Raw genomic sequence first — 144179 nt, 5'->3', positions numbered from 1 at the left:
TGCTATTTGCTTGTGAGAAGAGACCAGCACCAACCTCTCTACAGTGTCCTTTCAAGTAGTTATAGAGAGTGATGAGATCACCCCTCAGTATCCTCTTCCTCAAACTAAACAGTCCCAGTTCCCTCAATCATTCGTCGTATGATTTATTCTCCAGGCCCTTCACCAGCTTCATTGCCCTCCTCTGTACCTGCTCCAGCACCTCGATATCTCTCTTGTATTGAGGTGCCCAAAACTGGACACAATACTCAAGGTGTGGCCTCACCAGTGCTGAGTACAAGGGGACAATCACCTCCCTACTTCTGCTGGTCGCACTATTTCTAATACAAGCCAGGATGCCATTGGCTTTCTTGGCCACCTGGGCACACTGCCGGCTCATATTCAGCCGCTTGTCAATTAGAACCCCCAAGTCCTTTTCCGCCAGGCAGCTTTCCGGCCACACTTCCCCAAGCCTGTACCAATGCATGGGGTTTTTGTGGCCCAAGTGTAGGACCTGGCACTTGCCCTTGTTGAAGCTCACCCCATTAATGTTGGTCCATCAATCCAACCTATCTAAGTCTCTCTGTAGAGCCTCCCTGTCCTCATGCAGATCAACACCCCTGCTTAACTTGGTGTTATCTGCGAACTTACAGATGATACATTCTATGTCATTATCAAGATCGTCAGTGAGGATGTTAAACAGAAATGGTCCCAACACTGAGCCCTGGGGAACACCACTGTGACCAGCCGCCAGCTGGATTTAACTCCATTGAGCACCACTCTTTGGGACCGTCCAGACAGCCAGTGCTTGATCCAGCAGATCGTATGCTCATCCAAGTAATCCAAGTCTTTCCGCCACCATGTGAAAACTGCTCAGAACGGACGTATTTCTCTAGTCTTAGTATTAGGGTAGGATTTTTTAAACATTTGACTGTTTAGATAGCTAGATTTCTATCATGTCTTTGGTTCGCAAGTACTGACAAACATATCCCATAGAAACCTTCCTTCCCTTCCAGACACAGGTATAAGTACAGCTAATAGGTAAGAAAGTAAGAAAGATGAGAGACCAACCTCACGGCTGAGAATTATTCAGCTACACAACTCTGTCTAGGTAAAAAGACACACACATACAGAAGCAAAAAAAAACTAGAAAAAGTGGATACATAAGAAATTAGCATGAAAACTGATCGGAAGTTATTCAATTCTCTGTTAGCTTGGATATGTAAGGACCAGCTATTGAAAATAATCCCTCTCTTTGAGCCACTGTGCTTGAATGCAGGAGCTGCTGATTAATAGTCTGTGGTCCGTTTCTGACCTTAAAATCTATTACTTTAAAGCAGGTGTTTTTCTCTCTGGTATCTGAAAATATGATCTAATACCAAGCGTTAGATTAAAAGACACAGCACTCAGACGATAAAAGAAATTAGTTTCATTACTACACACCCCACAAGGTACACAAGCATTTGCATTTGAATAATAATGTTAATATTAGGAAAACTATAGCATAATAAGTTGTACTTCATTACACAAGCTTACTGTAGCTGCAGCAGTATTTCAATTTGATACAATTACAGAGACACTTAGCACTTTGAAGCAAAAAACAATTTTTCAGTTTATGCGCAAAGCCATTTTTTACTTCCCCGTTGGCTGTGTTGTTGGAAATATTATTAAATCTCGAATCAGTCATGTACAATAAGAAATCTCAACATGACAGTTACAAAACCCGTTTTAAACATCTTTCAACAGAAAAGTATTCAATCACTTTATTTTATATTTTTAGTGAAGACTCAAGGGTAACAAGTGGGTAATGTTGCAGAGACCAAGCTTCCCTAGAAACACTCTTCACACTAACATATATTCAAGTTCAGTCATGCCTGTGAAAGCGAATTTACAGTCAGTATCATAACTACTTTCATAGTCATTTGGTCTTGTAATAAGACAATATGACAAGGACTCTCAAAGATTTTCTGGCTTCCCTACAGTCCACAGAGAAGGTTGTTCAGGGTTTTTTTTATTGGGATTTTTGTTTTGTTTGGGGTTTTTTTGTTTGTTTGTTTTTTAGTCTAGACGGACAAGGGGCAATGGGCACAAGCTGGAACATAGGAAGTTCCATTCAAATATGAGGAAAAACTTCTTTACAGTGAGGGTGACAGAGCACTGGAACAGGCTGCCCAGGGAGGTTGTGGAGTCCCCTTCTCTGGAGATCTTCAAGACCCACCCGGATGCAGTCCTGAGTAATGTGCTCTGGGCAATACTGCTTTAGCAGGGGAGTTGGACTAGAAGATCTCTAGAGGTCCCTTCCAACTCTGACAATTCCATGATTCCATGACAATAAAACCCAACACAAACATAACTTTTTCCCTACCATCCTCAACACACCCCTTCCCTTTCTGCCTCCTTCCTTACTGAATACACAGAAGATTAGTTCATTAAGCTAAAGGTAGCCTGTGGGACTACTTTGCAGTTTGTTATACTTGTTTAGATCTTGTATTTTGCAGTTCTGTGTAAGTAGAATGATATAAACATTTTTGTAAGAACTTTTAAAACTAGACTTATAATGAAAAAATACAAGAAAAACACAGATGTAGATTTTCAAAAGATACACTCCCACTGACTTTTATCAATGAACTAAACGAAAATGCCTTTTTTGCCAAATTTTCCCTCACAAGAGTATTTTTCTCCCCCTCCCCCATTATTTATCAATACTGTCAAAATCAGCAGTTTTACACTGGTGAAAATTACTACATAGGGCACAAAGAAACATCTGTTCAAGTATAGTTGCAATGGACTTCTGCGAAGCAGCAGATTTAAAGAAACAGAATTGGCAAAAATAGCATTCAGAATGCACTGGAAAATATGGTTTCCCAAATTCAACTTGAACTTGAGAAGCCATTCTGCATATATCAAATGATTGTGTACAGATAGAATACAGGACCCCAGTGCAGAACGGGGGCCTTCTATCTTTTATCTTGTATTAGCAGGAGCTTCTGTGATGCAGTTGCTACTGAGAAGACTCAGTTCAAAAGCAGAGATGAGGCAGGGGGCTGGAAGAAAGGCACTTCATGAACATCTCTCCTGCCAGGACCAATCATCCATCCTTTATTTTATAGAACGCGTCATACAGTGATGAGAATAGTATGTCCTGTGTCAAATCAATGAAGAAAGCACTTTGTCCTGCGCTTCAGCAACCATCATGAAAGATTAATCTGCACAGCGCGTAACCGCACTTCAGTCCAATTATATTCCCAGAGAGCAGATTCTTGATTGTGTCTCAACTCCAGGCTATGCAGGCGGGGGGCACCTCCAAGCAAGCTGGGGCCAGCTGGGATGCTGTAGCCTCAGACAGAGCTCAAACCAAGGCTTATGGGCTATCCAGCCTTCACACAAAATGCTACAGCAACTTCAGGTTTATTCTGCGAGAACTGTTCTTGTTAGTTAGAGCAACAAAAGTGAGGTAAAATGGATATCATTTCAAGCATTCCTAATTTTTCTTACTACATTTACCTACAAAGTATTCATTAGTGAGTGGCTGAAGTTACAATGCAGGTATTAATACATAATCATGTCATCTTTAGTCTCTTACTGTGGCAGCTGAATGTTGGGTTTTTTTCTTAAAAAAGAAAAAGAAAAATTATTCACTAGCCCATTGCATATTACCCTTTCCAATGAGTGTCATATGCAGTACAGAGATTGCTAGTACATAAAGCTGGTGGTTTGGGTTTTTTGAAGGGGACAGGGGTTTCATAGCCTGGACATGAAATCACTGCTTGCAAAATCAAAAATGATGTTTGGACATTTCTGCCCAGAGAAGAAGCTGTGGATGCCCCATCCCTGGAAGCATTCAAAACCAGGCTGGATGGGGCTTTGAGCAACGTGGTCTAATGGGAAGTGTCCCTGCCCATGGCAGGGGGGTTGGAACTCAATGATCTTTAAGGTCCCTTCCAACCTGAACCATTCTATGATTCTACTTGCCTTCTGTGTTTCATTATATATTAGTTTCCAAAGTTCAAAGACAATTCTGTTGAAAATGGAATCTTTCTAGTTGTGTTTCAACACTGAAATCTAGTAAGTTATTTTCCTTCCATTGCTGCATTAATAACTGGGAAGTAAAGGACACAAAGTTTTAAAAATAATAGAATCATAGAATGTATGGGTTGGAAGGGACTTTAAGGGAAAGGGACTTCATGAGGTTTGCACGGGTCTACCTCTCAAGCTTGTCCAGGTCCCTCTGGCACCCCTTCCCTCCAGCGTGTCGACTGCTCCACACAGCTTGGTGTCATCAGCAAACTTGCTAAGGGTGCACTCAATCCCACTGTTCAGGTCGCTGACAAAGATGTTAAACAGCACCAGTCCCAGTTCCCTGAAGAACACCACTGGTTGCCACTTGGACATCAAGACATTGATGATTAAAGTAAAAGCTTAATTTACTTGTCAAAAATAGTCTTAGACAGAAACATGAGAATTCAGATAAGCAACGTGGAGAGAACATTGCAAAAGAGAACACTATCTTTTAGTCTATTTGCATGCCACTGTTTAAAAGATGTAGCTCTGTTTGTCTATATACCCATCATCATATACCCTTTTAATGAGATGCCCCTTACTGGCAGCTAATGATTGCTACCAAAGCAGTAAAGTATCATTGCACAAATCTTGCTCCTGAATTTCAACTACCATACACTTGCTGATAATGCTAACGTATCGTAGTTTGTAGTTCTTCTCTCATAATCTTCCCACCCGGGGTGAACCTGATGCTCATTAATATGAGCTGCCTGCCTCCTTGATTTCCCCAGCTGCTCCGCTACTGTCAACTTCGGATAGCTTTTCTAGCACTGTAGGGAAAAGTAATATGCCAACTCTTTTATAAAACCGATTCAAAGTATTACAGAATCACAGAATCTTCATGGTTGGAAGCGACCTTTGAGATCATCGACTCCAACCACAAAAACAAAACAAAACAAAACAAAGAAACAAACAAAAAACCACCCACAAACAGACACAAACCAACAATCTCGGGCACTAGAGCATGCCCTGAAGTGCCACGTCTACACATTTCTTGAATACCTCCAGGGATGGTGACTCCACCACCTCCCTGGGCAGGCTGTTCCAGTGCCTGACCACTCTCTCAGTAAAGTAATTCTTCCTAATATCTAATCTAAACCTCCCCTGCCGCAACTTCAGACCATTTCCTCTGGTCCTGTCATTGTTCTCTTGGGAGAAGAGGCCAACACCCACCTCTCTACAACCTCCTTTCAGGTAGTTGTAGAGGGCAATGAGGTCCCCCCTCAGCCTCCTCTTCTCCAAACTAAACATGCCCAGGTCCCTCAGCCTCTCCTCATATGACTTGTTCTCTAGACCCCTCACCAGCTTGGTGGCTCTCCTCTGGACACGCTCCAGCAGCTCAATGTCCTTCTTGTATTGAGGGGACCAGAACTGAACACAGTACTCAAGGTGAGGCCTCACCAGCGCCAAGTACAGAGGCACCATCACTTCCCTGCTCCTGCTAGCCACGCTATTCCTGATACAGGCCAGGATGCCATTGGCCTTCTTGGCCACCTGGGCACACTGCTGGCTCATGTTAAGCCGGCTGTCCACCAACACCCCCAGGTCCTTTTCTGCTGGGCAGCTTTCCAGCCACTCTTCCCCAAGCCTGTAACGTTGCCTGGGGTTGTTGTGACCGAAATGCAGGACCCGGCACTTGGCCTTATTAAACCTCATCCAATTGGTCTTGGCCCATTGATCCAACCTGTCCAGATCCCTCTGTAGAGCCTTCTGACCACCAAGCAGATCAACACTCCCACCTACTTTGGTGTCATCTGCAAACTTGCTGAGGATGCACTCAATCCCCTTATCTAGATCATCAATAAAGATATCAAACAAGACTGGCCCTGAAACTGAACCCTGAGGGATACAAAGAGATCAAGTTGGTTAAGCAGGAGTAAGAAATCGAAAGTGTGTACAATGGTGTGGTAAAAACTAATCATCAACCCTGGAAAGAATTTAATCTGAGGTAAGCATAAGATTGCCTCTAGCTATTAAATTTTACAAAGGATTTGACCAGATCTCCATTTTTTTGAACATGTTAGTTAATATGCTCATCTACCTTCTCTCTTTGGTGGAATTTTTCCCTCGTTCTTCTTGCCATTCATTTTGGAGCCCCTAAAATGCACTCCCTTGTCATACCATAATCCTAGGTGAAGACTCTTTGAATGCTGGCTAACATATCTAGTAAAGAGAGACCCTTCAGGTAAGCCTCAGGTTTCTGACACAGGAAGCAGGAACTGCCTGTCTGGAGCATATCACCCACCACGTCTCTCCAGCACAAACGTGAATTGCCATATCTTGTACCCTGGGAACAAGGTAGTAACCATGTATATCACCGTTTAAGTTGCCTCATGAAACACTGGCAAAACCCAGCCGAGAATAATACCTCAGAAAAAAACAGCAACAACAAAAAAAACTTATCTTCACAATTTCCTAAGAGGGAAGGTTGTCTTTGGCAAGAGACATCAAATTGGAAGCCATAACTAGGTTATACACCACTTCTAAGGGAGGAAGAAATTAAGAGTCAAAAGAAAAGCAGAAATTTTCTAAAGCTTTTCATATGCACACTAGCACAACAATTGCCAGCTATGGAAATATAACACCATAAACTTCTGTCAGGGATATACTGGAAATGATCCACTCCCACTTTCTCTGATATGCAGTAATTATATTAAACCAGAAATGAATCAGATTAGAGTAGGACTTGAATTAATTATTATTTTCACCAAAAAGAATGCTGAATACTGTCTGCATATGGATCTGCATTCTCCACTGTCACTCCTTCTAGGAATAAGGTTGTCTCTCCTGGAGATGCTTCCGTAAGTGGGAATCACCAAACCAGCTGCTTTCCAGGTAGGGACACAATGCTGTCCATGCATACAACCATCGCTGTATGCCATCAGTGTTTATATGCTATAGACGCATCAGTTCTATTTCCACTTCAAAGCACATGTGATTATGCTTGTCTTGACTGGGGCACATAAAGCAAAGATATTTTTGCTCACAGTGCCACAACATTCAGATGGTTGTTATTGAAGGGCTTATGCCTAGTTGATAAGGGATGACAAAAGATAAGGCCACAGCATGCCTTGAATTATTTTCTGTTCTGAAAGTCTCCCAGGGCATGTACAAGCAATGCAAGTAAGAGTTCCTCTTCTACACCTGAAATCTCTTCCTTAAAGCATTAGGTCTCTGCTGTGGCACCTCCCATCCCACTGCTTTTTCTCTCATCATCACCTCTACCTCCATTGTTACCACCTCCTAAAAGCCAGTCAATGGAGCACACAGGAACATACAGGCATTCCGTAGTGCCAGCAACACGCCATCACGTAGCTTTGTCAGCAATCCATCCAGGTACTCACATAAGTGCAGCCCTAATTGTTCTCTGGAGATGCTCTCTTGCCAGGGATTCTTAGTTAACTCATCTTGTACAATTACAGGTGTCCCTGAGACTCACAGCGCTCACAAAGTCACAACAAACTCAAATCACCAGCTGAGAACTTACACCACCTCCAAAATCACTCTGAGGTTGCAGTGGTGACTTACAGCCAGCCAAGCACATTGTAGCAAGTTGCATCAGGCACATCCCATATGCCAAGCTTGAAATTACAAAAACAACAAGAGAGTAGTCTAGAAATGACAGAAGACCATCAACACCTAACCTGGGACTTCAACTACTGCTAACAGAGCAAGTCCAAAGCAAACTGAGAAGCCCTCACACAACTACTCACTAGTTCTGGAGGCACTTAGATACAGCAAGTGCTGTGCGTTTCCCTCATTAGCTACAGTTATGCCTCCGAATACACAGAGGTTTGAGTACCACATGCTTACTGATAAGCAGCTTACATTAAAGTCCAACTTAAAACAAACAAACAAAAACGCCCTTTTGCACCTAATTCCTCAAGGGAGTCAAAATAATAGTTCTTAGCACCAAAGACACAGAAGAATGGACTCCACGGGGTACGTATGTACCCACAGTCACAGAAAACCAGAGGGGAAGTTAAAAACACAAGTTCAGCACCTACCTTAACTCTCTGAGAAGACTCAAAGGCAAATCAGACAAAACAAGAAAAAACATTATTTTCTGACACTATTCTGCAAGCAGTCACCTGCAAAAGAGGCTTCTAAATTATAAGTTTCAAGAACAACCAAAATCAGGTACTTACCCACAAACTGAGTAAAACATGCATGGAAGAGGAATGAAGATTTGCCTCTTGCTGCAGCCCTTGTAATTAGCTGGGTCTGGTCACTACTTCCAGGTCCTTTCTGTGACTTCTTCACCTTGCTGAGTGAGCAGTTTCTCCTTTAATTTCTATTAACCCTTTTATCAGAAGGGACCCTTTTCTAATTAGTGCTACAGCATGGCCACAATCTTAATCTTCCTGGAAAAAGCAGCTATTCTATTTCTGCACTAGCTACTGAATGCTTGTTTTTAAACCTCCTGGCATTGCTTTCTGGCAGCAATTAGTGACTCTAGCAATATGGTCTGCAGCCAGAAGCAGGGTTGGAAAAGAGCAAAAATCTAATGTCTCCAATTGTGATACTAATTAGAAACCAGAAACAATTGTCTTTCTTTGTAGGCCGTGACATATTCTAGAAGTGAATGCAGCAAGCTGATGGATGTGAGTAGATCCCCCTGTGACTTCCCAGCCTATAGCAAGGTAAGGAAAATGGTTGTGCAGCACACTTTGAGTAATTAGGGTCCCTAATTATAATGTAGAACTATGTTTCCGGCATCCATATAATTTTGCCTGGTTTCCATTAGGAAATGTGTCTTCCAGTTTTCCTCCAGGTTGTCTTCAAACAAAGCTTTCTGCTTTTGATTGTGACTATTAAATTAAATTACTGTGTATTTAAGACAAAGTTTAATTCAACAGACTATTTAAGTATATGTTAATTCTAACTATATGAATTGTTTCATTTGATAGTGCATTAATGGGATATTTAACCTGGTCACATTAAATTCTCTTTAAGTGCTTACCTTAAAACTTCAAGTTAGGAATCAAGAGAATCAATACTTATCTTTTCTCCTAGTATTTAAAATATTTCATCATCTCTCTTTACTTAAGAAAATACAGTACCAGTATGTTGCTGGCTGTCTGGAAATTCCCATTTCACTTCATTCTTAGATACTATTCATTTCTGTTTCCCACTACTTACCACTTATATGGTTCTTTGCATTCCCTGTTTTTTTGGATTCAAAACATATCAATGAGTTATAAACAAACATTTTAAAAGAATTTTCTGGGTAGGTAGGGTATTTTTATACTCTTGGGATATAAAAAGATACCACCTTAATGTAAATATAAGACATTTACTAAGGGAAATTATTTGTGCTAGGATGTTGCTGTACATTTGCCAATGTCCTGATTCTTTAATGTCTCAAAAACTGAAGAAAAGAAACAAGAACTCTGAGGCAACCTCCTGATACAGTGGATTTGATGTGTAGTGGTTGTGCTACTCCAATTCTGAGAATGTTCAGAGTCCGGTCATTAATTAAGATCATTGTAAAAATATTCTGTTTGCTTCCTTATTGAATTAGGACAGTGACATTTATCATTCAAAAAAGTTTGCTGGTGGTACATAAGGAAGCTATCTGAAAGTTAAGCTATTAAATATTTTATACTGGTAGCCTCTTTGAGTGCCTTTCAAATTCTCAGACAAGCACAAAATCAAAGTAACAACTTATCCAAATGGGAGCAAAATATGTTTTTAAGCATTGCTCATACTTTCAGAAAGAACATTGCTCAAGGCTGTTTCTGAATCTATGTACACACACACACACACAGATTTCCACCATGGGTCATGCAAGAACTCCAACTGTAAGAAATTACAGCATCTTCAAGTATTCTGACTAAGAAAATTTCTGTGAATAACCAGTGACTTTAATGATGTTATATTTTAAGTGTAAGCATTGTAAGCATTGCCAATACCTCTGTAAGATATGAAAAAAAATTGTCATGAATACTTTCTGCTACTCTAGAAAACTATTACATGTGAAATTTTTCACTGAAATTAGAGCAACAATATGACTTCTGTAATTGGTGTTGATTTAAGGGATTGTCACCTAAAGCTACAAATTTAAAAGAGCTGGAGTAAACTAAAACAAGGTAAGATATGGGTGCCTATAGTCCAAAGTCTGCTTTGAAAAATCCAGTGTGTCTTTTTCAAATTGTTTTCAGGCCAAAATCTTGCTGTTCTCTCTAATGTTTCTGAGGGTAAAAGATGGAAAGTAGATAAAAGTATAGGATTTTCAGAAAAAACACAAGAGTTCCAACATGTGAAGTGTCCTATTTTTAACTAATGCAGTTCATAGAAAAGAAAAAAAAAAAAAATAGAAAAAGTACTATCCATAGCAACCACAGTTAATTAAATAGAGTGAATATTGTACATTTTCAAAAGCTTTTCTATTTATAAAAGAGTTTGGTAATTTACTGTACACTGGTAGTCAATATCACAACCCAGAAATCTTTTTTCATCTCTACATGAAAACTGGCCTCTCAAGACAAACTGTGTTTCTCAAAACTCATAAGTGAAGCAAAAAAAGAGATCATAATGAAAGTCAGCCTATAATATATATGTATATACTTTATGTATTGCATCAGAGTAGTCATTATCTTTCCTCCTGCTGGAACATTTATATTCTGAAATATGCTCTCTAAGTTTACAAATATTTTTGCCCTAGAGTGTTACTGACACACCAGTACTGGTAGTTAATGATAGGCTTTGTGTTGGAAATAAGACAAATATAAAACCTCTAATGTAGTAACAAACTGGTAAGTGGAGTCTGAGAAATGAATACTTAATACTAGCTTTATTGCAGTGGGAATGGAAGAATTTATTTTGAGACTACAGTGTTTGCTTGCAATATTTCTCTATCTATCTCTTTCTAGAATGTTGACAAGTAAAAGTTACTTGTTGCATTTTGTCACCACTAAGGCTTAGTCCTTAGCATGTGATACAGGCCACCCACAAGTGACAGTCCTTGCACTCTTCCAAGAGTGCAAATTACCCTGGACCTGCTCAGAAGAGCAACCAGTGTGTATTTTTGCACCTTCCTAAGCCAGCTGTGAAGTGGCAATATTTATTCTGTCTGAAGTCTTCATTCTGCGCTACAGATTTGTCCTGTGCACTAAAATAACCAAGAGCCCGAGCCTGAAAAGTAATATCATAAAAACATAAAATCATAGAATGGTTTGGGTGGGAAAGGACTGTTCCAGTGTCTCACCACCCTGAACAGTAAAGAATTCCTGCTATCTAATCTAAATCTACCCTTTTTCAGTTTAAAACCAGTACCCCTCATCCTATCTCTACACTCCCTGATAAAAAGCCCCTTCCCATCTTTCCTGTAGGCCCCCTGGAAGGCTGCTAAAATCTCTTCTCCAAGCTGAACAACCCGAACTCTCTCAGCCTGCCTTCATAGGAGAGGTACTCCAGCCCTCCTCCTCTTTGTGGCCTACCTCTGGAGGGCTGTGCTGCCATACAGTGAGACCTGGGCAGAGAGGAACCTGATGAACTTCAATAAAAACAAGTGTAGGGTGCTGCACCTGGGGAGAAATAACCCCATGCACCAGTACAGGTTGGGGGCTGACTTGCTGGAGGAGAGGAGGAGAGAGGAGAAAGACCTAGGCGTCCTGGTGGATAATAGGATAGCTATGAGACAACAATGTGCCCTTGTGGCCAAGAAGGCCAATGGCATCCTGGGGTGCATCAAGAAGAGTGTGCCCAGCAGGTCGAGAGAGGTTATCCTCCCCCTCTACTCTGCCCTGGTGAGGCCCCGTCTGGAGTACTGTGTCCAGTTCTGGGTTCCCCAGTTCAAGAAGGACAGGCAACTGCTGGAGAGGGTACAGCAGAGGGCTACCAAGATGATTAGGGGCCTGGAGCATCTCTGTTACGAGGAAAAGCTGAGGGACTTGGGACTTTTTAGTCTGGAGAAGAGAAGGCTGAGGGGGGATCTGATCAATGCTTATAAATACTTAAAGGGTGGGTGTCAGGAGGATGGGGCCAGTCTTTTTTCAGTGGTGCCCAGTGACAGGACAAGAGGAAATGGGCACAAATTTGTACATAAGAAGTTCCACCTAAACATGAGGAGGAACTTCGTTACTTTGAGGGTGGCAGAGCACTGGAATAGGCTGCCTAGGGATGTGGTGGAGTCTCCTTCTCTGGAGACATTCAAAACCCACCTGGACAAGTTCCTGTGCAACCTGCTCTAGGTGGACCCTCTGCTCTAGGGGGGTTGCACTAGATGATCTCCAGAGGTCCCTTCCAACCCCAAGTAATTCTGTGATTCTGGACTTGATCCAAGAGATCCATGTCCTTTTCCCCAGAGCTGGATGCAGGACTCCTGGTGGGTCTTATGAGAGCAGAGTAGAGGGGCAGAATCACGTTTCCCGACCTGCTGGCCATGCTTCTTTTGATGCAGCCAAGGATACAAGCTGTAAGCACACATTGCCAGCTCATGTTGAGCTGCTCATCAACCAACACCCCCAAGTTCTTCTGTAATGTAATTATACAATTAAGCAGTATATCATAATGTATGCAGGAAGCAAAATCTTGGCATTCTCTTTCAAGTGCGTGTTAATGAAAAATAATGATTTAAGTACAGCTTGAAACTTCCACCGATTAAAAGTTATGCTAAGCCAGAGAGTCTTTTGTTCTTCCGCTATTGCAAATGTATGGTAATGTGACTTAGCTCAACTGTCTTTTGTCACAGGCCACATTAAGTGCCATTACCCTCTATTTCCCTTGAGCTAAGAATGTAGCTGCTGTGGCTAAGCTGATGCATGGTAACTGACTGCAAGTGGCAGCTTGAACGTGAACTTGACCTATCACAACTTTCTTTTAATGCCATTCTTCACAGTTATTGCTATGGGATTATTTTAATTTTCTGCAGGGGAGAAGAGGAGTTATGCCATTTTCTAGTTTTTATTTTCACAGGAATACAAATGCACAGCTATTATGTACAGCTGCAGTGACATGTGTGCCATGCTATTTTAACTAGCAGCAGAAGGACTGTTATTTTAGGTAGGAGAATATATTCACACTGTGCACTGGATTCAGAGGAAAGGCAGCACTGGCCTCTTGGGTCTGCAGGTTTAGGGAGGGTATGGCCCAGATATTCTCAGCCAGACCCAAGAGTAGGCAGCACTGGTGAAGTGCCACATGCAGGGTTGTGGTGGGGGAAGCCCTCAGGTTCTCCTTTCTCCTACCTCCTTTCTCCAACCTCAGTCCCACATGTGCTTCTTCACCGTGAAGAAGAGAGAGGTCAGCTTGCAGACCTCAGGTACCCATTCTGCCTGCCCTGTGAATGCAGCAAAACTTAACAGCCATGAAAGCTGCACTAGAAAAAGTCATGGCTGTCTGACATGGAGACTCACCTTTCAGCACATCTGTCCCTGCCGTTTGCCTAACGTTCTTTTCTCAGTAGCTATACCCACTTTCTCTCATGCGACAGAGGGTATAGCTACATGACTCGGATGGAAAGGAATTTCATGTGACAAAGTAAAACCACCCCAAAGACTTGTGGCCATCACTGGAAAAGCTGGAGTAATTCAGAAATCAAAAGAAGAATCTGACAATGGAAAATGTTGCACAGCTTCAATGCATGGTCACTATCCATTATTTCTACCATTTATGTAATAATTTTCAGTTGGTCTCAGGTATTTCAGCTTCAAAAGTGCATATCTCATAAATCAGACATGTGTCATTTCCTCCAATGACACAATCATTTGTTTGTCTTCAGTATTGTTCTTCAGGCATTGTTGCCTTTTCTTATCATATTCAATTTCTATTTAAAAAAAAAAAGTAATGTTGGATGGCTGATATGGTTAGAAATTATTCTTTTCTGAAAATGAAAGGTAATTTCATTTTAAAACTCATTGTGGCACTTACCCCAAAGCTATTGAAATATGTGGAAGGAGGAGGGAGTAATTATCTTTGTAGCTTCATAGTTTCATTACTATAAGTTTAAAGAAAAATAAATAAACTTTAACAGCTTTTTACTATGGAAACAGGACATTTAGTCTCAGTGGGTATCCTGAGTGCTGCATTTTAAATTTGATTTTTATTTTTTTTCAAAAGGGCCTGTAGGGGAAAATGATTAGGATGAAAGGATAGGTCTGGAACTTCAGAATAATTTTAACAGCAGTTGCCAAACTTTTGAAGCCTCCATGAAACACAGACTGTTGGGGAGTACTCCAGCATTGCTGGCTAATATGGGAAGAATTATAGATAAACAGCTAAGATAACTGTAACCCTGAAGAAAATGTGATAATATTTTCAATATAATATACAGAACAAGGAGGGGAAAAAAAAGCCCAAGTCTTATGAAAGACTTGGGGAATAGTTTACGCTTTTCTAAAATCTAGAATTCATGACGGGGCTTTAGATAAAGCTTCTTTGTCCTTGAAAGGAAAACACTAGACATATCCTAAGGCTTTTGAGCTAAGAGAAGGGTAGAAGATACTATAGAAATGGAAAAACTTTTGTGCTATGCGACTGCAAGTGCATGATGCAGGAGGCAGTCAATGAAGTCAGCCCTCCAGCAAGGCAAAGGCCATCCAGGGCATTATTTACAGTCTTCCCCTTTTTCTGGCAAACACCAGTCTGCTTGGCAGAAACCACAAGGCTAGAGCTTTATCTGTCACAGTTTTCAAGTGAAAGCCAAGTTTCTTCTTCAATCCAAAGTATCTGGGAGCATGGGCTTTGAGAAAAAAGAACCAAAAAAAAAAAACAAAACAGACCAAAAAAGCCCAAAAAAAACCCACCTCAAAAACTGCAAACATACATCTGAAAAAGATAAACACAGGAATCATCAGAAGCCCACTAAAGGTGCATTAAAACTGAGCAACTGTTCTACCATAGACAAATAGTCCAGTTGAAAAATATATTGTTCAAACTCTGTCTATCCAAAGTCTTGCTATACCTGCTGAAACATGTATTCTTTCATTTCTTCACTTTTGCTTTTCTCTACTTAAAAACATTAAGAAAACAAAATAATCAGAGAATCATAGAATGATAGAATGGCCCAGGTTGGAAGGGACTTCCAAAGACCTTCTGGTCCAACCTTTCATGGAAAAGGGAGCCTAGATGAGATTATCTGGCACCCTGTTGAATCACATCTTGAAAACGTCTGGTGATAGAGACTCCACCACGTCCCTGTGGAAGTTGTTCTAGTGAATAATTGTTCTCACTGTAAAAAAATATTTTTATATCAAGATGAAACCTCTCCCACTGCAACTTCTACCTGTTGCCACTTGTCCTTCCATGTGGTTCCTTGTGAAGAGAGAGCCTCTCCTCTTTGAAGCAGTCCTTTAAGTACAGCAATACTGTGATGAGGTCCCTCCCCAAGCTGTCTCTTGTCCAGGGAAAAAAGACACTAATATACAGTATCCACATGTAACTTTAACATATAGTATACACGTTACTTTAATGCACAGTATTTAGAAAAAAAAAAAAAAAAAGGAAAAAAAAAAGAGTTTTTGTGGAGCAGTTGGCTCCAGCGACAGATTACATAGATAATAAGGATGAAACTCCTAACTGGATGTTTCAAGTAGTTTCTATCTCCCATTCTCCCATCCAGCCAGGCTGACTCCACAGCAGCCTACACCGGTCTAACTACTAGTTGCCAAAGCCCTGCTCTCCCCTTTGCAGCACAAACCTATCTTGTCCTTTGCACCAGCTCTCCCATTGATTTTTTTCAGTATAGCCCCTTCCAGCATGGAAAGACATCTCAAAATTTTGTTTTGACTGGTTGGTTTGATGGATTAGTGCACTGATTCAGCTCCAAGTGGGGAGAGAGGCCCCCAGAGTCAATGTAAAGCAGGAACTATTACAACCAGCAGCCGGTTGGGTTTGTGCTGCTATTGAACTCCAATTTGATGTCCACTGCTGAAGTTCTCTTGCTGGTACCCACCCTCAAAATAATTATTAGCAAAAGGACAGAATCCTTCAACTCTATAATTTATGCCATTGTGAATTCATTCTCAGTTTGCATATTTGTTTCCTGACATTTTTTTTTTCGTCTTCTATTTTCAAGTATGGAGGCTAATTTGGTAACACAAGACATGCTGAAGAATCAATGCGAAAGTCTAACAGGGAACTGATGGCTCTCCAAATATGTTGATAATAACAAATTTAATTGTTTCAGTGTCAACTGTGTGTCAGCAGTTTTCCTAGGTCATTATTTACGCATCCAGTGTTTCAAATAATGATTTTACAGATAAAGAGAAGGAGCATCATATTGTGGTTTCTGAAATGACAAATGGAGGTATCTTTTTGAGAACAAATATTCTGGGAGTGCTGAATAGTATTTTACTGTATTGAATTCAATGGGGAGAGCACTAGGGCTTTGTATCTGACATTTCATTTGAAAAATAGCCTGTGCCTGAGTACAACAAGAAAGAGGAAGGCTGTGCTTAAAAGTGTAAGTGATGATTCAGACACTTCTTCCAATTTCTTTTCATAGGCTACAATATTAGTACCTGGTCAAGATACATACTTTTTCCCCATTGTCATTATGTGTCTTTATAAAAGCTGAAACACAAGAAGTTTTAAAGTGACATAAAGAACCCAGTTGTCCCTTTCTATTCAACATTTATATAACCCACATTAAAATAACAGCCCATAGCATACAATAGAGGTACCCAAGCTACATAAGATACTGAAGGAAAGGTTACTTATATCAATACAGAGCTCAGGGTGAGCTACACTGCCTTGTTTCTGATGTTAAATCCAGTGATTGTCACATGCCTGAATAAAGGAGTCCTATCTTTAAGTAGTTTGCCCAAAGTCATAAAGGGTTGAGGCAGATACTGTGGGAACTGAGCTGATGCTTTACTCACAGTGCTTAGCTGGTCTAACAGTGATTTCACTGTCCCTTCCTCAGCTGTGTAAGAATGGATCTGAGCTTTCCTTGTCTGGTGCAAATGTCATCACCTTCAACAGTGCTTGCACTCAATGGCCACACTATGAAACTGGCATGCTAAAAAAATAATAGCTTCACTCAAAGTCAATGTAACTTTAATGACTTATGTGAGCTGTTCATTATTCTTCATGATTCCTTTTGTACCAGTGTTGCCCCATCTTAAGTACTTTCTTCATAACTAATAAAGTGTTGCTGGGTTATTTTGCAAATTAAAAACAAAAAAACCCTTTTGTCTGGGAACAACACTTACTAGACTAGGTATGTGCATTATTAGTTCCATATCAAAGGCAAGATTCTTTATTTCGCCTCTTATTCACCCCTTCCTTTACTTCCTACCTATAGAAAACAAACAAACAAACAAACAAAACAAACAAAAAAAAACACAAAACAAAACAAAAAACCCACAAAAGAACCAAAAAAAACCCCCCGAAACAAACGAAAAAAAGCACCCCAGAAAGCAATGTTTTAATAATGGAATAAAGTTCTCAAGGGAGGAAAAATAAAGCACAGCATAGTTCACAGACTGAAGAATAAGTATTGATCGACAGAGTAAGAAAGATTGTTACTACAGAAATTGTTTAGTTCTCCTTATGGAGCCCTAATTGAGAAAGGATTGAATAAGACCATATTTCTACTGCAACTTCTTTAAGGCACAAGACTTTTCATTGAGTAAGAAAACTATTTTTTGTGTTTTTCTGCAGAAAGCACCATTATCCTTGTCCAGCCTTTCTATCCATCTAAGGGCCAAACAGAGGTCACCTTACTACAGGGCACTTTGTTCAAACAACTCTGTGTACAAAATTGTGTTAAAAGATTGACATTTGCACTTTGCTGGAAAGCTTGCTGGTTCAGTTCAGAAAAACAACAACTGATAAACTTGCACAATAATAATATTTTTGCTTCTGACTCCAGCTAAAATCAGAACATCCAGGATAAAGAATAATGAAAAATGTTTTTCACTCAGTTATCTAAAGTGTTTTGGTTCAAGTCTGTTTTGAATTTTAGATTTAAAGTTCAGGCCAGTTCCTATTTTATCAGCACTGGTTCTTCTAGCTGTAATCCCTTCAATTCCTATGTGTCCAGGATGCACAGACAAATCCCAGAAAGCTCACTAAAAGGCAAATTGTCCAAAGGAAAGTTGTTTAGCTTCCTCTCCTCATAAAAAAGAATTTTGTTTTTCTTCTCTTTGCATCTTGCAATAAATTTTTTTATACAATATTCACACATTGTCTTCCTATGTGGTTGTCATCTATTATTTGTATAGCTGCATATCTTCCCACTGTGTGCATTCTACAATGAAAATTACATTTCAATAAATCAATACCCTATTTTAGGCAAGCTTCAACTCTCTGGATGAGCCAGAATGTCCCACTTAGTGTAAGAGCTGATTGACTGCTAACAATAGATTAGAAATTATAAGTTAAATCAGTTTTAAAATTACATGAATTAGCAAAACTAATATAGTCCCAATGCACAAGTCTCTTATAGCTCTGTTTTCTAAAGCCCCTAATATAAACAAACACAAAATATATTTGATACATCAGGCATTTAGGAACACAAATATATCGGAAGACATCAGTTGAGTTATTAGATCTATTTTTCTCCTAAATAATAAAATACAATTATTTCTGCATTCCTATGATATAAACACTGCTGGTTTCTCCTATTTTCTTTAATCCAGAGAAAATATCAGAAACAGAGGTGATGAGACCTGGCAGCAGAATTAGTCTTAGAGAAAAGCATTTTAAAAATCAGTAATTAACAAATTAAAAAAAGAACTTTACATAACAGTTCCTATAATGGGTTAGGAATACTCTTGTGTATTTTTATATGTAGATAGCATAAATGCTACAGGAAACTGGTAAATCAGTCGCATGCATATTTTAATAATGCACTTCTGTTTATGCAGGTATAGGCGTAGTATGTCTGTGTCAGTTCTTCAGAGTTAAGTTGCAGTGATGTTTCATATGAAAAAAACCAAAGTTATCTGATATTTAAATCCTGTGCACATCAATTTTAAAATTGGTCAGGCAAGAGAAAATTTCCATTTGGTCATATTGTTAAAAACACCTGTATTAAATTTAACTCAATTTAAAAGTGGCTAACAACACTAAGTAATTTCATAATGGGTTTTTTTGTAATATGTAGTATTTTAATTTCTGTAAACTTTTCTGTATAGAAGATAGCATATAATTATGTGGAAAAAAGATAATTTTTGTGATAGTCTATACATGTCTGTCCAAATGGGACAAATGTCTACTACTGATCCAGGAAGAAATCCATATTTTTGTGAATGTTAAAGTCAGTAGCGAAGGTCTTCCATTTGTTCCTCCAACAGTTGCTGACCCATTCTCACATGGGTGAGAATATACACAGCTTTTCTTTCATCTCCTTTGGTAAAAACAAATGCCTTCAGCTTTATGAAGGACTGCTGAAAGAGGGACAAGCACTGAAACTGGGAATGGTCACCCCCAATGAAAACCAGCCTGATTTTCTTCCTCTCTTCCTTTACCATACACTACTTAATACGCTTGTTTTTTGCTCTACTGTGGCACACCAACTGAAAATAGATTTCTTGCTTAGGGGTGTCAGTCTGTAAATGATTTCTAAGGCACAAGCTACACATGGTGGAGAAGTGCATACAAGATTAGACAGGTGAGCTTTGCTCAGTCTGGACACTTCTATCTAAATGAGATCGGAAAGACTTGCTGGGAAGATGACATCTTTGTGGAAAACTCTAGGTGCAGAAGCAGCAGCTGGGACCTGACTAGTCACACCAATGTGAGTATTTAGCCCTGTGGCAATCAAGGCCTTTGTGCCACAGTTTCATCATATAGATATAGGCACCCCAGTTTGAGAATATTTCTCTGTATATCCTGAAGCAGAAAAGAGCAATGGTTATTGCATGCAATTATGAGAAGTAACTGTGAAAAAGGCTTAACACTTATTGACACAAATATGAAAAGCCATGCTGTAGTGAGATGGTTACAGTTGATATTTCTGTTGCAGATGAAGTAGAGCCAGCATATCAAACATTACCAGTAAGTCTTCACCGATCAAATTGCTGTACATATGTTGTTCCAAAACCTTGATGAACAAATGCAAAAGTAGGTCTGCACAAAACTGCAGGCGTTGCCTGTCTGGGGAATTTTTACAATGTTCTCTGCTGTTCTCCAGCTCCTGAATTTTGTGGTGGGAGTCCCTGAGCTGGTCATCACTTCTAATTATGAAACAATGCCTTGATATGCCAGCCGCAAGAAAATCTGTACATATAAGAATGAACTGTATCTCTAGAAATCTGTTGGATATCTTTGTTTCTTGTTAGGTCAATCACCCACTCCCTTTTCTTATTTCCTTTTTATCTTAGGAGCTAGCCAGTATATTTAGCAATGTAGTCACAGATCGTTACATTGCATTATTATTTTGCAAAATCAAGGAAACATAAATAACTGTTTATAAACAGATATATTATGTTTGGATGGAGTGATTCAAGGAAGGTAAGTTTTTATTTTCTTTGTGTCACACAACAATTAACAGACCATATCTGCACTTCCATTGTTTGGGGTTTTCTACCTGTCTAGATATGATCAGTCCTCTTATGTAATATTGGAAAGCACTAAGTGAAGGATTTTAAAAGTCTCATTAAAAATATTTACCCTGCAAATTATGTTTGCCTTACCCCAGGCATAATAGAAAGAGAAAGGAAGCCAAAAGCATGTGATCTCACCTAGTGCGCTCAGTGTCTGTGCAGCCATAGAAAATTGGCACCAGAACCCTGATGCTAGAAAGCAATTGTGCCTTTTACTTCTGTTACTCATCTGTAAATCTATCCAGAAAGTAGTTTGGGTTATAATTCATCTCTTACATATGCCCACTTGCTGTTCCTATCAGAGCGGATAGTAGTTTACAAAATTATCTGATGAAATTTTCCTCTGGCTTCCTCTATTCTTGTTCCTCCTGCCTGTGAAGTATATTTTGCTCTGTGCTCCAAATTTACTTTTTCTTTCCAGACATGCTTTTTCATTTAGTATATTAATCTGTTTCAAAACATTTTACCCCTAGCTTGCTGCCTCTGTTCACAACCATTTTTTTTTCTCCTCTTGAAGTGCATTCAGATGGCGGAGGCTCTGTTGCAGTCTTCTCTGCTTCACTCACACATGCAGAAAAATGCAGGTTCCTTCTGTTTTCACAGTGTTTAGTGTAACTCTTTAAACGGTCAACATGGAAGCCTGAGTCCACAGAATCTGCAAAAAGCCAAAGACCTCTTCTTCACAACTGAACCCTTACCATTTCCTGACAACATACCCATGACACATCATACCTGTACTCTTACAGCAAGACATAAAATACAGTCCATGTCTTCCATATTTAAAAATAGCAGAGACTACCAACAGGCTATCATTGCTTTTTTTAAACCCTTGCTCTTGGGACCAGTAACTTGCTGAAAGAAAAGTCATGGATAAGAATGACTTTTTAGTTGTTGTTTTAAATATTCACTTTAATCACTGCATGCAAGCTTGCCAGAGGACTTTCCCCTGAATTCAACTAAATATTAAATAAAAAAAAAGAAAAAGTTGCAGTTCAGCTGCTCATTCAGACAGACAGATTCCTCCCACTACCTGGCTGAACATGCTGGTTGGAAAGTGATAGTCACTAGATATGTTATGCCAAGTTTCATACCAACTCTTTTTGCTATGACATACTTTGTTTACCAAGAACCAGACTGATCATGTTTTTGGGATGCACTGAAGGCTATCTAGAGTGGGACAGGTTGAGGGAATCCAAAGTTATAGCCATGAAAACCTCTGATCAGCTACTTTCTAAATTCCACACGTGCTTTATTTTTTGAATTTAAAATTCAGGTGACTAGCTAGTGTCTTTGCACATGTCCATTCTTGAGGGGACAAAGCATTGAGTTCACCTTTGACATCCAGTCTTACTCTGGAAGGATAGCATTCTTTATGATATGCTTGCTTGAGGACACTTATTGCTAGGGCACACCTGACCCTTGGGGCATGCTGAGGCTTTTCATATACTGTAACTGCAGGCACTGCAGCCACTACTTCCACGTAAAGCAGGATCGGAGGTGATAGAACTTCATTAACAGAGGTTAGTGATTCACTCAGCCTGAGTTGGGAGATCCCCAGAGCCACAGGCATACCCTTGTCGCCACCCAACCCCCTATGCCCACAGAAGACAGCTCCTGCTCAGGGACATACTGGCCCAATTAGACTTTTGCCATCAGGTGAGTTCACATTGCGTGGTAAACCCACGCCAGAGCTATGGTTTCAGCATAACTTGACTCACAGATTTTTAATATTCTGACTCAGGACCTGCAGTCCCTCAAGGGCCACAGGAGCCTGAACTCAACAAGGCAGGATTAGTCACCTCTTTTTGGTAGTCCACATCAGGGTGCAGGGCTAGCAGGGCAACTCCATGGGAGAAGCTTGGCCAGGTGGTCTGGGCACAGGCTGTGTCCTCACCCACAGGATGCCATCTCACAGAGCCTGAGCTAGGCACATAGAGCTGGGGTGGTCCTTCCAGGAAGCAGAGCTGTGCCCCAGGCAATGACAACATAGAATCATAGAATCATTCAGGTTGGAAAAGGCCCTTGGGATCATCGAGTCCAACCATCAACCCCACTCTACAAAGCTCATATATGTAACTTAGGGCAGGAGACTCTGCCCTGGCCTGAGCTGAAATGGACACCGTGGGCCCCAAGACAGCCATAGTAGTGCCTTCAGGGCCAAAAAGAGACAGATTTTGGCAGTTTAGAAGCTCTATCCAAGCTGTTTGGCATATATGTGTGAATAGCACCGCATGCAAGAAAGAGAGGGAGCAGGAGGAGGAAGCAGAAGGGGCAGCTTGCTCCCTTTCCCCCTCTCTTCCTCCATTTCTCAGCTCTGACATTAACCCAACAACTTCTGCACCCCCAGCAGGGAGATCAGCCACCTGAGATCAGTCCAGGGTGCATGTGGACAGCAACCACAGCTCAAGAGACTCACCAGGCCAAAGCCCAGGTTTCACTGATATTTGGACAACTTATTTGCAGAGTTTGACATTGTGCCCTCTGGCCAGACAACCAAGAATTAGGCTCTGCAACACTACGCTCCTAGGCACCTGGGTCCTTTTTGGAGCTTGTCTACAGCTGTTTACAAAAATATAAATGGTGGGCAGAATAGTCAAAATGTTCAGTCATCAGTGACACCTGAGAGTTATTTTGGTGTCTTTCCTTTTCCAAAAGAAAATAAGAAATGGTTATTCTTGCTTGTTTTTACAGACCTTGACTTTCACTTTGCAAAGCTATTCATTGTGCATTTTCTGTGCACTTATCTCTGCTATTCATGTAACTGAACTCAGGATGGATAAACAAACTAATGCAAACTGAATCTATATCTAAGAACCAAAAAGATTGTTTCCATACACATTATTGAACAAAGCTTGCATTTGGAGAAATAAGAGGCAAATTTATCAAGGTCATTAAATAAGTAAAATTGTTTTTTTCTGTTCCTCAAAAAATTAAATAACTGCAAACCTTTAATTGGCTACCTCTGAATATAATTTTAGCTTTTATCTCTAATTGAAATTCACAGTCTAACAAACTCCATCTAGCAGGAAAATTAGTCACTTATAAATATATTGCACTGTTATTTTCTCTTAGGAAACAGTGTATTTTGGTAGTGTATCATGGACTTTCACTTTACTACTGATAGTCTTTTTCTGGAATTTATTCTGCCATTAGTGCAGTGAGAAACCCCATCAGCGAAGAAAAGAACACTTCATCTTTATACAAAACATTATATGAAAGTCTTCTACTTCTCCAGTGTTCTTTGTTAGACTATACCTAAAGTCAGTTATTCTTAAAGTTACATGGGAACCTGGTTCTGAGATTGATCTACTCCCATAAAATTATTAAACAGAATTTTAACACTGATGTATGTATCTAATCTAAACAGCTTGGGTTTTAAATTGTAAATGTAAAATACTTAAAGCAATACTCTTAGCAAACAATTTCTCAGTAATCTATAGGTTGGAATATGTTCACATAAAATAGCTGTTGAATAATTCTAAGGAATGAAAATATTCTGGGAAGAAGGAAACATTTGCTTACAATTCATGAACAGTAGAAAGCTCTGTATTTATGAACAGATTTATTTACCACAAATAATTCTTCTGCATCTAATCAAAAGATACCGATCTATTTTCAAAGTGTCTCAAGTGACAGTATTCAGAGACAGGCCACTCTGTTTCCAGGCCCTTTTAAGAAAAATGATAGAGCTCTTCTAACCCCTTTGTTCTCATGCAGCATGGAGGAAGTAGTAACCTGTGTTTTATGGAAGAGAAAAAGAACCAAATCAAGTAATGAGGATTTTGTAGCAAACTTCTTGATACAGTGGCCTTTAGCTGCTATAAATTGTTCAGTGTATTTTCTAAATCCATAGACTTCTAAGGGAACAAAATCAAGTGCTGTCTTTCCCTTTTCCTGGCCTACTATATTTCCTTCAAGGTCTGTTTAGGGTCCTATGATCTTGATTTTCTTATATAGTGAGATTCAAGTTATCAGTAACCATCTGTAGCTGTCATTCCATTTCATAGACCAAATCTAGCTTCCCCAATGCTAGTGCCAACGTTTCCTGACTTATTTTCTTTCATTTTCAGTTCTCACTGGGGCATTCATATCCAAAGATAAGGCAGAAAATAGTGTCTTTGATGTTTTTAAAGGTTGGAAAAATATTTCTACCCCCAGCATTCTGATTTTCATGTGAGTACATGGAAAAAAATCTGAATTTTATAGGAGGATTATCTTGACAGTGATCCACTTGAAAAAAATAGGTCCTAAAATTTTTAGCAAATATAACTTTTCCTGGTTTCCCACATGCTTGTTTAGAAATAAAAAACCTACAATGATCACAAATGTAACCCACCAGTGAATGCATTCTGGTCTCTGTTCCCAAACCACAGAGCACATGTATCTGTTATCTCCCCAGCAAGGTAGCTCAGGGAAAGGTGGAAATTCAGTGGGCTTTTTGCTAGAATACAGTGGCTGAAGGATCATTTACAAAAACAGGACACACAATGTCTGTTTGCATGGGCATCCCAAGGCTATGTTAGTCTCCTCTCCAATGTATCTTCCATGTTCCTAATCTTCCCTTGACCTCAGTAGGATTCAGCTGTGCAACACATTTTCAGTGCATAAAAATAAGCTTCCTGTATGTTATGATGGCATAGGTTACCAACAGTGATGTTGTTACACCCTTTCCTGTGCCTCCCTTTTCAAGACCATCAACAATAGCTTTTATAGACGTCACCCAATTTAAAATAGACATGCACAGCTATAGTATGTATTCCCTGTGCAGACTTCACTTAGATTTCTAAAACAAATAACCTTTTCCCCACCTCAAAATGTGGTCGTCTCAGCAAAATAATAACTTCAGCTTAACATCCTATGAAACTTTTTCATTTTCTCTGGGCTCGTGCACCTTCCAGTTTGCTCTCCTAACCATGGAGTCACTGTCTGATCAAAGTTAACCTAATCTTGGTTTGTCTGGTTAAAAGGGCAACCTTTGTTCCAAAATATTAGCAGCTTCTGTACTGGGCCAAAGTGCTATAAACACCAGTACCAGATCTCTCCAGTACAAGACCTGAACAAACATGATCTGAAGCAGAAGTGGGCACAATGGTCTCATTTTTATCAAATTAGCCAATGAACACCATCCAGAGGTGTATGTTTATACAGCATTAAGACATGTAGCAGGTTGACCCCAGCCAACAGCCAGTCACCCACACAGCCACAAAAAAGGTCCTAGATACCTTAAAATCAGATTTGCTCTGTTTGCTCAAACCACAGTCTTAGAGTCTTGCTTATGCCTCTAGGAACTTGTTATCCTCTCCTTTACCAGTGATACGCCAAGTTATGCGCAATTACTACCTTACCTTACCTTACCTTACCTTACCTTACCTTACCTTACCTTACCTTACCTGGTGATAATTAAGGCTGAGTGACCGATGTTGTCCCTGGTCTGCCAAGACTACTGCTGGTAAAAGGGATTGTACTGCATAGTTTTGCCACTGTCAAAGATCACAGAATCACAGAATCTTCTAGGTTGGAACGGACCTTCAAGATTATCTTGTCCAACCATCAACCTAACTGACAAAAATAAACATCCACAAAACAACAAAATGCAACACCATCACTAAACCATGTCTCCCAGCACCACATCAACCTGTCTTTTGAACACTTCCAGGGATGGTGCCTCAATCTCCTTTGATATCCTAACAAATGGTGGATCATGAGTTGTAGATAAGACAGTTTCTTGAAAGCACAAAAATAGCTTGAAATTTAACTATTGCAAAAGGCCAATGCTTGAAACAGTTAAAGAATAAGCAATGATAAAACATGTTGTCTAGGATGGCTGTTCTGGACCTGCACTTTCTTTATGTGCTATTTTTCAATCCAAACAGATAAGTTTCTTTGGATGTATATCTGCACGCATAGATCCATGCCAAACTTTTCTGAACTCTCTCATCATTACATGAGTTTGGGCATCTCAGAGCAGACCTGGGGTCCTAAGTCCTCTGTGAAAGTTTACATCATGAGACATGAGCAAAGCCTATGCTAAAGCCACATGCCTAACCAAACTCTCTGCCTTTCATATGCCTTAATTCTAATTTATGCACTCTTCTAGCAATTTATCACAAAAACTCAACACATTCAGAGAAATTCCTAAAAGTGAGGCTATTTCCATTTGGGGATAAAAGGAAAAGGTCCTTTCACATGTTATAATAGTGAGTTTTCTGCAAGGTGCCAACACTAGTAGGAAACTCAGAAAAGATTGATATGCAAATTCGTATTTCCAAAATTACTTATGTTAGGCAGAGTGTAGATAGCTTTGAAAAATTAACTGTAGCATAAAAAATACTAATTAAGACTTGAAGAAGCTGAAGTCTGTGAATGTGTTTTGTGACAGGTCAGTAAAATTAATTACGACTGACTAAAAATCTAGCTATAAAGTAATTCCCAGATTTCTACCAGAACTCTGGTTACAGCTACTGTAGTGCAGAAATGTCAATATGTGGACTTCTGGCTAAGGACCCAGGCCAGGATCCTGGCTTGAATCTATGCTGGTAGTATTCTTGGAGCTACACTTCAGTAACAGAACTTGGGCACTTAATTGCCATTGAGCAATGTTGGGCACCTTCTGGTATTTGGCTGTCCAGCCCAGGACAGCTTCTCTTCCTGGCTTCTTGTTAAATCTCACTCACCCCACCAGCTGTTTCTATTCAAATTTCCCATGAGCTTTGCTCCTTATACTGCTATGCCAACCCCAGTCCTTATCAGACTGAACTTCTGTGGCAGTCTACTATTACTTCCATCTGAACACTGTAGTAGTGTTTTCCTTGTGCTTTCAGTGGCAAAGCCAAACTGGTTTTCTTTCACAAGCTATCCAAACTTAGCAAAGCATCTCTTAGAAAACCCAGCTGATTTTTTTCTCCCCCCTCCCCCCCCCCCCCCCCCCCCCCCGCAATTTCTTTGTGTACATCCCAAGCAGCCTACAGCAAATCTAAATGGCAACTTACTTGGGAAATTCTGCCCAGCTCTTTCTGCCTTGGACTGGTGCATACCCAGTTACTTCATAGATATAAGGCTTGTTCACAGCAGTTGTGTGTAGGAGCCATATTAGACTGGATGATGCCCAGTGCAGACAGATTATTTTTTTCATTTCACCAAATTTTAACAGACGTATAAGATTTATTGAAGATTCAATGTTTGGACAAGAGCAATAAAATTCAGAACCCTAATGCATTGTCAAATTTTCAATCCCTCCTTCAAAGAAAAGGACAAGAGGGTTTTATAGTGAAAACTTGTATAAGTTGTTCTTGCCATAGTCAAAGTAATATACTTTTTGCTGTTTCCATTCTCAGAAATATCTGAGTAATTATATGAAACCTGCCCAAAAATTGTCTTGTGGCAGACACCCAACAAAGAAAATTTTAATCCAAATTTCAGCTAAAGTTTGGCAGTCATAAGCAACTGAGAACTTGATCTTACAAACAGGAGTGTCAGGCAAAGTAAAGACTGGAAAACACCATCAGTTCAGTTTCTAAGAGTTACTATAGCAATGCTTTCCACACTCCCCATTCACAGGTTAGATATGTGATACTGAGATTCAAGTCCATTTAAAAATAATTTGTATTTAAATGGCTGCCTTCTACTGTTTCAGTCTTGAAAGCAACATTCAGTTTAGTTAGTTGGAAAAACTGTTGGATTCATTTACAGTTCAACAACATTTAAATCAAATTATGTCAAATATTTGGATTCAATCACTTGGATTCAATAACATGATTTAGAATAAAAACCAAAGAGCATGCTTGGGGTGAAATGAATAATCCAAAATCAATCTAAAAGCAATTTGATTAAGCTAATACTGTTTAAGGATTAGTGATTGGTATTTACATAGGAACATTAAATATAGGAATTACTTTTACTACATTTATATTTAAATTCTATCAGTAGATTTTTTAATCAAGTAGCTGTTACTGAAAAGACTAAATTAGAAAATAAATACATACAATTAGTTTTGTCACTTGCATACCCGTTTGTTGCTCTGGATGTCTTATTACAGGTTGAAACATTCTAAGAAATATTAAACTCTGGAAAACATAAAGATAATTTAATACTTCAGCATAGATCAAACTTAATACTGAAAATATAGTCATTTATATTTTAGTTCCCATTCCACACAAATACAGATATACAAATACAGAAACTATATATATACACAAACATATACAATTTATATACAAATATAGAGAAGTGAGTTATATTAGATTGTGGGTGAAAGATTGACCTTTAAATTCTTGTTATAAAAGTGTGCAATCTAATTAGAACTTGGGTCATTTTCAAGGAAAACACCTACCAACAACAAACAATTTAAACATGGCAGCTGAACTAAATGCAGTATTTCAAATCCACTGTTAGCAGTGGTGGTTCTTTGAATGAAGTATAAGTAGCATTGAAGCGTATATAAGCATTGAAGTATAAATAGCATTGAGTTGTGAATTTATGAATAAAACTGATTTAGAGTGTTAATATTTACATGACATTAAAAAGAAAACACTGTCATGGACAAACTTAAGGTCTATTTAGCTGTTTGAAAGTCTTTTTCTATGTTACTTATTACCTTCCATGTGTAATGACATACATAGATATATAAAAGACAGTTTATTTACTAGTATCTAGAGCATTCACAACATTGTTTGCATTACAATAAAGTAAGAGCTAATATTTGGGCAATTTTATGCCATGCAACAGAGACCATAAACTTTAAGAAAGCTGAGGCCATGCCTTCTCCAGAAGCAGAAGCATTACAGCTATTTCAGCAGAGTTTTGCACCTCCTCAGATAACATACATTGAAGCAGAGATCCAGGCAGATACGCTGCTATAGGGACCAAAATACTACTCCCTGCACTGTTGCATGGACTTGCAAGCTCCAGTGGTTATTTGATGAGTTATTTCTACATAGTTCTGCATTTTGCAGTATAAGCAAGTCTGAGAATGCCCCTGGTGAGTAACAGACCAGTGGAGGACCCCAACCTCTTCATCAGTACAAAGTGTAGCCTCTCTGCTATCAACAGGAAATGGAAGTTTTCTCAGGTGCTGTTGTCAGCAAAATGCAGAGATGAACTACATAATAAATCACTTCATACAGAAAAATTGTCTTGATGTATGTTTTGGATAGCAGTAAAGAAGCCTAAAACTCACACAACCCCATTTCTACCCAGCAGTGAATCAAAAGTCTCACCTAAGCACATCTGAGTGCTGGGCTGTAAAGAAATAGCTCAGACTGCATACAGTTCAAATCCAGTGAGATTAATTTACCTGCTTTTTCTTTTTCAATACGGTAAACACAATGACATATCTAGATAATATATGCAGCCACAGGCTGGGTTATAGCCAGAAAACATTAAACAAGAATATATTTTGTGTTTTGCTTTCATAAAAAATTGCTCTAGTGTCTTGCTGGAGATATGACGTTTTATGCAGAACAAATAGCTATGATTAAGGAACAAATGGTTTCTGCTTAATTTAGTTTTAAGGCTGATCACTCTTTTTTTCTTATTACATGAATTTTCCTAAGCTGAAATTTGCAAGAATAATCAATGAGTACTATATAAAGAAGATGTTTTTCTTTTTGTGGGGTTATATTACTATTTAGAATGGTGTGTGCAAAAGACAAGTAAGATTTTAACATCAGAAACATTAGAGAACCTCCACCTTCTTTTTTAGAAGACTGCCTGCTCTTTGCACAGTTCATGTATGGTAATATGAAATATAGACAGAAGTGCTGAAACATCCCTGAATCCCAAAGGACCGTATGTAAGTTTACTCAGCAACAGTTGAAATAAGAACAGGTCTTGAGCTTAGCACTGCAACCCAACACCAAGCAAAACTTCCCACCATTTCAGTTCCACTTAGACTGAAATCTTGACTTGGACTTTGAGTTGGATAGACATCAGCTTCAGACACCAAGTCTGTGGTGTCTTTCCAATAGTGATGATGCTTAGTTTTAACACTTTTTCAAGTGTGCCCTCCCCACCCTCCTCTTTCCCTCCATCCTTTCCTATTATCACTGTATCTAGCTGCAAGTTTTTTGCACCAGAGAGTAGATTGAAGTCCACATTCCTAGAAATATTAGATGGCATGTTTTGTTCATTACTATCAGTTCCTAGCTAGTCCAACAGGTTATATTTATTTTTAGTGGTTTCCAGGCTAAGAAACAAACCATGCGAGTATGACAAAACTATTTTTATTTTTAGGATGGAAACCCATTTTTTTCTGATACTACCTGGAAATTTCTAGAGATGAACATTCAAGACAGAATCATGTGATATTGATTGATACGTAGTTCAGTGACCTTCAGTTATGCAATCCACTTAAACCTTTCAGTTATGTAGAGTGGAAGAAAACAGAAAACCCCACGATTTTCTTCTCTTGTTTTGCAAGCTCTTTTATAAGGACCAGTAATGAGTCCAAAGTTTAGTATAGTTAAAAGCTTTCATTAAGCAATTTTTGCTTGTTTATGAGTGAATGTTCTAGAAAAGTAATTCAAATGGCAACTACAATGCTATAAACTCTCCTGATGTATAGCAACAAAGTAAAGAAAAGGATTGCATCTTAAGAGGACCTACAACAACCAATCGGAAGGAGCAAGGTACAGTAGCCAGGCAAAAAGAACCATATTGAAGTTTGAATTTAGTATGAAATAACCCTAATTTTTCCTATTTATCAATCCCATTTACTCACTATAAATCACAACAAATGACTATGAAAAATCATTCTGTTTCATAGAGATTTGCTAAAGCTTCAGAACAAAATCTAGCTAAATTCTTACCTCTTTTGTGGTATTGCTGCTCATTTTTTCTGCATTGTCTGATCAGGAACATCAGGTATTTATGAGGATAATTTCCACATAGGAGACATCAAATGTGTAGCTGAAACACACGTAGCAAACTCAATAAGAGAATTAGCTATTATTAGAGAGAGAACAAAAGCTTAGTTCAAAGTAAAATCAAAGTGACGGGTCCTTCTGCTTTAAACTCTCCCTGTAACATTCTACAATGCTCTGTTAGTTCTCCCTTCTTCTAGGAAGAAGAGTCTAATCATGAGCCCCGTAAATCAGCATAGTGCTAATGGAGACAATGGGACTCTGATGATTTATACTGAGGCAGGGTCAAATCCAAAGCTTCTATCATCTTCTGTTGGATCGATAGCCAGAAAAATGTAAAGGAGCAGAAAAACCCTTTGTAATGTAATTTAACATTAAGGAGAGGAAAAAAAAATTAGAAGCGTTGTGTTTACTCATTTACTGTGTTAGCTTTCTTAGTATTGGAAACAGTATTTAGGTTTAATACTCGTCTGGGGAAAAATAGAATTTAAAATATCAAGCTCCCACCTAGCATTTAATTCACAAACCTGAGTCAGAGGTATATTTTTTGTTAGTCATAGTACATAAGTCTAAGGCATTTGAGTTGCTTGAGTCATGTGTTAGTGTTACAGGACTCAGCTGAATTTCCATTCCAGATATAACCCCTCATCATTGGTTGTCATCACTCACGCATCACCAAAACTGCTGTCAGAACTGACACTGCAATCTGCAGTAACAGAGGTAAGAGTCTGAGACAGAGCTATCTGTAGTGTAAAGGTCTACCTATTCACCTTTAAAAATGTCAAAACTGGCATACTCTTAGTATTTAGCTTTGATTGACAGTTCCTGCAGAATCGGAGAGGTTTTAAACAATTCTGAAAAAGCTTGATCATTGACACATTGATTTTTGCACTAAAAATTGAGCCATGTTTGATTTTGTGTCTTTAAAATGTCTTAACTGGAATGCATATTCCTGCATTTTTTGTAATCTGTTACGATCCAAATTATTTTCTTCTAGGGAAGATGCTCCAAAGACTACCATTTTGGACTGACAGTTCTGTTTCCAAATTTTGTTGCCTGAATTTCTCACATGAGGAAAGAGAAGAAAAGAAACAAAAAGATAACCCATCTTCTTGAGAATTCAGTTTAAGGAGCTGTATTCACAATTCTTTTCTCATTATATGCTTATAAATCAAAAGCACTCTAAATTCACTAATGTCAGTGGAACTATGCTAGCAAAAAAAAATTATGAGAGAAGAACCAGCCCCAGTGGATAGCTCTGGTTTTTTACCTGGTTATTAGCACATATAGTCAGTCCAGTACAGAAGAACCAGACAGTGCTATGTCTGAACAATTAATCCCTCAATACAGACTGAAAAGCAGAGTGTATATTGCTAATTATGGAAAGAAGGTTAATTAACATTGGGAGGCATATTCTAGGTAACTTCCCAAATGTGTTAAATTGTTAATTGTGGCCTTGTTAATGCACATACTTTCTGTCTTGTCTGGGATGCTATAGTTTCTATCACACAAGAGGGAAAATAGTATTTCTCTTTTCATGGACCAAACGTTGACCTCAATAACATCAACAAAAACCCAGATATTCACCATCAGAACACGTTCAAACTGGAATCTGGCTCATTTTCCATTCCTTCATAACTCGGAATGGGAACAGCTTGTTCAGACCTCTATCTTGCTATTTGTTTGTCATCTTCTCTGATTTTCAGAAAATTCTCATCTTTTTTTTCTTTTTTTTTTTTTTTTTAACATTGGTTCTCCTTGCCAGGAATACTTCCCTCTTTCTGTAAAAGTACCATCCTCTTTCATTTGCTGATATTCTCTGACATGCTGGTTTTCCACCATTAGCTCCTTGTATCATTTTTCCTAGCAAAATATTTCTTTAGCCTCAATTTTTGAGGCAGAATTTTCAGACTGTAATGAAGCTTCTTTGTTGATAACTGTCTTTTTTCAAGAATTTCAGTTCAAGGACTTAATAACCTTAGAATTTTTTAAAAAATTTGGCTGGTGCTATTTTGAAGGACTATTTACGGTCTGTTCCTGTCATCTTTTTCTATCTCCACCTCTGTTTAAAAATAACAGTACTACTGAGGCTTTATCACAATTTGTTAACACACTTTTTTTATGTAAAACCAAGATGTTAGTTGTCAGTACTATTTAGAACAGTATTCTTCCATTCATTAATAATAACTGTTTAATTTTATCTTTAACTGGTAGATAACAGTATGGTGTATGTGTATTCATCTTGAAAGGAAGGTAATTGAAGTATCTGTATTATATTATTACTGAGTTTTCAGTAAAATGTATCTATGACACTGTCAGTCTAGCATATCACTGTAATGTAGCATAGTTTATACTCATCAGCCTCCTTTTGATGTCTCTTTATCCATGTGAACATTTTCAAACACATGAACAGAGCTAATACTATAGTGGAACTGCTTCTATTCACAGTGCATTTAAAATGTCCACAGGGTATTTGAAATAGGAACTTTTGCCTAGTTTTGGTACTAGATGGACTTATAATATACGTATAAGATATTACCATAGTTACCAGGATTTTTCTTAATAAATGCATCTCTCACTTACGCTGAATTAATTGCTTGAATGGCTATTATTTTAAATGGCTAAATGGTAAAAGCCATATCCTTTAGTGAACCTCAAATTCCCCTTCATGTCTCCCCCACAACCAGATTAAACATCAGAGGTATATTCTGCATTCCCTGTGATTAATTGAAATATTCAATTACTCTAGCTTGGCTGCCTAGTATGTAGGATTTAATTACTTGGTATGTTTTCTTCTTTCCTTTTATGTTATTAAATGCAGTGACAGAGCTGATTGTGTGTCAAGGCAAAGAGCATTACCACTCCTGCAGTATTCATATAGTTACAGTGAATAATATAATTAGATGGTGTCAGCAAAAAGAATTACACAGGCCAAAATATCTTTCTCTCATCTCTGTATAACTCCATCACACTAAATAATAGCAACTGATCATTATAAGGGTAATTTTTTCAAAAATTGCACTTTCTCAAAATTACACTTCTAATTCCTTGGTAAGGAGTGCAGTCATGTGTCCTCATTTTCAAGATAACTCTCCCTTTCATAACAATGAGAGAAGTTTTTGGTTTTAATTCAGTTGAAAATCTCTGTTTCCAGTACCAATCGTTGTTTCTTAGCAGCTTAAGAACGAAGAGTTTCTCCCTTTAGGTCCTGCATCGGTTTATTCAAAAATATGTATTACTAGAAGTTTGTTGGATGTCCTGTAGACAGAGCAAATCGAGCCTGACTGGTAGGACAAAATAACTTATCTCCTTTTTGACTTCTGGGGCATCTGAATAGGGCAGGTTTAGGAAAAGGGATCCCTTTTTGTCTATATCATGCACTTCAGATTTTTGGTAATCATTTCCAAAGAGGTGGTATTTTGAGATAAGGAGAATTAACAGTGAAAATGTGATGTCCTGACCACATTCTTTCATTTCTCTCTGTCCTTTACCTCACCTCCAAGGAAAAATAGTTGAAAAAAAGAAAGAACAAAAGGATATTCAAATGTTATTTTCATTTAAATAGGTTGTTACTTAAAAATATTTGTATATATTTCATTAGTCCTTATATTTGTTTTGCAGACAACTAAAATAATTTCAAACAAATACCATTTTCACACCAAATAAGATCTATTTTTTCTTGCTTTTCTTAAAAGCAACCTAACTGATCACTGATCAGGAGACTTTCTTGTACTCTCCTATGAAATTTGAGTTCTTTCTGGGTCTGGTATTTGGTCACTGGATTTTGGCATAATCTTATTTCAACTGGTCTCCGGAGTTTTTATGGTATTCACGTTGCTGAAGTTATTCTAGAAGGCCATGACCAAACCTGAAAGCAGTAGAAAAGATGGGGAGGGACTCTTTATGAGAGAGTGGAGTGATAGGACGAGGGGTAACAGTTTAAAACTGAAAGAGAGTAGATTTAAATAAGTTACTAAGAAGAATTCTTTACCTTGAGGATGCTGAGACGCTGGAACAGGTTGCTCAGGGAAGTTGTGGATGCGCCACCCTGGAAGTGTTCAAAACCAGGTTGGATGGGACTTTGAGTAACTTGATGCAGTGGGAGGTGTCCCTGCCCATGGAAGGGGGGTTGGAACTAGATGTTCTTCAGAGTCTCTTCCAACTCTAGCCATTCTATGATAATATGATTCTATGGTTCTCGCTATCACACTCTTCTGTCTCTTCATGCCTCAGAATATGGATGAGAGGTCAGGATTACAAATGCACATTGTGGAACAGATCATACCTTTTTTTAAGGTAGGATTCTATCTATAATCTTGAGGAGAAAAATATGTATTGAACAAGTATGAACTTTTTTTCCATTTGACTAATGCAGAATGTTTCAGCTCATACATAATTCACAGTTTATGGTTTGTTTGTTACTCTTCAATGAAAAATTCAATAAAAACTTAATTAAAAATAAAAGATGTAGCAGCATAAAGCTGAAACAGAAGTGTAATTTCAGAGACACTCATATTTTGTAAACTTATATTTGTGTGATTTATAATTAAGGCAAGTAGTAGAAATGTTAAAACTGATTTTTTTTTTTTTAAAGACAGATTAAGTCACCTGAAGAAAAGATAGTTCTTTGGCTCTTAAAGTAAGAATGGTGAATATGAGGAGAAATAAGATAAGATAATAGAAAAGAGTTTGAAAAAGTAAAAGTGGAGCTATCTGGGAAAGGGAAAAAAAAGAATTATTAGTTAAAAAGAGCAATTGCATAAATTATTCCAATAACGTTCCTATAAAAGCCATCAGAGTAGTATCAGTAATATGCACATTTTATGAAGCAGGTGCTACTGAAATGATACTATAAATTGAACAGAAAGATTCAAATCATTTGCCAAGTGATTAAAGTATTGCAATTTATTATACTTTTAATGTAATATTTTTGTGGATATGAATAAGTTTTACAACATGTAATATAGCAATTTCACTCCTTGTGATCAATACCAACTTAACTGTAATAGCTTGTTCAAAGATTTATTATCATATTTTGCATCTCATACATAGATAAAGGTAGTTATGAGAAGAAAAATGGAACAGACTTGTTTTAAAAAATTTTAAGAGATTCTACTGAGGAAAGAATGCTGCTCCAATATGCTTTACACTTCCGTATAAAGTCTACCTTTAGTGTTTCCTTTCTTATTCCACCGAAGTTAATAGCAAAATTAAAACTAACTTCACTGAATACTTTATGAATTTTTACCCTAGGGTATGATTTATGACATTTTGTGCCCTTAATACTGCAAAACAGATAGGCAGATAGCTATAACTATAGCTATACCTAGAGCTAGAGATAAAAAATTTCAAATGGCCCTGTTAGATTAACTTTCATTCTAGATCTAAAATTTTTCTAGTATCAATCTTATCTCTTACATTCATCATAAACACTGAAAACATACCACTTGAAACAAAAGTACAGCCTTGAAAAGAACTGAACACATCTGTCAAAGGTTTAACATGCTTTATTATCATTAGTGTCAGTATAATTTGAAGATGTTGACTATCTCACACAATCGAGCTATAATGTGGGATTGGATTGCCACCTTTACTTCTTGTGATTAATATCATACTCTACAGAGAGTTTTGTTGGTTGATATCAGCCAATTTAATCAGAAAATGAGGGTGACATCTCATAGCAATCAATTCCAGAAAAGCAACTTTCAGAAGGATGGCTGGTAGAGCAAGATCACGGTGCAATGCTTTGTTCCATCTCATTTCTTGTAATATCAAGTTTTAAAATACAACTGTGTTTTTATTTAAAGAACCCAGCTGCCATACGTGTTATAGTAAAGTCCTGTTCTATCTGAGCACCCTTTTTTTTACACAAAAAACACAATCCTGAACAATGATGCTGACTCTTATTGATGACAGTTTTTCGTGAAGCTCAAAAAGGAGCTTTTCAACATGATCAATCAAATGATCTTTTACATCTATTTTTAAACAATCTGTCTTTTCCCTCTCTAATGAACACATTGTATCTACGCAAGTGTACAAGCCATGGAACAAATCATCATCATCAAATCTTGTTGGGTGGACTGCCTACTCTCCAAGACAACTAGTAAAGCTGCTGCTAGGGTTTTTTTTCTTAGGTACCAGCAAATACTTCAAAAAGATAAAGAAGTGTCTGATAGTCCCAAATTCTAGGAATAGGCTAAGGTTGTGGCACTTTACATATGTATCTTATCCCCTGTTACTCGAAAATATACTCAGAAGTAAATTTGTCTTGAGACTATGAAAGACATTAACAGCACCAACACATCCACACCTAATTTAGGAGGCTAGTCTGTCTCCCTCTGCTCCCGGTATAGACAGTGGAGACAGATAAATCCTTCAGGGGTCATTCGGAGTGCACACCCAAGGAAATATTCACTGTATCCAAACCTGGTATCCCTATTCACTAACTAATTGCCTAGACTCCCTCTGCAGTCATTAAAAAGGAATAAGTACATCAACAGGGTATATCTAGCAGCCCCACATTAAGTTGCTGCTCCCAGTCACACTCTCTTTCTTTCCCTGGCATATTATAAAGAATGGCCTCCTATAATTGAGGCATAATGGGACTTCCCAGTCAATTTTTCTCAGCAGCCTGGACTTACATATATTCCACCTATCTCTCAGAAAGTTGCCATATTACCCTTTTATAATGGAAATATTCCTATTTCAGAAAATTCAGGGTTTTTTTGAAAATAAACAGAGCTGTAATATTCTAGCGGGCCCAAGTACACATTTGAACATCCCTGAATATGAACTTCAGAGCTAAGCATACAAAGTTAGATTTTAGCAGTAGGAGATTGAGTAATAAATAGTACAATGCTCTTCCAGTATGCTGTCTTCTTGTATGTGATATTTTAAGGATTTTTTAAGGCTTGTTCCCTCAAGAAAAGGTAAAAATTACTAATTAACTTCACATTACCAAACCTATAAATAAATATTTTTTTTAAAGAAATCATCACTATTCTAGCAAGTGGAACTCAGAAAATGCACTAGGGATAATATACAGAAAATATCACTTAGCTGTTATAGTGAACTTTTCAAAACATTCAAAGTGCTTTTTAGGAAAGAGAATTCTCAAAAGTTATTACTCATATAGAGTGCCGAAATTGAGGTATAAAGACATAAGGTGAAAACTCCCAAGAAAAAGTAAACGTAAATGATGCTGCAAATGCTCTCAGTTCACTATACAATGAATTAACATCTGCCTCTTTCCTTGATTTGTATTGCCTTCTTGGTGACAAACACATATATAAAGCGTGCACCTTCCGCTATATTTCTCCTTTGCCTGTGCTTGTCTTCTCTGACTTTATTACATTTTTGTTTCTGTTAATAAGACGCAGTTAGTATATCTGACAGGATAAATCAGCAGAACAGGTCAAGACCTCCATGAAGTTTTGTAGAACCTGAGCCCATGTCATAGCATCTGAAAAGAAAGCATGGAAGAGAGAAAGAGAAGAGGAGGAGGCAGAGAGACAGAGAAATAAAGCAAGCAAGCCCACAGATCCTGAATTTGGTGGTGTTTTGTTGCATTTCCCATTTCCATACCTTGAACCAACCTCTAGTAAACCGTAACCTGATGTTCCTGTTTATTGCTGCAGGCTATATTTAATGAAATCTTTAAATTTTTTTTAGCTCTTTAGGGATTCTAAGTGCCTCAGTCCTTGAGAAAATAATTTGAAAATCCATTAAGGAAAATGGACTTTACAAAGCACTACACTGGTTGAATTTATGACTTTTTCTGTTTGCTGTTTACACTTTTTCTCATTAGAGTTAAGATCAGTTAGATAGTGGTACCCTTTTAAGTTACTAATACAGTGGCATATCACTAGCATATATATATATATATAAAACTTGCATTTTTATTCTGTATTTAAATTATATTAATCATTTTACATCACATAGGTGCCTGAGAGGTACACAGAGTAAATGACCAGAATAACATATTTGTAATATATTCAATATAAGCCCTCGCAAAAAGGCAATTTCCGATATAATAGTATTTAGCCACCTTAGTGGTTTCCTTTCTTTGCCAATCTGAAGATGATATCCCCTAACACAAACATTTACAAAAAGGAGACTATTGAACAGACACACATAAACAAATACATATTCCAACTAAGTGTCTATTTGAATTGTACATATGCTTGTAAAAACTGCCATTTGGCATTTTAAAATTGTACAGTATCTCTCTGTCTTTAAATACCGTGGTAATTGTTCCTGTTTATTTAGACATTTCCTATAACTAAATTGCTGATCAGAAACAGTTATTCAAGTTACACTCACTTTTCTTCTCAACACATTTTATGAGGACTAGTAAGTATATCCCTTTGACCAAACCACCTCAGATTCATGGCAGGGGGAAAAACATTAAGTAAATTCAAATCTTATGGGACAGGGAAAAGGCTTCCCACTCTATATCCCTGCTGTCTTTCTTAGGAGGAAGCACTGCCATGTCAGGAAAAAGTAGAATTCTACAAAGTTTGGAATTGTAGCCAGGCCAGTCATAAAAATGGAAACTTCTTGCACAGGAATATGTACAAGAAAAAAGCTCATACGGGACACTCCCATTGGGAAAGTTTCATTGGTGTGTTTGGAGTTTTTTCCATTGAGAAAATGTGAAATATTAGGACAGACAGGGTGAAGGAAAATATTGTTTTTCTCCCTTAGTCATTCTTGATTTTTTTTTTTTTCTACTTGCCTAACTGGAAAACTATTACAAAAACCTTTTCTGTATTTTATTAGTTTTGTCCACAATCAAACATTATTTGTTATCTTCTTTAACTCCAGGGGGCAACAAATTAAAAACAGAAAAAGTACTCTTTCCAGAGGACTTATTCCTTATTCCAAAGGACCTATTCCATTATTTTTCTGCAGATGAAAGAATTTTGTCAGAAAAAAAAAAAAAGTTTTAACTGCACCTTTCCATCTATTTAAAGTTTTCTTAAAAAAATCCTGAAATCTAGGAAAAGTGATAGAAACTATCAATTTACATAGGGGTGAAACACTTAATAGAGCACATTTAGATTTCACTAGATTACTTTAATTTCTTATTGGCATGAACAGGACCATAATCTGTGGGTTTACTTTAGTCAGTGTTGTTTTATGACTCAGTCTAAACTTTCCATTTAGGAGGATGGGCACTGGGTATAGGAGGCTATGAATTGTGAATACTGTCCTAGCAGCCTTATTGTCATTACTGAAAAAAAGCTTTTTTCTCAACCTGAATACTTTCAATAGCCTGAATTTAAATGGTCACAAAAGCAGAACATTGATGATCTATGGATTTTACTGTCCAGACAGGATTATTACAATTCTGTATTTATAGGTCTCTCCCAGAATGCTGGCCATAAATTGTAACTCATTTAGAATGCAACAGCTTAGGTACTTACTCAGACGAAAAAAAGGACTGATATTATTTCAACCTAGCTGCATTGCACTGGCTTCCTATTTGACAGCATATTGATTTTTATTTCTTATTAACTGTCTATTATTGTGTATTAGGTAATGTTCCATCATAGCCATCTTGGCTCATAAATACTGGCTCTCCTGCCTGTTCATTATGATCCACTTTAGGCTATCAGCTGTTGGCAATAGAATATTAGCATTTTATGGATTAAAATGCTAAAATTATTGATGGCAATAACAACTCCCAGTAGTACCAGTTTCAAAAGGCAAAGGGAAAAGCCCATGGCCCACTTTGTGATTATGCATTAAGACAGTCTATTCTAGGCAGTATTCTAGACCATATGTTTCTTAAACATTCAGTAGATATGTAGTTCTTTTCCAGAAAATGCAGAAAACATGGGGAAATATCCTTCTTGTCAAGTATTTCTGTTTCCTTTTAAATTTCATCTACTGAGGTTAATGGAGGCCTGTAATATCCCTTTTTTCCAGCACTACAACGTACAAGAGTAGAAATCACTGTGTGACAACCCAACCATAAGAATACAGATGATATTTCTGTTAATAATTAGAGTTATAATGCTATTCACCTGGCATTCTACTTCTAGTTATAATATGAGCTGGAATTAACCTTTGATTTAGCAAACTGTTCAGCCAGTGATGTTTTATTGGATGTCTGATATAGTTTACAATGAAAGTACTTAAGTTAGGCATTTTGTTGGAAAGTGAAAGGAAAGCACCCTGGTTAGATATTTAGCATGAAACAGTTAACACATAAAACTCAATTGACTAGTGCATGGGTTCCTACAGATAACTATGCTAGAATTGCTCTCAGTGTCATTAAAGATTTGTGTGAATGTCACACAGAGAAAAGGTTCCTAGTCTCTTTCTACATATTCTGCAACTGTATGCAATATATTTACAAGGAATCAGAATTTGTCAGTGAAAATGTTGACCATGCTGCTGAAGTTGGACAGTCTCTTATCTTTCAGTATTTTTGTGGATAGCTATCCTCACAGTTTAAATCTTTACTGGGTCTTTTAAGAAGTTTATCTTGTAGTGATTAAATGCATTATAATTATTCTACCTTCATCTTTTTCTGGAGAATGACAGCCTATTTCCAGAATAAAACTCAGGGAGTGCTTCAAGCCTAGATTTTAGAGAGTGTGATATCAGAAAAATTAATTTTATAAGGCTATTTTAAGTCTATCAACCTCTCCCATGAAAAATTATCAGAAAGTCTAAGAAAGACATGTTTTAATTAACCTCTACTATGCAAAGACAACTTGAAGGGGCTAGTAGGAGGAAAGACCCATTCACTGTGTATAAAGCAGCATAGCTCTTCTGAATCACTCAATGATTCACACTAGACAAGGTGATAGACTACAGAAATGCAGTGAATTGATTGTTGAATGGTAAGGAGACAGAAGATGAGTTTTATTCTTCTGTTATTGAGCATGTAACCACAAGCTTTCCATTTTCCTGCAACAATTCATTTTTGCTGCAGCTACACCAATTCCAGTTCAAGCATGACCCAAAGTTGTACTCTACTTGCCAGCCTATTAAGGCTGCGTGCTAAAATGGCAGCTTCATCATTTGGCAGATGCTACTGTGACTACTGAATATGAGAAACCAGCTAGTACCATCCATGTGTTGATAGCCGTCCAAATTCTTCCCTTATTTTAATCTTTGTGCCTAGAAAACACAAATGCAAATTTTTTTCTGTTACTCATAGAGAAGAAGCTTTGTAAACTGGCCTATTTCAGTCTAAAGAATGGAAGTCCTAATGTCCACACAAGAATTACAGATCTAAGGTGGCCTTGGTTGTTGTTTTGCAATCCAGGAATGGCTCTGGACATGCCATTCTGGTGCCAGCTGCACAAGAGACTCTCCAGCTACCCTTCAGCACTGTAGGATCATAGCCCTGCTGATCTTCTGGCAGAGCAGTTTACTCACCTGCTAATTTTGTTGGAGAGAAAGCCATTCTGTTTCAATTAAATGAAAACAGCAGAACATGTCGCACTGTGCAAGGTGAAATAGGTTATGTTCACACAGCCTCTCTACCAGCTACCTGGACCCTTCAGCAGCAAGGTCCCAGTAAGGACCAGAAGGCAGCAACAATTGTCATGGCACCCAGAAAAGCTGTTTGTCTACAGTTCAGTTTAAGAGCACCATCTCATGTGCAGATAATCATAATTGCAGTGGAAAGGCTTTTCAGACTTCACAGAATCACAGAATTACAGGGGTTGGAAGGGACCTTCGGGGATCATCTAGTCCAACCCTCGTCCCAAAGCAGGTTCACCTAGAGCAGGTTAGACAGGAAGGCATCCAGGCAGGATTTGAGTATCTCCAGAGAAGGAGACTCCACAGCCTCTCGGGGCAGCCTGTTCCAGTGCTTTCTCACCCTCCAAGTAAAGAAGTTTTTCCTCATGTTCACACAATTTCCTGTGTTCCAGCTTTTGTCTGTTGCCCCTTGTCCTGTTACCGGACATTGCTGAGAAGAGCCTGACCCCATCCTCTTGACACCCACCTTTTAGATATTTATAAACATTGATAAGATCCCCTCTCAGTCTTCTCTTCTCCAGGATAAACAGACCCAGGTCTCTCAGCCTTTCCTCATAAGAGAGGTGCTCCATTCTCTTGATCATCTTTGTAGCCCTCCACTGGACTTTTTCCAGTAGTTCCTCATCCTCCTTGAACTGGAGGACCCAGGCTTCGATACTCTCTGGCTTACCTCTGTTTTCATGAGACCAAGCAGCTTTTGTCTTTTTCTTTTCCCTAGAACTATTAATTAATATATCTTATATATTATGTATAGATTTAAGCTATACCAGTGCACTATGCCTTTCTTTCAAAACCGGTGCTACCATACAGACTTAAATTGTAAAAAAGCCAGTGCAGCCTAGAAAGCTGATTCAGTTATTTCACTTTCCTTTGCTACATTATAACAAGGTCATAACCTCTGTTTTTGATTTCCTAAGTGCTTATTTCACCCAAATACTGGATATTTAAACAGAAACAGATTAACATCTTTTTGAATTATTACGCATTACAGGGCAGGAATTAACATACCATATATTTGACCTATTTACTTGCTTCATTGTGACTTATCCAAATGAACTTTTATATATGCTAGTTTAAAACTAGCATATGGTTTCTGCAAGAACGTGGGTACTAATAAAAAGCCACTGCTGAAAAATTGTCCTAAACAATATACAGAGGAAGATGTGTGCATATTCACAATAAATTTATTACAAATGAGATCAAATATATGCAGAAAGTACTCTGTATTATTTATCCTATTCTACATCTGTCTTACTGTGGAAAAGTGGCACTCCATTTTTCTGTATCTGATTTACATTGGTTTTATACTTACTGTCTTACACCTTGGGAGAGACACAATTGGATTTGAAAAATAAGGAGAGACACTTTTAAAATCTGGACAGTTGTAGCATGTAAATGCATGATGATGTTATGTCTTAGTAAAAAAAAAAAAAGGGAAATATGGAAATAATAACACTGAAGCCAAGTGATAAAACATGACACACAAAACTTAGTAGAAAGACAGGTTTCTCATAAAATGACAGTGGCTCCTCTTTAGAGATTAAACCTTCCTGTCTGTGGAAAAACACATTCCAGGATATTACTGGAAAAAATGAAAGAAAATTTTAGACTATATAAAAGATATTAATACGTTTTCTGTAACAAGCTGATTATTCTTCTTCCTCTTTCATCAAGAGAAATAAAACACATCTCGAAAGTTTTAATTAACTACAATCTAACCTAAAATGTGGATACAAACATGGTTTTGTTCTTATGGGAAAGTCTTAGAATTTCCTAAAAAGATGGTGTGCTGGAATTAGTTTATGTAGGAAAGTGACTTAAGGTCCCACCTTTGCTGTATTCTAAGTACAGTGCACAGCAGCTTGATCTGGGAAGATCAATAATATCCTGTCTTAACATTCTTATCAATAGACGTTTATCTAATTATCCTTACCTTAACACTTGAAAGGGAACTGGTTCTTGTATTATTTTCCTACTGAGTAGAAATACTCATGTGTTGCAGAATTATAGTAATTTGGTTTCACTGGGGTGGCACATAAATCTAAATATTCATGAAATTGTAATAATAAATTCTCTGTAAATGCATACACACACATATAAAAAATGCTAAAGGGCAATATTATTCTGTAAATTCTTTTCTTTGTTTTGCCCTTTCATTTCCAAAACACTAAATGTAACAAAAACATTTTACAGGCAGTGTCTCTGACTTTCTCCAGTAACAGTTTTGAGATACTGAAAAATACAATAATTCATTTTAAATTTTACTCCATTTAACTGAAAGAACACCTCAATATATTAATATGAATTACTTATTTTCATAACAAATCATCCTGGATATTAGACAATTCCAGTCAATTTGTCAGGTGTTAAATTTCTGAAGAACTTATCAATTTTGCAAACTGATTTTTAATAAGCCTGTATTACAGGTGGTAGCTGGGGCCTCTAAACCCATAAACCCAGGCATAAAGCTGTATCAATTTTAACTTTTTTCATCACAGAAATTTCACCAAATCCAACTACTTGCAATACCTGAAACAAAATTATTCTAGCAGATCAGAAGCAGGATTTTGGATTTTTTTTTAAATGTAAAACATCACTTTCTTGTTGATATAAGTGACTCTTACTGATGTTTCAAAGACTTACAAGCCAGAAAATACCATGGAGAAATCTGCAGCATCTCTGCCTTTGAAGTACATATGAGACTTGTTTTAAGCAATGAGATACTGTGGTTCAGGGGAAAAAGGTTTCTAATACAATTTTTAATACCCTTCTGAACTGCTCTTCTGAACCTTTTGAGGTTTGCCCATCTCTACTAATTATTTTCATTCTTTACTCTCATGTATCTTATTTTTCACTTGTAAATTATTTCAATTGAAGTATTAATTTTAGTTTCCTTGAAAGTTAAGAACAGATTAATGTTGTGAGCTAAGGATGGATATGAATGTGCAAGTAGGACAGTAAAAGGACTCAGATCAGGTAAAAGTGCCGTACCACCTTCATTGTTTAAGAACTAATTTTAAGCAAATGCCATGCCTAGCAGGTAATTAGCAAGAAAGCATTTATTTGACTAATTCAGACCCTTTTTCAACCTGCAAAAGGTTCATGGGTAGCTCTTGATTTCCAGTAATGTATTGATTCTGTGAATGCATTCTCGAAGCAGCTTTCAGAATGGGTCTGTTTGGGGTTTATTACAAGCATGTGAATTAAAAGTAGATTACTGCTTTGTGAGATAAGTCATGTGATACTGGCTTTGACTTCCCGATGAATGAAATACAGAAATCGCCCTTGAAATCATTCTTTCACCTCACACACACATGTATACAGTTAAAATGTATCAGTGGAATAATTCTTGAGAGCAAACAGGATAGGAGAAAAAATGTTCTCTGAATTAAAATATTTAAAAATTCAAGCCAGTATTTAGAGATGATATTTTCCATTATTCATCCAGTTCTTGTTTCAAGTTGCTGTTTTCCACCCTCCCTTTGAGAAAGTATTTGCTGAAGTGCTGTTCCCTGATGCTACTAGTAGGAGCCATTAAGTTGTTGTCTTTTCACAAAGGGGCTTTGGTGGGACTTTGCCTGTGAGATCTTCCTCTCCATTTTTAGGACCTGATTAGAGGGAAGCTTATTTTGGCTTTTTGATTTCTGTCTATATTTTATTCCTACATTATTGGTTGGCTTTTGGTTCAAGGGCCTTAAGTCCTCTGCATATGACTGTTTCTGGCAAACAGCTGCCTCGATGTCTTAAAATTATTGCCTAGAATTTAAGAACTGCTATAATGGATTAAACCAGTCATTCATCTAAGTGGGCCAGATCTGTTGGTCTCATATTAATATTGCTGAAAGAATTAGATATTAAGAATTCAAGCAGTCAGTCATGACTCGTGTTTTGCACAATAGGAAGAAAAAAAAAAGATCAAAATAAAGAGCTTAAAACTATTGCATTTCAGCCTCAAGATTAACCATTAACAACATTTATTTGAAAGTGTCCTTGTAAAGCACTATGGCTTTATGGAACATACATTCATTTGTTTGAGGGCTACTTCTTTACTATTTGTTCTGGTAATGAAGCTCAAGGCACAAATGCTGTCACATCTTCAAGGAGTCCCAGAGCATCCAGGGAACAGCTAAAAGAGGATAAGCACTTTATTTGTTACCTTTAAGAAAAGAACAGGAGAAATGGGAGACAAAATTACAGAAAAGCAACCTTGGAACATTAAGTTCCTTATAAATTTGAGAAAATAGTTTTGTTCTTATTATCCATGTTTCTTTAAAAAAAAAAAAAATATTCAAAAGAAGTGTGATAGTGCCTATCTAAATTAACAGCTGAGAGGTTTGGCGTCAAATCAAATAAAAAGCTGAAAAAAAAACCCAACACCAAATGCATTGTCATATTGTACCAAGAGGCTCTGCAGTCATGACTTTTAACTTATGGCCAAGGCCTTATCATTGGAAATCATCCAGTGTAACGTGATGCAGTGTATTCAGAACATTTCAATTTTTTTTTTCATGGATGCCAAACTTATTGTTGAATACCAAGAAACTTTTATCAGCAATTAACAGGTGATGCTGCTAGTTAAATTCGCTACAGGGTTTGCTGCACATTTTATTCTTGTGTTGTCAGTGGATTTGTTTGGACTACAGGCCTTCACACACAGTGCATCTCTGCTCTTTGATGAATGACTCCTTTTTTTTCTTAAAGGAAATTCCTTTTAAAGTTGTGGTAGTGTTTACCAGAAAAGGTTCACTGGAAGAAAAGATACTTTATTTAACAGTTGGGAAGCATAGACTATGCTCTGCTGCTGTCAGTTTCCCTGTATCTCTCTGTCTTACACACCTGAACCATTTACATTCAGAACATGACAAATAAGCTAGCGATATGATTCCAACATAGGAAAAGATTATATTCTAATAAAGTACTATCCTATTCTCACTGAAGCAGTGAAGAGATTCCCAATGGCATAGATAGGAACTGAGCTGGATCCCTAGGAGCCTCCTCTTCCCTTCATGCAGACCCAGCAAACAGTGAAGTGGGATGTCTACAATTTAGATGCAGAAGAAGAAAAAAATACTGCCCCAGGCTCTACCTGTCTGAGATACCAGCATGACACAGTAGGTTTAGGTCAGTGCAACTGTATGAAATGAACAGCTATTGCAACCAAGTTCAATATGCATGAGGAATATTGAGAAACATAACTGGATTAAAGCAGTAATCAAAATAGGAGGTATATTTTTCATGTAAGGAGAGACCTTCATGTGCTGGAACTTCCTAAGAAATGCAAACCTTACTAGAATATCTAAGTTCTTTCAGTGAACTTCTTTTGATTGTTTATTTGGAGGTATAATAGATACCTGATACAGCCTTCACTTCTAAAAGTCTCTGAGCCTTATCTTTCCTTTAAAAAAAGGTTATTCCTCCTAAAGATGTGAACAGAATTTTGAAAAAGTGTTGTACATCACTGATGTAATCAGTTCAGGCATCTCTGCCTTCGAGTTATGTTTTTATCAGAGAGTAACTGCACCACCAGGTAAGCAGAGGTAGAGCCAGTAACATGAACATTAAAGGATACAGTGAGAACCTTTTAGTTCATTTAATTATCTTTTTCTGACTTGAGAATGAAAAGGAAAATGCTTTTCAGATAAATTAAATAAACTCATGCTTAACACCAGCGTGGTTACCATTACATTACTGTTACTAGTTTGGCCTACCTGATTCTGCTTCTATTGGTTTTACAGAGGTTTTGATAGATATCCAGTGAATTGAGGTGCACTGGTTTATCAACAGGAGCTGTGTAAGAATTAGAAAGCCAAAACTATTTGCTGTGATGTATTTTACAGACATTTACAAATGGCAAGATAATTTTGTCCGTTATTTTTATTCTGAGTTTCTGAAAATGCTGGAGACTACTCTGTAGACTTTCTTCTTGCACTGTCTTTTATAAGAGCTAGAAGGCCTTCAGGGCATCTTGGGAAAAAATAGAGTACAAGAGAAAACATCACATTTTAAAGTTATTGGCCGTTCCAACAACTATTAAAGCAAAAGATAGATAAATGTTTGTCTATTCATTCTTGTTGTTCACTCTCCTTCGCACTTCCCCCCCACCGTACTTTCATAGTTATATTTTTTCCTGAAGAGATTATTTTATAAAGTCCTTCCCATCTACTTTCTGCAAATGTCTGTAAGTCACTTTCTGTTTCTATGTCCTAACCATCAATTTCAAGAAAACATGTCCTGCAGCTTGACTCTTTGACATAGCTTACAACACTTTTTTTAGACATTTGGAACAACTTCCAGCAAGGAAAAGCACGTACTTCATCAAATATATTAGTCAGTACAAAGCATTGTCTGTGAAATACCTTGAAGAATTTATCAAGCTATTTATCTAGGGGAAATCAACAACACAGTACTTCATACTGACCAATATAATTGCCTGAACTTGAAAGTTAGGATCCATTTTTTAATTTAAAAATATATTGTAAGTATAAATAATACAAAAAATAATGGAGGAAACAAGAAAAACCCTATGGAAAAAATGGGGAAAACTGTGACATTAAAAAAAAATTATAAACTTACAGAAAAATTAAATAAGCCAGGCCTGCCAGATAAACAGAAGCATTACATAAGTCAGCACAGAATGTACAAAGATTGGGCACTCAAAATATACAAACAGAGGTCAACAGCTAAATAAAGCACCAAGAACCAAAGTATTAACACGGTGTCAAGTTACATTACATGGGAACACAATCTAGGCAGTGATGCAAACATTGGAAAAGATGAATAGACAACAAATTGCAGTGACAACATGAATGTACAAAAGGAGTATTTTGAAAATGTGTTAAAACCTGCACTCCCATTCAAGTACAAGTATTGCACCTGCAGAAGTGAGCCAGGCAGCCTGCAACACAAGACAAGTCTGAGGACGTATCCAACAACAAGAGAAGAAACAATATAAGCTGCCAAGATTTCATACATGGCGACGTGTTCTCTACCACAGGTGCTTTACAGAACTGACGAAGTGATCAACATACTATGTGTTAAAGAAAGAATGCAACTGTTCATACTTCAGACCATTAAGTATACTAGTCTGCAAATCTGAAGAAGTTGCATAAGCGTAGCAGATAAAAAGACTACTGTAACAAAATTTCTTTGACAGGCAGCAGGGGTGGAAGGACTTTTAAGACAAATAAAGGCAGGAGGGAAGTAGGATATGAAAGCAAGATGATGGATTTACTCTCAGGGACCATTTTTATCGAGGGCCTGTGGAGCCTCTGTAGTCCTTGGCTGTACTTAGGTTTGTGTGAGTTCCAAGGACAGGAAAGCGCACCCACCATTCGCTCCATCATCAATTCTCTAAGATCTGTAAATAACTGTGATCAAAAAAAATTATGATGGTGTGGAGCTTTCTGCGTCTTTGTCATTCACAAACAGATGATAAATTGTCAGAGACAATCACAGAAAAATAGCTATGGCTAATCCAGTCACCAACCGATGGCCACATGTACTAGGACATGGGTGCTCTAGTCTTGATGGTGGCATAGGACACAAAACCATCAATAGATGTGATCACAGATTTTCCTTTTTGAAATACATTTGGTATTGTAAACAAGTAGAGCATTTGACTTTAGTTCCCCGCCATTTTTAGTGGGATAGTTGTTAATGACACGCAAATCTTTAACTCCTTCAACTCAGTTTTATCAACAACTAATTAAAGATGGGAGGCTTGCAATATATGCCTAAACACAAAACATGCAAATTAGCTCTAGTTTTCTTCATTATAATGGCAAATTAGGAACAGAGCAATTCAGATTCATTTATAGATACAACATCAAAAATATTTCTTCCTTTGATGGTCGCAACAGTAGGCAGCTTCACTCCAGGCCTTGATTAGAGCTCATCTTATTAAATACAGAATCAGAACACATGAAACATCTCTTCCAAGGACCTGCTAGTTTATAAACTAAAGAACAGAACCCTGAGGAAGAAAAAATATACTTTTGCTGAAACAGGTGTGACCTGAAGACGCTTCAACAATTTGCTTAAATTACAACTAACTCGTTTTCATTAACATGTCTGTGCAACAACAAAGTATAAGCTAATTCTGTAAGCAATTATTTTAACCATTTTTGCTACTAAAATATGAGGTGACAATTTTTCAACCTATTCCATGTATTTCACCTAGTAGACAGATTCTGGCCGTGCACGTTACAGTAGCAACATCTGTAGAGTGGGAGTTCCTTGCTGATATCTTCCCGAGATTGGCAGATGCTTATTATTTCAATCCTATCACATCAGTCATTAACATTTCAGAAGAGCTGTGATTTAGAAATATGCTAGGTTAAAGGAAAAATAGAGGAATTATCTCCTTACAGTTTCACACATCAGTAGTGTTCAAGGGAAGTAATACACAATTGACGTATATAAACGCAAAACCAAAGAATTTCTTTTTTCTCACAGACAATGGAGGCAGGCAGAGGTTCTCCATCTGTGTATATGTATGCCTTCTTAGAGTAATCATTACCTTCTCTGTTATGATGAATAGGAGGATTGATTTTTATGGGGTTTTTTTTAGTAAACTTTGGATGGCAATACTTGCACTTGTAATTTTTTGTTTGTTTTAATGTATTTGAAACAAACTGGCATATAATGTAACATTCTTGTATGTACATGGTACTTTGCAGAATATGTGAATGATAATTTTTCCCATGCTGACATTCTGCTATATCAAATGTTCCCAATTCAGCCTTAAAGAAATAACATTGTTATAAAAATCAGTTTGCACAACTCATCCTTTAAATAATCAGACTCATTATATTTATGTATATTTATTGTATTTATGCAGTGAATATTTTACACTCACATACCCGTACAAATGTATAACTCCAATTTTGCTAAAAATTCTGACTGAAGTTTGAAAAGCAGAGCAGGCTTAATATCACCATTTTCCTCACTATTTTACCAGCTGTAGTAATGTAGCTTCCATGGATCAAGTGAAAAAAAATGAATAGATAAGGAATCATGTCTCAAAAAAAAAAAAAAAAAGGAATAAAACCGAAGTATAATTTGTAAACTGATCATTATAATAAAATATCTTCTCACTAGGATATCAGAATCAGCAGGAATTTTATTTTCTGTAGTTTCCCATATGGCAAATGTTCACTATGAACAGTGAGCTTTAAACCTGCTCTGTATATCTGCAAAAGCATTCAGCGTTTTCTGCAGAAATTCCAAATTGCCCAAATGAACACTGTTTATCTAACAAAGTTCTGGAGTATAAAACTTGGGGTTTTTTCTGATTTAATAAGATTTCAATATCTTTTGATGTCTGGTTGGTATGTGTATGATGATCTTATCTTTTCAGAGGCTTGTGCTGTTAAGTTACCCATCACAACAGAAGTTCATAGTGGCTTTTCACATAGTTCATAGTGACCTTCAAATACAAAAGATGGTTGTACCATGGACTACGCTGATTTCATGACAGCAAACAAATGTAGAATGAAACTGGTAATTAAGTCATCAAAATTAATCATTCATAAGCCAGACAAATAAAAACCAGAATACAGAAGGTATTCCTTTTTAAGATGCTTATTTCAAAAAAAGAAGTTCTTTGAGAGACCAGACTTTTTTGTGACAATAAACAAAAAGTCCAAAAATTTTTTTTTTAAAACTCTTTGAGAGACCTTGAACAACCTCTTGTGGAACCACACCCACTCTTGCAATAAGGAAAGTTCGAATAGCAAAAAGAACTTCATGTAAACTATGCCATTCCTATGCTGAATTTTCTACTGAATATTCTCTATTTTCATCTGGTCATGGGTTATATTTACAGTTGCAAAATACCATTGTGCCTATAGCTACATTAGTTTCAGCACTAGGGGAACAGACATGAACAGGATCTATTCTCTCTATAATAGTTCAGAATTATCTATGTGTATCAATCTCATCCTTATTTAAGTTAGAGGTAATGCACTTTTATTTTAACTTATCAATACATTTTACAAAAATATTAAAAGCTGAAGTTAAATCTGAAGCTATATCCAAAGTATCAAGTAAACACAGATTGACAAATGAAAATGACATAGTTGTTCTTATAAGTAAAATACTAAACCGCAAAGCTTTGATTGAAAAGAAGTCAAATAGCTAGTGTTGACAATGACTTGAAAATACTTTTTTGAAGGTGGTTTATTTAGTTTGCTTGGGTGGTTTGTTCAGGCTGCCTAAGCTTTCCCAGCTTATAGATTTCCCACATATGTATTCTGTCTCAGATTGCAGAATTCATTAATGGTACTCATAATCCTCTGACTCCCTTTATAGAAACACTGCATTTACAAGAAACTTCACTGCCTCCCTATGGGTGCATTTATACTACCTTTCAGTTCGGATCAGAAGTACACTTTTGATGTGAATCTCCCAAATGTCCCCACTTGCCACACTTCAGTTGACATTTCAGTGCACATACTGGATTTATTTCAGGTGAAACTAAACCAGGAATTTCTCTCCAGGAGCACAACTAATGGCCTCAAGACAGTAACAAGCATTGGTCTGCAGGATCAGACTAAAGCGAATTCAAAGTACATCCTTTAGAGGTGTCTACTGCTGGTATTTCACTTCACATGGCTGCCTCTACAGGGCTGCAGTGCTAACTAATGTAGACATGGCCTTGAAGAACTCATTTAGGGTCTGCTGTGTCATTTTGAATTTTGGTAGAGTAAAAACCAAAGTATGGCCAGTTTTCTCTCAATCTAAAGATTATGAAAGTGAGGCTGATGTTTCGCACATCCAGCCCATGTTCCTAATTACATTAATATGAATCAAAAAAGAATTTAAAGACACTGCAGTTACAATAGAGCAACTATTCAAAGCTCACATTATGCCTGGTTGAAAAGCAGTCACGATCTGATCATGATCCAAGTTGTTTCACACTGCTTAATTCCAAACAAAAATCACTAGATCCCACCCTCCATAACCAAAATAAGATTTCACACAGACAGATGCAAAGTCCGGATGAATACAGCAACTGTGGGGCTAGTTAGGTGCAATGAGAACATCTGCCTCTTCTCCACTGCAGTGAAAGACCTACTGGTTGTCTTGCAGTCACCTTCCACTACTTCATACAGCACTGATGCTCTGGAGAGAGACTAATAACAAATGCCACAGAAACATGATTACACAAATAATGAACAGATATAATATGTTAGGTACTAGTAATTCATATGTTTAGGATCTTGATGGCTAGGATGTTTAAATAATTTATTACAACTGCAGTTGTAAACAATTACAATTACTGTTTTGTATATCAATTGTAATTAAAACGATGTATGATTTAATGACTTGTCAAATGCAGAATATATCTTTCCACTTATATTTCTTACCTACCCTTTAACTTGCTTGCTTACCAACTGCAGTGATAAGCTGTTCCCCTAAATGGCCGTTCAGTTGCATGAGCTGCATGACTGACTGACTGATTGATGGTGTGTTCAGTTCAAACACAGATGATCACAGCTTGAAAAAAGAATTAATTGATATAGGCAACAGAACTGTCTCAATCAGATGAATGGATTATCATTCCTCTAAAGAAAGATTTTCTTTTTTTCAACAGGAACAAATAACACAATATCAAATTTACCAAGCTTATTTTTAAAAACAAAACAAAAAATTCAGTTTCTCTGTTCATCCCTCCTACTTTTTTACCCACCAACTATTTTAAACTATTTAAATTCACAAGTTATTGCTGATTCAATTCATTAGATGTCTTCACTCACAGAGAAGTTTTAATGTCTTTATTCAGTATTTACTCACTTCTTAAGACTGAGGCTGCAGTAACATTGTCAAGACTGGAGAGTGACAACAATCCCATCTAAATCATATTTGGATCAACTTAAATAAGCCCAATACTGACACAATTTCTGTTAAATTTGTAACCAATTCCTTTGACATCAGTTTAGGTCTCTGTCGTGGTTTCGGCCAAATTTACCAAAACCAGACCAACAGATGGCCCTTCCCCCCAGCTTCTCCTCCCCAAAAGAGGAGAGAGGAGGAGAAAGAGATAAGGAGATTCAGAAGTTTAGAATGAACTAAACTACTTTCATGAAGAATTAATATTAAGATAAAAATGAAGATGAAAATAATGAAATAGATACAATATATACAAAACCGTATCAAGCTCCCAGGATGACAGTCACATCACCGGCAGGCACTGGGGAAGTCCCAGACTGGACTCAGCGATGAATGGGAACTGGATTCCAGCTCTGGAGTCAGGAACACACGGATTGGGATCAAAGGCAGATGAACAGACAGAGTCCTCTCTGGACGTCGGCCATCACAGGAAGGGGGCTGACCCTTTGATCCCTCAGCTTTTATACTGAGCATGGGGAAGATGGGATGGAATACCCCAGTTGGTCAGGTTTGGGTCACCTGTCCTGTCCACTCCTCCCCACCGATGTGACCCCTTTGCGGTTTTTTCCGTTTCCGACCCTCTAAGGGGCAAATAACGAAATTGGATGACCTTGGTTGTTATAGCAATAAGTATAAGCAAGGGCCTCCCTGCATACCATTCCTTGGCATGGAGCACAAACATTGGGCTTATCATTCTGAGAACGAGCAGTTTTCTCCACAATATGCCGTTAATTTCAGAGAGTTAGAGGAGGCCTAGCTGGGATGTAAAGTTACAGAACAGAAAATTGGTTCGGTTTTACTTCAAACTGGGACATACTTCATTCTTTTAAATACAGCTGTAGGCAAGAGGAAGAATACTAAAGGTTACCAAAATTACTTGCATATTAGTTTGTAACATTCAGTACTAGCTGGAAGTAACCTTTTTTTTGTTTTGTTTTTATACAGGGAAAATTTTGTGGCATGTTAAAATTACAATGGCCTTTGGCAGAATCTTGTACTAACAGAACAGGAAATGTGCATAAAGTCTAAAACAATTACAGGGAGGCACAGAAGACTGTGTGTTAGTTTAGAAGCAGTTATTCTAGTAGCTGGATGCCATTCCGACTGTACCTACCCTGGAAAGGCCAATGCTCCACTTAGTCACCTCAGTCCCCAGGCAAAGGGATAAGAGAGAGGCATCTCCAAGACTGGGGCCACTGGAATAGGCTGGCGATGTCTCTAATGCCTGGTGTTCAGCCTGATCTCCTCCTGGCTGTATGTAGTACTTCTGTGGAGCTTAAACATAATTATTACTTTGGGGAGCAGGTGGGAAGGGGGTCTGGCTCCAAGTGCCAAAATAACATGGAAGCTTCATTATAGCCCTCCAGAGTGGTGTTTATAGTATGATGTGCATGTTTCATTATGTGTGCATGGGATGGGCACTGTGTGCAGGCATTTGAGGGTATGGAAGTCTTGGTGGAATAGAAGGGGCCAAGTGTGGTGTAGTCATATACCTGTTTTTCTTGTTAGGGATGAATAAAAGATATAATGGAATTTTTTATTTTTTTTTTTTTAGACAAATGACTCTCTAGAGTTATTTTCTAATAGAAATGATGGGAACATGAAACTAAGTAGACTTTAAAATCAAATTTTCAAATGTATATAAATAGAATTATAAGAGTTGTCTGCATGTAGTGGAAAGAAATTTTCATCTATGGCCCAGATGATCCCTTCCAGCCCTATCTTTCTCTGCTTCTGACAGTTTTTTCTATTTAACCTGGTGCCATCTTCTTCCATTGTTCATCTGTGCCCCAAGCCTGGCTTCAAAGAGCATTATTTACTGAGGCGAGTGCAACTAAAAGTTTGAATGGCATTTCAAAGGAATTCAAAGCAGTTGCTCTTGAATGGCTTCAGGTGAATAGTTTCACCTAGTGAATAGTTTCAAGAAGAGTTTGTTTCTTTTCTCTAACCTTTTTATTTCTTCTTTCCGTCTGACTTTCAATCACTGAAGAAGTATAAAGAGAGGGCCAAAATGAAACAAGCACAAGAGGAAAAAGGCAAGAGTGAGGAGACAGCTGGAAAAGCAGGCATTTTTTAGAACTGGAAAAGTAGTAATTACAATAAAATATGGCAACAAGGTCATTATAGATATCTCTGAACAGAAAACACAAAATGTCAATAAACACTAACATTTATGTTATTTTAAAGGTGTTACTCTTTAGCCTTGAAGTAAAAAAAAAGATCATTCTCACATGGCTAAAGTTTGTCTTGGAAAATTTCTCTTTACTTTTAGTTTCCCAGGTTTGCAACTGAATCTAAAGCAGCATTAGGTCACAGTAAATGATCAAAAGTAGACAGAGTAATTTTGTACATCTTAAATCAATGGATCTGGTCTATGAAGATGATTGTGATACATGCCTGAACTTTCACTGACATTTCAAATTTATAATGTACTGACTTAATAGTTTCTTGCACGTGTGATGAATCAGCAGTAGCAGACACAATAGGTTTCTTACATCTGTTACTAAGCATCATTGAACCATTTATGATTAGCATTTTTGTTCAGGATACAGCTCACTAAATAAGAGGTGTCGTTGTCCTTAGTAGGATATTCAAAGTAGTTTGGAATTCAGTTGTTCATTTCCTTTTGAAATTGTGTCTTCGTCCTCCTGTCGTAATTAATATTTTGGAGTCAACTACTCTTTTACAAAAGACATTTCAGAGTTTCAGGTTTCCTGACTATAATTTCAGAAAACATTCAGCACATTCAGGCCACTGGTTTTAAGTACGTGTATCTCCCGAGGACAGGAGATACAGTGGTATGGAGATGTGAAATACTACAGCACCTGACAAGGGGAATATAGGAAATTTTTAACAGGTCCAGAAAATCCATGGAAAATGTTTATGGCTATAAAATGTAGGGCTGAAAAGCACTGTACTACAAAAATATGTTACAATTGTGTTGCCATTCAGTCAGGAAGAGTCACAAAGGCATAATATTAAGGACATAATATTACTGCTTCTCAATAGTTAATAGTCGGCTTTATGCATGAAAAGCAATATACACCATTTCTCCCAAAATGTTATAAAACCTTAGTATATTCTTAACATAGACTATTGACATAACAATGCCTTTCTGGGATGTCTTAGCTGTAGGTAACGAAGAGGAAAACTTGACTGCTTCACGGAAAACTACTAAACCTGCCAGGTTGAAGCATCTAAAGTTTTCATCCTTCATTCAAATCCCTTTTGAGGAGTTCGAGCAGTCTACACATCCAAAACCATTAGCTATTTTTTATAGGCCTGATCAATATTTTCATTCGTACTCTATTCTTTGAGCTCATTTCACAGTAGTTCAGATGCAGCCTTCAGGAACCAATGCCGGCTAGTGTAAAAGGGGTCTGGCAGTGAGCAAGCCAGGGATCTTCCTGAATGGGATGAGTGCATAACACTTCATAAGGCTTAGATGGTGAACTGAGTGGAAAGTGGGGTGCAAGGAGGATTAGGGGTTAACAGGCCTATGATATGAAGAACATAGGTTGCAACACCATAACATGTAAGCAGAACAACAGCACCACCAGCATAGCTACACCAGCTACTGCTACAGTTCAGAGTCTTTATATCAGGATATAAGAGCAGTACCCTAGCCTGTGACACTACATACTCACCATCATGTTCTTCTACAGAGCTCCTAATAAATTTCACTGATGAAGGACTGTGCATAGAAAAGATAATGTGTTCACTGCAGTATCTGAAATTGTCTGTTTCTACCACCTGGTATTCAAATGCCTGGATTAGCAGAGGAGAGCTCAGTAAAAAAATATGTTTTATAACTTTGGAATTAACCTAAAGTTTAATGAAGAAATGAATAGAACATTTTTTAATCATGTCAGATAAAGTCATTTGTTAAGTGAAATTTGCACACCAAACAATTCTAAAAATGCAGCACTTAACCTAATGCAGTGTTATTTAGGAAAATTCACTGTTCCTTTACATCTTGGGACGGATACAGTGAGAATTAAAAAATGCTTTGTTAAACAGTTTTCTTTCCTAAAGATTTGTACTGCTCATTAAACGCTGCATTGTTCCACATCTTCCATATATTTATTCTTTCTCATTGTTCTTCTGAACATCTTTTGGACATTGTTTCAGGACTGTTGTTTTACTGACAGAAATTCTTGAAACAGAATTGTTTTTCAATGGACTGCTAAAAAATGTTCATTTAAGGTGAACAATGGCTCGGATAGCTTCCTCTGTGACTGATTGACAATAATGCTTAAGAAAGGATTTGCTTTTGAGCTTACTGTTTCACAGTCAAAAAGTTTGCCAGATCCAATAAATCTACATTTACATTTAACTGTTCTTTGCATCTTTGCTTTCTGGGCTACAGAACAAATTTAGGAAAGCAAACTTGAGCTAAGAGCTCCATCAAACTAGTACACAGATCATTATTTCTAAAGTCTCCTTGTTAGACTTTAGGTTTAAAATAATTTGCACACCATCAGCCATGATACTTTGTTCTGCTTTCTGAGGTTGTCTCTCTCCACTCCACGTGACCTGCACGTTTGTGTGTGATTTATGAACAAATGCTGTGAATCACAAATGGCATACTAGTTAGGTAGAGGAGGAGAAAATGTCACTTACACCTTTCTCAGAGTAAAACTCTTTTTTGTACAGCTGTGTTGGTGAGATAAAAGTCCAGGTCTTTCCTTTCCACTGAGCTGTCAAAGTGTGAACTAAGTGAAGGAAATTTAGAGAATAGTTCAAAGCCCGTTGTGTTAATGAGAACATAAACATTGTCTTCAGCATGCTTTGGAGGAGACCTGGAAGTGCTGAGTGAGGTGTCTAGCATCCCACCATATCCAAGTCAAGGTGCTCAGCTTGGATTTAGTTCCCAAGGATTTAGTTCTTTGGGTTTCTGTTGAAGCCTACCACACTTCTAATTGGGAAAAGCTGCTGTAGGAAATATTTTCCTATAACTTCCAGTGAGACCCTGTGCAATTCATGCCTATGTTTGAAGTGCAGAATTATTTTAAAACTGTTTCACCTTAGGTCAGTCCACAACAATAACTTCAGCTGTGCAAGAAGTTAGACATCTTCCCCCATCAGGAGATGTAAGATGTCAGCCACACAAGAGAATTGTGTAGCCACACCTCCCACATGAGCAAACGAGCATTCAGCATAGAAGAGGAGGAAAACAAACAAAAATTTGAGATAATGTTCACAGACAAAAGGGTCAGAGCAACTAGCCTATTCTTCTTGGACTACTTCCACCACTACTCTATCCTAATTTTTGTCACAGCAAGTCAGAGAGTTCCATAGTCCTAGGTATTGCAAAAATTCTTTAAACAGGGTCAGTTGGCTGCCCTTAAAGACTTTACAGTCAAACCTGCAAAGGTTAAGACAGTGAAACGGCATAAAGCAGGTGACAGAAATCCGTACAACACTCTCCAAACTAACACGGAGTATAAGGAAGGTCAAGAGTCATCCACCTTGTGCTCTCCCCTCCCTCTGCCTGCAGAGCCTTCTACCTCTCCATTCCCTTCCCTAGTTCACAGGTATAAATTTTTACAAGGTCATTTGGGATGTTGAACCACAATGGCAGGTGGAGCTCTTTCTATCAGGTTTTACAGCCTATAGATAAGCAGGTATCAATGTCGTTTTGATAATCGAATCAATAAAATGACACATCCTATTCCAGTTTGAGAGACCTAGAAAACACCTTAGTATTTATTTTTCTTATTAAATAACACCTGGCCTTGGGGCCTGGGTTTAGCAAATGTTTCAGACTGGGGTTTTCAGAGGTATTTTGAGCAGTGGGACCACTAAATTGTTCAACTTTCATTATTCATTAAACACTTGAGTTTTTTCCTCCACCTCCACTGTAAGTTGCTTAAAAAAATTTCTGTCTTCAGCTAATCCATTAAGCATTTGCCATACATTCAGCAGTGTGGTCATGTTGTACAAATGCCTTCTTTCCTCACTTTGCTTTATGTCAGTTTGTCTGTACCTCAGAGAATAACATTTTCTTCAGGGACAGAAACACTGCAGTTGATTTTAAGAAACTCTAGTGTATCTGTACACTACCTAGACTAAAACTTGAAGGCATAAGACTGGAATCTGACAAAAGCAATATCACTAGAGAGAAGCTCTGTTTTTGCAGACAATTTGACTTTAATTTAAATGATTTTCCCTTGGTTTTTTGGACTTTTTTTCCCCCTCAAGCAAATAAAGGGTTGAGAAAACAACACAAAAAAAGGTTGCTTTGATGGATGTGCATGGACAAGGTTGTACTGTTTCTTTATTTTTACATTTTAATACATAACACATTCTGATAATTATGTTTTGATTTTCAAATACAGTCCTATTGTTCCTCAAATTGCATTTTAAACCTGTTTTTCTGCATCCACTTCACCGGTACATCTTCTGTTAAATCTACAAAAAAAGTAGAACCCCATGGTAGAAACACTTTTCTGTATCGCAGATTGATAGCAGGAGAAGAAAAAGTCTGTCTAACCCTGGGAAATATAATTAGCATCAGTAAATTTTTATAGCTCAAATTCTAATGAGAAGTCAAAATATCAAAAATATAATAACATGCCATTTAAATGAATTTCTCATTCCTTGTTTGATTTTGACTAGTTATTTCTTTTATGTTTACAAAATACAGCTGAAATTTTCAGCTGGAATAATATAATGTTATCCTATATATTAATTGTTAGAGCTGAAAAAATGAACTTTTTGTTCTAAAAGGGTCAAATAAGACATGTGAGTAGCTTAAAAAAGTCATATAGTTTAAACAATGATTAAAACCCACTCTTTCCTGCAAGATGTTTTAGGTTCGGATTTGCCTTTGTTCCTGTTAAAAAACAAGGAATCCTTTAAATAATCCCTTCCTAGTATTTGTAGGCTCTTAATTTTTATCTGCTTACCTCCTTAAAAGGAATAATGCATAGCTGTCTTTGTTAGACAAAGACCAATGTTAGACTTTGTTAGATTGTCAGACCAATCTTTATATGCTTGTGTGTCTGCTAGGTAGTGGAACATCATTTACATGGAAGCTGGAATGAAAAACCCCATATACTGATTATAAAATATTGGCTTGTATTACCTGGATAATATAACCACAATTTAAACTTTTTTTCTGTCATTTTCTTCTTTACTTTTTTTTTTTTTTCTTCTAATTAAATGACAGCCGGAGACTTGAATTTGGGATTTTGGCCATACAAGTGTTGGTTTGCTTCAAGAGATTCTAAAAGCTCTTATTAGAACTGGAAAATGAAGAACTTCTGGAAAATCTCTGGAACAATGGTTTACTGAGTCAAGGCCTTGGGGATAAATATTTAAAATGCTCAAGAACCATTACTTGCTATTACCTCTAATCATAGGCTATCCCTTACAAATGCAAGTTTAACATTGTGATTACACTAGCTATCACTGAACTACAAAAATATAATCATATAGTATCATCATATATATTCATTAAGGGAAATTACATTTTACAGTTAATGATTGCTAGTAATGTTGTAGAGAGATAGAAAATTATCCTTGATGTTATTGCTAGCAATGCAGGCAAATGACACAAAACAGCCATGATCTTTTAAATGAAATTTTGGGATCTTTTTATCTACAGTGAGATTTAATATTTTAAGAAACTTCCAGAGATGCAAATTATGTCTTCCATATAATCAAATTTTCCAAATAAACTTTACTGGCATTTTAATAATTAGACAGTGAATTTTCTTCCTGGTTCTGAAACAGTTCTCTCCCATAAATACCCCAGATGCTGGAGAGAGAATTTCATAAGCAGAGGTATATGTGCTAACAGGTAAGTAAGAAGAAGTAATGGGAAAGCAATATAGAATACTTGGATTTTAAAATAACAGTTAAAAAACAGTACATGAACCTTATCCCATAATTATGTCAAAGAAAGAAGGTAATGCTTGGCAAACTACTTTACTCTTGATTCATTCATTGAACTTCCTTCTTCATTGTTGAAAAATGTGCTGAAGATTGCACAGCATTCAGTTTGCACTGTCTGAAATGCAAACATAAACAGGAATTTGACAAGGATCTGTGTGTTAACTACAACTAAGTAGTCATTTCAAAATACATTTATTCCAGTACAGGGGTTACAGTGGGTCATTTCAGAGGACAGAGATGAACTACTAAATTAAAAATACATAAATTGATCTGTATCAAATTTAGTCCTGCAATGTTATTATTTTTTCTAGGTATATGTTTTAAATAAAAGGCAATTTCTTCAGAAAAGTCTTTTTACTTAAAAATTATTATAGTTCTTTATGGGGTTTTGACTTCAGTTTTGCAGTAGTGAAGTCAAAGTGAATAACAAGCTTCTGGGTTTTTTTGCCTACTACGAATACTTTTGGACAATCTTATCATTAGCCTTTCAATCATCTCATGCGGTTCAGCTCATTTTGCAAGAACTCCCCTGTATTTCCATGCCCATGAGGTTTAAACAGTAAATGCCATACAAACTGCATGAGTCATGCACCTATATGACATTTTGACTGAAACAATTAATGGGAATTTGGAGTGAGCTTAATTAATTAATTAATTAATGGGAATTTGGAGTGAGTCGTTTTCCTCTTCCTGATGGACAATTGCTATTACTTTGCCAGCCTTGAATGTAGCACATAATTCAAATAAGAGTTTGCATGTTAACATTTTTATTAAGTATGTTGAGTCAATGGACACATCAAGACAAATGTCAATACAAAATTTCTAAATTATTTTAAAATATTAAAGGTGTATGGCTTGTACAGGACAACCAGGCGATCAGCCCAGTCAGAATGGGTTTATGAAAGGCAGGTCCTGCTTGACTAACCTGATCTCCTTCTATGACAAGGTCACCCGCCTAGTGGATGAGAGAGAAGCTGTAGATGTTGTTTACCTGGACTTTAGCAAAGCCTTTGACACTGTTTTCCACAGCGTTCTCCTGGAGAAGCTGGCTACCCATGGCTCGGATGGGAGTAGTTTTTGCTGGGTAAAAAACTGGCTCTATTGCCAGGTCCAAAGAGTGGTGGTGAATGGAGTTAAATCCATTTGGCAGCTGGTCACATGTGGTGTTCCCCAGTGCTCAGTTGGTATTGGAGTCAGTTTTATCAGATCAATGATCTGGACGAGGTGATTGAGTGCACCCTATGTTTGCAAACAACACCAAGTTGGGCTGGAGTGATGATCTGCTTGAGGGTAGGATGGTTCTACAGAGGGAACTTTTTTTCGCAAAAAAGCTCATACAGACTGAATTGTTTTTGATACTACACTAGGTATTTCAAGACAGAGCATAATTGTTGGGAGAGAGCAATGCTACGCAATTGCAGAAGTCATAGCATGGGCACACTAAAGTAGCTTGAGGAGAACCCCTCCAAGATGCAATGTGTGAATAGGAAAAGTATGTTGGAAGGAACATTTTGGTATCTTTTTTTAAGTAAGCAAGATAAAAAACATAAATTCTGTATGTCTCTGCAAGTTGTTGGCTTGCTCTCTGTATGAAGGGAACTTTCAATACAACAACTTTTCCTGACCTGTAAACACAGTATATTACACATAATCTGTTGTTTTAATAAGATATCTTCACTCAAATCCTAACAGAGCTCTTAATTTTACTTCAACCAGAGCCAGCACCTCGGAATACAAATGGCAAAGGAACACACTTTAGACATTTGTCTGGACATGGCTTGTTCATATTTTTTTTTCCCATATTTCTTGTCCATATGTTTTTGTACAGATTAGGAAGTCTGAAATGTCGAATTCAAAGCCACCATGCTCTGAATTTCCAGAATGGTCCTGATGCCTTCAGAAGGGAAAGAAGCTTTGCTGGCTAAGGATGTACTTTTCCAGTGTACTTTTCCAGCACACTAATAATTCCTACTATATGTTCTATACTCACCCTTAATTAAAAATAAGATCATTTTAATACTTAGTTGAGGCGTAATTTTCTGGCTCCTGGCTTTTGATATAATTCTTGGAGCTAGTTTTACTGGTCACTTCATCCATTTCCACTTCTCATATCTTTCCATTTTCTTTACAGCAGGGATAACCTGTCCCTTTCAGACTAATGACACAGTCACTATGTCAGCACAAACTACCTTTGGCATGACTGATTCTTCTCCAGAGTCACAGGTGTGTATCATTTTGTCTTTCTGTTTCTCTTCTATTTTTCTCATTTAATCTCTTTATGCACAAGTTTTTGGACTCTAAGACTATCCTTGTTATGTTTATTTGCAGTTCTTATTACAAAAAAAAAGCCTAAACTTGGAGTATCGTAGCCTGGCCATAATATATGGACTATAGAAAAGTAACAGGAAATACTTCTGAAGAAGAGTTTAATAAATGCACAGTTGAATTAAGGCAACATACTTCTTATTTTGAAAATCTGATTAATGAATGAACGATGTTTGATGAGTTGTTGGTCCAGCTGCATTTTATGTTGGGAGATGGGACGCTGTCTTTCTAGTAGAATATAAGAATAGAAACTTTGCAATATGAATGACAGTGTCACATTAAAGATGAGATAGAAAAGGAATTAAAAAATGAGAGAAAGTGAAAGCTTTATACGTAGTATGTTTCAGCACACAGTACTTCCATAAAGAAACTCTTGATGAACTATAGTGTTTCATTTTTCATTGCTGTCAAGACACCCTTGGTTACTTTCTTTGAGTTGTTTTATTCAAAAAAAAGGTCATGCAGTTTACAAAATAATGCCCTTAAAACCAATTCTCGAGTCATCTTTTCGTTACCTGCTTAGAACTCCTTGGATGAGGTACTATCTAGCCAGCAAGCAAAGATCATGCTGAATTTAATGGAGGTTACACCTTTCATTATTTGTCCACTACAGTAATTTGGGAAGGCAGATGGCTGAACCCTCCTTTTACTCTTTAAATATTTTGCTTCATCTTTTAAAGACAAAGTACTTCTCTCTTCCACATCACTTACCTCAATGATCACTTAAGCATAAAATTAGAGAAAAGAGAAGAAAATCAAGGACGCTGTCAACTCTAAGCACTATGCTAATGAAATCACTACCTTCTGCATCTGCTTTTTGCATAAAATTGTCTCCAAGTCTTAAAATAGCTTTTCCAACATAGTTCTTCTGACATTATTCTTTCATTAAATCATCGCCTGGTTAATTGTATCCTATTGATGATAGCAATCCATTGATGCTCTATTTTCTTTTTATCAAGTAAAAGGTCACATCAACTGAAACCTGCTATTAAGCAAATAGCAAAGAAATTGAAAGCAGTAATAATAGTCTCTGCCTGCATACACAAGGTTGATGGTGAAATGAAGCTGGAAATATACATTTAAAACTAACCCATGTAAAAATATTCCAATATCTGAAGAAAATATTATATTATAAAATGCTCTGTTTATACATAAAAAGAAGCAGAAATGAATTTATAACACTAATGAAAACTATATACAATGTTATTGGAGAAAAAATTTTAGTATTGTTATCTACCATATTTGTATCTTGATAGCTGTTGATAAACTACCTTAGAAAATCAGTCACACTTATAAATAATTCATCTTATAATGGTCTTAAATTGAGTGCTCCTTAGGGAATTTGGCTTGAAGCAGGAATATAATATAACTAACTCTCATGAGAAGGGGCGACATTTTACTCTTCTCTTCTTAATTATCTGTCCTTAGCAGTTATCTGCCATTGTTATAAATACACATGCTTGAAAACAGAGAAAGTAATAGACCTTAGGAAGAACAGCAAGTTTCACAGCACAACTGTCAGACTATGTCAGTGACAGAGTGGGGTTCACTATATGTTATATATTTTGGTTCCCTAGCAGTTAAAAAAAAAAATCAAATGAAAATTTTTTTGCAGATAACCTGAAAACTATCTTTCTTAAAAAATACAGAAAATTGAGATGGTGGGGGAAAAAACAACAACTTATTTCAGATTAATAAGATTGTTTGTTTGTTACACTTTGTTTTGGTTCAAACAGCACTGAAACTTTTGGAAGATAAAAGACTACTTCTGAACTTAAAAGTATATTAGACATTCCAATTGGAAATGTCAAAATGAAAAGTTTGACCTTTCATACTTTGCATTTTTTCACAGTACAAACACTTCAGTGACTAGAAATTAATTCAGAAAATATTTCATCATCACCAAAGAGGTGTTCATTTATTTTTATTACATGAAAAAATGACAGCCAAATTATTTCATCCAATTCTCCTCTAGATACCCATTCTGTTGTGCAGCTCCTATTATTATCTGAGCAATTCACTGTCCTGAATGTATTTATAGTCATAATAACTCTCTAAGGTAGGAAAATGGTACTAGTACATACTGAGGGACAGCTCTAAAAAGGGGTCATAGCCTAGGGATATTCATTACTGAGTGGAATTCACGTGCCTGACTCAAGCATCTAACACCTCTGTACATTAGAAGGCAAGAATTACATGCCAAAAAAGATATCTGCAGTCTCCAGCATGATGAAGAGAGAACAACAAAGGCAGCCAATAATTAACACTGAAAATTTGAACACAACACAGTCAAATATCTATCTGTAACTCTGTCTGAAACCCATTCGTGTTCAGAAAACAAAATCCAAACCTAAAAAACCATCTTAACTCCAGGGGTTAAGCTCCTATTTAACCAGAAAACTACCTCACTTCAGGTCTTGCTGAAAATATGATCCCACTTCCTTCACTCTTCATCCGGATCCAGTGCAGTGACTGAAATGTTCCTTTCCCGATACTGGCACTGACTTCTTCTGCTTACTGGGTGTAGAGTCTGGGTGGGCAGCAATTTAATGACTGGTAAGGCTGTAATCCAACCACACTCTTGGCCTTGCTAGTTTTAACAATTCCTAGCTTTTTACTTTACTTTCAAAATACATTTTGGTGGATCTTTAAGGAGCAGAGGCAACCAAGCAAATAAAAAGGAGTTATGAGCTGGTTTTACCCTTTTCAGTCACAGATTCACTCCTGTGACTTTAAAACCTGAAAGGGAAGTATAATTACTGTTTCAAATATATATGGCAGAGGGCATTGCTTACATTAACAATAATGGTTCACTACTACATGAAACTCATTACACAGAATTATTTTGCAGCCTACTTATCACAAGAACAAGACTGATGGAAAAGATGCAATTATAAAGGATGAGTTCATATTTTCAATAGGTTTCGATTATTAATTTACTGGTGGATCCACTTGTACTGCTTTTAGACATGCTGACAAACAACTAAAATTAGAGAATCAAATGAGCTAAGGCAGGATCACAGAGAATGGGGCACAGAGAATGAGGAGAAGGTGAAATATGGTGGTGGTGAAAAAAACCCAACACAATGACACACATGTCAGAACTTGAGAATTAGTGGATATGAGCCTCCTAAGCTGAGTGGCATATAAACACAAAAATGGGCTGTACTTTATCATAATGTTATTGAAAACTTAAGCAAGCAGGTTTTTCAGTAGGAAAGGTTATCTATGGTTGCCCCGTATAGGCCTTTGGGATCTGTAAAAGAACTAACGACAGGATTTTGAGTTTTGAGGAGAGTGATGCATAATTATATACGACTGCCAAAAAAAGCTGAGAATGGCTCTGAATATGTTAATAGCAACCACCAACAGGCCTGTCATTAGTCTGACCATTATAACAGGTGGCTGTAGTTAGCAAGGGATATTAACACGGGTTTTTTTCTGTACTTCACCATATGGTTCCCGTTAATTTAATACACACAAAAAAGGAAGAATATTTGCAAGCAAATCTTCCTCTTTAAGCACCTTGTCCAAACCCCAGGTACCTGTGAGATAATTTTGCTGAATAAAACATTATGGCTCACATGCTTTTCCATGTAATAAACCGTAATGGATATTTTAACAAATCTATGGCAGCCTCCTCAGGTTGACACAGTGATGTATTACCTTAACGGGAAAGAACTTCATGGTGCAGTAGATGGCAGTAATAGTTATACAATGTCAAAGCCAATAGTACAATAACAGAGGCACAGCTTATCTTTGATGGCTTATAGGACAAAAAAATAGGGTCATGCATTAAGAAATTCTCTCCTGTATTGCTAACCTGCACATAGTGATCCATTACCACACTGTTTTATTGCATCCAAACAAAACCAGGGAGACGCTCCCTGATTTTGCAGCAGAAAATACTCCTGCAGAGGTCTGCTTGGAAATGAACAACTGAGGAAAAAAGAAGATTAAAGGGCTATAAAATTACAAGTAACATAAAGAATATGAAGAGAAGTTAAGCATTAATCACTGTCCACTCAATGCAGGAAGAAGGGGACATCACATGACTGATGAGGCAACAGGTTACAAACAAAGAAAAGGAGTATTTTTTTCTACTATGCTTAATTGTTTCATGGAAACTCATTGCCAAAATATATCGTGGATTACAAACATTTAGATGAGTTTAAATGGCAGTAAGAAAATTCAGGAAAAAAGAAAGCATTGCGGTCTCTTATAAACAAATATGTTCTTAAAGTGCATATTACTGGCAGTGGGGAATCAGGGGAATTACCACTGTTTTTCTTCTCTTTTGGTGGCCACTCAGGCAGGCTTTTTTGGCTAGACTGTCTCGTCTTGAATGGTGTTTCCTACACTTTTAAGAGCTGTGCAAATAAATATACATGTAAGTCAGTTCTTTGAAGTATACATCAGTCTGCTCTCTGGCATATTTTAAGTTTTTATAAAGACTTCCTTTCAGGAAGGTTGTGGGTTTTTTGGCAATATTGTTAAGGAAATACTAAACTCCTTTTGGATCAGTTCCATTGGGACCAATGAAGAATAAGCTTCAGATACTGCATTAGAAAAAGGGCCTTTTAGGGTTCGAGGAGGGCATGCACAGTGTGAATACATTGGAATTTGGATAGGACTGTTCATAACCATAAATAGTGCTATAGAAATCACTGCCATCATCTGTCTTCAAGTTTAAGAGACTTGCTGCAATAGTATCGAGATAACTGCACTCTGACTTTAGCTCGCTTGAGTTTTTTCAGCAAAGATATAAACTCTAAACTTACTCATTAAGAAGTTTTATGATATATATACACACAAAATGAATAAAAATCACTACCATGTCAAGGGCTTGCCTAAGAGCCTTTGAACCATTATCTGCACTGAGGTGTCTGTCTAGCTTTAATCTAGTATTATAGGCTATAGATATACACCTGGATGAAAACAAGTGCTGAACTGGTTTGCAAATATTTGTTCCAAGTCCAGATTCCTGTGCCTGAGTGGTTCAAAAGACTTGTGCAAAAAGGTGAGCCACCATTTTTCTTAAAAGCCTAACTATTTCAGTGGCAGCCATAGGCTGTGGAATCCATCTATCTGCTGTGAAACAAATCACACTAGGTTTATAAAATCAAATGGAATTTTGATGTTGCAGACATGATTAAAGAAGGTGCGAATATGAAAGGAAGGACAGAAGAGAAATTCAAATTAAGGAAAGAATGTTTCAATAAAGTCAATAGAGTATTGGTTGGGTAGAAATTATCTATTTTTAGTGGGGAAACTGATCTCATTGTTTCCCAAATTTGAATTATTTCTATAATATGAACATGTTGAGTATTAGCAAAATAAAGTTTCCAGCATTTTCATTTTGCACTTCAGCACCTTTCTTACTTAAAGAAACAAGAGTTAGAACAATCCTTTAGGTGGAGGTCAGAGTGCCTGTCACAGTTTGCTATATTTTGAATGCTGTGGTAGATTGTTCGTGGGGTAGAAGGGTCTTCAGCCAAAGACAGACTTTGGCAACGATTGGCATTAAGCCTGTTTTGCTATTCTGTTGAAGATTTAGTGTGCCAATCAATGTGAGATGATAAATGGTCACTTAAAATTGATCATAATTCATTAAATGTTGATCAGGATGCTGAACTCCAGTAATGAGTTGCAGTTGATGCCAAGTATTTTTGGCTATACTTTCATATGCCATTATTTTGAATGCCCTCAGGACATTCATCAGAATGACAGCTGTTTCTCTGTTAATATGTAGAATAATAGATGAGATACAGCAAAATAATTCTTTTGAAGGGTTCTGATGACATCACATGCCAAAAAACCCCCACAGCTCATATGATTTATTGTATTAAGAGTATCCAGAAGGAGTTATTTTCATGTTTTACTATAGCCCATTCATTTATTTAAATAATATAAGGAGCTGTGACTTTGAGACTTTCACAGAGGCATGACAGAACTCTGACTTGTCTTAGCAGGCAACTAATTGTGGATGAGAGCAAGATCCAGGAAGGCACAGGGAGGATTTTTGTAAAGACTCTAGCATTACATGTCGGCATTGCCGGTAGCTATGCATTGTGCGACTGGATGAGAAGTATGATAGCATTTTTTTTCCACAGTATTGCCTGATGATGGACAATTCAAAACACTTCTCTCCTTGCAATGAATTTGTCTAATATTATTTTGTTGGGAGTTTTAACTTATTTGCCTTGCAGCTTGCTGGCTGTTTTCTCCTGATCTCAATGAACGAGACAAAGAATTACGTGCTGGAAGCCTGTTTCTATTGTGGCTCTGTTCTTATAACTCCCATGGTATTTAGAAGGAAAGTCCTTATGAAACCAATGCAGCTGTTTCCTTCATCGTCTTGCCCTTTTTCTTGCCTTCGGCGTTTTCCAGTGGCAGAAAACAAAAGTTGTCTTTACATTACTAGTTTCATCTCTGAATTTTCCTAGGGTGTTTTGCCCCCTTCTTCTCTCACACAATTTCATTTATAAAAATAGCTCAAAGAAAAAGTGAAAGTTATTGAGCTTTAGGGTCTTAAAGAACAGACAGGCTTTCTGTTATCTCATAAACGTGAGGTCAAATTCTTCCAGTGCTAATTTGAATAAAATAAAGAAGCTGATTAATTTTGCACAGCATATTCAAAGTAATGTTAGAAGCCCATGTGAAGATCACAGGGTTGTGTAGATGTCTTCATTCTATTTCATGAAAGCTTGTGTGCCTAAATGGGACTGAGAAAACTGCAGAAATTGCATGTTAGTGGCCCCCACTGTGTCCCCAGAACTAGTTGTGGATAAAGTCTGTAAGTTCCAGCCCCACAGAGATACTGACTTACTTCACTGCCAAAAGTTCCATCAAGTTCTCCTAGCAAAACCATTGCACCTTGACTAACCTTTACCACATATGTTACCTGTGTTGTTTTTTTTTCCATTGAAGTCAGGAGAAAATGCCTCTGTGGATCTGGGCCTAGTCTCATTTTCAGAAAGAGACTTTGAGGTATGAGAGCTTGCTGGGTTAATGTGCAGGCTAGATTTTCAAATGCATTGAGACAGCTATACATGTAGCTACACAGAGGTTCTCTGTAATTTCTAAAAGTGTTATGGAGAGTATATGCCTGTCTTTCTCATTACCATATTTTTGGAAATCCTTCTCTAACCAGTTAGACTTTTTATTTAATCTAAGCCTTGATCAGCAATTGAAAAATTAATGAAATATCATCAGAGTAATTTCTGAAAAATCTGTGTCAAATAAAGTTTGTTGTAACAGGCACCACAGGCACAGGCTGCAAGACCTGGAGCAATAAATTGCTTTGGTAGTAATCTTTACTCATTTTAAATACAATGAATCAAGCAAAGAATGCCACAATTAGACAAAGGGATTAATCTTAGATTTACAAAGAAATATAATTACATATAAGAATCATGAGACTGGAAAATTCTAAATCCAGTTAGAAGGATGTGTGAGAACTTATGTCATACACCATGTATCTGGACAAGCTTAAATAATATGATGACAAAGTTCTTTTAAAGCCAAATATATTTGTCTTCATTGGAATAATAATCCTTTTCTATTGAATTAATTAATGCTTTGCATTAAAAGAAAATTTTCATACATAATGAAGGAGAGAAACCTGCAATAAAGCATAAAGACGTCATTACAAATTTGAAAGTACATTTACTTTCATTTCCATTAATGGACATAAAAATTAGGTTTTAATTTATTACTATACAAATAAAGAAAATTAACCCACCAATATATTCAATTAAGGTGTTGTTCTTTGGTTATGTAACGAATAAAAATTAGACAAGTGCTCGTTTAGAAGGTAAAAATGAACGAACTAGGTTTTCTCCCTGCCATCTTGTTAAAGAAATAACTTAGTTCTCTGTGACAATCAGGACTTTTCCTCACAACACTAGTATCACACAAATTAAATGGAAAGGGAATGTTTCACAACAAAACTAAAGCCAAATAAAAAGCTAATAAAACTACTATCCCAATCAGATAAAAAAGGCTTTACTCTACAAGTTATATAGTGCCAGCCATCTAATTAAATCAAGGTACAACCTATGTCTTTTGAAGTTTTGTCACCAACTTCAGTACAACCAGGATTTCATGTGGTCTCTATAAACAGAAATGTATGTCCTGTCTTTGGAAACATCAAAAAGAAAACTCTCTGTAGGTTTTTAAAAACAGTCTCTTTAGGGTCCCAATCTAAAATAGTTGAATTTAACAACTGATCAGAAGGACCAGTCATCCCATTTAAACCCACCTTATTTTAACTAATGTTTTTCTGGTTTTGTGATAAGCTTTAAGAAATCAAATTTTATTCGATAAAGTTACATGATAAAATTGAGATATCAGGTAACACTATAATCTAAGACATGGCTGTTCTGTTATTCAAATGCAACACAACATATCTGGTAAAATACTATCAGATTTCGAAGGATAAATGTAGTTAGGACAAAACATTGGCTGTACTATCAGAAGCTATGTTTTTTGGTGCCACCTTAGAGAGACACCTCACCACAGGGAAAAAAAAAGAAAGGAAAAAAAGAAGAGAATGATGTTACCCTTCAGCAGGATGAGTTGGGACTATCCATGAAGTTTTCCTGGCAGCCATGTCTTCACTGTACATGAGAACAGCTCTCTTGCTTGTCAGCAGGTGGAGATGAGGTTGCTCTGTCTCCTCTGCTTCTGGGATGACAAACCCTTGTGTTGAGCAGCTGCCAAAAGGTGAGCAGTGCCATGTCCTACAAAAAAAAGGAGGATTTTAGCTGTTTGTAATAACTCTGATCTCTCTTGTACTTCTCTGCTACGGATTCTTCCCACAATTTTATCAGGTAGGCTATTTCATCTGCTGTCACTTGCCCTTGTTATAGCCCAAGGACTCCTACTCAAACACTAACTCAGGCTGGGGTTTCCTCTCTGGAACGAAGCTGCTCACTGCAAGGGTCATCACTCCCTTCTTTCCATGCTCATGGAAAGTCCCACAGCTCCTCTCCCTCGTGCATACCAAGCCACCCTGTGCAGTTACATAGTCAGAGGTTTCTCTGCTATTCACATCCATATAGGAAGGGAGGAACAGTTTCATATCTGCTGTTAAGTTTGGTACTTCTAGACATTTCATTGCTTAACTGCAAAAATTTAATCCTCTCGATCCTGTCCTTCGTAATGGGCCCAAGAGGAGGCACATTTTTCTGATTACGGAAGGTAGTCACTGAAGGTAAAATCCCGGCCTTGTTGAAATCAATGGCAAACTTTCATCAACTGACTTGTTCATCCTCTTAATCCTCCTTTAATCCTCTATAGGGCTAGATCAAATGCAATCCTTTGAATTGTACCCAGAAAAGAAGGGGAAGCCGGTGCAAACATTGGAGTGTTGTATAATGCATTCACTCTCACTCATCCCACCTGGCAGATAAACTGCCACCTTCTGAATGTTTTGTAGATGTGGCTTTTGACTTCTCGTTGTCAAAGTGTTGCCCTCTTCAAAGTACATTGCAATATTCTAAATCCCAAGTCAAAAAGGTCTGGTTCATTGTCAAACACCTGAAAAGACAAAAATATGTATTTTTATCAGACATTTTATGACAAAAATAAATTTCAGCAAAGCAAAGAACAACTTTGCCACTTGAAGCTCCAGCTCTCTATGAGGCCCATTGAAGATGATATACTCTGGTTTTAAGGACAAACAAATAATTTTAAAAATGAGACAAAAATACACTTATTTACATACTTCCCTGGCATCACCAGCTTCACTTCTGTCTTGTTTGTGAATTAATCAGCCTCCAGTTAATCAGCCTGAACTTCAGTTGGTCACTGAGAAAAACATTTAAGGTGAATCAACTCAGCCTGAGGAAATACGAATTCAAAACTTGGTGTCACCTGGCAATCTATGATGCTACAACCCAAGCCACATGTCTGTGCCTCCTGTGACTGCTCATGAAAATAAGAAGCAAGAGGTGAACAAGGTTTACAGGATACTTGCTACCAATTCAAACATAACACAAACCTACTATGGATTGTACTAGATACTAGTAGGCTGCACACAGTTGGATGCAACACTGTCTCTATAGTTTGGCTAAATACACATCACAGCAGGCTGATAATGTTATTAAAAAAATAAATGCACCTTTCTCATCTACCCTGCAATATCTGACACACTTAGGTAGGAGCTACAACTGACAGCTTTGCATTTAAATCACAGCACAAAAGCTGTCTTTGTGGCATTACCTCAGCAAAAGTGACATCATGGTTTAATGCTACAGGCTGATCCTCAAAATACCATAACTCCCTTGATTTTAGGTCTTTCTTTTTTGTATTATTTTATATTTTGAGATAGCTCATAATTAAATAATAAATATCAGCAGTCCCTTCCCACAGCCTTGAAACCATAAACTATACTGCCTAGACACTGATGCCTTTCTAAAAGGAAATAGCACACCTAGCAAGGGTGTTGTTTTCAATAGCTTTTTTTCCCCCTAGAGCAGGAAGTCATTAAAAAATATATTTGTTCCTTTACTTCATATTTATTCTGGCTGTATTATAAATTTTTAAAAAGTTAGTTAGTGTTTTCTTGTGCCACAATTTGGGGTTGCAGCAATATTTAGAAAATCACCTCTCATTACATCTGGACTGTGGTTGGTTATACAGTTTCTGACAACTAGAGATCAGAAGCAGAATTCACCAAGAGGTAAGGTGAAAAGTCAGGCGGCATTCTCCTGCACCTCACTGTTCAAACTTTAATCAACTCTCAGAGAAATAAATAATAGAGCAAGAGTTGGCTGAATATCAGGGAGATTTGAATGACAAGGTGCTTCAACTTGAATGCCACGGGGCTGGGAAAATGTCAGATTCCACTCCGCTATCACTCTGTCAAACAGCCATCTGTCCTTTCCAGTTCAAGCCTTTCAAGTTAAAGCAGATCTGAACTGAAATCTCACAAAGGTTAAGGCTAACCAAAGCAGAGTGCCTTTACTCCAGACAGAGATATTAAACGGTTGGTTTCCCATTGTACGATTGTGTTGACTGTGGCGATAAAGACAAGCGTATTGATGTCAGAAGAGTTTAATCTACCTTGTTTTTGTTAGTGCTCCTTCTGAATCACATTGACAGACTTCACATCCTGTTTTCCTTTTTAGCTTTTTTTAAACTTTGAAACGACCCCTTCAGACACTTTAGAACAATCAGGGATACATTTAAATCAATTTTATTTTTTGTAGGCAAATTAATTTCTGGACATAAGATATCATGAATTTTTCACCAGCAAAGGAACAAAGAATAAACTTGTTAATATGAAGTGAATATCTAGATTTTTGTTTCTTCTGTTCAATTTCAAAATCTGCTTAGAGCAAAGTATGAGTTATATGTGTTTTTTTCTTTTCCTTAAAACCCTTTAAAGGAACATTTTGCACTTCAAAAAAAGTGAACAAAATAAAACACTGAGGGAAGCTTTATGCCTTTAAAGAAGTGGCTTTCAAAGAGCCACCTCTGGCTTGCACCTCAGCTCATTATGATTAGCTTTCAGGCTGTGTGGAAAAGTGTGTGTTTTGCTGTTTTTACACTGACTTCAGACTCTTTCTGATTGAACAGTGTGCATGTAAGGTAGAGGAGAGACAAGACCTTGCCTTACAAAATACTCTACAGAGCTACACCTCATTCCTTTCATGTGCAAGTAACCAATAAAAAACAGTGGAGTTATGTTGCTGTAAAACTGATATAAGGATGAGGAAATCCAACCCTGCGAGTTGTGATCCCAATATCATAGAAACAGACAGCTCAATTCTTATTCGGTCTTCACTGAATGCTAAATGCATGGCAAGTAAACACGTGCTTTACAAATTTTTTTAGACTTCTGAAATGAGACTGTATTGTGTATATCAACAAATAAGTCATAACATTTTAAAACTTTTTTGACCTTTATCAGCAAAATCCCAACACAGCAGTGCAACAGATCCTATATTTTGTGATTAGCAAATTTCAGAGATGTTGACTTAAAATGGAGCTCACAATTTTTTTTCATGTTGTTCATACTCTGTCTCTTATCAGCAGACATCAGTGAGGAGTTGGAAACTCATTTCTGGGGCCACAGGAGATGAGACAGTAAAGAGAAGGTGAATAGGACACGCTCACTCAGTTTGAAATGTGGTTTTATGAGGAAAGTCTTTGGGCTCTGGATATACATAAAGACGTTGATTTGGGTTCAAGTGCAAAATTTGAGCTTGATTGCAAAACATTAAAGTTACATCCAAAAGATGGGGACTGGGAACTCTTCTCAATGGCCAAGTTCAGATGCTCACATTGCCTACATGCTGGAAGTAGACTAAGGCATGTACTGCTCCATCTCCTCTGTGCCCTGGTATCTGTAGGAAGAAAGCCTGGATGCAGAAGGGAGCTGCACTGTGCTCTCATGTGAAACCAGATCCGGGATAAAGGTGCCCAGCATCTTGGGGTATACCCTCCTGTGCTCGACTAAATATTGTTGGGCAGAACTAGATATTCTCTTTCTAATTACAAAAAATTACTAGCCACAGCTGTATTTGAACCCCACTAATGTGGGGAAAACCTGAGTATTCATGGAATAAAATGTCATCTAGTAGTACAGCACATCTTATTAGGAGTGTTTTCTTGGGGATGTTTTTGATTTTCTCTTACTGTTCCCGTCTAGCACCCAAGACAAGTACTTGATAAAAGTGATACTACTGCAGGTATAGTGCTTCTGGCTCATTGACTGCCTCTCTTGACAAGTGCTCCTCATTTTTTAAGGTTCAAGGTAACATGAAGGAAAACTGTAGAAAGTGACTTCAAGAACAGTTTTATAGAAGTTTAACCTTTTGTTAGGATGTGGCTACAAATCTGTTAAGGTTTCTATTAATGGCTTTGCATTCAGAAATGACCAGCCTATACAAATTGCAGTTTACATGTGTTTTCTCCATGACATTTAACTGTGTGACTGGAAAATAAGTTGAAAGGCAAAAGAGCTTAGTAAAAAAAACAATTTTTCACTTGTATTTAAGCTGCAATAATACCAGAGAATACAATAATTTAATAAGGAAAATATTATATATTAGAATAACAGTATTATGATGTAAAAACTATCCAAACACATTACAGTGTTTATAACAATAGAATATGGAGCAGCCTCCAACTTACCAGTCTTTGTGAAGACTCTCTCTTCCTTTCTTCCCTTCTATGGAAAAATTCTCTGGCTCACCTGAAACAAGCAAGGGGAAAGCCGCTGTCATGCAGAAAGATAGCCCTTCCTCTCTATAAGGACAGCCACATGTGGCAATCTTGATTTTTTCGTAAACATCTGTCACTGTAAGCACCCCAGCCCAGCTCCACAGTGAATCATACCCTTAATTTAAACCTCTGAGAAACCCAACATGAGCTCCTTCATCTTCATTCACAGCTGCTCCCCAGATTGATTAATCTTCTTCAGGACCACTGGCACCAGAGATTTATACGTTTAAACATTTCTGCATTCATCTTTATATTACTGAAGTCATGCAACTTATTCAGCCCACACCAATATTGTTACATATTTGTATAGTCAAATGACTTCACTCTGGTTTATGTTTTTCCAAAGAAAAGTGCTCATTGTTTCAAACATGACAGGTACTTAAAATATATAAATAATTAAAACAAGCAGATTAGCTTTTGAATATAATGTGATGGTAACCATTCCAAGTGCATTTCAGAGAACGTCAAGTCAGTTGTTACTGGTGATATAGGAAGGGACTGGAGGTACTCGATTTCTCACTTGGGGCTTTCCTGGCTACATTTTGTCATTGGATTAACAGTGCAGTAGCCACATAAGTTACAAAAATGAGTGCTTGCATTGGTTTTGATGCCATATATGCGGACAAAGCAAAAGTTTAAGGAAAACATCTCCAGGGAGGTAAGGGGGCCACTACAGCCATTTTACATGGTTTAGGAAATTTTAGTCCTATGCATTGTTTTAGTGTTACAGAAGACTCATTGCATGTAAACACAAAGTAGCTCATCAAAGTAATAGTCTAGGTACTTGGGTTCACTGTCTATCATATCCTGTGCAATCCATCATTAAATTATCCACCTTTCATTCCTTTACTGAGATGCAGTCTCACAGAAGCCATGCAAGCTGACATTTGGCAGTTTATATAAGTTACAGGCAACAATAGAGATCAGATTAATTTTAAACCTTTTAACCTCTGAGACACTAGTGTATTTCCAGTGGAGTTACTCTGTGTATATAGTAGTACAAATGAGATGAGAGGCTTTCTATAAAGCATGAAAGAATTAATTTGGGTTTTGGCATGCTTCAGCCTGTTTCAAGCAGAAGATATGCCAGCATCTAATCAGACACACAGGCACAGGTTATGGGATTCTCTAATTCTCATCTCTGACTCAGTGCTACCCTTTTTGCAGAAAGCAAGTCTTTTAATCAGAAAAAGTTGCTTTACTGTGTTAAACCACCCAGAGAGCCCAGGAGATAAACTTGTCAGCAGATCTTTCCATTTCCCCAGGGACAGAGCAGGTAGACTTTGGAATAACCTCCTCCTGTATCATGAAGATCAAGACTCTTCATTCCCTCATAAAGACATTTGCAAGGAACCTGTATTTCATGCTTTGAAGGAGACTTGATCAGGCATTTTATGCTTTTGGAAACTTGTTAGTTTTAATAGCGTGATACCCATAGGAATCCTGTAGGAAGGGTTTTGAGTCATTGCCTAGTGTTCAATCAAAAATTGATACTACATCAACAGATATTCATTATGGCTTAAATGAGATTCATTTTGAACAGCAAACATGCTTTTTGTTTCCCTCTGTCCTAAATATCTGTATTATATCTGAATTAAAGTCCAGTTTTTAAATTCCAGGAACCTGTAGCATTCATGTTGCTTTAATGAGATTGGCCCTCCCACCATTTTTCAGGGCAGGAAGATAGCAATTAACACCACATCTTTTTGCATCCTTAGGAGGTCACAGTATTTTTTTGGTGCATCATTTAAGCTGAAAACATTTAAATTTGAAAGTATAGTATGATCAGATAAATTCTGATTTATTTGGGTTAAGTTCATGTAGCATAGTCAGTGCAATTTCTCTTCAGATTGCAAAGATTATTACTTTAAACATTACAGCTGAAGCAGTGTTATTTTTTGACATCTGTCAGTAGTTTAGTAACTCTTATTTTTCAACCATGGAAATATTCTGTTTATTACATCTAAAAAAAATAAATCTCTAGGTCAATTTAAAAATACATATAAACTCAAAACTGAATGTATGCTTTAGACGCATTCTGCTACATAATACAAATATTTCTGAAATATTATTTCACTGATGAGTTACCATATATATCAGGCTGTTAGGTAGCATTAAAAAGCATAAATAGATAGGAAAACATCCAAAATACAATATGGACAATGTTAGAGCATACTGGTAGTCCTTCCCTTCTCTACAATATATTAGAGAACAACAAACAATAGTTGATCAAGGACTAAAAAAGGCAATAAAAGGAAAAATAAATTCACGGTTTCATACACAAATAAAAGATGATCCCCATCTGCTGGGACCGAAATGCTGCTGGGCTGTACTGTTGCTCATTAGCACTTCATGTGGGGTAGAATTGCTCAAACATTTATCCGCAAGCAAACACAACTGCTGAAAATATTAGTAATTGTATTTATTAACAGAAAATTTACCCATCCTAGATGTTTGTACTGCCATATTGACTGAGACGGGTGTCATGTTTTGGGCCAGACTGGGCACTGAAATGAGCAACAGATGCTCTCCCCCACCTCTCCCTTCAGAAAAAGAAGGATGAGAGAGACAGAGACTTATGAGTTTACAAGAAACTAAACTGGTCTCAAAATTGGAAAGTCATAGATTCGATGGATGGACCACTCAGTGGATAAGGAACTGGCTGGATGTCCACACTCAAAGGATTGTGGTCAACGGCTCCATGTCCAAGTGGCGGCCAGTGACAAGTGGTGTTCCTCAGGGGTCGGTACTGGGACCAGTGTTATTTAACATCTTTGTTGGAGACATGGACAGTGGGATAGAGGAGTGCACCCTCAGCAAGTTTGCGGTGATACCAAGCTCGGGGGCACAGTCAACACGCTGGAGGGAAGGAATGCCATCCAGAGGGACCTGGACAGGCTTGAGAGGTGGGCTCGTGCAAATCGCATGAAGTTCAACCAGGCCAAGTGCAGGGTCCTGCACCTGGGACGTGGCAATGCCAGGCACAAATACAGGTTGGGCGGAGAATGGCTGGAGAGCAGCCCTGAGGAGAAGGACTTGGGAGTGCTCATGGATGAGAACATCCTCAACATGAGCCGGCAGTGCGCACTGGCAGCCCAGAAAGCCAACCACATCCTGGGCTGCATCAAGAGAAGTGTGGCCAGCAGGTCACAGGAGGTGATTCTACCCCTCTACTCTGCGCTTATGAGACCCCACCTGGAATACTGTGTCCAGCTTTGGAGTCCTCAACGCAGGAAGGACATGGACCTGTTGGAACGGGTCCAGCGGAGGGCCACAAAGATGATCAGAGGGATGGAGCACCTCCCCTATCAAGACAGGCTGAGAGAGTTGGGGTTGTTCAGCCTGGAGAAGAGAAGGCTCCGGGGAGACTTTATAGCAGCCTTCCAATATCTAATGGGAGCCTACAGGAGAGCCGGAGAGGGACTCTTTGTCAGGAGATGTAGTGACAGGACAAAGGGTAATGGTTTTAAATTGGAAGAGGGGAGATTTAGATTAGATATTAGGAAGATATTCTTTACTGTGAGGGTGGTGAAGCACTGGAACAGGTTGCCCAGGGAAGATGTGGATGCCCCATCCCTGGAAATGTTCAAGGCCAGGCTGGATGGGGCTTTGAGCAACCTGGTCTAGTGGGAGGTGTCCCTGCCCATGGCAGGGGGGTTGGAACTCAATGATCTTTAAGGTCCCTTCCAACCCAAACCATTCTATGATTCTATGATTCTAAGATTCTAAACTATTTTAATGAAATATTAATAATAAAATAATAATAAGGGAAAGATAATAACATTAATAAGAAAATAATGAAATATATACAATATATACAATACCAGTATTGAGCTCCTGGGGTGACATTCACATCACTGGCAGGCACTAGGAAAGTCCCAGACTGGACTCAGCAATGGACAGGAACTGGATTCCAGATCTGGATTCCAAAATTTGCCATTAATTTCAGAGAGTTCAGTTATTTAGAAGAGGCTTAACTGAAAAATAAAATTACTGAAAAGAAAGCTAGTTGTGTTTTACCTGAAACCAGGACAATGAGTTTTTCCATTCTCAACCTGTGGTGGGTTAACTTTGACTTGGGGAGGGTTGGAGAGACAACCTTGATGCTGCGTGATCACTCAAGAGTTGCCAAAACATTGGTGTGTTATCAACACTATTGTTACAAAACACAGCACTATGAGGACTGCTGTGGGGAAAGTTAACTTCATCCCAGCCAGACCCAATACACAGTACCACAAAAAACCCAAAATGTCCTTAACGGATCAGGAATGTTTTTTTCTTCTGTTACAGAAACATTGGTGGACTGGTGAAGGCAATTGCTACCTACTAATTAAAAATAACAGGAGAGGTGCATTAGATCCGTTAGACACATCAGCAAATAGCTGGAGACTTACAAGCTCGCTCCTGTCTTGGGAAATAACGGAGTAAAGGAGTAAAGAGGGCTTGCTTTTCTGGTCGGTCATAACCATTGTGTCCCCTTTGATTAAGACCACCATAAAATGTGAACAGGCAACTTGTTATGTGACTTAGAGGTCCAGGGAAAACGAAGACAAGAGAATTGTATTTTTCCCTCGACAGAGAGGACTTCAGAGATGTACTGTAGTAGATTTATCCTTCTCCCCTCACCTCACCCTTATGTCTGCTTATTTCTGAGATCTTACACCAAGGAACAAGCAGTCATTCCCATAGGTTGCTACCTTGCGTTTGGTGTCAAGAATTTTTTCAGAAAATTCAAGGATAGACATGACCAGCTGGGAAGGGGAGAATGCCTGGTGAAGGAGTGTTCAGTTCTTCTTCCAGGGCATCCCATTCCAGTTTGAGGATCTTCGGAACTTTGAATTCTGGTCTGCATTCATCTACTTTGTTTTTGTTTTTTTGATTGGTCACCTCTCCCCCTCTGGAGAGAGGCTGTAATCTTCACTGGTCACATCTACCTTGGCCATTCATTGACCAGATGCTCAAATAAAGCTCCTTGACTTCATTTTTTTCATGGCTTTCCTGCCTTTTCCTTCTTAAAGACACATCAAACACTAACTCTATAGCAAAGGTCGTGCAAAGTCAACCAACTTAATTCTGGGCTAAGTTAAGGGACTACTTTCCATTTACTGTTGCTTTTTGTAATGATTTGTCCTTTTCTAATAAATGGTTTGATATGTTAAATATCTACATGGCATCTCTCTTTCTCTCCTGACAGGTGCTGTCTTAGTTTCTAAGTACTTGGGAATAATATCACTGTCTGCAAAGTCACTAGAACAGGAGCCTTCCATTTGAAAGGGACCTCATGGCACAAATAGTGGCCTTAAGGTTAATTATCTTATTTCCGAATAAATCCTCAGCCTTCTAGCTACCTCTGCTACCATTCCTAATATTTGTCTTCCTGCCCCTTCAACTCATTATGCTTATTAAATCTCATCACCTCTTTTGGGGCAAGATGGCAGATACATTTTCTCATCTTATTTCATGTTTTCCCCTCACTCGCTCGCTCTTTTAATATCTGGTTTTATTGTCTTTGTGTCAAAGAACATAAACCATCTGTCCTTTCTCCTACCATATAAAGATAAGAGATACATGCCATCTCATTAATTGTAGTAAACAAAGAAATTCAACATGTAGATACCCCCTGGGCTACTGACATCAGCCAAATCAAATATTCACATAGCTTTCTTGGAGACTGACTGGTGAGAAATCAGTGAGCTCTCAAGCCCTTATTCTACAAGGCTAAATACAGCCATACAAGCCAGTGTTCAGAAGCTTGGCAGAAAAATGAAGCACAAATGACATATAAAGAGTACTTTTGTGTACATGTTACAGTTGCTTCCATCACCGTGGTATGCAAGGTAGACCAACTAGACTCCTTTTCAGATAAGTGTTTTATAGATATGATCTAACAAAGTCTAAATGAGACTTTAAATTCATAGCATGAAAGAGAGCCACAGATTCCATAGTTGTCTATCACTTGTGGTTTTGTGCTTTGATTTCACTGCTATTTAATGTTACGGAAAAACAGAGAATCAGAGAATGTGAAATCTCAGAGAATGTGAAATGCAATCAAGTCTTTGGATACGGCACAGAAACAATGTGAAAGCATGTACAACAGTCAGAATATCCTTATTTCCCTGACTATAACATGGGAAAGAAAGGGAAGGGGATGGAAGGGGACGGAAGGGGAGGGAAGGGAAGGGAAGGGAAGGCAAGGCAAGGCAAGGCAAGGCAAAGCAAGGAAATCAGTGGCTTTTCTACTCTTTCCCTTTGAAATGAACTGGTATTGTTACCAGCCTCTTCGTTAGACTTCTCTTTCATAAAAAGATTTTCTCATGTTTTCTCTGAAAAGCTGAATAAATGATTGCAAAGACCTTTCCCATAGACAATGACAATGAAGTTTATATCCGTCGTTTAACAAGAGAGTATATGAAGGAGTCTGGTCATTCTGAGTGGTCAATAACAATTGAAATTATTCTCATAATTCAGTTATAACTCATAGTACAAGATGAATCTTGGTACTAACATGGGACTAAGAATTAGGATGCTTGATTTCCCGTTGTGGTCTGCCACAAAACTCCATCTTAACTTTTCATAAATAGCTAGCATAGTTTCTCAAATAACTGAATGCTTGATCTAAAAGTTGGGCATCCAGATTGGGTTAGCATGCAATGTACTTAAACTGACATTTTGTTTGATTTTCTTGTTTCTTTGCAAACACAGTTCTCTTTCAGCCCATTGGAAGAGATAAGCAGACATCTCAAGATATGTATGCTACAGAGATCTTCAATATCACTTGCATGATTAGGTTTCTATTTACTGTGGATCTCATTTTTCCCTCCTACAAGACAGGGGAACTATGACTTACTTAAAAGTAGCATATGAGACTCTTCAGGGGAAGGTTTTTGTAATTTGCAGAATATTCTATGTACTTCTCCTTGTATAAACAGAGGCTCACAAAAAATATGCCAAAGCCAGTATAAGCATCTTAAATTGAAGCAAGCTTTTTCACTTATTTTACGCTCCTAAACCTCATTTTGATCTTTGGCACAAAAATAATTTTCAGTCTTAGATACAGGTTGCCCAGGGAAATTGTGGATGCCCCATCCCTGGAAGTGTTTAAGGCCAGGCTGGACGGGGCTTTGAGCAACCTGGTCTAGTGGGAGGTGTCCTTGCCCATGGCAGGGGGGTTGGAACTCGATGATCTTTAAGGTCCCTTCCAACTCTAATCATTCTATGATTCTATGATTTATTAAATACTCACACAACACATACACACACAAAACTCCAGAGAAATCACAGAAAAATAATTTCAATGTTTTTGAGGTGAAGACTTGTAGATATGATGTAACAGACAATATAAACTTCCTTTGACTTTGGGATGTGTTGGTAATAGGGCCCCCACTGTGGGAACAAACATTAGATTGTCACAGGACCCATGTCTGCAATATAGGACCAAGTTTACAGGCCCTCTTCTCATTCCAGGCTTTACATAGTTAGTCCCAGCTTGCTCCTTAGATCTTTCTTCCATCTTCCTTCCCTTCACTAAGCTCTTCTCTTCCTGCTACAGTTTCAAATTCTTCCACACTTACTAGCTTTTAGTTTGTTTGTCTGTTGGGGTTTTTTGGGGGGGCTTGTTTTTGGGGTTTTTTTTCCAGGTTATCCTGTGTGCCATTGAGAAACAGTATAATTTTTGCTGCTACTTGAGAAATTGGTGAACCATTTTGACTGTCATATTTTCAGACAGCCTCACACAAATATGTTGTAATGAACATTTCAATCAAAATGGCTAACTTCTGGTAAAATTGTCAGTAATTAAAAACAGAACCTTTCAATGGGGATTGAGACACAGCCTCAGAAGATGGTCCTTTTATTACCTTTGCATAAAAACTTGGAAGTTTAAATAAATAGCAGTGTCTTTCTTCTGTTTCTTCTTTCCTTTTTCTTTTTCCCTGAACAGGAAATATACTTCCAGGAAGACACAATTAGTGTTAGCAAGAAAATTACTACTTTTCTGAAGTTTTTGGACAACTTTATGTAATTTGAGACAAAAACCTGCTTTTTTCTCTGTAGAATATTAAGCATATGGTTAAAAAGTGCATCAGACAGGACAGTGCTTTGTATTCAGTCCTACAGGTTAGTAAGAGTAATTTCTGTAGAACATTATTGGTTTAAGTCATGTTAAATCCTTTAAAGCTTTTCCTTATGAGCTATTTGAGTTGTTTTACCAAGCAATTTGGCTTTAGAAAGGTTTCCTCTTAGTAGGCAGTTGCTCCTGTATGTTCCCCTTAGCCAGCTGTCCACATCTAAAGCCGAGCTGAACGTAAATTTTAACAGCCCATAAGAAATTGATGGAGTGGTTCCAAATTCAGTAAAGTCTGGTCATCAGATGGCCCAGCAGATTAAGTGAGATTCCTCTTGTTTTATATCAAGCTGAATACTAAATAATCCAAAGTAACCACTGTGATAATCAAGGAACAAACATTGGTAAAATTTAGTTTCAGACTCATAAAAACACAAATTATTCCATTTTCACCAAAAGCAGGTAAAAATTCTTAAGTACTTTCAACATACTGCATATGGTCAAAGTTTACCCTCCTCACCTCCTTGTAACTTTGCTATAAAAAAAAAATAAATCAAACTTAACCTGCTCCTAGGTCTTTTTATTGTAGGACTCTATTAACCAAACCCAGGTACCCCTGCTTTTTGAACAAGTCTTTCATCTTTTCAGATAACATTATTTATGTTGAGCTTAGTAGCCCTAGGACAGATCCAATGGCTAATATTAAGTCAACCACTTGATAGCTACCTGCTGTAACATGTCTGATAGTAATTATCCATCAGTTTAGGGGGCTTCAGGGTTTGATAACACATCGTACAAAACCACACTGGTCTACAGAAAAGAATAACTTGGAAGGAGTTTAGTTAAAACATTTTGCTAGGTGGTGTGACAACTTCAATCAATATGAACCTGGTTTACATTAATTCTTGTTGTATTCTTTAAGGAAAAGCTACAAGCTAAAAGACATTGTCTTTAAGCCATAAATCATAAGCCTTTAAAGAACTTTTATAACTAGTTTAGGTTAAGCTGAACAACTGTTAAAAGGTTAAGACACAAAGTACAAATGTACAAATTACTGGTGGGGACCCTTTGATTCCATAAATGCTTAACATGACCTTATTTGCTTTCTTAAAAGGGCGTTTACTGAGCAAGAGAAACTGATTACAAGGCAAGCATAAACTTAGTTGCTTTCTAGACAGAAACCAGAATAAAAATATATGTGAAAGAGCACAGGAGTAAAAATTATATATATATTGATCATCCACATTACTCGTATAAACCAAAGATATTTCACGTCTCCAAGTCTCATTAACGTTTCAAAAAATTCTGCTGAAATTATGTAAAGACCACCTGAGAAACTGAATTGCCATACATTTATAGAAATGCACAAAGGTCTAGTATTTTTGGCTTGAGAAACATCCTAGTTAGTCCTGAACATTTGAATGGGGCTGCTTTAGAGCTGAAGCTTATGAAATGGGGAGTACTTTAGGGTCCAAGCTATCCAAGAATGGTTGCAGAGGGTCGTTTTTATTTAAAGGGTGATAGGAACAGCTCCTTCAAAGGCCAATTTCTTAATCACAGAATCACAGAATATTTTTGGTTGGATGGGACCTTTGAGATCATCGAGTCCAACCAACAAAAAAAAAAAAAAAAAAAAAAAAAATCCCAGAACACCAAAACCAAACCAAACCAAACGCCCACAACCACACCACACCCACCCACAAACAGACACAAACCAACAATCTCGGGCACTAGAGCATGCCCTGAAGTGCCATGTCTACATGTTTCTTAAATACCTCCAGGGTTGGGGACTCCACCACCTCCCTGGGCAGGCTGTTCCAGTGCCTGACCACTCTCTCAGTAAAGCAATTCTTTCTAATATCTAATCTAAACCTCCCCTGCAGCAACTTCAGACCATTTCCTCTGGTCCTGCCATTATTCCCTTGGGAGAAGAGGCCAACACCCACTTCTCTACAACCTCCTTTCAGGTAGTTGTAGAGGGCAATGAGGTCCCCCCTCAGCCTCCTCTTCTCCAAACTGTTTCACTGGAGTTTATTTTTTAAAACTTTTAATTTTCACTGGAGAATATCCTTTGTAGAATAAGTTATGTTTAGCAATTAAAGATTTCTCTTCTAAATAGGGCAGTGTTTTGAACTGTCTATAAGAGAATAGGAAAAAAAAAAATCACACTATTTAGTTGTCACACTGGAAAGTTATTGTGATGATACAATATAGGAATGGCCAATAGAAGGCTAGGCTCTGTCACAAGGTAATAAATAGCACTCAAGATCTAATTATCTAGTATTTAAAATATTTTATCATTTCATAATGCAAGTTTAGCAATGCACAGGCTCAGAAACCCAAGATATTTTTGTGGAAAAAACAATTTTCTTTTTCCAGTTATTTACCACTAAAATTAATGTAAAGCAAATTCTGCAGATCCTTAATCTTATGAATAAACCTTTGAGTCTAGCCAGGTATGTGAAAGATAAGCCTTGAGACAGAGTTTCAGAAGTAGGCCCTTATCTCCTTTCCAGATGTTTAAATGAACATTTTCTAAAAATAAAAATGTTATAGTATTCCCTAAAGCACTAGTTATTTCTGACAATGCTGTCTATCATTTCTTCACCATTCATATATAATGCCACCATATCAGATTCATGCCTATGAAAACTCCATAGCACACAACATGGATTACCAAACATATGCCTTATTAGACAAAATGGGCTCATACATACTTACTAGACAGACTAAGTTATAAAACAGGCATGTAAAAAACAACCTTTAAGCTCCAACCTTTTTTTCCCCAAACAAGGTCATTTAGTGACTGGAGGGAAGAATAAAATTTTCATGGCCGTGAGAGGTAAACAGACATGACAATGGGAAGATACTGTTCTTCATGGAGACATGGTGCCCTTTAGTTGACACTCACAGTTCATACCAATGATGTAATGACTGAAGCAACTCTAAGTGAGGCAAAAAACATTGCATGTCAGCAGCAGCAAAAATGAAAACTATGAGAGTGAAACATTTATCCTAGGTTTTCAGGTATGGAGAGAAATAATTTCAGCTGGTCACTGAATATTTATTTCACATAAGGCACTACGGGGAAGAGTATAACCCGAGAGAAGTTTCTTGCTTTTCCCTCCATGCAGTTAGGAGCAGTATAGCTGGGTTTCTAGCTGTACAGAAAAGATGAATAGTGCTGTCCCCACTGACACTTCTTTCTTTGTTGTTGTAGCCAAATCAGAAGGGAAAGCACAGGTGCAGGCAAAAGTGACCTTGTCCCTTGAAATAGGGAGCCACAAAACAGTTTGAAACACACTTCACAGTCTAGTTGCTTGGTGATTCCTAGAAGAGCAAATCCCTGTTTCAGTCCAGATGTGCAATGGTAAGCAGCCAGCCTTCACAGCAAGAGAAGGAGGGCTTCACTGTTTGCCCTACTGGCCACAGAGAAAACAGTGGCAGAAAAGAGTGGCAGCCCCTCAGAGGGCTGAGAACCCTCCCTCAGAGCAGGACTTTGGGGCCACTAAGATCAGCATAACTAACATTCATTCTCTTTAACCAGTGGTATACTTCAGATCTCCACAGTGGCAACAAGTGTTCTAAATTAACAGTTCTCATTCATCTTTATCTGTATCTCTTCCTTTATCCAACTACAAATCAAGTAGTTAACTTGGATGAATGGAAATTTCTTGTAAATTATAGAAGAGTTGAAGATCATTATTTTTTCCACTGCTCATTACACAAGGTGGTCGAGAGACACAAGGAGGGCAAGAAAAAAAATCTTATATCATTGTTACAGTAATTGATTCTCACAAGTATAATTCTTTATGAAAAACAGAACCATATTTGTGATTTAAATGGTCCATGCCATACAAGAATGTATGGGTGGCATTTGTCTTTTTAGAAAAAGAAAGTTGGTAAATATTTTACTATATTAATCACTATTTCTATTTTGCTAAGTGTTCCACAGCCAGGAATCGCACCACAGTTTTGAGGCATGTCCTTTTTTTTAAAGTCTCTTTTCAGTCACTTTGAACCGTAAGTTATTATTCTAACCATTTATCTAGATTATACTAAGAATCTATCAGTAATGCTGAGTGGCTGAAACAAACTGCCGGTAAAATGGAGGTTGAACGAGCCCTTCTGAACCTTCATTCTGTATGTGTGATGTCTCTTTATTGCAGCCATTTATCATTTTTTACCTTTCAGACAGTATTATAGAGGATAATTACATGGTAGTTAAATTGGTAGAAATTAATACATTTCTCCTTCCAAGAAAGGTTCTTTTCTATTTTGAATCTACCATACACTGTAAAACACAAGCTTCTATGTGACAAATTGGATACTGTGAAGCAGTGTATGCAATAAAAGTGATTAACACCATGAAAATAGGCTGAATTCATTTTCAGACAGATGTAGAAACATTTCATATGTTAGATGTTAAATACTGTAGGATTCTCATATTGAATAATTTGAACGCCTAAGGAGTTTTACTTTGTACTCCAAATTATAGTCATTAAAATGCTCTTGGAATAGTCTCCTTAATATTAACTGAGCATTCCTCATTACACAACAAGCAAAATGATTACTTCTGCTGAGTTTCTCTTTCATTCTTCTGTTCCAACAGTCTTTAACATACAGTTAAGATCTTTGTGAAGCAGAGAGAAAATGCACAATAGTTTCTAAACCACAGTTTAGCAAAACAAGACCATAGCTTATATAAATATAGGGGAACAAGTTTTGAACTCAGTTCCACTTATTAAAATCTAAGAACTTTGCAAAGTCAGTATCTGACATTGAAATGGCTACTAATTCTGATTTTTAAATACTTCCTTTTACACTGTACTCTGGCATAATACAACACAAACAATGTTCTTTAGCTTGGAGGCAAATCATCCTATTTGCAATTCTAATAGCATTGATGAGCAGTTTTGATTCCCAATCTTGAAGATAAAATTAGTTTTCACTTTATTTGAGAAAAATCTATGCATTTTGTAAGAGCAAGTTCTAAGAGAACTTTTATGCAAAGACACTGTGTTTTCAAGGTCCATAGGGTCTTTTGGTATGACACTATCTCAATAAGATTACATACAAATTATTAATAGGACACTTTGATACTGCAAAACAGTGTCCATTTAAAGAAAGTAATTCAGAGGAAGGTAGATGTATCATGGTTGCTCACTGTAATAGCAGTTAAATATTGCAGCATCTGTAACATACATGGATTGGACTAGAAGGTGTAGGAAAAAGGAATGGAACTGCTTCCACTCCAACAGAATGATTTCAGTGCAATCTTATTAGTATTAGTATTAGTAGGTTATAGATAAATGTAGGGAAGTTTAATGCATGTCAGCACTACTCTTTGTTCTCTCTTTTAGATTTTGTAGCCCTAGGCATGAATAGTTATAGCTTTTATTACTAATTTATAAAATACATGCACCAAAATATTTTAACAATTCTATTAAAAACAAAAATCACAAATGCCCTATAAAAATAATTAGAGGGAAATCCAAGGGCATCCCCTTTCTGCCTTTAGCATTAAACCTGTTGAAAAAAGTCAATCACTGGTCATATAGAAGATGCAGAATCTCTAATGTTATAGAAAGCCTTATGAAGTTTTTTCCCATCATTACAAATCAATACCAGTTAGCAAAATAGTAGATACAGTAGAGGGGCAGATTGTGAAAATGCCTAGCAATTTAAAAGGCTTATCTATAAAGTGAATCAATAAACTAGACTGTGACGTAAAGCCTTAGAGAACAATGAAAATCAATAATTGAATACTGTGCAAATGTGAGCAAAATAACAATAAAAGGAAGATCATGCACAGTACCAACAGAAGTAGAGGCTCAATGCAGGGAAACCTAGGTTTGTGTCAATGATCATCAAAGGATCAAGGGGACCTGTAAGCTTTCCCCATTATAGTCTACACTCACTGAACAAAATTTTGTTGGTCTTATTAAACATCTGGTTCTGCAAAAATTACTAAGGCTACTAGCAGGACTTATAACTTCTTCAAATGCCATTTTGGAGGAGAATTCCACATGCTTCTGTAAGGAAAAACTCCACAGAATTGCAAAGCACTTTGTCATTAAACCCACTCTCCGCAGCTATGTACAAAAAGGAGACATGAAATATGATGTAACAAATGCATTGACTTGAATTTACATCTGAAAATTGGCACCTATTAAAGAAATATTCCAGACTGTCAGAATCAACTGGGAAAACAGAATGATGACAAAGATGTTTAGTAAAGTATTTCATTATATTACCTGAGAATAAAGAAAGAATTATACAAGTATATTAATCTTTGTACACTTGTTAAAGATTTTTTTAAAATGTTTAGTTTAGCGGGATGAAGAGTATAAGACTAAAGAACTGCTGATTTCTAGGAAACTATTCATGAGTAAGTGCTAAGCAAATAGATACTTCTAAACTCTTTTAAAATTACTGATATTTCAAAGATGAATACCTCATTATGAACAGAGCTGTGGTTGTATATACAGGACCATACTTAGCTAGTTTATAAACTGTTCTTGATTTGCATCCTATTTCCTTGCATTTTTCAGGTATAAATGGACCACTGAGGAAGAGTCAGAGGTAACTTCTAGTAAGACTTCAGACCGAACTTTTTGTTCTGCTGCATTTCTACATTTTAGTTTCTGTGATGGGGGAAAAACCACTTTATGGGTTCTTGCTTACTTTATTATGAGCAGTTTGCTAACCTCGCAGCAAAAGTTGTTTTATTGTCTTTTCTATGTTGTTGAAGGTAGTAGCTATTACTTTGTTGTTCAAGTTAAAAGAATGTCCTAAGGTCAATCCATGTTCCGCGATTTGTAGATATTTTTCTGTATCCCAGTTCATGATGGATATTTTTATGTTATACACTTCCTTTTCCCAGCTTACTCCACAATGTCTATCAGAATTTTTATTTCTGTAAAGATAATTGGTTTGCTTACTGTATTTTGTAGCTAAGATGTCTTACAATGAACTTGCACAGTTTTATTTTCTTTTTGTGAGTGTATATTTTACTGTTATTTTTCTTTTTCTTCAAAAGAAAAGTTATATATGTAAATAAATGAGGCCAATGGAGACAGTCTGCCAATATATAATGCTGGTCTGGACCAATCTATTCTCTAAACTTATTTCTGTCTAAGTTATTAGGGCCAAGGGTACGAATTTCTTAGTAGTTTCAGCCTGCATTGGAAAATGCAATGAAAAGCTGGGTGGTGGGAGATAGGGTATGTCAAAGGCAGAGAGTTGTTAGTCTGGCTACCACAGTATTTAACAAAGCATCTTCTAGAGTGAACTTTCACATATTAAATAATTCTTGCTGCCTCTTCAGATGACTCATCTCCTAATTCCAGTAACTCCATCAAGTTAACGGTTAAGGAGAATTTCCATCCTTTATTATTTATTGCAGCGGAAACATAGTGACAAAGGATGAGGAAAAGGCTGAGGTACTTAAGGTCTTCTTTCCCCCAGTCTTTATTAGCAAGTTGTTCCTGGGGTACCCAGTATCCTCAGCTGGAAGACAGGGAGCAGAATGAAGCACCCGTAATCCAAGGGGAAATGGTTAGCAACCTGCTACACACACAGGTCTATGGGGCTGGATGGGATCCACCCAAAAGTACTGAGGGAGCTGGGAGAAGTGCTCACCAAGCCAATTTGCATCATTATCAGTGGTCCTGATTAACCAGGGAGATCTCAGTTGACTGAAGGATGGCAAATGTGGTGCCCATCTACAAGAAAGGCCAGAAGGAGGATACAGGGAACTGCAGGCCAATCAGTCTGACCTCGGTGTCTGGGAAGGTTATGGTGTAGATAATCTCAAGTGCCATCACATGACATGTAGAGGAGAACCAGGTGATAAGACAGAGTCAGCATGGGTTTATGAAAAGCAGATCCTGCTTGACTAACCTGACCGCCTTCAATGACAAGGTCACCCACTTAGTGGATGAGGGAAAGGTTGTGGATGTTGTCTACCTTGACATAGTAAAGCCTTTGACACTGTTTCCTGCAGCATTCTGCTGGAGAAATTGGTTGTCCGTGGCTTAGATGGGAATATTCTTGGCTGGATGGCTGGGTCAAGGGAATGGTGGTGAATGGAGTTAAGTCCATTTGGCAGCTGGTCACAAGTGGTGTTCCCCAGGGCTCAATATTGGGGCCGGTTCTGTATAGTATCTTTATCAATGATCTGGATGAGGGGATCGAGTGCACCCTCAGTAAGCTTGCAGATGACACCAAGTTCGGCTGGAGTGTTGATCAGCTTAAGGGTAGGATGGCTTTACAGAGGGAACTGGACAGGCTGGATCGATGGGCTGAGGTTCAACAAGGTCAAGTGCTGGGTCCTGCACTTGGGGTCACAACAAACCTATACAGCACTACAGGCTTAGGGAAGAATTGCTGAAAACTGCCCAGGATAAAAGGACCTGGGGTCTTGGTCAACAGCCAGCTGAATATGAGTCAGCAGTGCACTCAGGTGGCTAAGGAGGCCGACAGCATCCTGGCTTGTATCAGGAACAGTGTGGCCAGCAGGACTAGGGAAGCGATCATCCTCCTATACTCAACACTGGTGAGGCTTCACCTTGAATACTGTGTTCAGTTTTGGGCCCCTGACTACAAAAAAGGCATTGAGGTTCTGGAGTGTATCCAAAGAAGAGCTCAGTCTAGAGCACATCTTCTGAGGAGCAGGTGAGGGAAGTGGGATTGCTTAATTCGGAGAAAAAGAGGCTGAGACCTTATCGCTCTTTACAACTATCTGAAAGGAGGTTGTAGAGAGGTGGATGTCCCTGGAACAGGCTTCCAGAGAAGTGGTTGAGTCAGCATCCCTGGAGGTATTTAAAAGACTTGTAGATGTGGTGCTCAGGGACATGGTTTGTTAGTAAACTTGGCAGTGCTAGGTTTATGGTTGGACTGGATTGACTTAAAGGTCTTTTCCAACCAAAATGATTGATACTAGACAGAATTAATGTATGCATATATGTATATATATAGTCATCAACTAACATCACTTTTCCCAAAGAAAGATGATGAGAAGGAAAACCCTGAAATGAATGAAATAGTCTTTTATTTCTCTCTTGCTCTTTAAAAAAAAACCCACCAAAAACCAAACACAACACAACTCTTTTACTGTACCTTTAGAAATAAAGTCTAGACAGGAACTATTTCACAAGCAAAGTGCGGTACATTCCTCTGTTTCCAAAGTTTGTTTCTTTTATCTCAACAAAACTATAAACATACGGGGCATTTTGACTCGATAGGCTTTGGAGAGATTTTTTTTTTTTTTGAAGGCTTTTTCAGTTGCTAGCAATGCCCCCTTTTGACATAGATCGATTCTGCCTTCCACTTCTAAAGGTGAAGGAACTGCAGCACTTCTCCCTAAAGCCAGCTTTTTATGGCTTCATATGGCAGGCCACTTCCATTTTCACTGACCGAAACAGAATAATCGAAAGCTTCTCCTTGCCCAACATACCTTACCTCTAACCCTTTGCGTAGTAGCAGCCTAATGTCTGGTTCAGCCCTGAGCAGACATAGGCAGCTGTAGTAGCAGACTGTTAACAAATATGTCTAAGCAGCAAGACTTGGGAATTATTTGTGCAAAATTATAACAAAATGACTGTTTGACCCAAAGCAGCTACCATCTTTCTGTGGGTAAAGCAGACAAAAATGTGCTCATTACTGGCCAAATAGTATTGCCTCTCTTTTTAAAGTGTATATATACCTTGCTAAATGAAAATGTAAAGGTAACAATTGATAATGTAACCAAAGAAGAATGACTAGCCATGAGGATATAGAAGTCAGAACTTGCAGAGAGCCTACCAGCTTGAGTAAATAATACAAAGTTCCCTAGGGCTTTATTCCGGTTGAATCTAATAGTCATCTCTGACTGAATTAAGTTAGCACAGAAATGCTACTCTGTGTTACAGGAACAGAGTTAGTTATCAACGCAGCAGTCAATTTATATTGCACTGGAGCTGGACATTTCATTATGCTAAACACTTTTGTTAACTCCCACTATGAGTGATTGTTTATTTTTATATTCATAATAGCTATCTGGCAGCTTTTTCCCCCCATGATTTACACATAAATAACATTAAACAGGAAACTGCTCAAAAAAAAAGAAAAAATATTTTGGCTAATTACATAATATTTTTCCCCCAAGAAATCAATCATAAGGTCATCTGGTTATTTTTGTCCTTCCTTCTTTCAAAATGTCCATGGTAAATCTTGGGCACGACTGAATTACATGCAAAGTAAAGGTCTCTTCATATTCTATGTTTGGATTAGAGATTCCCTTTTAATCAGAGTTATTTTAATCAGATATTTCTGTTAGGATCTTGTATGTTAGATAATGTAATCCTATAAATCACACAAACATATCACCTGTGTCCCTTTGTTCAAATACGGTGACAGTACATCATTTCTCAAAATATTTTATGGACGATTAGAGTATTTATGTGTCACCCTGATCATATCAAGGTCTGGTTTTTAGCCCAAGGAACAAAGAAAAATGTCAGTCAGAATTTTAAAAAATAAATTCTGCTAAATGATACTACATTTTCATCTGAAGGATCAAACCATTCAATAAACATCCGATAATTAATGGGTTTTGTCTACTTTTCTGAATAGACTTCCAATCACACCTAAGAGTGAAGTTCTAGGGGAAAAAAATCTTATCCTTGTAATGAAAAGATGTGCTTTTGTCTGCAGAGGGGTAATTGTACTCTCTTGCGTTCCCACAACTCATTGACCTATCTCAGCACAACCATTTTAAGCAACTAAGGATTAAAGTTTATTGAATTTATAGGACAGGTTATAAGTGCTTATCTCATACTTGTCATGTAGCATCACTATGTCAGTCACTGCATATCTAAGCTACTTCAAAAATGTACTCTTAGCTTTTTTTCAGCATGGACTGAAAACGTACAACTCAATCTTTTTTAAAAATAAGAATAGATAATAGTGAAATAATATATTGGTAGACACTAAATGCTTTAAATATTAGCAAATTGTGTAGCCTTTTTTGCTTTCTGTTTTTGCAATATAGAACAATACATGTTATCTTCAGGTGACAGAAAATTTATGCTGCCTTTGCAAATTAGTCTCTCAAGTAAAAATTTCAAATCTCACTGCTCTTCATCAGGCTGTTTCATTGAGATCAGAATTTTCTCTTGCTGACTTCAATTAACTTTGGTTTCCAGCCAGGAGAAGCAAATTTTAATGTCATTTAAAAGCAGTATTCCAAGAAAAAGTCACATTTTCTACTTTGATGTGATTTCAACCTGTAAAGACATTTTACAAAAGAAAAATGTCACTTTCATATATCAGATCATTCTGATAGAAATAGTTAAACATTTAACTTCAAATTTTTGCTAAGAAACACAGGTGATTAGCATTCTTTTCCAAAGAAAAATTACAAGTAATTTTGAATTACCATAACACCTTCTCTCATTTTTTACTTTTTCACACCTTCTATCCTATGTTTTCACTTGTACTGAATCTATTCCTCAAATGTATTCCTTAAACACATTCTTGTTTGTAAGACATCCCAAACTAAGCTACTGAATGAGATATGTTCAAACTTTCACGTGCAAACAAGTAACCACAGCTTAATGGGTTACTACTTTATGAGAGAGCCTTCATTTCTGGTCACGTATGGTTCTATTCCATATCAAGCAAGAACAGAAATGTGTTAACACAGACCACTGTGGAATTTTTTAGGATTCTATAGAAGCTCTCAATTTTAAGTTTGGTTTTTTTTTTTTAATTATTTTTTTTTTTTAAGTGTGATAGCATGTGTATCTATCTGTTGATAATATCTCCATCCTATTAAAGAAATGTTGCAATGGAGTTCCTGAAGCCACAACTGCTTGTAATATCTGGGCAAGGGAGTGTAAGAGAAAAAACATTCTTCTGGAAATATGAACAGCTGTTGGAAAATATTCACTGGACATGGAGATGCAGTGTGAATCGTGTCCTGTAAAGAATGAAATGCAGCATGGCACTACCATGCAGGAAAGGTAAATCCCATCTGCATTTAATGAGAGAATAGATGGGAAAAGAAATAGCATCTTCCTTCAGAAAATTTGACTTTCTTTTTGGTTTTTGTTTTGTTTTGGTTGTTTGGGTTTTTTTTAAAATCACAATGGTAGTTGAGGTTACATACTGTTAAAAAATGGAAGAAAAAGCTTGTGACACTTGATTAGAAAGGAATGATTTTTAGCTTAAATTTCATTTTTTAAAGCTATGAATTTTATTAGTCAGTTTATTTAAACTAGAAGGTTAAGACCTGTTTTCAAAGTAATTTAGCAATAGTCAGGTATCACAAATCCATTCTAAGGTAATAATGGAAGCAGACTACTAGGCATAAGAAGATCACTTTCTTTTTTCTACCTGTGTACCTGACTTCTTTTACCCAAAAAATATATCCTTTAAAAAGTAGAATACCATCTAAGTAAAATATCATGGCTCTTATGTTTCTCACCCAACTACAAATAACCAGTCCAGAAATAAACCACAGCATTATTCCATGCTTTTGACAATTAACCCATAAAGTAAGCGAATAATAGTTATCATCCACAATACAATGCAAACTAGTTGCAATTCAAGAATTGTTTAGCTGAAAATTCACTAGAAGTATGGGCACAGAATTTAAAAATTATAAACGGCATATTTCTTAGTAGTGTTGAGCACAATTCATTGAAACCACTACATATTAAAATTCCAGTCCCATATAAAATAGAACTACCTTCCTTAGAAGAAAATCTCTTATAGTTCTTATGTTTGGGGAGGGTGGTGTTTTGGTTTGGTTTTGGGAGAGAGAGGAGAGAGACAGTATGGAAGCAGACCTCATCACAGTAGTATATGATTTAACAGTGATGTTTCACAGGTAATGGAAGGAATGCGAGAGGTTAAGCTTTACAGTGGATAATTGCATTTGCCTTTCACCTCTGGAAACCTGTACTCGAGCAAGGCCAAACAGAAAATTAGTTTTTGTGATCTCTTCACAGTCCCAATCTACAGTTAGAAAAAGCTATGACCAAAATAGCAAGATGATGGCAGTTAAAGGCTGAGTGTAGGCACAAGGTTTTCAACAACATGCTTCAGCCTCCAACATCTTATAAGACCTCACCTCTGAGCCTAATGCAGGGTTACTGACCTGCCTAAGGTGAAGCACACCTATCTTTATGGAATCAGTGTATTGACCTGTACAATTACTGTTCTTATCAAGAACAGTCTTTCTCACCCTTTGGTTTCAGAAATGTTAATGGAAAACATGGTCGATTACTTGCCCCACCCTACAATCACAAAGGAGCTGCATAACCTTGATTATATACTTTTAATTTAAAGCTAATATGGCTCTTACTCAAGAAATTACAAGCAACAGTCTTACATCAGTCATAAAAACTTTGTTAATGGGTTCATAGAAATTAAGGTGAGGCAAGTCAATAACAACATTAAAGAAAACATTGTGTTTAAGTGATATTTGGGTTGGATTTTGTGACCTCTTTTTGGACCTGACAGAAGCCAGCCAGAGCCCAGAGTATGTTGGCTTTATTTCATTCCCTACCATCACCTTCAGTGATATCATATGGTCTGAGAAAAGGCATTGGATTTTAAATTACTGAATCATATTATCTCTCTGGATACACTTTCCCTCTTACATTCTTACACTGCTATAGCTACAACAATATTTCTTTTAGAACATGATTCAAATGCATTTTCTAGGCTCCCATTTTCTGCAACATTTATCATCTAGAGCAATTCGTAATAATTTCAATGCTGAATTCAAATTTGAAGGTCTCCGTTTACTGGTCAAATTTAAAAAAAAAATGCTACTGAATATGTAAAATAGAGAGTTATTTGTAAAATTAAGCAACAAAAAAGTTTCAGTGTGATTTGCCACACCAGTCATCTATACAAAAATTGTCTCCTGCCTATTTAAATGCTTCGATGAAGTTGAGTTCCTCAGTAATTCCAACATTTTAAAATAGAAAAAACTGTATTATCATCTCTCTTCTTGCTAAGCTCTGAGAAGAAATAGCTTGATTGAATGGGGGTGGGGGGTGTGTGTTGTGTGGGTAGATGTGTTCCATGTATGACAAATAATTACAGAGGAGAAAAAAAAAAAAGATTTTTAGATTTAGTTTTTATAATGTGAAAACTGTGGTCACTTTCCCTTGTTAAAACTTCTGAAAATAGTATTTCCAACACCTGTATGACCCTCAATATTAATCAACAGAAGAGTGCTTAAAAATAGGTTTTTTAAAAGAATATTTTTCAATTCTGTCACATAAATGATTTAGCATTTTATACCACGGAGTAGCAAGCCACGCTGAGTAATGTTACTTACCAACTTTTAGAAACAATGTGTTGAAATATTTAGTATATTCTGCTGTAAATAATGTAATGCATAAAACAAATATTGTTGCCTTACTGGAAGGTCTAGCATTTATTACTGCATTTTCTACTTACAAAAAACACTCAGTCATAGTAAGAAAAAATCATTAGCCATTATTGTTCTAATATTTTTCTTCTCATTTAATTTTTTTAAGTTGTTAGCTGTCTCTATATCAAAGTTATGACCGTTTACTTGAATTTTTACTTGAACACCTGCAATTTAGAGCACCAGCACAGCATTTCCAATGGTCTTTCTAACCCTGTGTCCTCTCTCCAAGCATGACTAACAGTTCATGTCTAGGGAAAGAGCAAAAAAGTAATCCTTTTCAGCTTTCGGCAACCAGCAGTTTAGGGACTTAATAAATTAGAGGTCATTTGCACATCCTGCTAATAGCTTTTAGTATACCTTTCTGTTATGAGTTTAGTTAAGAGGTTTTTTGAACACAGTTACAGTTTTAGACCCCTCACAATATTCTTCAGGAGTGAGTTAATTGAACTCAAGAGTTAACTCTCTGTACTTTCTCCTGTTCACTATATCCTACTGAATAGTGAACAGTATGCAAGCTCGACAATTTGTTCTCTTAGAAGGTTAAATACTGATGCCTTTCAAAAGCTTTCTGGCTCCTCTAATAACATTGAATTTGAATCTATTGTGGTTGCTCGATACTTACAGCCTTTCTAGTTAAAAGGTCAACCAGACTTCACGAACTACTCAGAAGTAAATCAGGATTTGTTTTTCCTATATGTCTTTAAAAAAAGCCAAATCATATTCAGTGTATAAATGACAAAAAGGATAACATTTTCATTACAGAAGTATTTTCATTTGAAATTGCAGCCTGTTCTCTTCAGGGTTAGCTCAGAGCCTTCTTCAAATTTTACTTCAGTCTAAAAGATGGTTTTGGTAACATTCAAACTATCATCTTATCAGAAAACAACCAATTATAATAAAAATCTTGAAGAAATTCCTTTTCATATAACTTGTCTTTCCAGGCCTACAGTATGGAATACAAAGTATTCTTTTTTAAATATTAAAAAGGGAGATTGCTGCACTTTGCCATCCAGAACTCAAGAAGGAAAACATTTCTTCTTCTCCATAAATGTGAGGTAAGAATTTTTTTTAATATCATGGAAGTTCTCATCAAATGCAATGGCAATTCAGCATCACAACAAATGATAATTCGCTTGAATGACTTGTAAAATATGGGAGGGGTTCTGCTTCCATGTGCGCCTGTATTGTATTGCACAAAGGCTCTTAATACACAGTTTCCCTGTGAAAAGTGGAAGCTGCATACATGGACAACTGTGCCAGCTACCCCTTTGCTGGGAAAAATAAATGGTGCGGTGCGGTAAGAGCAAGAAGGAGCTTGCCAGTATAGAGTGGTAAATGGTCTTTGAGTTGTGTCAGTTACATTGGGTTTTTTATTATTACTTATTTATTTATTTAGCCTGCTAAATTTTCCAAGGACAAGTGATTTCAGATCAAGAAATCCCATTTAACAGCTGTTACCCATATCCTCCACCTGGGTCTCCCTCAAGGAAGGACTCATCAAGATTCACCAGGACTTTGACAATTCTGAACACTATGGACCCATTCACATCTGTTACCTTTCCTGAGTCACGTTTTGAAAACAGTAATAAAGTTTGAAATGCCCACTCTCTTCCATATTTGTTCACTACCTCTTTGTTGTTGGGGTAATTTGGTATTATCATAATTATCCCTTCATTGGTAAGATATATTTTGGACTCTGTAGATAAATACTGAAAATGTTGCATCCTCTGTGACCTTAACCACCATAAAGCCTCTACTGAAGTCATTTAAAAAGAACATTTTTCCATTTTGTTTTTTTTTTTTTTCATAATTTGCCCCATAAAATAATCATAATTTGATTGTTACTTTCAAAAGAATCATGAAATATGCAATGGCAACTAATATGAATGAATCGTGTGTTGGAAGGGAATAAAATGATAATCACTTTAAAAGGAAGAACAATATGTCTAAATTAAAATGCTGGTCAACAGAACACAGAGCTGACATTTACAAAGGTTATGTTTGACTGTAATAAAATAAATGGCAGCTCTTTGTGTACACAGTTGTCAATTAGCCTTGCATATGTGTCTCTTGGATACATTTATTTTTGCCTAATGACTCCTTATTCAAGATGCAAAAATCTATTATTAATGTTTGGTAAGTACTCCTGACTGGGGGAAATAACTAAGAATAATAGCTGCCTCTTTGCATTAGCATTTTCTTTTCATGAGAATGTCACTAAAATGAAAAAATAATATAACATCTAAAATCATCAGAATTGTTTAGAAGCAGAAGAGTCAAAATATAATAGAGACGGGAAAGTTATAAGAAAATCTTATTTACTGTAAATTCAAGTGAGACAAAAATTATTCTTTTCAAGGTCAAATTAAAACAAGTAAATCTGTTATTTATCTACTTTGGACTTCTCATCTATAATAGGGCTGCTAATGCAAACATGATTAATCTTGGATGATACTTTTTAGTAACTGAAGACAAAAATAATTTGAAAAAAACATTTATATTTATTGCAATGCAAGTATGAGGCTCCCTAAATGCCTGAACCTCATGAGTGATTTATCTATAATGGAAGTTTTATTTGCTTTTTGCCCTTAATTGGGAAAAGAAGCCCTCCCATTGAAACTCAGAGGGATAGACTATTTCCTTCTGGCATCAGCATAGAGTGCTGTTTTGCCTCAAGAGGAAATGCAAAAGAAACATACTTGCTGCATCTCTCATTAAGCCTGAGCTTTGCTGAATGATACACAAACCCCTGGGTAGCACACAAAGAGGCTTGTTGCCAGAATCACATCCTACTGTCAATTTAAGTCAAGATTCTTTTTATGACTTTGCAGCAAGCGGTAAAACCCCTTACTCTCCCTCCTAAAGAAGAATCAGGTTATAAATAGACTGAGGGCTTTTTTTCACAAGACACAGAACTCCAGCAGTCTGCTGTCCGTGAGCCTCACCAGAAAGGGCAGCTAAGGGTATCCTGGTTCTAGCCCTTATTCAGAATAATATGTACATTTTACATTAAAACAATCATTGAACAAAATGAACAAACAATCCTGGGAGAACTGATTTGAAACCAGGTGTGGTGGGTTGACCCCTATCAACAGCCAAACGCCTGCCCAGCCTCTCGCTTGCTCCCCTCTCCGATGGGATGGTGACAAAATAGAAGGAAGGCAAGAAAACTTGACATCACAATAATGACAATTTAAAAAGGAAAGAAAACGCTGCATGCAGAAGGAAAAACAAAACAAAACAAAACAAACAAAAAAAAAAAGAAGAGGATTTAATTCACTACTTCCCACTAGCAGGCAGATGTACAGCCACTTCCTGAAAAATCAGGTCCTCAGCATGTGTAACAGTTGCTTGGGAAGATCAGCACCATAATCACAAACATCCCCTACTCCCTCCTCCTTTCCTTAAACTTTTATTGGTAAGCACGACATCATATGGTATGGAATATTCCTTTGGTCAGTTTAGGTTAGCTGTCCAGGCTGTGTTCCTTTCCAGCCTCTTGCTGATCCCCAGCCTAATTACAGTGAGAAAAAGCCTTGATGTTGTACAAACACAAATGCTCCAATTATGTCTATCATGAAAAAGATGCATATGGCTGTTTCCCAGACAGCTCCATTATGAAATGTAAAAGGTGATTGTGCTAAATCCTTTGAAATGAAGGGTTTCAATCCCTACCCATGGGACCCTGTTTGGATCCTGCATATACACAGATATCTAAACATAAAAGATGTGTATAACTGTAGACCCATTCTAGGCTTCCATGTTTCCTACAGGGAAGCCCAAGTCAGTTTTTGTGGTGGATACTGACCTACAGAGAACTTGCTGATAAATGAAAATATCTCTTCAGGACTTAATTTGGCTTCCACTGAAAACAATGGCAGCTTTTTCACTTAAAAAAATCCAGTACTTTCTGTATCAATTACTTTTATAACATCATGATTACTTCTGCCTATTGTTTTTCAAATATCAACATTAACATTGAAAAGTTTGTCGAAGCAAAAAATACCCATTAATATTTTTACATTATTTACAAGTTACAGTTTTAGTTACAATCTTATTTTTTTTTGTAGTGAAAAGCGTTGATATTCTGCCTGTCAATAGATTCAATCCACAAGATGAAAGGGAATTTAGAGGTGCTGCATTATTTCCCTGACTCCTGTTCTGAAATTCTTTATGGTTATTTATGTGAAATACTTTATCTAAGCAAATATAAGCTTCATTTTAATATGTTGAAAATGAAGCAGTTTATATGATAACGATTTAAGCCTTCAGTATCTCCAATCTATACTGAGTATTTCATTGGCTCTTATTTACACCCAGAACACTAACAAAATATTTTAATTTATGGCCAGATGAACTTGCTGACAATCTAAATGTGATGACATCCATAACAAACAAATATACTGGGACCCAGGGATGACACATAGAAAAGTGTGCAGTGGCAGCCTGATAAAGATCAAAACTTCACTCTTACCTCAGTAGAAGAGAGTTCAGGAATCATCCATGAAACTAACCAGACAATGGTGTGTTTTCTTTCTAGTTTTTTAAATAAATAAAAATGTAATGTTTGGTGCATGTAACATTTATCCCAGATGTTCTACTTATTACTACAGCAGAGCAATCCAATGTGAATTTCTGCCTCCAATTAGAACCAAGATAAATGCAATCATCCAACATAATCTATTTAGAAACCCTAGATAATTAAATGTATATTCCCACAATATATTATATAAATAGAAATATCTTCTGCAGACATGCAAATCTTTTAGAGGTGATATTTTTAGAAGTGAATGCAGTCAGACCAGATATACATGAAGAGAGATTTCATATCATTAGCTATACCTCAGCAGGAACTGTCAATATGCAGTCCTTCCTTGTCAAGATTTAACATCCCTAACATTCTTTCAAGCTGCAGTGTTGTAAAGCTACGTATAACTTACAGATAGCCAGGGAACTGTATGACTATATTGACATACACCTTGACTAAATAGGAGTACCACTGAAAGAATATTCTTTCTAACTTCTTCCAGCACTTCCATGTATTCCCAACAGTGAGAGATTACAAGTACATGAAACTATGAGAAATTTTTCACACCTATGATTCTATGCCATGTTCCACACCCAAGCATCATGGCATGCTCTCACTCTAAGGACTGAATATGTACAAAACTTCTCAGCTGATGTGCACAAGGCATACACACAACCCCTAGCTGGTTACTTTGCATACCTCCTCCAGAAAGGTAATTTACTACTGACAGACTAACAATTACAATAAAGAGGATCTTGAAATCGGGTAACTGGTTTGCTAACCAGGTTGTAGATTTCATATTTGTTACCATTTCCATGGACTGTATTTCTTAAATATTTCTATTATTCATGTCATTACTTTCAGCTTGAGTAGGTGACTGAGTGGGAGCTACAGTCATTCTGCAAGTCAATTAATGCTCTGTTTAGCAATATCTATAGCAAATCTGGAAACAGCACAACAGAACACATTTCTTTGGATCATCTCTACTTTTTCCATGTACGAAGCCAATGTCAAACCATAAACACATATGTGAACATCCTTTCCTCACACAGAGAAAAATTCAGAAAGGAAAGAACTTGATCTTCCGCTCTGTCTTCACCACCGCTCTTTACTTTGGAAGAGAAATTACTGGCCCAATGTACTTCCATTTAGCACTAGGTTTCACTTATGAGACTGAAAGATTGTTTTGAGACCAGGAGCCCTTCTGGACACTTTTCTGGCCAGTACAGTTGCCCTTAATTTTTCTTGGATCTTTTTGCACCTGGTTTGGCTGTACACCATTTAGTTTCCAAATCAATGCCTTCTCTGATATGCTGGGAACTCCCTAGTGGGAGTTCTTCCTTTCTTCCCTGAGCCCTCTGAAGTGTTTTCCGGCACTGTCACAAGACAGTAGCTTCTCCTGAGACATTTTTGAAGCCAAAAAGAACAGCCTTTCACCCTGTGCTACCTTGTCACTCTTATGAAAACAGTAACTTCAATGACACTGACTAAAGGAACCCATGGACAATAAATTTCCCCTTGAGATTTCCTCAGGGGAAAAAAAAAGGAGGAAAAAAAAAACCAAGCAAAAACAAAACAAAACAAAACCCTTCAGCACTTACAAGTTACTTGCCAAAATAAAGTTAAAATGAAAAAGAAACAGGAAATAACTAGAAAACATAAGAACTAACTATTGGATACAAAAGATAACTTAATTTTTCTCCTTCATTGTTTGATGGAAGCATAGCAGAATATCAATTCACAGGGTAACAAGATGACAAATTAGCTAACTTATCCCAGAGTACCATACATAAATCATAAATTTAAGCTGCATTCTATTTATCTTTGTTTATATGACAAATCTTCATCTAGATAACATATGGGAAAATCACAAGCCCATGTCACTATTACTCAGGCAAATTCCCCATGTAAAGTAACCAGCCAGTGCTGAAATAATCCATGTTATTTTCAATCCTAAATTCATGTAATGGGGAAAATAAAGATCCCAAGGAAAAATGGAAAATCACGGTGTCTAGCCATACAGGAAAAATATTACCAAAAATCCCCAGTTCATCTACCAAATATGTATTAGGTCATGGGTCCTCTGGAAGTCTCATATTTACTGTAACCCCATGTTATTTCATTCCTTACTCTTATCCTTTCCAAACTCTCTATTAACACTAGCCACTCTTCTTAATCTGGTCTCCCAAGGAAATGAGGTTTAGGACCTGCATCTCTCTGTCTCTCAAATCCCCACTTTCAATCAAAACTGATGAGAAGAACTGATGTCTCAATATCACTAAGTTGCTGAAATTTATGTGAAAAAAGCATTTAGGTAAAAGATATTAATGCCTTCAGAGGAGGGAAAAGTTGCAGAATTAGCTCAGCCATGCTATTGGGTGCCAGAGAACCGGCACAAGGAGAGCTGTAGGAAATAAACATTCATAAATTCTGCTTTTCAGAGAGGTGTCTGTTTCACTTTTGAAATAAAAAAAGGTCTTAGAGAAGAGAACATGATTTTTCTCCAGGCACTGAACAAATCTGAAGTTACAATAACCTATAGGTATAATCACAGTAGCATACAATTCTTGAGGACAGTTCCTTGGAAATCTTTATATTCAGTCTTCTGGGTTATTTCTCCCTTATTAAAATCAATCTAAAGCTTTAGACTCTCTCAGTCTGCAAAGATACTGCATTTTCAAAAGCTCCCATAACTCCTCTAAAGAGGATCTTAATTTCCTTTACTCTCAATGAGAGCTGAATGCCTAATTTTTTTTTAGGTCCTTTTGAAATTTTATTAGAAAAATAATACAAGCTGAACATATCTAGTATGCTTGTTCCGGTTCATACCACATTCATAAGTGACATAAATTATATAAAAGTTAAAAGCAGACTGGAACTTCTGACAGATATTTCAAACGAAAATATGGAGGGAAAAAGTTATTCATCTCCCTCAAAACAATGTGAACCCCCTACTTTTCTGCAAGTGCCATCTCACAGACGATGCACCAGTCACTTAGAATTGCCAAATGAAAGGCTCTTTGAGACAAGGAACGTACTTTCTGGTTGTGGAGCAAATGTGAATAAGTAATGCATCTTTTTCAGCAGGATATAATTTGGATGGTGCACAGGATATCTTTCCATTTTATGTACTTCCAAATAGCCCAAAAATACATGAGGAAATTTCATTTTGCCACAGCAACTCAGTAATAAGAAACACGAATAAGTTCTTATATAAAACATTTTCTGAAATGACAACCCAAATGATTGGAGTAATATAGAAGGTTTTCATTTTCATTCTCGAAGTACATAAAAGAAATTGCAAACAGAAGAGGTGAGGTTCAGCAACCACACTACAGATTTATGGCCTGATGAACCAACGAGGCAGAGGCTGCCCAATGTAAGAAAGAATTGACCTAAATTTCCTCCTCATCAATGGCACGACTCAAGTGATTGGCAAAGGCACATCCTGACTTGGATGCTGCTGCTGCACACAGCAGTCACCTGAGATTGCAGTAATTCAGCAGCTGCTTAGCAGCATGTGCCAACAGGCATCCTACGTGCTGAGCGTGGCACTGAAGAAGCTGTTGTCAGTGCAGAATAACTTTATTGAATTTAGAGACCAGAAAAATTACTATCTATTCCTAGACACCTGATTAGGTTATTTTCATATTAACAAACCACATATAAATAGATGCTGATACAGATGTAAATGAATCTTAATAAACAAAACCTTTGAAGCACAGTGAAGCTTCCAGCCAGAACTGTTGCTCTTTCTCATTGTCTTTGCTTATTTTGCAGGGATCTCTATGAGTATGCACTGAGCCTGAAACACTGAAGCTGCCTCTGAATTACAGTGCTTAGATCTAAAGTTGGGAGGACCTTATTTAAAATTCATTATTGCTAAAACAGCATATCACCACCACGTTTATGATCTGACCCTTAGCTTTTATTGCAAATGCTAAATAAAATAAAATAAAATAAAATAAAAAATACTTATTCTTTCCTTCTGGTAGAAAAACAACCTATTCTGTGAGCAACAGGAGTAAACAAGCACATTTCCGTGTTTTCTTTCCAATGTGGATTCTCTGATGTGTAATAAGGAGTACATCTTTTTGCTTAGTGGGAGAATTAGTTTACCTAGGCATCTATTGTAATTACGTTAATGGGAATAAAAGATCTTGGCAATTTCCACCCCAGGTCAAATTGGTAATCAGGTTCTACTGTCATTAGGCAGGAGAGAAATGGTGAAGACAGTCATAGTCACAGAGCATAGACTGAGAATGAGAAGCAGGGGGGATGGGACAGAAAAAAAACCCCAAAACAGATTCCATTAAGCTAATCAATACTAACCATTTTTCTCTGATTTTTAACCAGAATTCCTGTGAGGTTTTTTTTATTTGATTATACTTCATGGGTGTCTTTTAATAGTTTTACAACTATTTAACAAGCCCAAACTGACTGAGCAAAAGAGAGACCAAAAACGAATCGCGTCACTCAAATTCCAGAGGTTAAAGAAGAGTGACCCTTCCACTCTCAAGGGAAATCTTCTAGTATGAGCAGAAGTGTATGAAGTATCAGAGACTCTGGAAGGGCAAAATCCTTATAAATGCCCCAGATGTGGGGAAAATATCAAACAGCATTTAGATCTTCTTAGGAACTAGTGCTGCTCAACCAAGAATCTGATTTGCAGAAAGCAAATAAATCTTCCTTAGTGCTTACAGAATTGTCTGGCATAATGCTAAAACACAGCCCAAGAAAGCAACAATATTGAAAACTCCAGTATCCCCCCGTGATTTCCAACCAATGCACAAGGGAAACTTGCAGGCTTCTGCAGCAGCTTTGGAAACCAAGTTTATAATGACAAATTTTAAATTTGTAAGTAGTAAAAATTAAGCCTCTCAGCTAAAGCAAAAAAACATCTTTACTAACCACAAGAAAAATAGATTCAGCAAGCCAAAGTCAGAGATTAAGCGAGTCCTTTTATCCTTGCAATCGTAACTGGAACATAGTATGCATCAGATTAATGTCTTGTTAGAATATAAATTGCTGATATTTTGTGAGACTTATGAAGATAAACTTTTTTCCCCCTTTGCAGGTGCAGAGCACTTAAAGCCTAGGCACGTTTCAGGGCCTTTTGAATTTTATTTTATTTTTTCTATCTCCTATGCCTGCCTTTAAGACGGTCAAAAACTCCATAGATTCCCAGCTGGCCAATTAACTTTCTCAGACTCTCACTAAGATTTTCCCTAATTCAGTAACAACTCAGAAGACTTTTAAGGGTTATGTATGGTATCATATATCACACATCACTTTTTTCTAATTTCAGCAGCTGTTCCAGACTCAAAGAAAATGGAATGACTTTTTCCCTATAGCACTGGTGGGGTGACTGGCATCACATTTATTTTCAGGCCCATTTCAACTTGAGCCAATTTTATAATAAGCTTACAGCTGACATTATGCTGGTTATTAAAGTGAACCTATGTTATTCAGAAGTATTTGGTAAGTTTCAAACAAAGCAATGCTGGAAGGCCCAGCCCAGAGTAGCTATTAATTATTAATTGTGTTATTATTATTGCATGCACTCCTAAGGCGCTCTCCACAGTCCATCTGGTGTGCCCCTTGCATAATTTAGAATTACAACTGTTCTTTACTGGAGAGGGGAAGGAAAGTGAGACTTTCCTACTCTTTCTTTTGTCTGGAAATGCTTCCTTTGAAAAAAATGACAAATCCAAGTGACAAATATATGTAGCATTCAGGATACAACATCAGGAGCACTCTAGCATCCAGTGACAAGATGACAATCACAAAGGGATAAGTTTGACAAAGTGCCATGAGGAATAACTCTTAGCTTTGTGTTTTTCCAGGTAGGAGCAAATCCTTACAGAAGCAGATATGCTGAAAAAAAAAAAAAAAAAAAAAAAAAAAAAAAAAAAATCTCTTCCTGTCCTACAGGGTCAAAGCACCCCTGTTCATCACAGGTCCTAACCTGAGTTTGAAAAAAGAAGCAAGCTATAAGTTACAGAGTCCCATGCTACTAAGAGTTTGCAGAGAACTCATGACTGATTTGGAAGCCACAGAACAGAGCAAAAGCACAGAACAATATCAATTGCCTCCTCTGTGCTACAGGGCAGAATTTTACCTTTTCTTCAGAAATAAGGTAATTATGAGGAACAAAAACCATACATTATTTTCCTAAAACTAAATTGTGTGTTTTTAGAAACTGAAAAAAATATATATATATTTATGGAGACTTTTTTTTATAAAACTGGAAAAAAAAACCCTACCCAGATTATTATTTCAATTTATCTTATTGAAAAATTTATAAACTTCCACTTCTTTAGTGCCTACCCCTACTTGCATCAAGCAGGGTTTTAGGCAAAGAGAGGTTAAAGTCACTGGCTGATCGAAGAAGCAGACTGTAGTGAAAGAACCAATGGATCACAGGAGGCAAAAAGACGGATGGGACTTTGAGAAAGGATAGGAATGGGACTAAGACATCACATGCCAGAAAACGCTATGTCTTGCACCTTTGTTGGCACTTGGTCTCTCACAGTACAGTACTTTCTTGAAATGAAGACTTTCCTTTCTACATGGCTCTCTGACTCTTGCCTGCTCTCCATAGTTCCGGTTAATATGCAGATTTTCTAGCTTATAGTGCATCTATACAGGAACAGGCAAGTTATATAGTACATTGAGTAACTAACATAGGAAAGGGACTGACACGAAGATTCTCCTACTCATCATTTAGGAGATAAAGTCCAATTGAATACATATTTTTTTAAGTATGCAGAATGTCCTTCTTTTGTTACACAATATGTGAACTTTATCGCAATTTTCTCTCTTGTAAACTTGAGATAATAAAAATTTGCTTCAGGCTCAGTGAAATGCAGCTTCTGCACTTCAACAACATAATTTTCCCTGTCATGAGATGTCCTGATCTCTGATAAACAGATGACTCTTTCCAGGTGACTCTGGGCTTCTGAGAAATTACTGTTGAAGTTCCTTAGTCAGATTCAAAATTTTAATTTATTATCCCAAACATTAACATTTATGAATTATACTCTCAGACAACACATATATGGAAGACATCATCAATACATAAGGCGGTAGAGATATCGTTTAGAAAACTGAGTAGCCTTGAAGATTGCAATACCAAAAATTATATGAAATTAAAAGAGTGAAGTAAAAAAGCAGATTTTTAACAAGAATTTCTTTCATCGCTGCACTGCAAAAAAAAAGAGGCATAAGACATATTAGAAGAAGGACTTGGATGTCCTAATTGATTAGATTGACTTCTAATCAGGTGTGGGTTGTAAGCCATTGATGTGATGCAGCTATAAAAAAATGATGCATAGAATTATGAAATGAAGAAAGATGAGAAGTAATATCATTGGATAAAACATTGGTTAAACCTCACCTAAAATAGTAAGTGCAAGTCAAGTCACACATATCTAAGATTAATTTAAACTGAACTAGGAGGAGCAAAAGAAAGGTTAATCAAGGAAGAAAGGTGATGTCTAGGAACTGATCTCTAGAAGTTGGCTGAGTTGTTTGAGCCTGAAACAAAGATTCAGAGGGGATGTGATTACTGACTAGAGCTATATCAAGTAGATAAGTATGAGAAAATGGAGACAGCAGTTACTTATATCCAGGGACAGTATTACTGTATGAAAAAATTTATATACCCTGACTACAAATCAATCGAACCTGGGAGTTAGAAAAGAGTACCTAACCACCAGGAAATGGAGTTTCTCAGAAAGGAGATATTACAGGAGCAATGGAGATAAAAATGGATCATGATAAATGAGGGAAGGTGTTAAATAATTTTAATAGTTCAGCATTTAGTAGTATTTATTAGCTTAGCATTAGACCTGTTTTTAACATGGTCTTTTCCAGTTTGATAGCCTGGTTTTCTGGGAAACTTCTCTTTGATGAATGATCTCTCCTAGCAAAACACAGCTATGCCTATTTCAGTGAGAGAACACTTAAATCAACAACCCTTTATTATTCGTTCTGTGCTCTCTTGTAAGAGCAAAAGCTATAAGACACAGGAAGAAAACAAAACACAGGCTACTTACTATGTGGAATGAGCATAGATTTCCCATTTTCCATGTGGAGCAAGGGATAGTGGCTGAGGTATGATTAATCACAATGAGATCTATATTCAAAAGGAAAAAAAAAAAAAATCAACAAGTTTAATATTGGCCATATTAGACTATTCTAAGTGCATAACAACATCCAGAGCTCCTAGAGCTGTAATAGTCTTCCTGTTTTAAGTCTGCATTACTGAGACGTCACACTTAAAAATCCACACAATAATTTAAAATCTATGGAATTGAATCAATCAAGTATGTATGGATCCATGTAAGAGGGTCTGCGATAGTTCAAAGTTAGAGAAAGATTGTGCAGTTAAAACTAGCTGATATGCCACTTGCAAACACTCCATCAAATTCAGTTGTTAGAAGTGACTGGTGGTTCATTTCATTAATAAAATCTTAAGCACATCTAAACCTAACTTTTTGGGCATCCCATATTCATACCTAGCTGCATCTTCAATGTCCCAGTTATTATTAACTCTGCAGAAAGAGATTTATTGTCCTAGTCACTCTGATTAACAAGCCCAGTGCCATTCAGTTCCAAGCTTTAAGTCAGAGGTTCTCTTTCCAGGATCAGACAAGTTTATTTTAACTGCTCAGATTTACTGTGAGTTGGTGTAATAGCACATTGCATTGTCTCCTGACTAAATTAATCTCCCTCCTGTTTTTGTTCATCAGTTCTGCCAAGATCTTTAAAAGTCTGTTCTGATATTGAAATGTTATTAAATCAAAAGACTGTTTGGCAGGCTGTTTGAGGCTAGGTTAAAATTAATACTGGTTAAAACTATATATCAAAGGTACAGTAGTGTTCACCAGTAATGCCATTGTGAAGCTACAATATTCTGCAACATTATTGTTGAGTGCTCTAGTTTCTTTTGCTGTCAATTGGTCTTAGTCAGAGTAGGCCATATGATTACCTAATGTGTTTATGCTGGGTGAAAAATAAGATGACTGCTTGTAGCTCACTCTCCTTTTCCAATGGACCTTTGCTGGACTGCGCTAGAGGCAGCACAGAGGCAATTTAAGAGGAACATGAGAAAAAGGAATTAGGAGAGAAGTACAGCTCCATAGAAGATGGTAGCTGGAAGAATGCATAAGGGATGAACACTAGACAAGATGGATTAGGAGTATCTGAGAAAGAAGGAATACATATAAAAGAAAGGGTCTTCTAAAGAGAAAGGGAAAATAAAGACCTTTCTAGGTTTATCTCTCTAGTAGCTAGTCTTCTACATACAAGAAACTCTTTTGTCACTTATGTGGTGGAAGTACAGAAATAAATACCTAAATTTACTCACTGGAAGGAAACAACAATTGCAGCCAATAATGATCTGAATGAAGTACAAATAGTAGGCACAGATTAAAAAGAAAGAGCTAAGAAAGCAATACAACATAATCCATAAAAGAAAGTAAAATCTATTTAGATCAGAGAAACCAAAATAAGAAAATACTTCAAATAAATTAATGCAAAGTCTTATTAAACTGAAATATTCAGCTGACACTAAGCTTTCAGAGAGATGGAATGTTAAGAGTGGATTTTCATTAATTCACTACAGTGAAGACATACTGAACTTGAATACATTTAACTATCTCTTGGGAATAAACTATTCAAAAACACAGGCTTTTCAAAAAATACCTCCTTGACTTCTTTAGCTTTGATGTACAGCCAAGTGTTCTAGAATACATTCAAAACAGCAGAAGAAATAGGAGACTTCATTGAGAAATTAATCAAAAGCACAGTAAATAAAGAAAATGCAAAAAAGAGGGTACTTCTGTAAATGCTTTAGAAGCATATGCATGTAAATAAATGTAATCCCCGGAGACACAAGTCTGTATTTACAGGAAGTGGATTCACATAGTCAAGATGTAGCTTAAAGACAGCTCAGCAATTCTATCCAAAAGTAACCCAAGAACATATTTTCAATGGGTCTCTAATTGCCAGAAATCCTGACTCATCATGAACTGACTTGATGTGTAAATAAAAGTGAATTAAGGGAAGTGTGGATAAAACATAAGATAACCGTTCAAACTACCCAGAGGCAGAGTTACCACCTGGAATAAAAAAGTAATTAGTAAGCTACAATTTTGCTCCTGCTTGAACGTTTGCTTAGACAAGGCAAAGTGAATGGATGCCCTTTGAGACAAACGAACAAATGAAAGTTGTTAATTAGATGCAGGATCAAAACACCTTTTTTAGAATCTTAGTTTATGAAACCAAGCAAGTTACCTGCATAAAAGGAGGAGTTTAAGGGCAGAAGAAAATGTTTGTAAACTAGTGAATACTGAACATAATTATGTAATAATGTGCATACTGGAAAGTCCAAATAAAAACATGAAATAATAACTAATAAGAGATCTTTCTCAAACTTCAGGGCTGTGGTTGGTGAAATATGTCACAGACCATCTGCCTTCTTAACTCTATGTAATTTGCTACAAGTAATGGCAAAATGTCTACAACTATATTTTATGGGGTTTAGTAATTGCTTACAAAGAGAAGCAGCAGTACGATACTTTGTTCTGATTAATTTTCATTAGAGCAGAATTCCTGAACATAAGTGCAACTTCCATTCACCAACAAGGTCTTTATGAGCCATAGCTCAGGGAACCTGTGATTCAAATTATCAATCATGAATTAAGAAAGGGAGCTTAATAGAACAAGATATCAAATGATTTCTCGAGGACCTGGTTTCCCAGATACATTTGATCAAATCCTGCATACACCTCCATCATCTTATAGCCGTCATATTTACTTCCACTGATTAATAATCCTGCTATTTGTCATGAAAACACATAAGCAAGTGTTTGGTCTAGATGTTGGTTCAAATATATGCTACATTATAGCAGTTGGAATTAATTTATTCCTGATGCTTATCATAAGAAGAATCATTCCAGCTATGCATATACACATCCTGTACTCTAGATTACCCCATTAAATCCTTAGTCTATTATTCTCTACTTTGATCAACTGAACCCGCTTTTAATATAGGCCAATTGAAATTGAATCAATTATTCTCACTTAGGAAAAATTCATTGAGGGGATGGAGGGGGAGGGCAAAAAAAATATCTATGTAAAGTATTGCTTAGACCTTAAGAAAGTTAAGTAAAGCCATTCAGTCTTGATTTTTGGTGTGAATTTCTTCCTTAAAGAGATTGGAAGAAGGGCACCTATGGTTATGATCAGAGAAAAAAAAGTTTTAAAATCCTAAAGTAGCTGAGAATTTCTAAATAATATCTTACCAGGCATTACACAGCTTTATTGAATACAAAACACCTTACTTGTTGAGTAGTAAACAGGCATAAATTGGTAAGAATATGCTAATATCTCTTGCATGCAAAACTATAAAAATATCTTATTTGATTACTAATTCACTCAGAGAAGTGTAATTCAGGAAACAAATGGAAAACTGCACTCTCCTGGCTTTATTTTTGAGGTGTTGAGCACCAGAAGCCTTTTTTTGCTATGTCAAAGAGTTAGGAGTTGAATGTCTCTTGGAACAATTCATCAGCATCTGCCCTCAGGAAGTAACACAGTGTGAAACAGGTGACTAACCACCTGTCAGTGTCTTTCCAGAACCCAAGGATATCCAAAATACAACAGATATGAGCAAGGAACTACAGGACATCCACGTTCTTCTGGTGAAGCAGATGAAATCTGAGCAGTTACTGGAACAGCTAAAATAGCACTAGATGTTCAGTTTAAGAAGCTGAATCATTTCTTCAGAATCTGACATCCTAGAAACTCAAGTAAAATAAATCAAATAATAGCTGCCTCTACAATCATCTTCCTCCATGATTAGGATCATACATGCCACAAATATTCCACTAAGAAATTGATCCAACAATACAGAAGTGGTAAATTCAATAGGTACAGGTGAAGACCCTTCAGAGGAGCTCCCCTAAATAAAAGACATATATTTTACCCAGACTTTTTGCTATTAAGATTCCCTATATCTCTTAGCAAACAGGCAGATACTATGAAATAGTATCCTGATATATATTGGAGGGACAACACAGCAGGGCACAAGAAATCCAGGAAGTTCTCAGAATGTATTGATGACTTTCTTCTTCAAATGGTAGAGGAGCCAACAAGGAAAGGAGCCATGCCGGACCCCATCCTTACCAAAAAGGAGGGGTGGGTGGGGAATGTCAGGCTCAAGGGTAGCCTTAGCTACAGTGATCACAAGATGGTAGAATTCAAGATCCTTAGGGCAGCAAGGAGGGTACACAGCAAGCTCACTACCTTGGACTTCAGGAGAGCAGACTTTGGCCTCTTGAGGGACCTGATTGGCAGGGTAATATGGGAAAAAGTACTGGAGGGGAGAGGACCCCAAGAAAGCTGGTTAGTATTCAAGGACCACCTCCTCCAAGCTCAGGAGAGCTGCATCCCAAAAAAGAAGTCAGGCAAAAGCGCCAGGAGGCCTGCATGGATAAACAAGAAGCTCCAAGATAAGCTAAAAAAAAAAAAAAAAGGAAGCCTACAGAGGGTGGAAGCAAGGACAGGTAGACTGGGTAGAATATAGAGAAACTGTCCGAGTGGCCAGGAACCAGATTAGGCAAGATAAAGTCCAGGCAGAATGAAATCTGGCCAGGGACATCAAGAATAATAAGAAAAACTTCTATAGATTTGTCAGGGGTAAAGGCAAGACTAGGGAAGACGTGGACCCTCTCCGGAAGGAAACGGGAGACCTGGTCACCCAGGATATGGAAAAGGTTGAGTTATTGAATGACTTTTTTACCTCAGTCTTCACTGGAAAGGGCTCTAACCACTCTGCCCAAGTCACAGAAGGCAAAAACCAGGGGCTATGAGAATGGAGAACTGCCCACAGTAGGAGATCAGGTTCGAGACCATCTAAGGAACCTTAAGGTGCATAAGGCCATGGGACCTGATGAAATCCATCTCCGGGTCCTGAGGGAGCTGGCGGATGAAGTTGCTAAGCCACTTTCCTCTATATTTGAAAAGTCATGGCAGTCTGGTGAAGTTCCTGCTGACTGGAAAAGGGGAAACATAATCCCGATATTCAAAAAAGGAAAAAAGGAAGACCCAGGGAACTATAGGCCAGTCAGCCTCACCTCTGTGCCTGGCAAGATCATGGAGCAGATCCTCCTGGAATCTCTGCTAAGGCACATGGAAAATAAGGAGGCGATTGGTGACAGCCAACATAGCTTCACCAAGGGAAAATCGTGCCTGACAAATTTGGTGGCCTTTTACGATTTTACCACAGCGTTGGTAGACAAGGGCAGAGTAACAGACATCATCTACCTGGACTTATGCAAAGCGTTTGACACTGTCCCATATGACATCCTGGTCTCAAAATTGGAAATTCATGGATCTGATGGATGGACCACTCGGTGGATAAGGAAGTGGCTAGATGGCTGCAATCAGAAGGTTGCAGTCATTGTTCAAGTGGAAGCCAGAGATGAGTGGTGTTCCTCAGGGGTCTGTACTGGGACCAGTGCTATTTAACATCTTTGTTGGAGACATGGACAGTGGGATAGAGTGCACCCTCAGCAAGTTTGCTGATGAAACCAAGCTGTCTGGCACAGTAGACCACAGGGTCCTGCACCTGGGACATGGCAATCTCAGGCACAAATACAGGTTGGGCAGAGAATGGCTGGAGAGCAGCCCTGAGGAGGACTTGGAAGTGCTCATGGATGAGAAGCCCGACATGAGCCAGCAGTGCACACTGGAAGCCCAGAAAGCCAACCGCATCCTGGGCTGCATCAAAAGAGGCATGGCCAACAGGTCAAGGGAGGTGATTCTACCCCTCTGCTCTCATGAGACCCCACCTGAAGTACTGTGTCCAGCTCTGGAGTCCTCAGCACAGGAAAGACATGGACGTGTTGGAACAGGTCCTGTGGAGGGCCACAAAAATGATCAAAGGGCTGGAGCACCTCTGCTATGAAGGTAGGCTGAGAGAGTTGGGATCATTCAGCCTGGAGAAAAGAAGGCTCTGGGGAGACCTTATAATGGCCTTCCAGTACCTGAAGGTGGCCTACAGGAGAGATGGAGCGGTAGGACAAGGGGTAATGGTTTTAAATTGGAAGACGGGAGATTTAGATTAGATATCAGAAAGAAATTCTTTACTGTGAGGGTGGTGAGACACTGGAACAGGTTGCCCAGAGAAGATGTGGATGCCCTATCCCTGGGAGTGTTCAAGACCAGGCTGGATGGGGCTTTGAGCAATCTGGTCTAGTGGGAGGTGTCCCTGCCCATGGCAGGGGGGTTGGAACTCTATGATCTTTAAGGTCCCTTCCACTTCTAACTATTCTATGGTTCTATGATTCTATAAATGTAAACACAAACAATTTACAACTCACCAAACAATCCTTAAACTAATCTTTCAATTTTTCTTGTAATTGAAAAAAGGAAACAAGAAGACCTTGAACACAGTTGCTAAACAGGACTAGTTCATGTAGTCTTCAGCTCTAGACAATTGGGTACATGACCTATTTCTAACCTTCATAATGCCTCTGATACAATTTGAGATGTTTGAGTTATTTGACCAAATGGAAAGGAACTTGACAATACAGAAACCAGAGATGAAGTTGGTAGTGTTAAATATGAAACAATGTGAGGGCCATATAAGCAGGAAAATAGATCTACAATACTTGTTTCTCAGTTTTTATTGTTCCCTTGGCTTAAAAAAGTTACCTACTTACTTCCCTTCCTTTTGAGCACTGAAAGTTAGTAATCTCTGACTCTTAATGGGTTTTGACTTTTTTGTGTTGTTTTTCAAGATGCATATGCACAGCAGGGAGCCACATAAAACACTTTACATTTCTGAAATATGCATCAAGGATCACTTAGGAGTTCACAAGAATTAGCAGAAGTGAGAGAGCTTAATTCAATCAAGAGAAGTGGGCTCCTAAATTAAGTGTGGGATTAAATTTCTCCTCTTTCCCTTTATCTTTGAAATTAATAGCAGTCTGTTCCTGTATGTCAACAGGTTTGAAATAATTGCCTGGAATGCAAATCTGGGGAGGGACTACCAAACGTGACATGGCCATTTTGAATTACATTGTCTACCATGGAGAAGACATTCTCCAAAAAAGTTTCAGGGCAGATCTGGCTGTCTTATTTTCTGATGGAAAGTTTCCTTCCAAAAAGTACAGTTTCACTGAAGTAACACCTCACAGGAAAATAAGCTTTTAAATTACATTTTCAGTGGAAAAATTAAAATATTTTGTCTCAGGTGTGAAAAAATGTTTCACTTTGATGTTAGTATGGCAGTAGTTCTATCATATTAGCTTTATTATTTTTATATTAAGATCATTAATGCTGAAAACAGAATAAAATTAACACTAACGAGACAGTATTTCTCTAGCCTTAATAAAATGCACTAATATATATTTTTATTAATTTTCTATTTTAATTTCACATAAGTTCTGGTTCAAATTTTTAATTCTTCATGTATCTACCTTTCTAAATAGCATAAGAAGGAAAAGACAGAGGAGAAGGTTGGTATTAAAACTGTTGTATCAGTTTGACCCAGCAGAAAAACTAGGTGACTACAGAAACAATGACATCTGGTCTCAGAATTTCCAACAGGAATTGATCCCTGACCGGACTACAGTTGATCTAATGAAGTCTAAGTAAAGAAGATTGAGGTGAACAGGTTTTGAGGATTGTAGGAAGGAGAGCGTGGACTTCCAACAGTGAAACAGAAGAAAATCCAAAACTTCCAGTGAAGATTTCTAGCTCTCTCTGCCATCAGAATCTTGATAATCTGCTGGATTTTATGGGAATAGACATAAACTGGTATGTAGACATGGAAAGGAGCATTCAAAGTTAGAAATAATCAATAGCAACAACTGTTGTGTAAAATCTGAATGCAAAAATTTTAAATCCTTTTTATTTTTTAAACAAAACAGTAAAAAGTTTTAAATGCCTACAATTTGAGCTTAAAATCTGTTTCAAATCATTCTGAAAGATTATTGTCAATAAATTAACATCAAGAAGAAAGTGGTTTTCAAATTCTCTCTGAATACAATTTTCAAATTAATTTTATGCTGTACTTGCACATCAAATTGAATGTGACTGATGTACATTAATAAATTCATTCTAGCATTATTCTGTTGTACATTATGACTGATGTACATTAATAAATTCATTCTAACCATTATTCTAACCATTAGGAACAATGATAATGGAAAAAAAAAAATTGACAATGTGACATCTAGTACCTCCCTGCAAACCCACTGAGGACCTTATATGCCCATATGGGCTCCAAAGCCATGCTGAAGATGTTTTATTAGCTGCTTCTGCTTTCTGATAGCTGCATGATGGGTAGCAGGGATACACATCCACCTGTCATTCTTTCACTTTTCTGCCTAACAGTTTTCCTTTGATACTACTCAATTCAGAGAATGTATATTTGATATATTTTAGTAGAGGCTGGATAGAAAAACACCAGAACGGTGAAAAATGTTTCTACATGAACTGTCCTTAAAAATATGTTTTCACAGTGTGGAATAGCCTTTATATCCTCTTAGTATCTAAGAGCACTAAGCAAGCTAAAACCCCATTGTGCAATCCCAGAGCAAAATAGCCAACTCCTATTAAAAAGTGAGTACCATCTTCAACAACTATAGCGTAAAATCAGCATACCTGCATTAGAGACCAATCCAATGGCCAAAGCAATGTCAGAATTGACCGAGTCCATCTATCTAGCTGAGAAACAGGCTAAAGAGCAGTAGCTGCACACAATAATGTGGGCTGACTTAATGTCACCTACACTAAAATACTTTGCTCTCTGATACACAATCTGGAGCCCCAATCACAAGACTATTTTGCTTCCTATTTACCCATTGTAAGGAGCACAAGGCAACACTTCACTCTTTATTCTTTACTTCACAAAAAATGTCTTTTTGTTTGTTTTTAATGACCGCTAGAAGCTAATTAGATATGTTCATTTCCCCTCTAACATACATACACAAACCTACTTGCTTCTTTTTCTTAAATAAAAGCTCTGAAAATTCCAAAGAATCCAACTCTGTGCAAAAGTGCAATTGCAACAGTGGACTAGCAGGTTTGAAATTGCTGAATTGAGCTCCTTACAACCACTGGCAACATGCCAGAATTCCGTACCAGGCTCCATGGCCTTTCTGATAACTACAACAATCTAATAAATGCTACTGGAACAGAGGTACATTTGGGTCCAAGGAGAGATGGATAAAACTCTTTTAGCAATAGCAAATTAATCAAAAAGTTCAGCTTCAGAAGGACTGAGACTATTTGTGAATTCAGCTTTAAAATTTAAAAATAAACATTTCATTCTGACAGTTTGGGAAAACAAAATACTATTAGTTTGTTTCAAATAGCACTACAAAATAAGACTTTTTTTTTAAAGTGCTAACATTAAAGATCCAAACTTTCCTAAAGATAATTTCAAATAGCAAAATATCTTAATTTCAGAGGAAAACACCCCACCTTTTCTACTCCAATTTTAAATAATTCCCTTTAAGATTCTCCTGATCCTAAAATGTCTGTGATCATTATCTGACTACCAAACTGAAAAACACATTACTCACAGAACTGTCTTTCAGGTTTTTGTAACCTATTTTGGTCTATGTAGCCAGCTGGGTGCTGTTCCACAATTAAAAACTGAACAAAAACTCCACTCAAATGAAGGTAAGGTTAATACTGAAGATAAAATATTCAAATACTATTAAACAGAAGAAAACCTGGACCGCTACCTAATAAAACTAATTTTTTGAGAGAATTAGGTAAGTGTACCAAGATCACAACTTTTTACCTTCTTTTGTCTTCCCATCTCTCTTTATCAAGTATGTTAGCTTATACAATGATGAAAGGCAGACCTGGTAAAAAAAAAAAAAAGTAGCTAGTATATTCCATTTTCAAACTCTTTCAAGCTAAGTTGTTTTCTCTAAATTCCAGTTGCAACATATATTAACTGACTTTTACCAAACACTGCTTATCTTAGACTGAACCTTCAGTTTTCGTCTCATAGAGTCCATAACTTTTAATGTCAGAAAGGAACATGATGTGTGTCCAGTGTGATCCTCTCACATGGAACAGGCCAGAGAGCTCCAAACAGCTGGTGGAAGATCCAGATATCAATTTGCAGCTGTCATTCTGAAGGAGTAGAGCAGTGCTTTCGACATATTTCCCATTGGCAGCATTTTAAAATAAATCTCTGCTGTCCAAAGCAGTGTCATGCAGAAAGTTCTCAATCTGGTCTTGGGAGCCAGCCAACTGCCTAGGATGCAAAAGATGGATATGTTCTGCCTCTATGAGGCTGAAACTGCTAGTGTCGTCCTCGGTGTTGTACACACATACCCAGCTATTGGGATGTACAGCTGTTCATACGGTATTCAAACACACATAGATGATAAAAAAAAAAATTTCTCTCAAATGGCTTCTAAGAATTATGTACTGAATCCTGCAAATTTTCTCCCAGAAAATGGGGTCTTAAATCTGCCTTGCAGACTTGTGTGCCTGTGGCTACTGTGCCCTTTTAGGGAGCAGAGCAAGACCTTCTATGCAGAGATGAAAACAGAAAGTTGACTTGGAAGGAAAAAAAGCACCTAGCATGAGAATAAGGAAAAAAACTGTCTTATTAACTAGATAATTATACTTATTTTTAAGAATGCTCCTTGTGTTGTTTAAGTACATAATCTTCCAGCTACTTGAAAAATAATTTGAAGAAAAGTAAGTACAATGAAAGGACTAAAAACTTCCATTCCTGTAGAGATTCTGACCCTTTTTGAGAGTGAAGCTCTTATAGGGAATTCAGAGGAAACTAAATCTTATGTGTGCTGTAAATACTGATAGCTGCATTGAACCCAATGGTACTAAAACCAAGCTCTGGGTTCTCAGTGGATTGTACCTGGTTCAAAAAGGTGCCACAGCAGTACTTCATGTTTGTTTGGCTAATAAAATATAAAATGTACCGCTGGTTCTCAGTGCTTCTGAACTGATAAATTCAACTGACACTAAAAGTCTTCTCACACAAAAGCAGAAAATTCGTTGTATTCCTAAACTGTAAAGGTGTTTATTGTAACTTGGATATTGATCTAAAAAATTCAATACTGCTGCCTGTCAAGTTTGTCACTTAATGTGAAGCTTTTTTCTTTGTTTTCAAAAGATTGCAGAGTTGACAAACATTGGGATTTCTAAAGACACCAGTGTCCTAGATAACTTGTTTTTATATTTAAAGAGACAGTAATTATATAATAAATAGTAGAATAGTAGCATAAAATTTACGTGTATTCATATGTGTAAACCTCCACGTGAAATCAACAACTAAAACTAGAATCAGCCCTCCCCTCCAGCAAACTAACAAAAAACTTCTCCTTCTTACAAAAGTCCTTCTTTCTTGTGAAGACGATCAATCAACTACTATTGCAAAGTTTACAAGAGTTGACAGTTTCTGGTGAGAGAATTCTTCAACATAGACATTAAGGAGTTTTCCAAACTAAAAGCAAATGGATCCAAACTAGAGGAAACCCAACACCAAGCTTAAGAAACCTTCCAACTTCCCATTTCAGGTGCACAGGTGCCTACAATGACATAGACAATGCCCACTTGCTACTTGGCAGATTAATTTACCTCTCTGAATATAAGGAGTTACAGGAAGATTCCAAAGAGATTGCATTGTAGATGACAAATAATTGGAGGAATCATTAAAAAAATTCAGTTTACCGTGCTAGCCATTTGTAGATAAAGAAAAACAGGAGACAGTAGAATTACCGACTACGTAGAAGCAGTTAACCTATCCAGTCTTTAAATGGATATAGCAAAGTAAAATAGCATCAACAAGAGGCTTGTAAGAATCAGGTTCACGAAATGAAACATTCACTCCACATTTTCTGACAAGGTTAACAGTGCAAAACTGAACCTGCCATCTTGTGCACAAAGCAACTGAGCTAGCGACACCAAAACAACTGCTATATGTAACCCTCTTTTCGGGCATTAACACTATACTTTGCAAGAAGACATGATCTGTTTTTTCATCAGTGAGATGGCTTATGGAAGCAGTCTGTCATTTCAAGAGCACATTTTTCTTCTGTATTTGTGGGACTGCAGACTTATGAAATGTACAGTATTAAATACTGTAAATGGAATAAGCCAAAACATGACTTCAGCTTTAGCTCAAAGCATAAAAATAAAACTATAGATAAAAAATACTTAGTATGACTGCAAATGTGTCTAACGATTTTACGGCAAGAGTTCCTCTTGCTCATGCCAATAAATAAGTTAATAGTGAATATGTTTCCAAGTTTCTGAGTAAAGTAAACCAAGATTCTAATTTGCTTTAAAACATGACCGCTTTAAATTATTAGCATGCAGAATTAACTTATATCTCGTAATAATTTTGATATTATGGTAAGTGATCATGTTAAATTGTATCTCATGAAATGTGAAAAGGTCAGATACTCATCTGATTAGATCATAAATACGTATTGATTTGAAATTTACAACACTGCAGCAGTAAGAACATAGAGGATAATTCTATTGTAACCAGATGATTTTCTATTTTTTCTTTTTTAAACAAAAAATCTTGCTTTATACATCTTTGGAGATCTTGTTCAATTGATCCAAAGTCAAAAAAGCAATTCATTCTTGAGATGTCTACTGCTTAAAATGTAGTCCAAACTGACAGAGTTTAGAATCTATGTATAGAGCATTTTTTTTAAATTCTGAAGATTGGTGCTTTATGAAGCAAATAAATAGGAGAGAAAAAAAATTTAGAGAAGATAAAACATAACAAAAAACTGTTCCAGAAACAGCAAACTAAAACAGGAGATGTTGCAGTAAGATATTATGAAATAAGAACTATCTATTTGCCCATTTATACATATTTTACAATTACATTAGCTATTTATAAAAACATAAAAGCTTGTAAATTAGCTTTTTTCTTGGATTTTGTTCAGGTCCCTTATTTGATCAACACCGAGTTAAGCTTATGGGTCTGAAACAGCACAGCATTCATACCATAAAATCTACTGTAAGCCCCAGGAGAGAGTCTTAGGACTGTAAAACCTATTATCAAGTGTGCACAATTTCCCCTAATCTCCTTTTTCTAGGTGACATGACTTGAAGGGAAATAAAAATGGCTTGAAAAAGGCAGGGGACTGCCTAAATCACGCAAAGCCCTAAAGCCAATAAAAATTACTGCCTTAGCTAATTGCCTTGTGAGCCATAAACAAAAACATCCTGTTGAAGTGAACTCCAAAGCCACCTTCACTCAGAGAAAACTCTAAGGAAGATGTGTTTTGGTAAGAAATACCACTTGCTATAGGTAAGTAGCCGGAAAACAATGGGGAATGTCACATGAAAGGGCTCCACTTTTTTTTTTTTTTTTTTTTTTTTTTTTTTTTTGTCACATAGTATCACAGTTATTTTTTCACACCTAGCAGGGATCCATTTGCAGTATTGAGAAGGCCCAATTTCCATAATTGGTGCCATTCCCTCATGACCCCTCTCACAAGAAAGGTCAGATACAGCTTATCATCCTGGCCCCAAAAAATTCATCTGCAATGTGCTTAGGTCTCACCAGTAAGACATGAGACTAGTAGTTGGAAACCACGATACACTGGATAGAGACAACTGGACAAGGTCTCTGGAGATCCATGTCCCACTTTCAGCCCAGATGCTAACACAATATACATAAGTAATGTTGCAGTAAGAGTCCAATTTAGGAGTTACATAAATGACCAAACCAAGAATTGGAAACACTAGTCATTCATTATTCTGCATCATGTTTTTCCAGATCTACATGAGCTGCAATGATCCACTACAGCTAAACTACAATATCGTTCAGGTACTACTACTTATGATAAGCAGAAACTCAAAAAGTAAAGGAACTTTTACTATTTGCAACATATGGTGGGATAAAAAAAAACAACCAAACATCCAAAAAAACCCCAAAAAAGCATATTGTGAAAGTATTAATTTCTTCCCTACCTTCATAAACACTTAGATTGCCTTTTTTTTTTTTGAGGCTGCTTTTTTTTCTTTTTTTTTTTTTTTGGAGGCAGGGGGGCAGGGGACAGGACTGTCAAATATTCATTCCCCTCTAGGATGTTTGGAAAACCATGCACGTGTTAAGAAATTCCAGTCAGATAGCTTAATAAACATGCTTTTCTCACAATACAGTCTCTTCATATTTCTCACCCTCACTACAGTCTAGAATTACACATGTATGGAAAGTTAGCTCAGTTGTACAGCAAATTTTGCTGCTACAGTATTTATTAACAGTATTTATCAAGTGATAATTGGGTTATTTTTTAGATTAGTGCCATTTTCAACTCCTATATTCTCTCACATTGGTTTTACTGGCTCTAATCATGTGCTCTAAACCAGTGGGATTCAACTCTGCATGCTGTGCTCCCATCTGTAGATGCTTAATCTTTTTGCTGAAAAGTGGGTATTGAAAGTATGCCCTCAATATCAATATGATTTAGGGAAATGCAGATGCGTATATTATTCCTAAGGCAGAAAAGAAATAGTTTTGGTAAAATCATCACTTAAATGCATGTTCAAGAAAGGTATGTGTATAGACAAGCCACATTTTCATTTATTCAAATCAATAAATTAGTACCATACATAACAAAAACCATAAAAGATGTTTTGATGTTCATACTTCAAAAACTTTCAAATAGAAATGCTACATAGGGACTCAAACATGCAGCTTAACATAATTGCTTGTAAATGTAGTGTAGATCTGTTATTCATTTTAATGTGTTTTTTTTTCAAAAGATGGTAGTACAATTAAACATAAGACTCAGTGTTCTGCAGAATAAAAAATGCATGCAACTCCCTGTTCATAATAGCAAAGAGACTTCATTAATTGTTTATGGCAATATGGTATCTGCCACTGCCTCTCTCTGTGCATAACGGTGTGTCCCAGATCATTATGATCCTGGAAATGAGATGACGAGAGCTCTGCCCTCTGAGACATGAGAGTTTTTTATTCTGGTGAACATCAATTTCAGCTCAGGGTGCCTAATAACAGCTTGCAGCACCCTACAACTCACAGAATTGGACCTCAGATCAGACTTCATACATTTTTAAATTAGTTCTGTTCCTGATATCAACATTAATGTCTTCCAAGAAAGCAGCAATTTTTCAGAAATTCTCAGAAGGCAATGATATTTTTACCTATATAAATGTGACCATGTTCTGTAATTTACTACCACCTTATGCTATGGATTCATAACTATGTAAAAAGGCTTCACACTTTAGAGCAAGCTGCAAAAGGACATGCAGTTTTCAGGAAGTCCATAGGTCAGATTTCTTTTGTCAACAACAACAGGATTTTTCACAGTTTCTAAGAAATGTGCTGTTTGGATATGCACAGCATGTGCTAAATGACATCTTCTGTAGTAGACAACTGAGACCATGGTTGCTGTTGATGTGTTTCAAGATCATGTATGTGCAAGTAAGAAAAGCCTTATACATGTTTTGCATGTTATATGCAGAGTACAAAAGAGCTGCTCACTAATCCAGATTGTTGACATTATACATTCAGTGACTGTGTGTCATCATAAAAGCTCCTCAAAAATAGATTTTTATTTCATTTTGAAAGTGTTGTTCTTTTTACTGCATTAGAATGATCACTAATGAAAGCAACCACCACCTCATTGTATTCCCTGATGATCAGTAAATTTATTTTTTTTTTTTTTTTTAAATCTGAACACAGGAACAAGCCTAAACCCAACAGAGGATCAAGGTATATGGCAAAGGGATAGTAATTGGCAAAGGTAAGAGGCTGTGAGTAGTCTGGGGAAACCCATCTCCTTCAGAAGTGTAGAAGCATCTTTAAACTAACGTAATGGAAGTAGTTCCAGCCAGGAAAGGTCCCAGCATCACCTCATGAGCCCCAATCTCAATATTGTACAAAAGCCAAGACAGAGGAGGATCCAAAGTAATTTGATAGGTACTGCAGAAGAAATCTGCATTCACAGTCTTTATATGTAGATTTCTGGATAGAACCCCACCAGGTTTCATGTTAACGAAGCCCTTTCTCAAACTGTGAGCCTCATGCTTTCTCACCTCATGAAGAAACTTAAAGGTTTCCATCCATTCTGATGAGGTTTGCTTATTCATTTTCCCATATGAGTAATGTTTTATACACATGCTCTCTGCTGCCGGTGTTACCAAAAGTAACTTTCCCTCATCCTTCTTACCAGGTTCTACAAGCTCTAGTGCTTACCCACCACAAGATATCATTCTGCGGTTTTTTGTGGGTGGCTTTGAGAGAATGAATGAATTCCAAGTCATATAATGACAACGATTCATACCTCCACTTTGACTTTAAGTCATAGCATCCAACATCATTTAGAGCATGAGATATCTCTATGAGTGGAAATTAATCTGATTTATTTATTCATGAAATGAAATGAAATTGCTTTGGCTATAATATACAAGGTTTAAAGCATCAGTTCTCTCTCATCCCATTATTACACAGTTTCCTAATTACCTCTCTAATCACACTACCTAATATTGTAAAGTGCCTTGGAGTGTGTAGAGAAGTTGTTGCACATTAAGAACCAAATTAGCAGATTTGGAGAGGAAAGAAGTCTCTTTTGTGTATTATTCCCTGTGGCAAGAAGAGTCTGCTTTTCATCCTTGTGCTGACACTACAACTCTGAAAGTCCACTTTATTTACACTTCATTGTTTCTTACTACCCTAATAAAATAAAATAAAACAAAGAAAATAATAGGAGGGGGATGGAACAGAGAAGCTGCCATTAAGTAGAACTGCACAGATCCGATGGCATGAAATACAAGATTTCTCAAACTGTTCTCATTCATGATTGGATGGGAACCAGCACAGAATGACTGTTAAAATCAAGCAGTCATAATAGTTTCCATAATAGGTCCAACTTACAGAACAAGAACTTGAGGATATCATGTCCAGCCAGCTCTAGTGGTGTGTGCATAGGCAGCTCCATATGCTTCCATCTCCTATCAGGAACTGCTCTACAAGCAGCACCTCCCATACATGACTTCATGCATTCAAGCAGCCAGCTCTCTGCAGATCACCAGTCAAGGCTCTACAGGCCAGTGTATAATTTCTCACTAACCTCATCCATTTTCCCCCCTCACCCTTTCCCTACAGCACTAGTAAGTGTGCCAGGCAAACCAGAAATAAGGCAAGGGGCAAGACTATTACAAATATTTTAATTACAGACTGTTATTTATATGGATATGCATTTAAATCCTCATAGAGAAGTCCATCATGTCTTACTTAACACATGGAAAACAGGTCTACACCAGTTATACCCCAAATGCAAATGTTTAGAGTGTCATGTGTGGTGGCATGTCTGCTGTGTCAAGTCTGCTAGCTCTGGTCTTGCACGCATGCCTTCATCTCTCCTTGAGACTCTGATTGAGAGGATTTCCTGGGCTACACAAACCTCTCATGTGAACCACTGCAGTCACTCTTGAGTTGTAAGTGAGCAAATCCAAAATCCATCCATATGTTAAAAAAAACCCCAAAATAAAGACTCACAAATTCACTTCTAAGATTTAGACTGTAGGAACAGTTAAACCCCATCTAGATCATAAAGATATTTTTATTTTAACAATCAATTTCTATTCTATCTTACCAATAAAATGATGATGGTCCTAGTGTTTTTACAATGGAAGTTCCATGAAAAATATATTAAAACAGCCCATCAAACAAAAAAAGCCAACAACACACATCACTCTACAACAATGTTGCAAAACATCATCAACTGACAGCAAAATCTGTGATATTTATAGGCAACTTTTTGTTTTTAAGAAAGAAGAGAGCCCTAGACTCCAGCAGGCTAGGAAGGAAGAGTGACAACAGGGGAACTGCTGTTTGAACAGTTCATGCTTCCTGTCCATGTGCTCTTCAGCTTTTAGAGAAGGGTAGGAAATACAGTGCCTACAAACAAGTTCATATTTCAGGTAAAAAAGAAGGTTCATCTGCTCTTTGATTAACCATCCTGTGAGTGAGGTGTGATGAAGAGATGGTCTCTCTCTGAGTTGCACACTGAACTATGGGCACCTCTAGGATGGAATGTCAGCCAAAGTTTGGGATATATAGATTTGAATATTAAACGAACTAGAGAACTTTATGTGTGCAAAGAAGCAGCTGTAAGGCCCTTTTTGGAATTTAAGCATCATGTAGACATTGCAATAGAACACTTATTTTATATCATAAGTAGCCAGGGAATCTGAGGAAAAAAAGATACTCTTAAAACTAAAGGACAAAAAGCTCATGTATATAAACTGCCTATGAAAGACATAAAGCTGGAAATTAGAGGAAGATTTCTAAACATCATTGAAGTTTTAGGAAGAAATGCCCAACAGTAGCAGCAAATAATTAGAAACAAAACAAAAACAAAAAAACCCCACACAACAACCCTACAAATTGTTTCATAGTGAAGGTTGGCTCATTAATAAATGTAATTATACACTGCCATTGTCTGCAATATCAGGGCATTGGTATCAGCTATCCAATCTACCTCATATTCCTTTGTTGCTTGCTAAGGATATTACTCTCCAATAAGTTAACATAAGCTTCTGGAAAACATGTTTTACAAGGGGTACTGAGCAACTCTCTTAGCCAAAGTCTTTGGAACACCCTCTTTCTCAAAAACAGACACTGGGAGCAAAAGGCAACAGACATTTTCAAACTACCACCATCTAATGGCTGGAGAGGTTGATCTAGATTTATTTTACTGACAGGTACTGAGCAGATACCTCTTGAATTGGAAATGCAGAAACAAGGCTACACCATTAGAACCTGCTTGTTCTCAGTGATTTTGCATATTTTTCACAGAAAGCGTGACATTGCCCTTTTTTTAGGCATAAAAAGCCCTCACAAAATGGGCCCAATCCAAGCCTGCTGAATCTGATTTCATTAACAGAACTATGCCTACTTCAGGCAGGATTTAAGATTGCTGTATTCTGATTTACAGCTGAGATGAACTGTTCTGTGAGAGGGAAGTAGAAAAAGAAGTTTCAGCTATGTCTTTCACCTTTACAAAATTCTCCTTTGTCTGTTATTTATGAATTTCATTGATTTTAAACAGAGATAATTTATTCACTAAGAGAAATCTGTAATTATTGAGATACCATACATTTTTGGCTGCCTGTAGAAATCAACAAAATGCCCAAACTACTACTGAGATAAATTGTTAGCAAGAGAGCTAGTATTTTTAATGTCTATAAAAAAAAATAAACCACAAAAACAAACAAATCAAAAACCAAAAACCAGATAAATCCCAGGAGAACTGGATACCTTGATGAAATGATCACTGCAGAATGTCTTTCTCGGAAAGGTGACAGTGGATCAGCACAAAGGAACTGTCATATTAAGAGGTGGACTCTCTTTGCCTTCCCTTCAACCAAATATCTTCCCAATCACAGTCTATTAAAAAAAATAAAATTTTTTGTATATTTTTTCCTTATACTCCATAGTGTCTGTACTCAGATTCTGTTCACACCTTGAATTGTTGGAAAACTACATGTTTGCATTCAGTCTTTTAAAGCGTTAGACTATCTGGAGTTATAATTCGGGCAATCAGAACTTACTAACTTTTTCCACTTAGTCCATATTATTTCCCAGAGAGACAGATTTATGTGGATATACAGGTCTCACTGTAAATCTCATACAAATGTGGATGCAGTCAAGGGCAAGATAGCAGACTAGACAGACCAATGGTGAGATCTGCTTTAGCAGTTCCCATGTTCCCCTGAGCCATAATTGCCCATATTATCCAGGACATACTACCTTTTGTGTATCTGGAAATGATTATGAATAATCTTCTCTTGTATGATGCTGTGTCTATCACTGCCCCATTTAATTTTAATTTTTCTAAGTGTTACAGCAAAATAAATATTAACATTTACAAAAATTTTAGCAGTTTTCACCCACACAGTATCACATAATTGTCTAGGTTGGAAGGGACCTTTCAGATCATCTAGTCCAACCATCAACCTAACTGACAAAAACCATCACTAAACCATACCTCTAAGTCCCATGTCTACCCATCTTTTGAACACCTCCAGTGATGGTGACTCAACCACTTCCCTGGGCAGCCTGTTCCAATGCTTAATAACGCTTTCAGTGTAAAATTTTTTCCTAATATCAAATCTAAACCTCCCCTGGTGCAGCTTGAGGCTATTTCCTCTTGTCCTATCGCTTGTTAATTGGGAGTAGAGACATGTATCTACTCAGATTTTCTAAACCAAATAATTGTGTTGTTACCTTCTTTTTCCCTTTCATTATAGTTCCATGCAATTCAGCCCTTATCTCCCAAATGTTATCCTCCATCTTTTTCTTCTCATCTTCTATCTTTACAAATAATACTGCTCTTCAAATAAATCCTCTCAGAGATAACATGACATGTACTTACGCCCCCCATGTTGGCACAAGTGAATGAAACTTTGCTGGTTTTACTGGATGTGCAGTGGTGCAGTGGATGTGTAGAAGAGTAATATCTAACTAAGGAATTTTGTGCAATTATCAGCTACATTATCATACAGCTCTGCAGGTCATTTTCCCTTGTGAATGAGTTCTTCCCTAACTCTAATTCGCTAAGTTGAAATTAGGTATTCCTCTGTTTTTCTTTTGCTCACTTCATAGTCTGCTCTTCAAAGAATGAAAAAAAAAATATTTGAGAAGCAGCTCATTTACTTTGCTCTTTAGAGCCCACATTATTCACTATTTATGAGCATTAGGTGACTACTAGGCATTCATGGGCATATTTGTGAATCCCAAGAGTTCAATGGATTGTAGCATGAATGATGATTCATCTGAAAGTTTGCATTGCAACTGGATTATCCTCTACTGAATATCCATTATTTAACACTGGTAATTCTTCATCTTAAAAATGCCCATCATGGAAAAAGCCAAATCAATATCATGTAATGCATGTGACCAATAATCATTTTTAACAAAGAAATACCATGTTTAAACATCAACTGAATTCCAAGGTAATATTTCCTTGACTTCTATAGTCTTCAAAAATAATAGAAGAACTGGATCGCATCTGCCCTAAGTAGCTGAGGTTTTTGGGTTTCTTTCTTTCTTTCTTTCCGTGTTTTGTTTGTTTGGGGGTGTGTGTGGTTTTTTAACTAAAGAAATTCCCTACTGCATGAAGCTAGGAGAATAGCAAAGCTGTTGATCTATCTTTATCACAGTGTGTTTTTTAAAGCTTTAAATTTGCTGTTGGACAGGACAAGTCGTTTGGGGGAAAGTGTTCTATGGGATCAACAGCCTATGATCCTGTTTAGAAGAATCAGCTACAGCATGGTTTTCTGTAATCGCTGGTACTGACATAATCATCAACTATCACCTTCCTACAATGTAAAAGTGCAGTTGCAGAAAATATTGCTTACATTTAAAATCAATATTTATCTGAGGCAAATAATCTGACCAACTCTGCTTCTCATATTGCATATCTCCTGTTCATAGACATACCTTCAAAGATAAATGTGTCTAGCCATAAAAATAGATAAGCCTTAATGTCACATGGACAACACTGGTAAATTCCCAAAGATAGCCGTTTTATTTTGTAGCATTTTGAACCAGGACAGTTAACAGCTACAATCCCTGCTGGCAACTTGTCAGTTTGGCATTTTTATTTCAAAGCCACGTATGGTTCCCAAGTACAAAATAAACATTAATTATGTCTTTCTGTGCCTTTTTATTATGTACTACTCTAGCCTTCTATGGGGTTTGGGGGTGTGTTGGTTTATTTTATTATAACCAGAGTATCAACCATTCCCAGTTCAGCAGAAGTCTGTTACTGCCTCCTGTGACTACTGGGTTTTGTGGGATTTTTTTATTTGGTTGGATTTGGGTTTTTTTGTTGTTGTTTTGGGTGGATTTTTTTTTTGGGGGGGGGGGGGGTGTTTGGTTGGTTGGTTTTTTTAAGACAAGCAATTATACACTGACTTAACAATACATTTGTAGTTAAGTGAGATACCTATATACATGCACATATATATAAATGTAGGTGTGTCTTCAGGTACTCAGATTGCTTCTTTTGAATAATTAATACCAGAATGCTGTCAAATATCAAATATGCCAAGATGACACAAGGCTATTATATTCAGAACTTTAGATTTTTAAAAGTCTGTACACTCATGTTAATTAATTAATGCTAATTAATACAGCAAGAAAACAATGCAGACACTTCATATTAAAATTTAAACTGAGGTTACAGTTTTCTTGGTTTACCTCATCCCTAATGGTAATAACAAAAGCTAGACAGTATCTTTTATAGCCAAAGGTCTGTAGTCTGGAATTCTGTTAGATTTGCATTTAGTCTCCTAAGATGTTTTAAACATATTTATTCTCTTTGGACTTTGAGGGGGGTTTAGACTGCAAAGTGCATTTCAATCTTTTTTATTTTACTGAATGCCTTTCAGTTTAGTGATTAAAAAGCTAAAAATACTGTTCCAAGAAGGCACTGTTATTATTCACATATGGTTAATTCAAAGACATAAACAAGAACAGGACCATCAAATATGTCAATACTCAATTTTTCCACCTATCTCATTAGAATGTTTCTAATATTTCTGACTTGATACTTCATGGCTTAATGACATGAGTAAAAAAAAAAAAAAAAAAAAAAAAAAAAAAAAAAAAAAGAAAGATATCTGATTGTGGGGAAGAAATTATTCTCCTGCAGAGAGATAATATGAAATGCTACTGAATACTGAAGTGTGGTCCCATTTTCATTTCACTCTTTTTACTGTTCAGCTTTTTTGGAAGCACAGCTGATTTATTGTTTCTGTCTCACAGGAGCTGGTCAAGACAAACTTGGAATATAAATATAACCTCTGTGGTCTAGACAGTGCTTCACAACCTTCTTAGCCCATAACTCAATTCCAGCAATTTGTAGTGCATCCTGGCATTTTCCCACCTCTTTTATTGCTTGTAAAGACTGGTGAGTACAAGTGCCTTACAGGTTGGGCAGTGCTGCCCTAGCAGGAAGGCCCTGGGCAGAGGGTCAGCAGACAGACTTCCCCAGATGTACCATTTCTTACTACGCAATCTCATGCAACTGAATTCTCTGTTTTTCTCTGTCTCTTCCTTTCCTCAGTAAGCCCTTTAGGCCATAGCATTTTTAGAGCAACTATCTAGCAGAATAACACCCTAATATCTATAAAGACTAGAGCATGAAGAAAATTATATAATCAGATATCATTACTTTTTTTGCAGCTCATTATCAATGTCAGGTGTGGCACTCATCGTTTGCTCTGTGTTTGAACCATGATAATCTCATTCAAATGGCAGCACTCACAGGAAATCTTTATGTTAGGTCTGTTGAAAAGGGTCTACAACTTCATTTGTTTACATGAAAAAATGGCATAAAGCAAAGGAGAACAAATAAGAAGTCCTGTTTACAAAGCATCAAAGACTACCATGCAATGCTGTTCAAGTGACAACATCAGTAACACAAGTTCTCCCCACACAAACTACCTTAAAGAAAGGGCCCTGTATAGAGACCAGTTCTCCAAGTGGAGGGGAAAACACAGGTTCCTATGGCACCTTTCTGGCCCTAGAGCCAACAGACCTGGTTCTCACCCAAAGACCTAGATTGCTCATGCAATCAGACCTGAATTTACAGGGAGCTGATTAATTGAAAATATTGAGCGCTAAACTTAACACACTCCCCATCCACTACCTCCTAAAATATACCTTCTCCCTTACAAATCCAGATTTGTAAATTCCATCTCTGTTCTCCCACTTCACACTTCTTTCTACAGATACTTACCACGGCACATGTTGTGCCAGTATCCCTTTTCACAGTCAAGATCAGCTACAGCCTCTCTTCCTCGGCCTAATCTTTATGATTTTTTTTTCCTTCACTGAATTCCCACCAGCAATAAGTCCACATCTGCAGACTAATGAACTTGCACTCATAATTGTACAGCTAAATGAATATGTATGCTGAGAGCTTTGGGGAGCTCTGAGCAGAGAAACCAGGGCCAAGCCTACCACCAGGCACAAACACCATCAATGTTATGGGCACCAAACACATGCATGACCGAAAAGGCTTAGAGAAGGCCAGGGTTTAGCCCTGTGGTCTGCCCTCTACCTGCTAGCAAGCAGCATGTCTCCAGGTTATCCAGGCTTGTTCCAGACACCAGCTAATACACAGAGCTCCATTTGGTGGGGGTAAAACGCCACCTTGGGGTGGTGCAACTGGAGAGAAAGGGGAACTGGCACCAGCTTCTTCTGCACCAGCTCCAGAAGCAGCCCTGGCACACCCTGGAAGGAGCCCTCACCATCACTCTCCCAGACAAAGGAAGCGAGGCCTGTTAACCTCAATCTAGGTCTCCTAGCTCTAATCCATGGGCCTTGAGATAAAGTTCTGAGATATAGAGAGAGAACGATTAAGTTTGCACCACCTTAATATGAACAACTCCTAGATCATAGTTCTGGAGAACTAGAACCCACCTTGACAACACCATGTATAAAGACTAATGGACAGAACTAAACCTGAAAAGTCACAACAAAATACCTCTCCTTACATTAGTCCCCAATACACACTTATATTAAGCCCTCAAGAATTTGTGTTTCAGTATTTTTCTTATATGATGAAAGATACTAATCATATCAAAATTTCTATCTTTTCCTATAAGCAGATATAATCTTATGCCACAATTTTTAGGAAGTAGCAGGTCAAAATTTTAGTCAGAGAAACACCCATAAAATATAGGCGCTTCTCTGCAAGTAGCTAAGTTAATAAGAATTGATCAATATACATATTGATAATAATAAATTACAAGAGTATTAACTGTCTTTAAAAAAAAATGCATCCCACCTAAAGGCACAACCAACACTTAACTACCACACAGTAACAATTTACTGTTTGTTTCTATAGTTTTCCATGCAGGTTTTCTTTCCACCTGCCTGAATCAAGGGAAAAACATACCACAAGATCTACAAGAAAATTGTTTTTTTGTTCAAACTACTTGTTGTTCGAAAAAAGAAAACTAGTTAATAGAGCAATTTGTAACCAACAAAAACACCATTTAAATTGAGAAACACTTGTCTGGGAAAGAAAACCAGCTACTGAAAAGAGTCAGAAATTTTTCACATCCTCTTTTTGCTTAAGGTGGATTTCTCCCCTAGCAATTTGGGGGAAGAGAGGAAGATGTGTCTCACCCTTGAAAAAAAAAGAAATTAATCTATATTTATTAAGAACTGTGTTAATTCATACTCTCAGACACTACAGACTTTGGGAGACTGATCCTACATAAGCAATTTCTCTACAAAGATAAAACTGTCCTTTCTTTTCTTACCCCGTTGAAACCAACTCATTACCACTAGATTTGACTTAGACCATTACAAAACATCTTCCATTTGGAGACATAACTGGAAAACAAATATTTTTTTTTTTCTTAAATAGCATTAAAAGCACATTAATATTATAACATTTTCTGTCAGTTTCTTTGCTAAAATCTTATTTCTCATGCCAGCATTTAGAATAATTATATCTCCAGAGGTTTAAAATGGAATCAAAACCAACAACAATGAACCACAGAAAAAAAATAGATATAAGAGTAGTGGATAAAGAGGATACACCACTGCTATGCATGATGAAGCAACAGTTTGTGAGCTTATGTACTCACCCCAGGAATAAGGATGTCAGTTACAGATGTCAGATTAAGCTCATGATGCTTCATGACTTCCTCCTCCTATCATCTCAGCTGCTCCAGACACACACAACTGCAAGCAGTAAGGCGTAGAGCAATGATTAGACACTCTCATGTTCACTACCTCCAAAACACAGCCATCCATAAGACAGAATTTGAATTGTCTTGTCTCCCCCAGCACATAGTCAGTCTTACAGGAAAGTAATATCGTCCCTTCTTTTTAATTCCCATTTATCACTGAGGGTTTGTTTGGTTTTAACCCATAAAAAATGAATATCCCTACAAATAACCTTGTATGTAACTTCGAGAGAACTGGCTTCAGCTGAGACTGTATCAGTCCAAGATCCTACCATAAACTAAACCATGCTTAATCTGCAGGGCCAAACAGACCAATAGGAGCTAGAAACAGTAAATAAGGTATGAAGTATCATAACCAGGTGTGAATTCTTAAGCAAATTATAGTAATTCCTTCAAAAAATTATTAACAGCTGTATTAGCTCAGTCTCAAAAAGTTTATTTCTGCTGTTAATCCATGCAGACTAATTCCTTCAGTTGAAGAGTAAGCTAGTCCTCAAATACAGTGACAAAAATAGATTAAGAAACTTCAATTAACTGCTGCATTTTAAATCTTGTTGAAATGTATGCCTTAGCTTTTCTTCATACATAAGCTCATCTTTTTATTTCTGTCAGTAACACTGTTCTCTCCTTCCTTCATGTTCTCAGGGCTGTAGCTACAAAAATCAAATAATGAACTAACATAGCTGGCATGTAAAAAAAGATGCAAGTAGCTAGATTCCTCAGAGATATGCAAAGACTGTCTATAGTCTTAAAAACAAAGGGGCTTCCTGCAATTCTAAAAAATAATTCTACAGCGTTTGCATATACAGAATATTCTGGTTGATCTCCAGTAAAAAAAACCAAAAACAACAATTATTTATCACTGTGTGCTAAGTACATTTTGTGTATTCCATAGGAAAATGATAGGGGATACTTTGATAGCAGCATTTGATTATATTCCAAGAAAAGCAGACCAACACAATACACCTGTGTGCACTCTGAATTAATGCAGTATTTCCTGGATTTGTTTTTTGATAAACCCACATGCACTTTATTTTCAGTGTGCAAAATGTACACCTACAAAAAAAAAAAAATTGCTCCACAAAATTCAATCAATATTTTTCTGAAACTACATCACTTGAGTGATACTTTAAAACATCATTATTCTGAGAGCTGAGATGTTTATTTAGTCCACCTCTCCCAGTTCTACCAACTAGCATGAAAGTTTTATACAAATTAAATGTAAAGATTGTTATTCATTTCTTTCCTAGCTGTATAGCTTCCTATATATATAGCTTTCCTATAATACCACAGATATTTTCCTTCAAATCAGTGTACAGCATGTCTCTTGAGGTAAGTTAAAGGGGATTCCTGTCACTTCAGGCAAACACCTAAACTTCTGTTCTTATTTAACCCAAATGTCTCTAATTTTTTTTCTTCCTTCTATCCAACTTACCAAACTCCAAATCATTCACTACAGATTTGTCCTTAAAGTAACTTGTTCCATAATTACGTTGCATTTTACCACTCAGTAAAATGAAGCATGGTATTAATGAAAAGCTGCCTCAGGATATTTACCATTTTTCTCCAGACTTAAGAATCAATACCAGTTTGTACTCAAGGAGCACAAATCAATGATATCCATAGAATAGGCAACACTGTCTATGAAACTGTGAAAAGACCTGACTTTAAAGGTATGCCATTCAAAAAATGGGCTGTTTTTCTCTGGTTTTGTCAGTCTTCTCACAAGATCAAAATGGAAATGAATATATAATAGCAACCACAGTGAAATCACCATGGAGGTAGAAAATTCTATAAATAGGATTTATTTTCTAAAAAATGTCTGTAACCCTCTGTCTTGCTAGGACACATGTATTAACCTAGACTAAATACAGTGTTAGGAAAATATTAACCTAATGTGGAAAAAAAATTTCACAACTGGCTCAATTCTTGAGCCTGTTTACAAATTAACAAAGCAACATATAAAACCCTCTACTGTACAATCAGCAATCCTAAAAGGATGGACTACTTGGAGATATAGTGGAAAACAACATCCCAGATTTGCTTTTCTGCAGGTGCTGAAGTCAGTTTTGGTTTTCCTGGAACGACCTCAATGAAAAAAACCAAGCTTTCTCTCTTTCCATTCCTCCTAAAATATTTATGTAGCTATTTGTATACTTAATATTGACTCTGCTATGCATTATATAGGAGGGCTCCCAAACCATTAAATATGCCTTCATGCCTTTGGGTATCCAGAAGTTCTTCATGTATAGCTCACAGAGTATTATTAAAGTGACATAAACATAGTTTAATACATGTTAAGTTACATAGATGTTCAGGTATTACCACATTGCAATAGTGCATTCATGGTTTCCATCTGGAACTTACGATTCAAGATATGGGACAGCAGACAAAAAGGACTGCAGTCCAAAAATTTTGCTTTTTTCTGCAACTTTATACAACATTGCATAAATCAAAAATGAGAAGATCCTTCTGCTCATCCTGGAGAGTTTGGGCCCTGGTCCAATAAAATAGAGACAAAGAACTACAGAACTGGTTCAGTATTTCATCTCTATCGGTATTTTTACTAAAGTATGTCAATGTGTCAATTTATAACTAAGCTCATCCTTCAAAGCTTACGTTCTGCAAACATTAAATGAAAATACAACTTTGTGCAAATAAGCACAAGCTGAAGCTAACTTCCAAATTTAGTTGTTGATGATTGCCAGTGACTAGCTCCCTTAGTGATAGGCAGACAGTAGATATAGACAGAATATACAGTTATCAGTAAGTGCTGAGACAACCAAATTTACCAAGCACAAACTCCGAGTCCCACTTTAATCATTGTAAATTTTACTGTTGATCTAAATGGATGCAGAATTTGGTTAACTTCCTCAGATCCAGCCAGCTGTGAAACATGACCTGCTGTGTTAAATGGCCTATGAAGCTACATTGTGCAGTAAAAATAGCATGTGCTGTGCTCAAAGGATTTATTTAAAAGCTCTAAATGAAAAAAAACTGAAAAAATGAAAGCAAGATAAAAGAGTATACAGATGTATACGTCTTAGTTGTAAAAACTTGCTCAAAGATTTTGGTATCCTGTAGTTCAAAAGTCATAGAAAAATATTTTTATTAGCACCTTCTAACGTTGTCTCAGGCAGTTCATCCCAACTGGGATAATCACATATATTTTTGCTGCTGTTAACTTACACATGTGAATTCAGGCACAAGTTGACTCAGAACAAAACCTACATGACTTAATTAAAGTAAACATTTTATGACTGGGGATATTTTAGACCTAAAGCAGCTACAGCCATCATTCTTGGCCCTGCTTTCTATGGCCCAAGAACTGCAAGACATGTCACACGTTCTAAAGAGCTTACTGGCAAGGAGAGCTAGATGGGTTCACAGCTGATGTTGAATTCAACCTCACAGTGGGATGTAGGTGGGTTTCCTGCACATCTGCAGGAAATTCCTTGCAAAATCCAGTGATAAGATCTGTAGTGGATGTTTTTGCCTCCCCACCTCTCGCAGACAGGTCACCCACAACAACAGAGGCAGGGTAGCCATATTGCGACTCGCATGATATATATAGCGCGTCCAGACTGCTTGTGAAAGATGAGCACATCATGACTGACAGGCTGCCCATTCCTGCACAGGAGTTTATAGCAAACAGGCTGTTTTGGAAACCAAGTATGATTTTCAAGAAATCAAGAACTGAAACATAAGAACTTCAAACCTTTCACTCTTAGAAAATATGGAAAATATGGCCTTTGTGGGAAATATGTAGCTCTTATGACTCTTGTCCTGACTTTATTTTGTGGTTCAGATGCCACACACAAACTTTTTTCCTGTAATGTATCATAGTTTCCAAAGCCACTATAATAAAAATGTTTGATTAGTTTAAAACTCCATTTCCTACCAAAAAAGGGCCTTGGTGATTTCTTTTGACCACTGTCGTTTTAGACCTTTTCACCTTGATGTAGAAACAAAACATTTCTCACGCTGACTTCAATGTTTATGCTTGACTCTTATCATGAGGACACTTTTACAGTGGGACAAGGTTAACGTGAAAGTGCTTTTTTCCCCAAGACTACTACAGTACTTATATCAAATACCACAGCACCTAATTGCCCTCCTCCAAATAGTGGCATTTTATCTAGATCTCCAGTGTGCACAAAGACCGTGGATATACTAGAGAGACTACAGGGGCAGCAGCTCCTTCCCCTCCTCCCATCGTGCACATCACTCACTGTGCATGCACACACACACCCCCCTTACCATGAAACCGAGGAGAATGTTTACCTTTCTGACCTCTCCGTTCAGATCAGAAATATGGCTTCTGCTACATGTATTACCATTTCTGAGGATAAGAAGCCACACATTTCTGATTCTCTCTATAATTCAGCGGAGGCTGCTCATCATGTAACTAATGAATTGGCTGTGGTCTGCCTAATAGTTATTTTACATATCCTCCAGCATACTTAGAGATCTAGATATAAATTGAGCAATCTACTCATGTATCTGCAGTGCTCTCCAGAGTACCGTGAGTCTTTAAAACAATGACTTACCAACCGAGCTCCTCATGAAACACAGCAAAACAACCCTAATATTATCACCACATGATAAAATTCTATTCAACACTCAGACTGTGGGCTCAGTGAAGTATTCATCACAGACCTCAACAATTTATCTAAAGATACAGAAGAAACAAGAAAAGATAAATTCATCCTCCCACCCCACCCCCCAGCACATTTAATTTTAGGTAGTTGAGGATGTATAAGGAGGCACTTCCTTTGACATTTAAAAAGAATTATTCTCAGGTTTCTCAGTATCAGCTAGCCAGTGTAAGCTTGCATGTGAACAGGGAGCTAAAAGATTATGCAGAAATTAGAATAAAACTGAGTCCCCAGTTATACCTTTTAAAGGAAAACCACTTTAACAGGTTAGTCTAATGTTGCACAACACCTGGCTTAGAAAATTCCATTAACTATTCATAGTGTTTTTTTAATGAGTATTACTGCTTGATTTCTATATATTTAGTTAGGAAACAAAGGTAGTCTTTTCCTCATTCACATCTTTCAATTTTCTAAGTGATAACAGAAAATTTTGTACTTGAAATTGATACTTAAGTAAAACAGCTACA

This window comes from Numenius arquata, chromosome 4, assembly GCF_964106895.1.
Source record: "Numenius arquata chromosome 4, bNumArq3.hap1.1, whole genome shotgun sequence".
Lineage (NCBI taxonomy): Eukaryota > Metazoa > Chordata > Aves > Charadriiformes > Scolopacidae > Numenius > Numenius arquata.
This window is presented reverse-complemented; position numbering follows the sequence as displayed.